The sequence below is a fragment of the Petromyzon marinus genome, assembly GCF_048934315.1.
Source record: "Petromyzon marinus isolate PM22_M1 ecotype Great Lakes invasive population chromosome 68 unlocalized genomic scaffold, UKy_Petmar_22M1.pri1.0 chr68_unloc.1, whole genome shotgun sequence".
Classification (NCBI taxonomy): domain Eukaryota; kingdom Metazoa; phylum Chordata; class Hyperoartia; order Petromyzontiformes; family Petromyzontidae; genus Petromyzon; species Petromyzon marinus.
In genome coordinates this window covers 6173582-6317760 of record NW_027422597.1, presented here as the reverse complement: position 1 = coordinate 6317760, position 144179 = coordinate 6173582, and the positions used below count along the sequence as shown (strand labels likewise).

At 47.6% G+C, this 144179-nt stretch overlaps 2 protein-coding genes and 1 long non-coding RNA gene across 7 annotated transcripts; 2 read left to right on the top strand and 1 right to left on the bottom strand.

Moving 5' to 3' along the window:
• The first annotated feature begins 49141 nt into the window (after window positions 1-49141).
• Window positions 49142-79021, top strand: LOC116957975 (tripartite motif-containing protein 16-like). Of its 3 annotated transcripts, none has more exons than XM_076058185.1 (8): window positions 49142-49209; window positions 50513-50594; window positions 71466-71909; window positions 72417-72512; window positions 73027-73260; window positions 74077-74099; window positions 74420-74520; window positions 78027-79021. In XM_076058185.1, exons 3-8 carry the CDS (start codon window positions 71601-71603, stop codon window positions 78572-78574), a joined length of 1311 nt encoding a protein of 436 aa, XP_075914300.1. In that variant the 5' UTR covers window positions 49142-49209; window positions 50513-50594; window positions 71466-71600; the 3' UTR covers window positions 78575-79021. The 3 variants fall into 3 exon arrangements, with proteins under 3 accessions (XP_075914300.1, XP_075914301.1, XP_075914302.1); XM_076058187.1 differs by having other exon boundaries at window positions 49156-49209; window positions 50482-50594; XM_076058186.1 differs by lacking the exon at window positions 50513-50594 and having other exon boundaries at window positions 49153-49209.
• A 5821-nt stretch (window positions 79022-84842) lies between these two features.
• THTPA (thiamine triphosphatase) lies at window positions 84843-99816 on the top strand. Of its 3 annotated transcripts, none has more exons than XM_032980414.2 (6): window positions 84859-86389; window positions 87980-88077; window positions 88393-88655; window positions 89030-89175; window positions 91832-92115; window positions 99340-99816. In XM_032980414.2, the coding sequence occupies exons 2-6, from the start codon at window positions 88029-88031 to the stop codon at window positions 99441-99443; spliced, it is 846 nt and encodes a 281-aa protein (XP_032836305.1). In that variant the 5' UTR covers window positions 84859-86389; window positions 87980-88028; the 3' UTR covers window positions 99444-99816. The 3 variants fall into 3 exon arrangements, with proteins under 3 accessions (XP_032836303.1, XP_032836305.1, XP_032836304.2); XM_032980413.2 differs by lacking the exon at window positions 84859-86389 and adding an exon at window positions 86406-87409; XM_032980412.2 differs by lacking the exon at window positions 87980-88077 and having other exon boundaries at window positions 84843-86389.
• Window positions 99817-119367: 19551 nt separating this feature from the next.
• Window positions 119368-136011, bottom strand: LOC116958010 (uncharacterized). Its single transcript, XR_004405276.2, has 6 exons — window positions 132853-136011; window positions 129226-129321; window positions 126755-126985; window positions 126125-126147; window positions 124780-124895; window positions 119368-120445 (listed from the first exon to the last, which is right to left on the bottom strand). It is a non-coding gene; the product is annotated as an uncharacterized LOC116958010 (long non-coding RNA).
• Between the last annotated feature and the right edge of the window lie 8168 nt (window positions 136012-144179).

Here is a 144179-nt window from a genome sequence, read left to right as displayed (position 1 = left end):
AATCCTACTCGTGTGCAGGGCATCCTTTATTTTCCCCAGGCTTGAGTACATTAATGTAGCGTGTCCCTTTTGCAAGGGGGACCTGCATAGGTTCAGTTCATGAAACAGGTACAAAGGTGCTGTACAAAAAATAGTCAATAACACGAACGGTCTCATTCATCAAGAGTTGCAAACAACAATGTGAAAATATGTTTCTTGAGAGCAAAAGGGCGAATTTGCAAGCCATGAATGGAGCACGTTCCAGTCCTGTCACGCTCATTTAGACACTGATGACCACGCGTTTTGTAGTGGGTACGAAGTTGCTTGAGGAAAGTGGATGCTTAGTTAGAATTTAGATGAACATGACCCCCACACAAGTAACCTATTGCACTAGTCGGCATTAGTATTTGTGTACACATACTAGTATTCGGTAATATATGTGTGCATCATCATCATAATGCTCCATGGGCAGATATTTTAGTAGGTGTCCACTGCCCATTTCGTATATTTTATAACACCGTCGTCAAGCCATTCTCTCGTAGCTCTTCCCCTGTTTCTATCATTTTTCAGAACACACTTAGAATTTTCCTGTTGTCCATCCTACATATGTGTCCAAATAGTGCCAGTTTCCTTCTCATCACTGTTTGCATCAGGTATTCTTGTATGTCCAACCTTTTTCTTCTACATTGGTCACTCTCTGAGTCGAGCTTTGATGAAGTATCCTTCTGTAGCAATACATTTGAAGTGTCTATATCTTATATCTGTCAATATTTTTAGAGTTTCCAAGTCTCGCAGGTGTAGAAAGTTGGACTGGACACGCATGTTCTGAAAATGTTCAGTTTGGTTTTGTAGCTGATTTTCTTGCTTCTCCAGGTGTTATAGAATTCTGCCATTACTTATTTTGCCTTTGCGATCCTCGATCTTGTCTTTTGTGCAGTCGTCCCATGTCAGCAAACTTCTCAAGTATACCGATTCCTTTACATTCACAATCTTAATTGTTTTCTATTATTACTTCTTTCTCAACATCGTCCCCTCCGAACACCTTCGTCTTTATCTTTTCCACATTAATCCTCAGTCCTGAATCCTTTTCTGACCTATTCAGTGTATGAACCCTATCCTGCAGTGCTACGCAGCTTTCTACCATCAAATCTATGACGTCTGCGAATCTCAGGTTATTTATTCTTTCTCCTTGCACATATATTCCTGTGCTGTTGTCCTGAGTGGCATCGATCACTCCTTCCAAGTATGTAATGAAGTCGTTTGGTGATAGTGGCTCTCCCTGTCTCATACCTATTGTTATTAGGAACAATTCCCCTATGTTAAGTCCAAACTTTATTACTGTCTTTGACCTTTCAACTATATTCTGCATAATCTGTAAGTATTTTCCTTACTCCATTTGATGTTAATTTTGCCCATGTTATATCTTACTTAGTCGAATCGAATGCTTTCTGGAAATCGATTACACAATTATAAACCAGCCTATTCTTTCTCTTTGCGTTCGCTGGCATGAGCCGTAACATCAAGATTTGCTTACTGTGTTCATATCTATCCTAAACTCTGCATATTCATCCACCAAATAGTCCTCAGTGTGTGCCTTTAATTAAGTAAATAGGAGCATCATTAGTATCTTCCCCATGTGGCACATTAGTGCAATGGTTCTGCAATTTCTACAATTGGTAAGGTCTCATTTCCTGGGTATCGCCACAAATATGGATTTTGTACATTGCTCCAGTATATTGCCTTCTCTCCATATTTGCTTGTACAGATCATGGATGTCTTTCATAAGTTCCTTACCTCCAGCTTTTATGGTTTCTCCTCTTATGCCTTCCACTCCTGGACTTTTGCTTTTCTTAATGTTGTATTGCCTTTTCTTCTTCTTTGTACAAGATGTTATAATTTTCGTCATTCCTTAGTGGTGGGGATATCCTTTCTAGTTCATCCAGAAGCTCTTTATTATCTTGTTCTGTATCCATATTCAGATCACTGCAATACTCATTCCATCTATTTTTTGTATCTTGTTTGTCCATCAGGATGTTACCGTCCTTGGCTTTTATCGCTGTTTGCCTTGGTTGCCATGTCCTATCTGTGCTCTTCATTAGATTGTAGACATCCCTGGTCTTGTATTCTCCAGCGTAGGATTCACTTTGGCTAAATTACTTTTCCAGCCATGCCTGATTATCCTTTATTGCCGATGTGAACAAGGATGCGGACATTGTTGACCCGGGTGACGTCTGAGCCGGTATCCTTCTTATGTGGTCGTCGTGTGCATTGGATTACTTTAATCTTTTTCTTCATGGCTGAAGTATCAGCACCCTTTTGCCTGACCCTCCTTTTAATCCAGGCTTGGGACAGGCTCAGATATCCAGTGGATTAGGGACCCACGAGGCAGAGTTTATTCGTATACATATGTTGTGTGGTGAACGACGACTCGGAGGCAGGTTTCCAGGTAAGGGCTTCCACCGGTTTATTAACAGAAGGAAGCAATAACTGCACCAGAGGTAGATGCCCCTACACTGGGTCCTTCACGGGGACCTCGGTTTCTATCTGCTGCTAGCCCAGCTATCTCTGGCTCTCTCTGCTGCTAGCTCAGCTATCTCTGGCTCTCTTTGCCGCTAGCCCAGCTATCTCTGGCTCTCTCTGCTGCTAGCTCAGCTATCTCTGGCTCTCTCTGCTGCTAGCTCAGCTATCTCTGGCTCTCTCTGCCGCTAGCCCAGCTATCTCTGGCTCTCTCACTCGAGTTGGGATGGGGGCTTAACGAACACCGCCCGACCGAGGAGAGCAGCGCCCCACCTAACCCTAGCTGGCTCGTGCAGACTTCTCCCAACCTTACTACTGGCTATCTGTTCAACCCCTCTCTATCCCGGGCTCCCACAACGACCCCTTTCGTCACGAGGCCCCCCTCAAGTACCCTCAGGTGACATGACGTCCTCGCACCTCACCGCGCGTATGACGTCATGTCTCCTTACTAATCCTCTATACATATACTAGTATGCATTAGTATTTGAGTGCACATACCAGTATGCATATTGCCATAAATTTTATGATCTTTGCGCATTTATTCCCTATTTCAATTATTGCATTATTACTATAATATAAATGATTATACAGGACACAATGTGCATTTGAACACGGTACTTGTAATGCTTGTGTTGCTATCGTACACACATTGTTGTGACTGCATGCAAGTGTCGTCACTGTCATTACCACAAATGGATGCTAACCAACTCTAGACACAAACTCAGCCCACAACGAACTCCAGATTTCCTCTGATCTCAGGACGGTGACATGGAGCGGTGTCTCCCAGGGTCGCCCCCATCACCCACAAAGGTTTGAAGTCTATCAACAAGCTCTGTGCTCCGAGAGCTTCTCGTCGGGTCAGCACTACTGGGAGGTGGACGTGGGGAGCAGTGCGTGGTTGTGTCGGATTGCAGTCGCATACGGGACAATCCCACAGAGAGGAAGTGGTCCTGAGTACCTCCTGGGAGGGAGTGATGTCTCCTGGAGTCTACAGAAATATAACAACAGCTTATCAGTGTGGCATGGCGGGGTAGAGACCTTACTGTCAGTGCCAGAGCCTCCACAGAGAGTCGGGGTTCATTTGGATTGGGACGTGGGACTCTTGTCGTTTTACAGCATCGACTCCATGGTGCTGTTACACTCATTTTACCAAACCTTCACTCAACCCCTGTATCCTGGGCTGTACCTGTGGGGTAAAGTTGGTGACTCAGTGACGATTGTGGATCTGAGTCGTGAATCCTGAGAAAGATGAATGTGAACACTGTAGAGATCTGATACAACACACGACAATCACACCATAATCACTGTTACACGCAGTGCTACATCTGTAACTAGTTGGTGGGCACAGTGGTTTGGAGTGCATTGCTTCGATTAGAACGTTGGTGCGTGTAATTCCTCACAACCTTTTAGGGGTGATAAAATAACTACCACTGTGGGTGTGAAGCCAACATCAATGTATTCACCCTGCTAGTGGATTGTGTTTATACTGTCGGGGTGCAATGTTGAGCAATCGTTAAATGGAATGTGTTTATATAGTAGCGGTGTAATGGATAGGGGTACAATGATTCTGTACTCTATAAAATCAATTTACTGTCTTTATTCCTGGTGGTGAATGCAACAGCATCTAGTGTGTTGTATATGTAGGTTATGAAAATTTTGATGAAAATAATACAAATTAAATTAAATTTGAAATTTACATAATTATCCGAAATGTTATTTGATGTAATTATGCGCATAAATTATGCTAATTTGAGATATAATCGTAGTAATTTATGCGAGTGTGTGCGATTATGCTAATGCCAGCCGTTATGACAATTAGGCCCCGCCTCGTTGACGAGGGTCGGCTATCAATCGGAATAATGCAATTAATCGTATGAAGTTATGCAGGTGCTGAGAGCATGTCAGATTAAACTCGGCTTCGCTGTTAACTTCGTATTATCGATCAGTATGATACAATTATTATCGCTTTAACATTTATTGAGTATGGATTAGTGTATTTATGCCAGGTCTCCAGATTCATACCTCAATGCAGAATACAGTTATGCATAAATTTCAGGAAAGAACACACAACAACTTATGCATTAATCTTTTTTTTTACTAAACCTTAACTCTAAAAGATGCAACTCTCGGCTTGGAATTCCAACAAAGTATCAACACAGTATCACGACTGCGTTGTTTCACTTTGATAACAGCACATTGATTCCTTCCCCCGCGTAACGCGAGCCCAGTTGGTGAGAGAGAGAGAGAGAAGCAAAAAAAACATGTATACGCTATACTAACAAAAATCTTAACTTTATAATATACAAATTCGTATACTTGAAAATTGCCCACACAGTACCGCATTCATTCATAGACCTTCAATTCAATTCTTATCACGGATCAGTTGATATTTAATGCATCACCTTGGAATGGCAACTCTTCTTGAAACCCAAAGATAACTTTTTGGAACAACCTTATTTATCCCGATATGTGTGTTGTGTGTCTTCTTTGCCAATTAATTAATTATTTGCGTCAAGCAGACGCCAGGTTTGTCGTGTGGTGGGGGGAGGATATACGACCGATGGTTGGTTGAACTCGCTCGGCGTTTCTCACGCCGCTGGGGGATGAGCTCGCCGGCACGGCCCTCTCTTGGTGCTGCTCGAACGCTCTCAGTGCTGCTGCAGATTGACGGGTTGACACGGTGCTGTAGTCGCGGTATTTCGTCGGTAGATGGCGCTCACTGTTGCAGCTTTGTTCACGGGTGGCTGGCCAGGCTCTCTACGCTGCTGGAGGACTGCGCTGCACGCTCTCTCTGTGTGGAGAGCTCGAACGTGCTCTTCGCTGGTTCTCTGACAGCAGGTTTTCTCCACTGCTGTAATAGCTGCGCCACTTGTGGGCTCTCTCTGTGGAGGCATTCGAACACGCTCTCTCTGGTTCGCTGATAGCAGGTTCTCTCCACTGCTGGATGACTCAAGTCGCACGCACTCTTCACTGGTTCGTTGACAGCAGGTTCTCTCCACTGCTGTAGTAGCTGCCGCACGCGCTTTTCTCTGTGGAGGCTTTCGAACGCGCTCTATCTGGTTCACTGACAGCAGGTTCTCTCCACTACTGGATGACTCAAGTCGGCACACGCTTGGCCGCTGGTTGCAGAAGCTCTTGCTTGGTGCGTCGGTCACGCTGCAGCTGGACTTGATGTAGAGCCGGCACTCGATGTAGAAATAAAGGTCTTTAAGCGATACTTTGCCTTTCAGCTCTGAATCTCACTCACGTTGATACATTGTTACTTGGCGAGGCTCGCCATTCTCAGTTGATCGCAGGGCTCGTTTGAGCCAGCCGCTCGTGCCCCCTGCTCTGCAGCTCCTGAGCTGACGACCTGTTCAACTCGCTGTGCCTTGTTTGAACTGAACTTTTGAAATGATGGTTGATCCGTTATATTCAAAAAAACATCTCCGCTCTGCACCATGGAGGGCGTGGCCTGTGTGTGTGTGTGTGCGTTCGTGTGTGTGTCATTCCATTAAACCATCCTGGTCCCCCCCCATTCCACCGTACCCTCCCCAAGGCATCCCTTCACCCGTGGGTCACAGATGGCCCCCTCCCTGCAACCACAAGCAATTCCTCGCTAGGGGTCAAATTCCTTTCTCGTGCTGCGGGAAGACAAAGGCGGCCGGGGTCTCTTTCTCTCTGGCTGACTCTTGAGAGAGAGAAAACATACTTTGTCACTGTCCTACCGTGGATATCTGGAAATTCCATAGACGTCGTTAACCTTTCCTGCGCCCTGGGAGTTATTCTTTATTTAATTTCAATTCAATGGCCCTTCCATGACCTCCACATGCTGTTTGCTGTGGGACTGGGTTTGTGTTTTTCATTCATTATTTCGGTAAAAATATATATCGGCAAATATTATTATTGATATTAAAGATGGAAAAAGGGGCCCGTATACAACATGTGGTTGGAATATAAAAACGATTATTACAGATGCATTGAGTCTGCGATTCTCTGTGTGAGTTTGTGTCTCTGTGTGAATGTATGGTCTGTGTGTGAGTATATGGGCCTCTGTGTGTATACAACGGCATTATAACACTTGTATCATTGATTCCACATTAAACAATTTCACGAATCTAACAATATTTGTACATTGAAGTTCATTTGCACCATACATAACCACCGCTCTTATCGAAGATACGATGGAAGGGCAACAAACCAAATACAAAAAGTAGTTTGAAGGAAGTGGGATTTCAATCTGGATGTAAAAGTGCATAGCGCCAGTGACTTCCTCATATCAGAAGGAAAGGTGTTCCAGATGGACACAGAAGGGCATCCAAAAACGCACGATGCAAATGTATATATAGGGCTTTTTCAAAAAAAATATATTAAGAATGATGCTGCCTATTTTTGTTGTAATAATTGATCGGGGTGTAGCGCGGGGGCGCAAAAAGGGGTTCCCTCCCCCCCCCCCCTTTGCCTCCTGCCTCTACCGGGCTTCTAAGGCCGCCACAAAGCACTTACAAACGGCAAGGGCCACGGATCTTCCCGGATGGCGAGAACAGGAGGGGTGATTGAACAGACAACTGTTTTGTTTTGGTTTCTCTTAGTACAACGGTAAAAGTTCGAAGCTTGGCTATAAGAATAAGTCGACATTATAGACTGCACTCAGTTTTAAGAACCAGGCTACAATCTACATTATTGGGTTATTATTTATCGTAAATTATTTTAATATTATTCACCTTTTAAAATTACTTTTCTTCTATCTATGCGACTTTACCAAAATAACCAAAGAATGAATTCCAGCAGTCATGAAAGTCAAACTTAGTTATATCTCCAACCTCAGGATATCAAAATATAACTCGAGAATAAGCAGCACGGATCCCTGGTGACACAGACGGAGAATAAGTTAATTAAACCCTTCGAATACCTGTGGTAACAACCATGGTAGATCACAAATCTTGGTCAAACATAAGCCAAATAATAATTATGAAGTATTAGACCGAGGGTCATCCAGAATAAATAAAATGTGAAACAGATAAATCACACATGACCAAGATAATATGTATTCCATAGAATCAGAGCCTCCCAACCGCCTTTGTCTTCCAGAAGCACGTGGTAGCAATAAATGACACATGCAGGGAGGGCGCCTCCCCTTGAGATATCAAACACCAAGAAGAAATTCCAAACCACGACTGAAGTACTGTAAACACAAACAGCAGGAGCCACGGATCTTAAAAATATACCTTGAGTCGCTTAAAGAGTCAAAACCGCAAAAAGGGATACGAGATTAAGATAAGGGGTGGAAAATAATATTTATTTTTCTGTCAATTTACAACCCGTAAGAGTGAACGGAAACATGGTAACAGGAGGTCATACTTCTTTGGTTCTTTCGGTAAAGTCACGTAGAATGAGAATAAAATAATAAATTGATAAAATAAAATAACACAATAATATTCTCACGACGTTTCGGCCACAACACAAGCAGCCTTCATCAGGTGAAGGGACGAGACTGTCTGGTAGGACAGCGCTGGAGTGAAAGAGCCACGTTCAGATTACGACCTTTAAGCTGTGTGAGAGGAAACAAAGCGCCTTGACAAAGGAATTAGCATATAATTTAGCATTGAAATGGCTGAGTGATTAGCTTGTGACTGGTCACAGAAATAGCTATGTTAAAAGTTAAAGCATACACATCCGCAGAGGCACCCCTTGACAAAGAAATTAGCATAGAATTTAGCATTGAAATAGCTAAGTTAAAGCATACACATCCACAGAGGCACCCCTTGACAAAGGAATTAGCATAGAATTTAGCATTGAAATAGCTGAGTGATTAGCTTGTAACTGGTCACAGAAATAGCTACGTTAAAGTCAGAGCATATACATTCACCGAGGCACTTAGTACAAATCAACAGAAGAATTTAGCATTGAAATAACTAGGCGAATTTAGCATTGAAATAACTGAGTGATTAGCTAGTGACTGGTCACAGAAATTACTATGTTGAAGTCAAGGCCTACACATCTGAGCTATTCACAGTACTATATAGTTAACCAATAAAAAACTAAAATATAAATTACCTTAATGTTATCAATAAACTCTATATTCTCCAATCAGCTAAGCTACCAACAATAACTCGTTATATATTACAATGCTATATGGCGAAAAAATAGGTAGATTCTTACCCTCAACTTTAGCACTACGGATAGCTACGGGCCCTGTTCAGACGGACGAGTTCATCCATGGTCGGAACAGAGGAGGGGGAGAGAGACAGCTGCGAGGCGCTATTATACTCCATGTTGTAAACCATACCATTAACCGTGGTGTGAGAGGTATTAAGAGTCAATGCTGGCGAAAGAGCTGCGGTCTGAAGGTCATCGTAAAATACAATTAATTAAGAACAGAAATGGTTTAAAACATCTTTCCAATGGTTACTAAGCCAGAATCCATCTTCTCGGTTGAAATTGTCTCTGTGCTTGTATATGTGAATGGCCTCATGAACGAATCTCTCATGGTAGCCGGTTGGTTTACAAAGAACCTCCGTCTTGGAGAAGTCAATGTCATGTGAGCCCACTGAATTATAACAGTGATCTGCCACGGCAGAGGAGTTCGTCCTACCGTGTTTCAAGTCTGCTTTATGTTCGCGGATGCGGTCCGAGATATGTCGTTTGGTTTCTCCAATGTAGCTACTACCACAGAGGCACTTTAGTTTGTAAACGCCCGGGTACTGTATGTCTGGAACAGCATCTTTTACAGATGGAACTAAATCACGGATTTTATGTACTGTGTTGAATCGGACCTGGATCTTGTGTTTATTCAGGATTTTGGAGATCTTTTTAGTGACCCCTGCAATGTAGGGTAAGGTGATGGTTTTGAGTGTCTCCACAAGAGGATCCTTCTTCATGACTGGAGTGATGGCTTTGCGAATTGTGTAGTCAGAGTAACCATTAGCCCTGAGAGCCTGGTGTACGTGCTTGAGTTCACTGGTAATGTGTTCCTGGTCGGAAATGCATTGGGCTCTATGGTATAGAGTCTTGATGAGGGAGTTCTTCTGGGATGGATGGTGGTGGGAATCCGGTTTCAAGTAAGCATCTGTATGGGTAGCTTTCCTGTAGACAGAGTGGCTCATTGAACCATCATGTCTCCTTTTAATTAAGACTGGATGGTAGTTTGCCATCTTTTTCGACCTCCATGGTAAATCTGATGGCTGGGTGTATGGAATTGATGTGGTCGCGGAATTGGTCTATAGCAGGCTGGCCATGTGGCCAGATGACAAAGGTGTCATCAACGTACCTCTTCCATAAGGTCGGGCGTAGAGTGGCAGTCTGGATGGCGTCAGTTTCAAATTTTTCCATGAATACGTTGGCTACAACCGGAGATAAGGGGGAGCCCATTGGGGTGCCCTCAGTTTGTTTGTAGAAAGTTCCATTCCAGGTGAAGTATGTGTTGGTTAAGCAATGTCTCACCAGGGGGGGTACATCAGTATGCAGTCCTTGATGAACCAGGTCTTCAATGATAGCGATGGTGTCAGATACCGGGACTTTGGTGAACAAGGACACCGCATCAAAACTGACAAGCAGGTCGTTTGGGGACAGGGAAATGCCTTTGATTGTCGATACCAGGTGAGTAGAATTTAGTACCGCAGAGGTGGTTTTTCCAGTGAAAGGTCGCAGTATATCAGCAAGAAAACGTGCCAGTTTGTAGGTGGGGGAGTTGATAGTAGAGACAATGGGACGAAGGGGTGTATCTTCTTTGTGTATCTTTGAAAGGCCATATAATCTTGGTGGTCTGGCAGCAGAGGGTTTCAACGAGAACTGTTTGATCTCATCAATTAATACTGTTGAATCAGAGATGATTTTGTTCGTTTTGGTGACCAGGCTGTTGGTGGGATCTCTTTTTATTTTTGTATAGCTGCCATCGTTGAGTAGTTCTTGAATTTTGTTGTTATATTCTGTTTTGTCCATGATGACAGTGGCATTGCCCTTGTCGGCTGAGAGGACGACAATATCATCCCTCTTTTTTTAATTGAGATAATTCAAAACGTTCGTCTTTGCTGATGTTGCTGGGTGGCAACTTAGCGTTTTTGAGGGTTGCAGCGATTTCAGATCTTGCTACGTCTGCAGAGATGTGACTCAAGCCCTTGAGTGCAACGTCGACATGGGCAATGATATCATTAACCGGTAAGTGTCTCGGTGTGACAGCAAAGTTTAGACCTTTAGCTAAAACGGATTTCAGACCATCAGAAATGGAACTGTTACTGCCATTAATTACGACTTTGTTGACGTCTATCTTTTCGGTGTGTGGATCCGATTTTTTGCTGGAGAGGTGATTGAATTTGGAAATCAAATTGTCCCTACATTTGGTCAACATAGTGGCAGCCGAAGAGGTAGTCATATTGTCTACATGTTCCCAATCCGATGTAGACATTGTTGCTGTCAATTTTAAGTGTGATTTGTAGAGTGTCTTGTCTGACTGATCGAGTTCGGTGCGTGTAAGTCTGATTTTTTCCGAGATAAGAGCGAAGCTAGTTCTAGCTAGAATTCGTTTTGCATTGAGAGAAGTTGCAACAGCAGAGGTTAGTGTAAATGCGGTTGGTATTACCTTAGAGTCGCGGCATCTCTTCAGAAAGGTGAGAGACTCGATTAGTTGAGCCTTCTTATCCCGGAGTCTGTTGAATGATCTTAAGGATGTGTGGAATCCCTCCCCGTAGAGGCGGTTAAATTTGGATTTAAAGCTTTCGTGACTGCAATGATTCATCTTCTTTGGTTCTTTCGGTAAAGTCACGTAGAATGAGAATAAAATAATAAATTGATAAAATAAAATAACACAATAATATTCTCACGACGTTTCGGCCACAACACAAGCGGCCTTCATCAGGTGAAGGGACGAGACTGTCTGGTAGGACAGCGCTGGAGTGAAAGAGCCACGTTCAGAGAGGAGGTCATACTTCAAGAGACGGCGCCCCTCTTTGTGAGAGACAAGAAAATGTAACACCTCCAACCGTGAGGGAAGAGGGGGGGGGGAATGCAACCGGACAAAAGGAACCCCCCCCTCCTTCCAAATTAATTATTGCAGAAAGTTGAAAAGCTAGAAAAACGCTTAGGGGCAATTGAAAGCATCGGTTTCCACAGATGGCGAGATGGCTTGAGGAAGGAGACAGGAACCAGACCTTGATGTGACTTAACAGATTACTTAAATAAATCATAACAGACACACACACAACGTACATCGGACAAACAGTTGCTCCCACAGGCTGAGAGCGAAATCAAAAGAATTCCAGTCCTTTGTGAGAAAGCGAGCCAAGGTGGGAGAATTTCAGATAAAAGTAAGAATATCGCACACACAATTCAGTCTTGCTGCGGCAAGCTCCGAGGGTGGGCCCCGCAATCGACCAAGGATGGCGAGGCTTGCAGATTAGCGGTGTGTCACCAAGTGTAAGTTCGGTGCTGACAGACAAAGTATCGCTACACGTTTTATTCTACATTGAGTGCCAGCTCCCACCAGCAGCTACAGTAAGAGAGAAAGGGAGAGAAAGAGTGACGAGCAACGACAAGCAACCTGTAGAAAGGGCGGAAAGCGCCAAGTATCGACCATGCGAGCATCGCAAAGGGCCAGGAGCGGCTAACGACTTCCCACGAGTGTGTGGACTCGGAAGCCGAGCACACTCCTGCAAAGGTCGCGTCTACAAGGATCAACCGTGCCTGGTGCAAGGGAAAGAGCGTGACCGGCGCAACCTAGGAAGGGTGTCGGCACTGGCGACCAGCGGACGAGCTGCGAGTGCAATTGGGCGACGTCAAGGACGAGCGTTGTTCCAGCTCGGCAATCATCCAGCAGTGGAGAAGAAAGCACGGAGAGAGTGCGTGACCAGCGCGGCTGAGGAAGGATGTCGGCACTGACAACCAGCGGACGAGCTGTGAGTGCAATCGGGCACCATCAGGGACGAGCGTCGTGCCGACTCAGCAGTCATCCAGCAGCAGAGAGGCCTGCAGCTGCCGCCAAGAGAGAGAGAGAGCGCCGTTTGTATGACGCCCACAAACACACACGACTCATCGCCCAGCAGGGAACCAAGGCATTTTCGGTATATGGAACGCCCTACCTCGGCGTCTGCTTAACGCAAAGAGTTGAGCAAGAAGACAACTCACCCACACACACATAACACACATATTGGGACTGATTAGATTACTCCAAAGTTCTCCTTGTGTTTCGAACAGGGCCATCCTAAGGTGGTGCGTTAAATCTTAGCTGATCATGAAAAGCATTGCTGCCCATTGAGTTACGTGGATACGGTCTTTTAGAAGTATTTTAGTCATTTTTGTTAATTGGATAACTGTACCAATGAATTCATTGATGAAACTAAACATTTATAAGCATTTATGTTACGAATCTACAAACTCACAGGGACACTATTTTGTTAAAATATTTATTTTGATCACAGAATCTTGCCCGCGAATTTATTGAAGTCTTAGCCAATTGATAAGCATTTGTTAGACAAGCAGGCACAGCTGCCGCACACCATTGTTCCAAGACATTTCGTTAATTGTGTAAACTTACCAATTAATTAACTGAGGTCTACTTTTGCCCTAGGCACATGTTTTGTTATTACTGTTCGTATGAATATTGTCACATTCATTTTTAAGGACTTTTTCCTAACGCCGTGTATGCTCGCTTTACTCTGAGGAATTAGCCGAATGTTCTGTTATTATTCTGCCGTAGCTGATCATTGTTACAACGCTGTGGGTGATCACGAAATAATTTTCTCCGATACCAAGGTTTTTTGCAAACCCACGGGTTTTTATCAGAGATTTGTTCACGAGGCAATTCAGATCTACAAACACAGACACAACTTCAACCGAGAAGATGGTTTCAAATTAAGCAACCATTGGAAAGATGTTCTAAATCGAACCAAACATTAAACTAATTTTCAATGGTACAGTATATTTTTCAAGTAGTGGCACCCCAAACTTTCGCCGCTCTTAAATTCCCTTTTCACACCATCAATATGTAAACTCCCCCTCCCCCCCCGCGCCAACCGGCATGTGCACCCGCATGTACACCACCTCTATGCTAAGTCGGCCAATCAAATGCTAATTTTTATGCTAATTCCTTTGTCAAGGCACCTTGTTTCCTCGCAGACAGCTTAAAGGTCGCGGTCTGAGCGTGGCTGTGTTTCACTCCAGCGCTGTCCTCGAGACAGCCTGATCCCTTCACCTGATGAAGGCCGCTTGTGTTGTGGCCGAAACGTCGTGATTTTTGTTGTTTTATTTTTTACCTACGTGACTTTACCGAATAGAACCAAAGAGTATGGATCCTTGCATTCACGAAAGCTTTAAATCTAGAACTGGCACCTTGTTCGACCCCCACTTACCGCCTCCCCATCTATGCCACAGGCAAAGCGCAAAGAAAAAAACGAACGCTATAATAAACTAATGCTGATCCATGCCCTCATTGAGGTTGCAGCTCGATGCACAAATAAGGAAGCTGTGGGATGGATTGACATTCGGTCTGGCCTGGCTGGCGTATCGCACAGGTTGCATGCGGTTTTGCGGTGGTTTGTAATGGGACACCGTTCATTGCATTTACACCACTCGTGCGCACTGCATCATTGAACGCGTGGTGAATGTAGGACTTGCAGAGGTGGCTGTGCAGAAAGCAAATTCACTGTGCAGTAGGCTCCCTTGAAACCATAGTAGCCACCAGGTTAATAAAAGACATAGGATGTTTTTTTTGTAAAGGGGAAGTTGGGGTTATTTAAGGCTCCAGTATATAGCCTCTGCTGTAAATGTACAAGATTCCTGAAAGGCCATCGCTCGTAAGCTCAGATGATGACTCGGGACATTCTAAATTTGAAGGCGACATCTCATGCCCATCATGCCTCTGAGCGACGACCATCCAATCGCTGCAATAGTTGGGCAGACAGCAGGGGAGCCTCTTGCGAATAGGGTTTGAGCATCTCTCCTGTCTACTTCAGCGGTCTTTTAATTTGCAGAGATGAGCATCTTGATGGATGTTTAACTGGTCTTGGTTTTTATTTTTTGGGGGGTCTGTTTTTTGGTCATATGGCTTGTCTCCTGTCTTCAATTGGTCTGTCTGTATGTGTAATTGTCTGCTGTTGGGATGGCTTAAAAGAGTGAGCAGTAATATCCCTATGCAGGTCATCGCTCTCTTAACAACTTGAATTGACGAGCCCAGCTCCCTAGCAGTGCATGTCTCCTGTTTGATCAGGGCTGCTGTTAGAGGGTCACTGCTTCACGACGATTGTCACATACAGCTCCTCACTGTTGTGAATTGCTTACTTAATTTTACACCTTAGCCCATAAAACATCACACGGTATGCTTACATTGTTTCATTACAAGTCTTGCCTGTGTGGGTCCGTACTGAATTATTAATCACGGTGGCTTGCTCAGCAATGGTCGAACGCCCATCTTAAAAGCTATGCCCGCGCTCGTGGCCTCTGCAGGTGTCGACAGCGTGAGAGGCGATTTGGCATGTGCTCAACGACTGTGAACGCACCACCACCAGCTCAACCCGGCCACTCGTTTGTATCGCCAACGTTGGGCAGGAGTTTAAGTTACATGTTGGTGTGTGTGTTCCGTGTGTTCCGTGTGTCCGTGGACTTGTAGAGGTCGTTCGCGTTGCCCCCATCATCTACATCGACTTTGCACGCCAAAAGCTGGACCCCAAGATCGGCGTGGCTGCACAGAACTGCGACAAGTTGGCCAAGGGGGCGCCTTCACTGGCGAGAACAGCTGACGAGACTCTCGAGCGTCCAAATTAAAGTGGAATTTCCTTCACCTTGTTGAGCTTAACACGTAGGCTTTCGCGACCAATATTATTCATAATAAAGGTTTTTGGGTTAGATCGCGTTTATTTATAAATGTGTCGTAACCCTCCACCACCCGACACGGCCAATCAGCAAAAAAAAGTGTCACGTTGACAAAAGACAAATAATTCACTACTTTAGCCCACCGGTGTGTTGAAGAGTGAATTGTTTGTCTTTTGTCAACGTGACACTTTTTTTTGCTGATTGGCCGTGTCGGGTGGTGGAGGGTTACGACACATTTATAAATAAACGCGATCTAACCCAAAAACCTTTATTATGAACTTTGTTGAGCTATCATTTGTGATGGCCAGGTTGCTTCTGAAAATAGCTATATAGCTCAGTGGGCTTTACTTTGTTAAATAAAAAAATAGTTTAGTTGCTTTTACTTTAGACAAATGCTGCCCCATGTTTAGTTCCGGCATGGAGACCCTTTGACTTTGGATTGATAAACAAAAGCACGATGGATTGTCTCGTTTTAATGGTGATGTATCGATGACTCAAAGCAGCTGTCGCTTACACAGTTGCACAACTAAATGCAAGCCAGGTGGCTAGATGTCGTGATGGTCATTGTAACACTGCCGTTGGAGGAGTGAACAGAAACAGATTGAAAATTGGAACTTAAGTTCTTGAAGATGTGGCCACTTGGTGCCACTAATCTACTGCCACGCGATGACCGCAGAAGTCGTGTTTGTCACTGGGGGTTTTGTTGAAAAACTTTTATCTGGAAAAGCTCCTTGGAATTAATGTTAGCGTTTTAGTTCTATTGATATATAATACAGTTTGCTTTTGTAAATTGTGTGTTAAGTACCCCTATGTGTGTGCATGAGTATACTTTGTATGTATACTTCTATGGAAGCGGTGATGCAGTGGTTTGTGCTCAGTGCTCTAAACCTGTTCACCCGAATTAAATTCCCATCCACAGCTGACATCAATGGAGAGTGATATCAGATTCAGTCATAAACCTCGCGTCATTCCACACAACCTTAAATTAGTTCCTCGTGCACCGAGTAAACATCGGCACCAGGGAGACAAAGGCGGTCAGGCATGGTGCTGCCCACAGCACCCCCTCTTGTGCCGTGCCAGCCTTCATAGGTGCTGCTCGCTAACGGCACTGTTAAAGGCTGCTTTGTGTGATTGCGCGCAGGCTTCATGACGGCATCGAATTGCAAGGAACTGGCGGGCATGGCTGACCTGGATAGGTTTCTGGTGGGGGGTGCCTCCCTAAAGCCCGAGCTCATCGACATCATCAACGCCAAGAAGTGAAGCGGGCCAGGAGGGAGGCTCGCATGCCCAAAATGTACACAGCCCAGATGAGGGACTAAATCTATTTGTACCCTGTACTGAACCATACTAACAACGATGATTTAAATGTTCTCCTTCATCTGTGGCTGTGCCATGCGGGCCTCCTGGGACTATAGTCGGGTGGGGCCTGTGTTCCGGGTCCTCGTAGATTCTGTGTGCGTTTGTGTTTGTGCGTACGTGTGTGTGTGTTTGTGAGTGCACAGTGCCGGCTTCGCTGCCATCTGAACCATCTCCACCGTATTCTCACTCCGGGTTATAAAACTCTGCTCCTCGGACTCCCGAGCGCAGTGAATTGTGACGTGAATAAAATTGAACAAGAGGGCCTTTGCACAAAACATAAAGTGGGGTTCTACATGTTAGGGTTGATTTGGACCACAGCGTGTGATCAATTTAGCCGCAGGTTCTGAATAACCTCCTGTGTGCGTCTGTGACTAACTTAATCCTATCGTCAGCTCGATTACGCCTTCCACACCTTGGGGGCCAAGGTCGGTGGTCTGCTCAAACCATATCTCTGTTGGCAAGTCTGATCCAGCGGTGGAAATTCCGTATTCCCATGGGATTAGCCACTTAAATTGTATTTACTTCGCAAATGGCTTTATGAAACACTGCAATTTAAACGATGTAGGAGGGATGGCGACTGGCGTGAAAATACTTGGACCAACGGAGCGTCACCTGTTATCCACCCACACGCATGCGCGCACTTTACCCACGAGCAAAACCCGGAGTGGAGCGCGTGGCACACGGTTCTATGGGGCTCGCTCAACCGGAGCAGAAACGCACTCCCCGTGCGCACCATCTCAAAATCTGCACGCTTCCATTCACTGTAAAAATAACTATATCCTGAAGAAGTTAATATATATGACTGTTATGTATCAGTGGTGAGCTTGCACGTGAGGTGTGTGGATCAGGCTGGAGTCTCTGGCCAGCACTGTGCCTGTATTGTGTAGTTATGCGTGTGCGAGTGCCTGTTCCCTGCAAGACAAACCCCGTGCTCTTAAAAGGTGACCCACGCGTGTGTCCCATGCCCTGTGGTGCCCCTGTGGAACATTTCACGCACTGTGCTTGTATCGGTAAAGTGCCACTACGATATGAAACGCCTTTAGAACACAAGGCATAATAGAAATTGACCTAAAAATGTGGGACACCAAGAAGAGGAAGCGTGTATCCGTGCCAACATTTCTGTCCACTGCCTTTATTGCAGCGAGTGGTCGTAAAGAAACCTTGCAACTAAGGGAGCATCAATATCATGGGCTCTTGCTATACAGCACCCCACTGTTTGCAAGATTATTGATTGCGAAACAGTTTTTGGAACATAACGGTTGGTTGGTCACAGCATTGTAGTTGGAAGTGATTGTTTTGCAGTCTGGTTCCGCGTTCAGGCTCCAAACGTCGATTTCCATGCTGCCCAGAGTGTCTGCACGTGACATGTACACTGCCCATTAATTTACTCAGCCCTGAGAGCTGCCCGTTATTGGGGCTCACGGTGTGGTCACCTTTGGGAAGTGCATCGTTGTTAATTGTGTGCGCGTGTGTGTCGCGTTGCGAGTTCATGCACTGATTTTAGTGGCCTGACCATACGTCTAAATGGAAAAATTGGGCTGCACGAAGTCGGGAAGAACTTGAAAGCAAAATCGTGTGGTGTCTGGAACCTATTTCAAAATTGTATGCATTTTGACCTGTCCGATTTTTAAAGAAGGGAAATCTGTTTACACAACACGATAGTTAAAAAATGAACAGATTTTATCATTCAGATGGCTCGCTTTTGATTTGTATTATTTCTTCTCAAAGCCAAACTAAAACTTTTAAAATACGTGGACACTCACATATGTTCCATTTACCAGTGTGCTTGTTCACTGCTATTGATGTCAGTCTAAGTCCTGTAGACTGTTCCGCTCACTCTATAAACCGGTCTTAATGAATGAGTTAAATGATGACGTCACCCTGCTGCTCTATTTAAGACCGGTAGCAAGTGAGGGCTTTACCATTCTGGCGAATTGCCCGATGATGCTGGATGTAATTACCAGCGAAACGTCGTACTCAAATTTTAAATGATGTTGATTCACACTTCAACACACCGGTGAGCTAAAGTAGTGAATTATTTGTCCTTTGTAAACGTGACATTTTTTACTGTTTGGCTGTGTCGGGTGGTGGAGGGTTACGACACATTTATAAATAACGCGATCTAACCCAAAAACCTTTATTATGAATAAAAAATAGTTGCTTTACATCTACATCATCCATGCAAAAGGAGTGGGGCATTCTTTTCATCGAACGGCCCTGTCTGTCTCCTTGACTAAAATCAGCTGAATGGCAAATTTATCTCACCCAAAAGAGGAATTTTAGAAACGGTGTAATGACAATGGTGTTACTCATTCAGTGTATATTTTCCCGTGAAGAGGTCTGGCTGCTGTTTGTAAATGTGAGCCATTGCCTCTCGGGTTGTGCTAACCGCCAGGTATTGCATTCTGGAACATTGTGCACGGTTCCTTTTGTGGGTTTGTAGTAACAAACAAAAAAACCCACTCGACTTGATAAAACGGTGAACCGGCCAGGTGTTTTTTTTTGTTTTGTATCCTCATGGAGGAAGCTGCTCATCTGAGCGGAGTAGCGATGCTAGCGACTCGGAGCGACCCACCTGGCCACCAGGACTTGACAACGGAATCGCAGGTGCACTCTGTCGCGTGTGGTTCGGTTCGGGGGAATGGCAGCTGCATCCCAGGGTGTGTTTGGGTTTCTGCAGCATGGTTACCAAGCGCTCGACAGCGAACTCTGCTCGTTGGGCGACCGCCCCCTACTGTGTCTGCTGGACTTCCACGCCAGCGAAGCACAGGCGGTCGATTGCATTTCACGGTACCATGGACCAGCGGCAGCCTTCGGCCATGATGCCCCCAGGGTATGATAGCCAAGATCAGGATGGAGAGGGTATCCGTGCAGTAAGCTGGACACTAGCGGCCTGGCAGGACATGCTGAGAGAGGCAACGGGAAATCGTTCATCTGTCCAGACGCTTAGCAATTTCAGCTGAACGCTCGGATGTTGAGCGGATTTGAATCTCGCGTCCTGGATCCTCAGAGGAGGTGCAGCATCGCTGATGTGGTCAAGGCAGCCATGTACAGTGAGGGAACTGGCTCAACATAATCCTCCCGTGTTGCAAATATAAGGCTGTCCTGTAAACTTAAATGAATACATATTCTTTTAAGTATTTTGGTAAAGTCACGTAGATAGAAAAAATATGTATTTTTCTATCAAAGAACCAAAGAAAATGAATTCCTGCAGTCACGACAGTTTTAAGTCAAAATTGACACTGCATAGCGCTTCTCACCTGCACTGCCACACGACACCAACCATCGCCTCGGTGTTCCCCCATCCCGGACCCCGGCTCCCAATATAATCCCAAATTAATGACTCAACATCTTTACGAGTCTCTGTGACGTGCACTCACACCTTCATTCCCTCCATTCTCCTGCCTCTTCCCCGAGCATATCACGCTTGTATTTCTAAGCCACTGCCCCAATGTAGCCTCGTCAGCATGCCGCGTGGCCTGTTAAAACAGACGTTGAATAATTACTTGGTATTGCGGGCCTCGTGTTAAAGGCAAGGACTCGTAGCAAGCTCAACGAGAGCCATTCGGCACTGCACAGCAAAGTTGTACATACTGCATTACGTGGCGTGTTGGTGGTTATAAATCACACACATCCACGAGTCTGTATGCATAGGGTATGTCGAATTACTTTCGAACTGCACGTATCCAACCGTGTTAATCGGAGGTGGGGGGAACACAACAACATACGATAATCATGTCCATCGCTCCAGATAGCCCCTAGGTTGATGGACCGAAATGTCAAAACAGAACGTTGATTTCTAATTGTGTCAAAACGAATCTGGTTAAAGTCCCGAGGAGTGTTTGTAGCTCGGGAAAACGTGGGGTCGTTGTGAAAACGGACCGGGTTCGTGAACTCGCCACTGGGGCGCCCCTAACTTTATTAGCGTAACTCGGGACACGTTCCGTGTAAAAACAGGGCACCAGGACACAGGAGATGCGGTGGAGACGAGAGCACGTGTTATTTGCCATCCAGTGCGACAACCCATGGGTGTTGTATTAAGATTTGTTTATTCAGACATTTTGTATAGTCGCTAAAACAAACGGGCGCGCGGACGAAAAAAACAACTCGATGTGGAGAGAGCGAGAAAAACACCCCAAAATAAAAAAAAAATTGTCAATGGCAAAGCTCAGTTTTACACGTGCAGGACGACATAATCATTGTTGAACCCCATTATATTGGACAGACGGAACGTAACATCAGCGTAAGACTAACAACAAAGAAACACAGCTGTCAGCAGTGGCAGAGCATGCTTGCCAACAAGGCCATTCAATTGATTTTGATGACATTGAAGTGTTATGCAGAACTGCATGGATCCATACTCTTTGGTTCTTTCGGTAAAGTCATGTAGGTATAAAATTAAATAAATCAGGACGTTTCGATCGCAATACAAGCGATCATCATCAGATGGGTAAACCACAGCAAGACATTTTTTTTCTGAGAATCAATTGAAATTGAAAATAATTCAAATAATTTCAACCGCTGTTATAGCTAGAGACTCGATGCAGCCTCGAAGCGTATTAAGTAATACATAACACATATTGCAATTCCGTCGAGAGATTACTGATCTATTACATAGTTGCAATACCCCCCCGCCCCCACCTCTGATCTCGAATCCTGATGGGGTTCAATGATGACATCATCCTGCACTATTTAAGACCGGGAGCAGGTGGATGGCTTCACTATTCTGGAAAAACGCCCGAAGATGCTGGATGTAATTTCCAGTAAAACGTCGTACTCAAATTGTATATATTGTGGATTCACTCTTCAACACACTGGTGGGCTAAAGTAGTGCACTTTCTTTTGTCAACGTGACACGTTTTTTTTTAACTGATTGGCCATGTCGGGTGGTGGAGGATTGCGATACATTTATAAATAATGCGATCCAACCCAAAAAACCTTTATTATGGATGGCAAAGCTGTCACCTATGAAGTTCGCCACGGTATGCGATGGGGTGGGTGGCCAGCACCAAACCCAGCCACCCTTGTCGTACTATTGTAAACGATGCCATGTGCTCTTTAAAGTGCATGATACAAGGAACACCACAAAATCGCCTTTCGGCACGCATGACTGCTTAGGAAGGAGCCATTAGCGAGCGCTGGCTCAGCGGTCCGACCTCTGAACGAAGTCGCCGTAGCAACTCGAGTGAACAAAACGTCGGGCTTGCGTTCACCGTCACGACTGTGGGGGGCGGTGGGAACAGAGAGTGGCGAGAATCGTGGTGGTGGATTTGAACCCGTGCACGGTACAAGGAACACCAAAATGTCCCCTTTAGGCGTGCATAGACCACTAAGGAAAGTGCCATTAGTGAGCACAGTTTGGCAGCATCATAGCCAATAATAATTGGTCTCAAATAATTGACGATGACAACAACTGATCCTTGTCGATAACCTGTCAATCGTACTCAATGTTGTTGAAAGGTACACAGACAAAATGTAGCGAGAAGATAATTCCCACGGCCCAAGCGGTGATGGCAGTTGCTATGCTTTCCTCTTTTCGGCCCCGTGCACGCGCACAACGACGAGGATCCCCCATATAGCCGACCCAGGCTGTTGGGGCAAGTGCTGTTAGCGAGTGGCACCTATGACGGCCATCATGCCTCCACATAATCGGGACGGTGTGTCCAGTACCACGCACGGCTGCCTCTGTCTCGGTGGTGACGATGTTTACACACCGAATCGGGTGCTCGTTTAAGGCTGAGTCGACTTTTGTGGAGGCTCAGGACCGGTTCAGATAATCGTCACTGGTGTTGGCCATGAGCGCGAACCGAACTCGGGTCGCCGGGCTTGTAGTGCAGTGTGCTAACCACAACTTCTCACTATTCAGTCCACACGCACACACTTGCACACACACACCAGCACAGTCAGTTTGCATTCTTAGGCAATTCTGGTCGCAACCAGCTGCACGGAATATGGCTTCTCTGTGTCTTTGGCTCATGTGTGTGGCTGTGTGTATGTGCTATTGGGCAGTAGGAGGCAGTCATACCTCAACAACAATTGAGGACAGGGAAGTGACAGTAGCAACTGCAGGACTAAAATGCAGCAAGTTAGCACAATGGGGAGCACGGGTGGTGCATCTGCCAGCCATCTCAGGCAGTTAACCTATGGAACCTGTCTTGTCTCATGACCTCCCGACAGCAAGCCTTCGACACTTCAAGAAGTCTTAAAGTGCACCTAGTATGGCACAAGCACCATGATGATGTCACCATTACTTCGTGAATGGAGGTTGTTATCTGCAGTGCATGCTGGTGGTGTGCAGTGGCTCACCCACTATACTGCGAACCCCCGCACACCGAGTTCAATTCCCACTCATGGACGATATCAGCGGCGATTATCCGAACCGATCCTGCGCCTTCTCTAGGTCGGCCCAGCTTTAAGCGAGTACCAGTGTGGTGTGTACATTTCATCACTGGCACGCAACGGTTGCCGGGCGCCATCCCCCCCCCCTCCCCCCCAAGTGCGCCATGTCGGCCTTAGTGGATGCTCGCCAAGAGCACTTGCCCACAACCACCGCCATCATTGTGTAGAATGTAAAAAAAAACAGGCTGCCGAGGCGAGCAAGGACGACCGACCCCCGTCGACGACTGCTGTGGCAGGGAGTGCTGAGATGTGGCTGCCTGGAGGATGGAGGTCGGCGGAGGAGAGCGACGAGGCGCGGGCGTCGACCGAGAAGAGGAGAGCTGAAGAGGACGCCTGGTGGCAGCGGGAAAGAACGGGAGAGGTACCAGCACGGAGGGTGGTGGTCCCCACCAGCCTGAGTGGGGAGGCAGAGGAGAAGGCGAAACCTGCAGGCTAGCAGGCGCATGGCGCCCAGAGCGTGCCTAATAAGGGATAGCCTGGACCAGTGGGCGCAGGAAGATCCCAGGTACCCGCAGGGTGGAGGCACGGTGGAACCGGTGTGAATTTCACACCGGCCCACGCAAAGAGACAATTATGTCTGGATGGTATTCAAAGAAGATGTGCCGAACGATGTCACCATCGACCGTGCGAGTTTTGTGAGGACTTTGGTGGTCAAGATATTACAGGTAGACCCTATGGACCTGTTCTGTCTAATAACCTTGCCAGGCAGCCGGACCTTTGACATCAGTTTCAGTATGAGCAACCTGCTACAAGGCTTCATGATGAGATTTGAAGAAAAGGCTGGTGAGAGGCCACTGTCTTTATTTAAGTTACAACTTTTATCTGAACTTGACACTAAGATAATAACGGTGTTTTTGTACAAGGAGGCACTGCCGGATCACTATGTGGAAGTCTGGCTGGGACACCATTGCCTACTGCTGTCGTGGTGCAAACGCCTCCAGGACTCGCTGGGTATTTAGAAGGGCGCCAGACAGTGGTGGGTAATATTAAGAATGGTAGAAGGGGCCCTGCGGCACATCCCAAACACCTTGAATATCGGGTGCAGTAGAGGCTATTGGGTCTATGCGGGGCAGCCCAAGCTCTGCAAGATATGTGGGAGCAGCGGACACCTGGCCGCAGCATGCGAAGCACGGGTGTGTTATCGCTGCAAGGCGCAAGACCACGTTGTGGAGGACTGCAGTGCCCCGGCACAGTGCAACATTTGTGGCAGTGGGGATCATTTGTATAGAAATTGCCCAAAGTCCTACGCGAACATGGTCCGGCACACACAAGAGCGGGAGACGGTGGGCGGCGAGGGAGAAGTGACTCAGATAGAGCCGCAACAGGCGCCGACCAGCCGGGCGACAGATTGGCAGGGGCGGAGGGATGGCCAGGCAGGGAACGCCATTGCAAGATGAGAGGGAGGAGGGGGAAATGTCAGAGGAAGAGACAACACCCACGAGCCAGCGGCCGGAAGGCCACGGAGACAATGAGGGGGTGGAGAAGGCCCCTGGACCTACCATGGCCGACCGGGCGTAGGAGGTTGAAGCGAGAAAGGATGGGAAGGAGCAGCGGGAGATGGAGGATGGGAGTGGGACTTTGGAGAGAGTGACGAAAAGAAAGCAGAGGGCGCTGAGGCTCTCGAGGAGATCTACTTTCGCGTGTGGTCCAGAACTGGCTGGCACTTCGCCGGACACGATGACATCGGAGGAGGATGGGGCGGCAGCAAAGGTGGGACAAGGAAGAGGAACCTCTCCGAAATCAGGGGACAAGGGAAAATTGCTCAACTTAGGCGTGAAAAACTGCTACTAAGTACTGGAGGTGTCGGAGTCAGATTAGACACCACAGAGCATGGAACTGTGGTGCCACAGCAGCGAAGCCGCTCCATCGGAGCCGTGCCTGCAACGCCACCACGAGAAAGCGTCTGGGCCGACAATGCTCTCCCTCCACAACCCCCCACATGAACACACACACACACCGCATGTAGGACCCCGAGGGAAATCACCTGGCTTCCAGGTTTTCACCCAGGGGCCCTCCTCGTGGGGACATCCCCCAAGGTTTCCTGGGGCCAGGAAATTGGCCAAGGCTTCCCCGAGGTTAATTGTCAATGCGGCGCCATGAATTAACGATCACAGGTCACGGCCAGGCCATTCAGCCACTGCAATGAGACAGCACACACGGCAGAATCAGCCGGGTAGGCACCTGATTGGCTGCGCAGGTTAGGATGTTAAAGGTCCGGATAAACACCAGGGTAAGCATCTGATTGGCCGGAAAAGTATGCTTGCACACCGCGGCCAATGGCAACGGCCCTGCGGCAGGCCCCTTTGATGGGTAGAGAGGGAAGCAGACGTCGGTGAAAGCACCGATGCGGGCGCACCAATGGCGGTGAAGGATCACGGGTTAGCCAAGCAATTATTTTATGTAGGAAAGGATAAAATGGGTTAAGTGATTCGCAGACGCGCCGGAAATAAACTCTAAGCATAGGATACCGACGTTGTGTGTGGTCTCTGTGGTATTGAGGAGTGTTGGGAGTGGTGTGGGCGACGGATTTTGCGAGAATCTCACCCTCGATTCAGTTATCGTTACGCTGCGCCTTGCTAACCACGCGTATTAGCGCAGCGGGTTAAGCGCAAAAATCCTCATCAACGCTATCACCTGTACCCGCGTGTCTGTACTCGCCCATGCGCGTTTGCACCGGGGATTAACGCGCAAATATTACCCAGTAAAATTGAGCACGAGAGGAGTGCGAGTTGGGCGGCGTAGTGGCTCATTAACCGCGCCAGCACCGCGTTCCGCTGCGCTTTTGTTGTGTGCGTGTGGTGAGCGTCGGCAGACTCGCACAGATACACATGGGGTTATTCATACGGCCTTGGTTTAACGTGTGCGTGTGGCGAGCGTTGGCGGACTCGCACAGGTGCATGTGAGATTGTTCATACAGCCTTTGTTTAGCGTGTGCGTGTGGTGAGCGTCGGCGGACTCGCACAGGTACACGTGAGATTTAGTCATACGACCTTTGTTTAGCGTGTGCGTGTGGAGAGCGTCGGCAGACTCGCACAGGGACACGTGGGGGTATTCATATGGCTCGCCCCACAGCCCTTTAAATCATCTACGAGACACCCCCTCCATCGGCTACACGTGTACGAGTGACGTCAATGCCATTTGACCCGACCCCCCCATCCTGCACGTGCGATTGGTGTGCGTGTTGTGAGAGCGACCGCGCCGAGTTTGAACTGTGGCGAGCACACTATTGTGAACAGGAACGTGCGAGGGGTCTCCTACTAACGTTTGAAGGAGTGTGTGCACAGCGTGTGTGAATTAACCCCAGGTGGCTAAGCGGCAGCCGCGAGTCATGCCCCACACAGAGGACGGGGAGGCGGCGAGGCCGTGGACTCGAGGGGCCACGGCACTGGTGAGAGGCTGGTGAGAGGCTTGCTGTTCAGCACACCTGTGCTGGTGAGAGAGGCTTGCTGTTCAGTACACCCGTGCTGGTGAGAGGGGCCTGCTGTTCAGCACACCTGTGCTGGTGAGAGGGGCCTGCTGTTCAGCACACCGGTGCTAGCGAGAGAGGCCTGCTGTTCATCACACCAGTTCCCTAACAAGAGACGAACTTTTAAATATCAGAGAAATAACTCCTGTGGATTTAATTCCTACTTTTCTGCTTCCAGCGGCAGAATTAGTGGACATTCTAGTGAATGCCGCGCTCTGCATTGCTCAAGCAGCGAAATGCCGCCCAAGGGGTAAACGGTCGGGGGCTCTCCTGCAGCTACGTAGACGCGGGATCCGAACAGTGCTTCCGAGCTTTTTCCTCTCCAACGTACGTTCACTGTGCAACAAAATAGACCAATTTCAGCTACGGATGGTGAAAAACAGAGACTTTCTTTCATCTTCTGTTTTGTGCTCACAGAGACATGGCTGTGTGATTTGATTCCGGACACTGCACTACAACTAGCAGGATTTCATCTTGTAAGATCGGATCGTGACATAGCACTCTCCGGCAAGACAAAACATGGTGGTATTTGTTTTTACATTAACAGTGGTTGGTGTGTAGATGTCACAGTGATTCTGCAACATTGTTCTCTGCTCCTTGAATAAATTTTTACAACCTGTAAACCTTTCTACTCGCCTCGCGAGTTCGCGTCACTCATTTTGGTCGGAGTTTATTTGTCGCCGTGTCCTCAGGTTAAAGAGGCCCAACGCATGCTCACTGACCAGATTCTGAGTGTGGAGCGAGCAAATCCAGATTCGTTGGTTATCGTACTTGGCGACTTTAACAAAGGTAATCTCAGCCACGAACTCCCCAAATACATACAATTCATTAAATGTCCAACCAGAGAAGGGAACACTCTGGATCACTGCTACACTACAGTCAGTAGAGCCTACCATGCCGTCCCCCGAGCAGCACTGGGACACTGACCATGCCATGGTCCACCTGATTCCTGCATACAGGCAGAAACTAAAACTCTGTAAACCTGCTGTGAGGACATCTAAACAGTGGACCAGTGAGGCTGTGGATGATTTCCGGGCGTGCTTGGACTGTACTGACTGGGATATGTTCACGACTGCTACCAATAGTCTGGATGAACTCACAGAGGCTGTGACGTCCTACATCAGCTTCTGTGAGGACTGCTGTATCCCAACACGTACCGGGGTGAACTTCAACAACAACAAGCCCTGGTTCTCAGCAAAGCTCAGAAGGTTGAGGTTGGAGAGGGAGGAAGCGTTTAGGAGTGGGGATAGAGACAGATTCAAGGAGTCGAAGAACAGGTTTAGCAAGGCGGTGAGAGAGGCTAAACGACTGTACTCAGAGAGAATAAAACACCAGTTCTCTGCTAATGACTCTGCTTCTGTCTGGAGAGGGCTCAGGCAGATCACCAACTACAAACCCAGAGCCCCCACCCCACTAACGACTCCCGCCTAGCCAACGACCTGAACGAGTTCTACTGCAGATTTGAAAGACAATTGGACTGTGCTGAACTACCCATTCCCACTCAAGAGGCCCCATCTCCTACCCATACTACAGAGACGACTCTCTCCTTTCAGGAGGGAGAAGTTAATAGACTTTTCAAGAGGCAGAATCCACGAAAAGCAGCTGGGCCAGACTCTGTCTCTCCAGCCACCCTCAGGCACTGCGCTGACCAGCTGTCCCCGGTGTTCACGAACATCTTTAACACCTCCCTCGAGACATGCCATGTACCAGTCTGTCTCAAGTCCTCCACCATAATCCCTGTGCCCAAAAAGCTAAGGCCAACAGGACTAAATGATTATAGACCGGTCGCCCTTACAGCTGTGGTAATGAAGGCTTTTGAGCGCCTGGTCCTGGCACACCTCAAAGCCATCACAGACCCTCTCCTGGACCCCCTTCAGTTTGCCTACAGAGCCAACAGGTCTGTGAACAACGCAGTTAACATGGCCCTCCACTTCACCCTACAGCATCTGGACTCCCCAGCATCCTATGCCAAGATCCTGTTTGTGGACTTCAGCTCTGCCTTCAACACCATCATCCTTGCCCTGCTGCAGGACAAGCTCTTCCAGCTGAACGTGCCCGACTCCACCTGCAGGTGGATCACAGACTTCCTGACAGGAAGCAGTGCGTTAAGCTGGGAACACAAGTCTCTGACTCCAGGTCCATCAGCACTGGAACTCCTCAGGGCTGCGTCCTTTCTCCACTGCTCTTCTCCCTGTATACTAACAGCTGCACCTTCCATCATCTGTCCGTCAAACTCTTGAAGTTTGCGGACCACACCACCCTCATTGGGCTGATCTCTGGTGGGGATGAGTCTGACTATAGGTGGGAAGCTGACAACTTGGTGACCTGGTGTAGCCAGAACAACTTAGAGCTAAATGCTCTAAAGACAGTTGAGATGGTTGTGGACATCAGGAAGATACAGCCCCAATCACCACAATCACCCTGTGCGACTCCCCAGTCAAAATTGTAGAGTCCTTCCACTTCCTGGCCACTATTCTATCCCGGGACCTCAAGTGGGAACTGAACATCAGCTCCCTCACCAAGAGAGCACAACAGAGGATGTACTTCCTACGGCAGCTGAATACATTCAACCTGCTAAAGACAATAATGGTGCAATTCTATACATCAATCATTGAATCCATCCTCACCTCCTCCATAACCGTCTGGTACGCTGCTGCCACTGCCAAGGACAAGAGCAGACTGCAGTGTATCATTCACACTGCTGAGAAGGTGATTGCCTGCAATCTACCAACCCTCGAGGACCTGCACACCACGAGGACCATGAGGCGAGCGAGGAAGATTGTTGGCGATTCCTCCCCCGCTGGACACTCTCTGTTTCAGCTACTCCCCTCCGACAGAAGGCTGCGGTCCATTATGATCAAAAACCTCATGCCACAAAAACAGTTTCTTCCCACCCGCTGCTGGCCTCTTAAACAAGGCCAAGGGCTTACACTGACTTTAACATTTTATCTACAAAATGACACCTTGCCAATATTAACTGTGTTACCCTATTTGTATTTTTTTTATTTTTAGATTGTATCTTATAGCTATTTTATATTCGATATTTATTCAATTTTATTTACTTTAGCCCCTTGGTGTTAGTTAGACTTTGAACCCTTATTATAGTAAGACTTGTTTACCACTTATTTAAGATTTTAGATTCCTATATGTTGAATGTATGCACAATCCTGTCAAAGTAAATTCCGTGTCTGTGTGAACTTTCATGGCGAATAAAACCCTTTCCGATTCTGAACACATTGCACTTATTCTTTTCCAAAGGGCCCCAGGGGAATGCCTCGTACTTCTTGCATTACAGATTGACATGGCTCCTGCAGAGGCTGGGGATGGCCTCACTGCCACGAGGCGTACCCCTTGCCTGGCCGCAGGGGTGGTTGAATGCAGAAATTGACAGCTATATCACAGAATACGGGCTGGCCCGGAAACTGGACACATGGTGCCCGAAATAAGTGTAATGAGAGTGCGCCACTTACAATAGTCACCTACAGGATGACCGGGGGATTATTGCAGATATGTGCTATGTTGTCTCACATCCAATCAGTAATGGGGATCCGATCTGGGTGAAAAGTAAATGGGCGGAGCTAGCGGGAAGCCTCGAGAGCCCTCCAGAAGGTTCTGAGAGGGGCGTGACTAGAGGCGGGGCTTAGCCCGGCCGAGAGGGATATAAGCAGGAGCAGAGGACTCGAGGTCGTCAGTGTGAAGAGCCTGGGTCTGAACGTCATCACCACCCACGCTACTACCATCAGCCACGTGGCGGGCTCTACCATAAGAGCCTCCCCTCTCTCCGACACGCCATCAGCCAGCGGCGAGGCGGAGAGAGAGCGAGTGCCATGGCGGCGTGAGGCAAGCGTGCGCCGCGTCCCGAGAGCAAGAGAGAAGCAGGCCGCGAAGGAACGAGGGAGACACGTGCTGTATTGCAACTTAAGAATAAATACAACTTAAGTTTAACCCGTATCGGAGACGCTAATTACAGAAGTACAGGCCGAGATTGACGAGAAGGAGAACTGCACGATGGTACCAGGAGTGCGGCGCAACATGCACCGCCAAATCTGGGAAAATGTTTTATCAGAAGCCCTGACGAGGGGGTAACTGCACCTCCTCCACCGCTCCGTTGTCCCAGGGTATCCCCCAGGGATCGGTGCTTGGACTTTGCTCTTCATACTATACCTGCTTCCCCTTGGCAACGTCATTCGCCACCATGGTCTTAACTTTCACTGCTATGCCGATGATGTCCAGCTCTACATCTCCACCAAATCCATTACCTCCGCCACCCATTCTACTCTCTCTAACTGCCTCGCTGACATTAAATCGTGGATGCACACCAATTTCCTTAAACTTAACTACGACAAAACAGATATGATCATCATCGGTCCCAAATCTATCACTAAATCCATTCGCAGTTTCTCTGTCACTGTTGACACCTTCACCCTGTCTCCATCCCTTCAAAGTCACAACCTTGGAGTCATTTTTGACAATAACCTCTCCTGTGAACACCACATAAAACAAATCACCAGAACTGTCTTTTTTCACCTCAAAAACATCTCCAGACTTCGCCCATCACTCTCTTTCTTCGCTGCAGAAACCCTCATACACGCCTTCATCACCTCCAGAATCGATTACTGCAACAGCATCCTATACGGCACCTCAACCAAAACATTAAATGAACTCCAGTACATCCAGAACTCTGCTGCTCGTCTGCTCACTCACACCCGTACCGGTGACCACATTACCCCTGTCCTCCAGAACCTCCATTGGCTCCCGGTCCCACAACGAATTCAATTCAAAATCCTCCTCCTCACACATAAAGCCCTTCGTAACCAGGCCCCTTCCTACCTCACTGACCTGCTCCACTGCCACAACCCATTCCGTAGCCTTCGCTCATCTGACGCCAACCTCCTGACTCCACCTCTCAGGACCAAGCATCGAACCTGGGGCGACAGAGCCTTCTCTATAGCTGCCCCCTCACTTTGCAACTCTCTCCCAAAACAAATCCGTGACTGCACAGACCTTCCAGCGTTCAAATCATTGACTAAAACTCACCTTTTTCAAATTGCTTTTAATGTTTAGCTAAGTTTGATGTGTTTTTAGTGTTTTTACCATTTGATGTTGTTTTTTCTGCTTTTATGATTTTATGTAAAGTGTCTTTGAGTATTCAGAAAAGCGCTCACAAATAAAATGTATTATTATTATTATTAACATGATCTGTCCTGGCTGGCCGCCTGAAACAGATTAGAATGTAGAAAATGTATGTTCTCCTGTCACACGGCCACAACCCCCAAATGCCTAAGGGAATGCGGCTTGGATGAGAGCTCGGTGCACGTCCTTATCAGGTGCCCTTTCGCACAGGAGATGTGGGGTTTGAGTGGGCCACTGCTGTCTCGCTTTTGTTCGGTAAAAGCAACGGTGCTGATTGTGATTTGGGGGCTTTTCAGGCAGAAGGTGGGAGGGAACTGGGCCCAGACATGGGCCATTATTGGAGCCATTAAAGAGGCCCTCTGGAGAGCATGCGGGCGAGAGATAAAAGGCACCCATGTCACTGCTAGAGGTATGCTACCTAGCCAGAAGGCCAATTGAGAAAGTGGTGGAGGTGGAACGAGTAAGAATGGGAAACCAAATAGCGAACGAGAAATGGTGGTGGCCTTTACCCCCCGTGTGGGGAACCGAATGAGAGAGGCTGAGCCCGAGAACGCCCTCTGACTCGGAGAAGGGACGTATGAGTGTTTATTACGGCGGATGCGGTCGTATCCTGTTGCCGTCCCAAAGTGGTGTGGAGACAACTTACTGTTTCTTTCGTCCTCTTCCCGTTTTTCTCTAACTGGTGCAATGGATGCGCGGGACTGTGAAGTTGTGTTTGTTTCTCCGGTGACGCGTTAAGAGCCCCTGTGCGGGCTGTAGTTTAAGCTCTCGTTTTTTGCCGCTCGGCAACGGACTGTCAATGCTGAGAAATTAATACTTTTCATAAAACGACAATGCTGACTTCTGCTTGTTGCTGGATGATAAGGGAATATATTACCTAGAGTGCCTTTATTCTCTCCTACTTTTGCTCCAGCTGATCCAGATGCAGTAGAAGCTTCTGCAGCAGCTGCAGCTGCAAAAGCGCAGCACGACGTGGAGCATCATGGAGTCGGCTTGCGTGATGATCCACGAGGCTCTCAAGTCGGTCATGAGCTCCCTGACGAATCACCGGCTGGAGGAGGCGCAGGATCGCTCTCAGGCGGAGCACCTCAACTCGCGTGTCATGCTGTGGTCGGTGGGCAAGATGCTCGTGCTGCTCTCCATGGTGGTCAGGCAGGTGATCCTCCTCAAGAGCTTTGCGGACAAGCACCCGGGCTCCTCATGCGTCGGCCTCTAGCCCCGATGCGGGGCAGTGCGCTGCTTGCTAGCCCACCCGCACCATTTTCTAGCCCAAATGGCTCATTTAAAAATTAAACGTAATGGACATTTTGTTTAAATAGGTCTGCCTCGGAGAGCCAAAACATGCATTTTACAAAAAATCGTTGGCAGTGCTGTTTCTCCCTGCTTTTGTTTGGTTGTCGGTCTGTGGTGCCACAACTGCGGAGCAACTTCAAGTGCTGCGATTCCCTCCCGGCCCCCACACGAAACAGACACCCGCACGCAGTGCACCCACGTAGTGCCCTGGCGGGGGATTGCCAGGCACAACGGGTTTTAATACAAAGGGCACCTAGATTGAAAGTTCCATGGTTTCCCAGTGCCAGGAGATTGGCCGACCCTCGCAGGGCTAGTTACATTGCGATGCCCCTAAGATTGGTTTAAAATTGTAGGGGTGCAGAAAAAAAAGGTTCCCTGGGCCAACCACAATGAGGTACAACTCGGGGGGGGGGGGGGAGGAAATCACTAGATCAGTGGGGGCCTGGCAAGAGGCGGCTGACGAAGTGGAGGAGGGAGTGAGGGGCGCAAACGTTGCGCTCCACCTGCCCGGCAAGGGCGGTGGGGCGGACGTCGGCCTCCACACCTGCTTTGGAAACTAAGCCATTAGCTTTGCTCAAAGGTCTGCAGAAAATGTAAGATGGGTGATAGTGGTGTCAAAAACTAGAAGGACTGAGTGTGTGGCGTAGAGAAGCGCCGATAGTAATATTCATCCCAGTGGCCCCCCAGATCATTCTCTGGGGGCACATTTACGTAAACACCAACCGAATGGGATAGATCGTGGCTGCTGCGGAATGTAAAAACGTGTATTGTAGTCACAGCACAGCTGTTGCATTTACTACTAATTTGTGTAAAAGATGGCTATAAATGTCACTCAGTTTGCACTATTTGCTGTTCATCTTACATCTTGGAACGTTGACCCACTGTTTACACTTTGGCTGCGAGAAGTCGAGTTATTATTATTATTTAGAGGTGAACTTAAAAACACATTTATGTTTGACTGGTGGGAACGTGAGAGAGGAGGCGAGACACCGTGGAGGAGGGAGGCGGACGCCACTGACCTGAGAAAGGAGGACGAGGCAACAGTGACACCAGCAGACCAGGAGGAGTGTGGAGCCCAGGCGGAGGTAGCGGCAGAAGCAGGACCGGTGGGGGCCTGGCGGCCACAGGAACAGGTGGGGCAGTGGCGCCAGGGCGACTTTTACGCCAAGCCACGCCAGAAGGCACAACTGCGTCAGGATGGAGGTAAAAGGCGATGTGCCGGAGTACGTGACTATCAACCGGGCGAGCGTCATGAGGTCGATAGTTGTTGGGTTATTACAGGTGGAGCCAACCGATTTTTACTGCTTGATAGCCCTACCGGGAGGCAGGCATTTGACATCATCTTCAAAACGAGCCTCCTGCTACAGAATTTATGACCCGTTTTGAGAAGGCGGGGGAGAAACTGCTAGCACTGCTGAGGCTGCAGATGTTGTCGGAATTAGATACGAAAGTGGTGACCGTCTTCTTATACAACGAAGCCTTACCGGATCATGACATGGGGGTCTGGCTAAAACAACATTGTGTCAACTGTTGTTTGGCTGCAGAAATATCCAGGACTCACTGGGGATATGGGTCAGGGCAATACAGTGGAGAGTGAGGCTGAAGACAAAGGGGGCGCCCTGAAACATATCCCAAGTGCCCTGAACATAGGCGGCAGCCGTGGATATGTGTTGTATGCGGGGCAACCCAACCTCTGCAGGTGTGGGGGTCGAGGGCACCTGGTGGCTGCGTGTGCGGCGAAGATATGTTTCAGGTGCAATAAGAACTGCCCAGAATTGTACGCCAGTATGGTCAGGACTCATAGGTGTAGGGAGACCGGAGATGAATGGAGCGGGGGGGAGTGACCGGGGCCGAGGCGGGTCAGGAGATGGCTAATGGGACGACGGAGGAAAAACGCGGGGAGGTGGCCGAAAAGCGGACTCCGAAACAGGACGAGAGAAAGGGGAGGGGGACACCTTCGGAGGTGGAGGAAGCACCAACGAGCTTGCAGGAGGGGGACCTCGAAAGCGGAGAAGTGGGGGACGCCTCCGAGACGGCTGTGGCTGTCTGGGCGGAGGCTTTCGTGTAGAAGGGAGAATTACGACTGGGGAGAGACAGGGGAGAGGACGACAAAAAGAAAGGACGCCAAGGGACCCAAAGAGAGTGGCCCCTCCACGCGAAATTGAGTGCTCTAACTCCTCACCAGATACAGCGACGTCGAGGTAAGGGATAGTAGTAGCGACAACGGGGAGTCACGGCAAGGAGAGACCCTCGAAATCCAGAGGTAAGATAAAATTGTTGGAACTGACAGACAAGAACTCCTAAAGAGTGTGTGCAGAGGGGTCAGAGATGGACTAAGGCACATCTGGGGATGGAGCTTACCGTGGCGTCAGTGAATGTAAGGGGGATCAAGAGCAACACCAGAAGGGGAGCAATAATGCAGCTACTGCAAGCCACCAAGAGGGATGTAACTTTTCTTCAGGAATGCCATCTACCATATACCCTGGGCCAGGACGAGTTGCAAGGAAACTGGGAGGGGTTATTAATACTGGTTGGGGAGCAACAACAACCAAAGCACGGGGGTGGTTACCCTCCTGAGAAGGAGGGATACACAGGTACGAGGGTCCGAAGGAGGTAATCTCAGGCCGGCTCCACTACGTGAACGTGTCGTACGGAAACGCAGAACTAAGGCTGATAAACGTGTACGCCCCCACATGATATGCTGAAAGGATGGAGCTGTGGGACAATCTAGCGGCCTTGTTGGTGACAAGAAAGTAGGTCATCATGGGTGGGGATTAACTGCCCGCTGTGTTTGGCAAATGTACGACCAGTAACCGTGGGCCGGAGGCTTGACCCCTCTTCCCGAAAGCTGAATGAACTGATCACGGACTTTGGAATGATCGATACATATAGACTGAGGCACCCGTTGTGGCCAGGGTATACATGGTCAGGGGGGGGTCCACGGAGCCGGGGGGGGGGGGCGTCGGAGCCTGGGGGGGGGGCCGACAGAGCCGGGGGGGGGGCGACGGAGCGAGCAGAAGGAGCCGACACTGACCTTCTCTTACATCATACACTGATTCACTCACACATCATGCACTGACTCGCTCATCATGCACTTACTCACACATCATACACTCGCACAACCACTGACCCATTCACTCATCATACACAGGTTCACTCATCGTGTGCTGGCTCACTCGCACATCATACACTGACTCTCTCATCATGCGCTGACTAACACATAATACACTCACTCAACCTAATACTGACTCAATCATCATACGCTGACTAACACATCATACGCCGACTCGCACATCATACACTCACTCACGCTGCTGCTGACTCACTCACACATCATACACTGGGAGTGTCGTGCTGCCAGCTATGGCTGGAGGTTTTGTCGTACGTGTTATGTATATCGTTTATTGTTAAATTTAAAATCACAGTTCCTATGATTACTGTTGCTACATTGTTTTTGAAGCTTTATTTTGGTCTGGTTGTGGTGTAATAGTTTTCTGCAATGTAGATTCATATTTTGTTTGTTGCTGTTGCACCCGACTTAAGATCCGCATGGCTCACAGGGCTATACCCAATAAATTACACTTGAAAACTTGAAACTTGAGACAAAGCTGGCAGGGCGCAATCGCGAATAGACTTTTTTTATTTGTATCCGCCAAAGTAAAGGTGGAAAGGGTGGGACTGGAACCCATCTTCCCTTTCGGACCACAACTTGTTGGTGGCGAAGCTCTGCATCCCAGGCAGTTTTAAAATAGGGGGGGGGGATTTAGAAAATTAGCATAAGCCTATTGGAGGACGCGAAAGTAGGGGAGGGCTTTGGAGAGAAGTACGAATAATGGAAGAGTGTGCTGGATTGCTTTGGCATGAGAATAGAATGGTGGGAAATGGTGAACAGTAGGATTATGAACTTCTTCCAGGCCCACAGCTGGAAGGAGTGTGGGGAGAGAATTGCAGCAATGGAACGAAAGATTTGAGAAGGAATATAAACTGTTTGAACTGGGTTTCCCGGTAGGAAATGAGATGAGGCGGTTCAAAGATAAAATTGCCTTAATACTGGGAAGGAATAACAAGCAACTATTGTACAGGGCGCGGGTCAGGGCGACAGAGGGTGAAAAATCCATGCAATTTTTATTTCAGAAATGTAGGCCGGGGGATGGCACGATTAGAGAGTTAGTGTGCCCAATGAGAGCAGGGTGAATGCCATGGAAGAGATAGTGGAAGAGGCACAGGCCTACTATAGGGAGTTGTATAGGAGAAAGGAATCGGATGAGGTGACATGGGAGGCGATACTGAGAGTTAGAGTAGAAGATTAAAAACCTAGAGGGAATGGACGAGCAAACTCACGATGGGGGAATTAGAAGAAGCAACGCAGACACAAGACACCTGGACAGGATGGAATCCCAGCTAAATTTTACATCAAATTCTGGGATGTACAGTGAGGGAAAAAAGTATTTGATCCCCTGCTGATTTTGTACTTTTGCCCACTGACAAGGAAATTATCAGTCTCTAATTTTAATGGTAGGTTAATTTTAAAAAGAAAATCCAGAAAAACGCATGTCAAAAATGTTATAAATTGATTTGCATTTTAATGAGGGAAATAAGTATTTGACCCCCTCTCAATCAGAAAGATTTCTGGCTCCCAGGTGTCTTTTATACAGGTAACAAGCTGAGATCAGGAGCACACTCTTAAAGGGAGTGCTCCTAATCTCAGCTTGTTGCCTGTATAAAAGACACCTGTCCACAGAAGCAATCAATCAATCAGATTCCAGGCTCTCCACCATGGCCAAGACCAAAGAGCTCTTTAAGGATGTCAGGGACAAGATTGTAGACCTACACAAGGCTGGAATGGGCTACAAGATCATTGCCAAGCAGCTTGGTGAGAAGGTGACAACAGTTGGTGCGATTATTCGCAAATGGAAAAAACACAAACGAACTGTCAATGTTCCTCAGCCTGGGGCTCCATGCAAGATCTCACCTCGTGGAGTTGCAATGATCATGACAACGGTGAGGAATCAGCCCAGAACTACACGGGAGGATCTTATCAATGATCAAGGCAGCTGGAACCAGGTTACCAAGAAAACAATTGGTAACACTACGCCGTGAAGGACTGAAATCCTGCAGCGCCCGCAAGGTCCCCCTGCTCAAGAAAGCACATATACATGCCCGTCTGAAGTTTGCCAATGAACATCTGAATGATTCAGAGGACAACTGGGTGAAAGTGTTGTTGTCAGATGAGACCAAAATGGAGCTCTTTGGCATCAACTCAACTCGCCGTGTTTGGAGGAGGAGGAATGCTGTCTATGACCCCAAGAACACCATCCCCCCCATCAAACATGGAGGCGGAAACATTATGCTTTGTGGGTGTTTTTCTGCTAAGGGGACAGGACAACTTCACTGCATCAAAGGTGGACGGGGCCATGTACCGTCAATTCTTGGGTGAGAAACTCCTTCCCTCAGCCAGGGCATTGAAAATGGGTCGTGGATGGTATTCCAGCATGACAATGACCTAAAACACACGGCCAAGGCAACAAAGGAGTGGCTCAAGAAGAAGCACATTAAGGTCCTGGAGTGGCCTAGCCAGTCTCCAGACCTTAATCCCAAAGAAAATCTGTGGAGGGAGCTGAAGGTTCGAGTTGCCAAACGTCAGCCTCGAAACCTTAATGACTTAGAGAAGATCTGCAACGAGGAGTGGGACAAAATCTCTCCTGAGATGTGTGCAAATCTGGTGGCCAACTACATGAAACGTCTGACCTCTGTGATTGCCAACAAGGTTTTTGCCACCAAGTGCTAAGTCATGTTTTGCAGAGGGGTCAAATACTTCACAATAACGGTTTTTGGGTTAGATCGCGTCATTTATAAATGTGTCGTATCCCTCCACCACCCGACACGGACAGAAAGTAAAAAAATGCGTCACGTTTACAAAGGACAAATAGTTCACTACTTTAGCTCACTGGTGTGTTGAAGATTACTAACGTAGCATATAAATCAACTAATTACTAATCTACAACTAATTACTAATCTCCAACTCATTACTAATCATAACCATTGACTGATTACCAATCGATTATATAATTACAATACCCCCCCCCCCCGCCTCAAATCACTGCAACTGAATGAGTTAAATGATGACGTCACCCTGCTGCTCTATTTAAGACCGGGAGCAAGTGAGGGCTTTACCATTCTGGCGAATTGCCCGATGATGCTGGATGTAATTACCAGCGAAACGTCACACTCAAATTTTAAATGATGTTGATTCACTCTTCAACACACCGGTGGGCTAAAGTAGTGAACTATTTGTCCTTTGTAAACGTGACATTTTTTACTGTTTGGCCGTGTCGGGTGGTGGAGGGTTACGACATTGGCCGTGTCGGGTGGTGGAGGGTTACGACATTTATAAATAACGCGATCTAACCCAAAAACCAATATTACGAATAATATTGGTTGCGAAAGCCTACGTGTTAAACGGGTCAAATAATTATTTTCCTCATTAAAATGCAAATCAATTTATACCATTTTTGACATGCGTTTTCTGGATTTTTTTGTTTTTATTCTGTCTCTCACTGTTCAAATAAACCTACCATTAAAATTATAGACTGATCATTTCTTTGTCAGTGGCCAAACGTACAAAATCAGCAGGGGATCAAATACTTTTTTCCCCTCACTGTACTAGAATCTGAGGGAAGGTGTAATTACACTGATGTATAAGGGGATCGTAGCGATTTTGGAAACTGGCGCCAGATTACGCTACTGAATGCGGATTATAAGATTCTGGCGAAGACCGTCACGGCACGCCTGGAAAAGGTAGTGGGGGAGGTGGTCACGCCCCACCAAAAGTGTGCGGTCCCAGGCAGGAGGAAATTGGACAAATTTGATCCTATTAAGAGAAGCGATAGAAACAGAAGGAGAGAGGGGGGGGGGGGGCGCTAGGGCTCCTTAGCCTAGATCTAGAAAAGGCTTTTGATCACCTCTCACATGAGTTCGTGTTTGCAGTACTGGAGCGACTGGGAGTGAAGGGGCTTTTGGCCGCCTAGGTGAAATGAGTAGCAGGGACTCAGAGCCAGATTGATGGTCAATGGGGAACTCTCGGAGGCGCTGCCTGTGGAGTCAGGGGTGAGACAGGTGTGCCCAATGTCCCCGGTCCTTTTTGTAATGTGCATGGAGCCTCTGGCCCAGGCAATACGACACAGCCAGGGGATTAGGGGAGCGAGCATTGCAGGAAGTCAGGAACAGGGAAAGGTGGCGATGTACATGGATGACGTCGTCGTCATCTGCAGGGACGTCACGTCGGTGTGGGGGGCCATGGAGCAAGCGAACCGCTTCTGTTTGGCCTCGGGGTCGAAAGTCAATCTGGCGAAGAGCGAACTGATGATTTTCAGTGACCCCAGGCTGTTTGAGGGTCGGCCGCCAGGGCTAGGTGCACAGGATAAGGGGATCAGGGTCTTGGGGGTCGAGTTCTGCCGGGGAGGATTGGCAGAACGTAACTGGAGTGAGAGGGTGAAGGAGGCAAGGGGCAGACTGGGCAATTGGGCGGGATGACACCTTTCAATAACAGGGAGGATCCTGGTGCTGAAAGTCGTGATCATGCCAATGCTAAACCACCTAGCGTATGTGTATCCGCCAGGCAAGAGGACGGGTAAACGTTTGAAAGCAATGTTCTTCAAATTTATATGGGGGGGCAAGATAGACCAGGTGAGGCAGGAGGAGATGTGTAAGGGTGTCAAGAACGGGGGGAGGGGGACCCCAAACATTGTGCAACACACTGCGATTGTTTTACTCAGAGAGGCCCCAGGGGAATGCTGCAGGCTACCTCAGGTATAGGTTGACATGGCTCCTGAGGAGGATGGGGATAACAGAACTGACGAGGGGCACGCCACTGACGAGGGGCACGCCACAGGTTTGGCTGAATACGGTGGTGAACAACTACATTGTGGAGTATGGGCTGGGACGGAGGAGGGGGGGCGTGGAGCCCGAAGGAAGTTCTGGCCGACGTGGACGAGGAGGAGTGCTGGGAGGAGTGGCCCAGACGAGAGAACAAAGGGACCTGTCCTGGCTGGCGGTCTGGGATAGGCTGGAATGTGACACTATATTCTCTAGTCGCATGGCCTATTCCCCTAAGTGCCCGTGGGGCTGCAGCATGGACGAGACCGCGACACAGTACTGGTGAAGTGCCCTTTTGCATGACGGGTGTGGGGACTGAGCGAGCCGCTGTTGTCCAGGTTCGGTGAAACCGACGGTGCAAGACATTGTGGGGTGCCTTCAGAGACAAGGGGGGGGGGGGAGACCAGGAACCAGGCGTGGGCCATAGTGGGGGCGACGAAGGAGGCCCTGTGAAAGGCGCGTAAAAAGGAAATCAATGGTATCCCCATGTCACCCCTGGAGGTGTGCCACCTGGCAAGAGGACTGCTTCAGAGAGTGGTGGACGTGGACCTAGGGAGAATGGGTGCCAGGGCCGCGTGCGCGAAATGGAAGTGGCCTCTACCCAGGGTGGGACCCAAGCCGCGGAGGCGGAACGATGGAGGGTCGTCGCGAGCCTTGCGTCTCCCTTAATCTGTGAACAGGATCCATGTAACTCCATATGGTGAGAATGATACCCCGCACCTCCCCAGTGTGTGGTCGATTTGCCCTGCCTGGGGCGGTGTAGAATTGCTTTTCCTGTTTTTTTGTTGATGTCGCGTATTAATAACCACCCCCCCCCCCCCCCTCGGTGCGAGGCTGCAGCCGCCTGTGGCCAGCTCGCCCTCCCGGCAGGCGCGCGACACTGCCTGCACGCCGCCCGCCGCCGAGACGGCGCGAGCGAACGCCGTCTCGCGGCTCTCTGCGGCATCACCGACGATGAAGGATTACGGAACAAAGGCATTAACGGACAAGAGCTGCCCGGCAACCGATTTGTTTTTCAGACCGTCAAGTCGCTACACGTGAAAATCCAGCTTAGTGACAGGCGACGGTCTGGATTTGAACCCAGAATGTCAGGGACACAGAGGCATACCTGTAAAACCCTTATCAGTGCCTACTTTAAAGACCAATGCAGACATTATTGGTCACCCCGTGCCAATATTAAATATCAACGTTCTTCCTACAAATTCCCATCACGGGAGAGAAACACAAATAGACAACATTTTTGTTGTCCGTATTGGAACGGCTGTACGCCGTATGTACCTGAAAACTCAAATTCCCTGTACAAGAATATTGGGTAAACCGTATGGTTAACATGTGAGGAAAACATCGTGGTGTGTTTAAGTTTTTACTCTCCCTTTAATGAGGTGATGTAAATATAGATTATGATTGTGACAGAACCATTACATACTTGAAGCCAGTACGATCATCGGTTGTGCACATTTATTGTAATCATCGCTTCTCGTAGCAAGGGTTGTTGCTTTAAACATTGCCTATTACATGTTTTATTCATTTTAGCTAAATGTTATGGATAGATTAGTTGAATTTCTGTTATTTGTTATTGTGACTCACCTCCAAAGCTGCAAAAAGTAATCCATGTTTAAACATAATTATAGTTCAGTAGAACTCCCTTTGTCTATGTTGAAGTGCGGGGTGAACTTCGTACATCCTATCTGTAATCTAAACGATGGTCGCCAAGAAGTCCTCCACTGGTTAGGCAACCCCAAACTTTCATAGTGTGCCTGGACCCCCGCTAATGACACACACAAACCGCTGCCGCTGTTTTAGCCCGTTTCCACTCACACATCCGAGCAATGCTGGGGCTATTCCCGGGGTCATATCGAAACCCGGAAATCCACAATTACCAAGGGAGACATCAAGGTGATACACTCCGCTACTCCTGACGCGGTCATCTGGACGAGACTGCCTGAATGTTAAATTGTAATTGTACTCGTTTGCTCTGCATCTACATCAGCCGTACGAAATCATGAGATGCAGGTTGTCTTTTTCAACTGCAGAAACCAAGCCCGTGCTGCCGACGCATTAAAAACGAGGCGGCGATGCTGCATTTTAACTCGTAATGATTGACGTTCGCGTGCCCAGCGAATAGATCCTTTACCCACCGTCCACAGGGCTCTACTAGGCGTCGAGTCAAATTCAGTTGCCTCGCGAGGTCGACGTATCACATTTTGGCTTCGGGCTCGACGGGCGGAATAGCCAGCGGGGGAAAAAACTTTACGTCTACTGGACATTTGTGAGGAAGAGATTCATAGCTCATGAGATTCCTCCGGCATGAATAAATATTTTGATTATGAATATACCGATTCTGGATAGGTTCGGACGTGGCAGTGGGAGGGAAGGGGAAAAGATAAAAAGAAAAAGCAAGCCATCATTTGCGGTCGCTGCGGATCACCCAGCGATGCGCACGCACCCGCCCGCCTCCACGGTACCGATGTCTTCAGGCGGCTCTCGCACAGTCTCCTTCGCCGGCACTGGAGTTTCAGCGGTGAGTCTGGAACTGGCACCGGCACTCGCGCATGGCGAGGCAGGCGCAGTCGGCGATGTGCGACACGTGGTCCTGGTACAAGTGGCACAGCTTTTGCTGGCCCGGGCACAGCCCCACCAGCTGGGTGCTGGGAATGGGAAAGGGTTAATAGCAATGCACAGCTGTATTTGTTTTTTTTTACCTTGGGGGTACCCCTTGTGACAGCTGTCCCTATGCGGGCACAAGGTGATGCAGAGCAAACGAGTCTGCAAGTGGGCAACAGCCCACCAGGAGGGGACCATGTCGGTTTTGGTTGTTCCAATTAAAGTAATTCGCTTTTTTTTTTCCAAATACGTGGACCATGACGCCGGCACAGATGAGCACCTCTTTTTTAATAACATCACGGGGATCTTTAAAGAATTCTAGATTTAAAGCTTTCGTGACTGCAAGGATCCATACTCTTTGGTTCTATTGGGTAAAGTCACGTAGGTAAAAAATAAAATAACAAAAATCACGACGTTTCGGCAACAACACAAGCGGCCTTCATCAATGAATAGCGGCCTTCATCAAAAAATAAAATAACAAAAATCACGACGTTTCGGCCTACGTGACTTTACCCAATAGAACCAAAAAGTATCTTTAAAGAACACTACGATGCCACCCTGATGATTACAGCGGTATTGATCAGGGCAGCCCCTGGGCTCAGACCGCACACCTCTGCAACAGCGGCAGACGGGTTCACGCTCCACAAGCCTCTTTTCTGGGCACCCTATCGATATGCAGATGCTCCCATCATCCGCAGATGTATTTTCCCAACTGGATGCTGTTTGTACACAGGAGTCAGCTGGAAGCAGCCTCTTTCTCTCACAAGTGCTAAGCTCATCTGATAAAAAAGGCATAAAGGTGCAGCCCTGCAATCACTTGTTTAAAGTCACTGCTGGTGGAAGGGTTTTCACTAGAGAGCGCATAAGAGACCTCCCCCCTCTAGAGGTCATTAGATGAATCGTTAGACCACTGAAGCATCCCATACACATCTACAGCACACACTATAAATCAAAAGGTATATTGTCCGAGTGTTTCGTGCAAGCTAAACTCAAAAATAATCTATTTTTATTTTACCAGGTAAGGGCCATTGAGCTATGTAGCTCTTTTTTCAGAAGCGACCTGGCCACAAATAACAGCTCAAAGTGGCTTATCACATGGAAATTTATAGCAGCCAAATACTCTACACGTGTGATGTTGATTTGAAATGTGGAGGGAAAAATCGGAGGACCCGGAGAAAAATCCAAATGACCACAGCGAGAGAGACACCGCAAACTCCAAATATACAGCAGCAGGCGTCAAGGCCGGGATCAAACCCATGACATCCTGTATACCAGGCGAGCTAGTAAACATCTTGCTGACGTGGCGTCCTGGTGAAGTACCCCCCATATATCCTGTCTACTATCAGGTGCGCTGGCTGTCATCGCTCACCACAACAACTCGCTGGCGTCCAAGTGGGTCTGCCAACCGAGAGACGAGAGGGCAGCGGAGAGGAGCAGCACAGGGAGTAGGGCCATCGCGTTGGGCCCTGGGACCTCTTTCCCCTCCCCCAGGCTGGTTGAAGAGTCAAGGCACAGAGGAGACTCCTCCGTTCGTCCTCACACTTCAATAGAAACCCGCCGAAGTCCCGACCTGAAAAATCACAAAGCATTAAACAACAGCAACAACAAAACGGCTTGCATTGAAAGGCATTAATGCCTCCGCTCCTCCTCCTCGCTCCCTCTATTGTCTTTCCTTTGACCTCAAGTTCTTCTTCCCTTATCTATCCAGGTGCTGACATAAAGTACAACGTGCTCCACGCTCGCTGCACCCACGCAATTTCCCCCCCCCCCCCCCCTCCTAAACCCAGAAGCACGGAGACGGGGCGACGCGAATGTCCGCAGAGTTTCCGGTTTCTGCATCGCGTTTAGTGCTCTGTACAGGGCTTCTTATTGAAAGATAAATCAGAAGTGGAAAAAATAAAAAAAACTCATTTACGAAGGTGGCTGGGTGGTTAAGTGGGGGGGGGGTTGAGTTCGGAAATGAGCAATCTGCGATGACAGCGGCACTCGGTTCGAGCGAGGCGACAGTCGCCGATGACCGCACAAGGAGAAAAGCAATCGTCGTGTTAAATCGGGGGTATGAATTCATTTGGCTTACTCTAGATGTAAAATATTAAATGTTCAGTTTGATTTAAAATGTAACACGTAATCTTTTTCAATCTAATCAACAAGTGCAAGGTACGGTTTGTGCCTGTTGAAGGCTATATCATTGTAATTAAACACCGAATGTGGCATTTTATTCTTTCTGGCACTATTTTCCAACACAACGCATTGAGTGCACTGCTGGCTGCAAGGGTTTCCAGATTCAAATGTCTTCATCTCATGACACAATACCGAAAGCGCAATCACAACACGTTTTTGGAAAAGACAAGCGTAATCTTTAAAAAAGTGCAGAACTGATGAAAAATCCCTAAAAATCACGTAGGTCAATACGGGTTGTATGTTGAACTTATTTCGCACCGTGCTAACCGGAGTTGCGACCGTGCTAATCGTGGTACTATGTTAGCTCACGGGAGGGTCTAGAGGTCTCCGGTTTGATCACCAGATGCAGAAATGCAATCATGGGTGTAAGTTTTTTTTTTATAAATCCCCTCCCGCGCCTGTCCACTCGGAAGTATAAATCGGTACACCGGTCAGTTGGCAGGTCGCCCGTGCTAGGATCAACCGCGTCGGTACTCCCTCCAAGACATTTCGACAATATGGAAGAGTAGGCCAAATACTCTCTAAGGGTTCCATAGAGATTACTGTAGAGGCCCATCCATGAGCAATGTCGTGAGCAAACAATTGTCGGGCTGGCACCTTTTCCTCCAGTCTAAAAGAGGACATGATTACAAAACTTAATCATGAGACCTCCTTTGCCAGTACCAAATGAGAATAGGTTTTCCCCTTTTTTCAGGCAACAAATCAAGTGTTAAGATAACAAAACTCGCCGTTTCAACCTCGTGTATGCTGGTCACGAAGATGTTAAGTTCACCACAAGCAAATACTGGAATTCATGGGTTGAGTGCATGGACATGGATAGCAGCTGGAATTGCCCTTGCTTTTAAATACCCTTCGCACATTAATCGGAGGCAGCCATGATCAATCCACTCCTGGATGAAGGCCTCCCAAAGTCGTCTATTTATTACAGCTCTGCGATGTAACAATCCACGACGAGCCGATTTCATTCATCCATCTCGCACGTGGACGTCCTCGGACGTACGCTGCATTAGACCCTCGTTCATCCGCTATGATCGACTGTAATGATCTAGATTTGAAGTTTTCGCGACTGCAGGGATTCATACTTTTTGGTTCTTTCAGTAAAGTCACATAGGTATAAAATTTATTTTATTTTGGTTTCGAACTTTTAAATCTGTGCAGACTATTTATTATCCGTTGTATCGTCAGGGTTCCGTACTATTAACAGTCGGAGCAAATTCAATGCGAGCGTAAGCATGGCATTGACCCAAAACGCACCGCAAACCTGTGACAAGAACCACGATTTAAGAGCTTATCTGGCTCAAAATAAACGAACGACGGAACGTGCTTGTCAACATACGTAAACCATTACAGTCGTACTCTGGTTCTTTCGGTAAAGTCACGTAGGTAACTTACGCTCACATTTTATTTGCTCTGACTGTTAATAGTACGGAACCCTGACGATACAACGGAAATAAATAGTTTGCAAAGATTAAAAAGTTAGAAGCCAGGTTGTCCGGATTAAATAGCTCCTCCTTTCAGTCACAAAGGACGTTACCGCAGGAGCTTCACGAATAACAGTGTAAGTAAAAAGGTACCGGGAACTTGTTTTGTTTACTTTTGTTGTTGTATTTATTCACCGTGAGAAGGCAATGCTAATATTAATAATAATGTCAATAATGCAACGGATTATTTTACATTGTTTGGTATGCATTTACATATCTGTAGACGAAGACAACAAATCATCCAAAACAATGGCAACGTATTGATTTTTGGAAGTGAAAACGAAATATAAATTACAAAATTCCCACGTAAACACATAGCCAACAAAATAAAATAATCGATCGCATTATTGGCAATATTTTCATTTACCTTGGCATTGCCTTTTGACAGTGAATAAAAACCACAAAACAAATTCCCGCATACCATACACACACGAATACAATTGGGTGCATTTGCATCGTCTCACAATCAATCAATTTACATAAATAACGCGGCAGTAAAAGTGGGAAGTCAGAGCAAATATTGCACTCACAAAGACGTCACGGCAATCTTCATCAGCTCACATTTACCGTCGAATTTAATTACTTCCGCAAGAAGCCAGTTGGCCAGGCAGCTACCGCATCCAACGTACCTCGAACACGACAGAACCTACGACTTGCCAGTATTTCAACGTGCGACAACACTTAAATCGGCCACAAACAAAAAAAACACGAAATAAACTACTTTAAAATAGTTTTTCATAAACAACGGTTTTATTAACAACTTTGTTTAACTGACTGTCGAGAAATACGTCAATGGCGCCTGAGATACGCGGCGCCTGCTTTGCGTGAGCCTATTCCACAGTTTAGGGACCGTGGCGTTGACCTGGACAAAAATATATAATTAATAAGCCGTCCATACCAAAATTGTAATTGCTTGAAAGGAGGCAATTAATGAATGAATTGATGCCGATTTTCATACAGGCATGCATTGTCACCGGATCCAAGTACGTGTGCAAAATTTATAATTGATTGGACAACTGGAAGTAGACTAAATTTTTATTGCAAGATTTGACCACGACACAGGAGTCAAGTTAAGTAAAACCGTTGAAAAAATAAAACTGAAACGAATCACGTGCGCATATTGTGGACGCTCACTTGCAGGCCTCGGCAAACTGGCAGGGATAGTGGCGCCGGTTTGCATTTGGGAGAATAACCCAAATACTCGGCTGCAAACCAACCTGCTGCCATGAAACTCTTTCAAAGGGGGAACGCAGAAATACGCGTCTAATGTATCGCAATGCTGGTGTCTGTACCTCTGAACAGATACACACACACCGACTGGCCACGATTAGCCGACTGGCCGCGAGTGTGAAAAACTTCTAAAGAATATGCTTTGGGCTATGTGCTAACCTTACTTTGGCAGGGCGTAAACACGCCCAAATATTTAAAACTACCAGCTCAACTTGCGAGCCGCAATGTGCATACCGCACTCCCATTATTCAATGTTCCTGCACCGCTGCTCCCTGAACCCTGCACCCTCTGCATTTGACCTGTTGCAACGCGATCCATTGAGACTTCCTGTTGTAGTCAATGTAATGATGGCAATGACAATGGTCATCATTTAAAAAAAAATCCTCGAAGAAGCTGCAATTCAAGCTAAACATGTGTCAAAGGTGATGAGCAAAAGGTCTTACAGCCTTACTTTAAAAAGGTATTGAAGTACTGCTCACGTAAAAAAATATTCGCATCAGTTTCGTTTCGTAAAGAGCATGGTGATGCAAGTGTAGTGGAGTAAAAGATACGCATGGGCAAATTGGCCATATACAGTACATACAGACATACAAACAGTGTGGGTCACATAAGGTCGAGCAGGTGGTGAAGTCACGGGTGGCGTAAACAAACCCGAAGTAATTAAGGGAGTCAAGGCACGAGGGCTGTGATTGGTCGAGAGGCTGTTAGCGTTAAGTGGGGCGTCACGAAGTCTGGGCCGTTGGACAGGTGCGGATATGGCGGGAAAATACCAGCGAGGCACGTGGCAATTAATTAAGGCTGATTGGAAAGGGGATAAAACGCGAGGTGATTTGGACGGGGAGTTGAGTTGTTGTAGGGGAGTTGTTGGCGAGAGGTGAGGAGAGCAGCGAGAGGTGAGGAGAGCAGCGAGAGGTGAGGAGACGGGAGCTGGAAAATGTTAGGGAAGAATAGATTGAGAGCCGAACCCAGAGGACAGTAAATAGCGATAGGGAGAGTTAACGTTAGCAGAGTGGTAGTTACGGGAGAGATAGGTACAGGGAGAGTTAGAGATAGACGAGTCGCTGCGTGTGAGGAGATGGACGAGTCGCTGCGTGTGAGGAGATGGACGAGTCGCTGCGTGTGAGGAGATGGACGAGTCGCTGCGTGTGAGGAGATGGACGAGTCGCTGCGTGTGAGGAGATGGACGAGTCGCTGCGTGTGAGGAGATGGACGAGTCGCTGCGTGTGAGGAGATGGACGAGTCGCTGCGTGTGAGGAGATGGACGAGTCGCTGCGTGTGAGGAGATGGACGAGTCGCTGCGTGTGAGGAGATGGACGAGTCGCTGCGTGTGAGGAGATGGACGAGTCGCTGCGTGTGAGGAGATGGACGAGTCGCTGCGTGTGAGGAGATGGACGAGTCGCTGCGTGTGAGGAGATGGACGAGTCGCTGCGTGTGAGGAGATGGACGAGTCGCTGCGTGTGAGGAGATGGACGAGTCGCTGCGTGTGAGGAGATGGACGAGTCGCTGCGTGTGAGGAGATGGACGAGTCGCTGCGTGTGAGGAGATGGACGAGTCGCTGCGTGTGAGGAGATGGACGAGTCGCTGCGTGTGAGGAGATGGACGAGTCGCTGCGTGTGAGGAGATGGACGAGTCGCTGCGTGTGAGGAGATGGACGAGTCGCTGCGTGTGAGGAGATGGACGAGTCGCTGCGTGTGAGGAGATGGACGAGTCGCTGCGTGTGAGGAGATGGACGAGTCGCTGCGTGTGAGGAGATGGACGAGTCGCTGCGTGTGAGGAGATGGACGAGTCGCTGCGTGTGAGGAGATGGACGAGTCGCTGCGTGTGAGGAGATGGACGAGTCGCTGCGTGTGAGGAGATGGACGAGTCGCTGCGTGTGAGGAGATGGACGAGTCGCTGCGTGTGAGGAGATGGACGAGTCGCTGCGTGTGAGGAGATGGACGAGTCGCTGCGTGTGAGGAGATGGACGAGTCGCTGCGTGTGAGGAGATGGACGAGTCGCTGCGTGTGAGGAGATGGATAGATAGACGAAGAGACTGTGTGGGAAGACGAGGCGTATGAGCGGACGGTGCTGAGGGGAATTCGAGTGTTCGAGTTGTCGGAGCGCGGAGAGGAGAAATTATAGTGTGTGTGAAATTATAAAGTATGTGTGTGTGCGGAACGATGGAAATAAAAGTGACGGTGGAAGAAATGCGTTTGTCGTCCGAGTGAATTCACAGCACTACACAAGTACTGTGAATCGATTGCCTTCAGAACTTATTCCAGTGACTCGGGTATCTTTCAAAGGAGCAAGGGAAAGCGGTAAGGAATGCATTTTAAAGCTATCGTCAATCGTTTAATAGCCCCACACTCGCTACCCGGGTTCCAGAAACATGCCGTTACAATTTAAATGTACATTTAAAAGCTAAAGTTTATTTTGACTTGTGCTGCTGCAACTGTTAAGTCTAGAGTGAGTAGAATTATTGCCTGCTTTTTTCCCCTTGGCTCTGTCTAAAAACAAATATTTAAATTGGAGTAAAATTGAGTCGAGTTGTGCGATGTAAATATCTGTAAACAATGTACAATTGTTATTAGTATATCACTGCAGATGACTATCTTAATGAATATTTAAATTACATTGTTTTTAATACAACATAATGCGGTTCATATGAATATAAACACGTACAGCAGCACTCTGTAAAGAATAGTACAAAGTGACAAATGTGATACCAAAATATATTTCTTGCACCATAACTCATACCCCGGTTTTCCTTTTAAACTAAAGACACTTTTATTTACATGTTTTCTCTCGCAATGTTATTGCTATTTTGCGAGCAGCGTCCTGTCACGCGCTGTACTTTGCAGAGCAGTGCATCACTGTGTTAGGGCATAGCCCACGGAAGCAGATATCACGGAACTACTTCTGACATCCCTTCAACAGACCTTGTTGTTTTTCACAGGTTCATTGCATGGCGTTCAAACATATTTTTAATGCTTAGAAAAGAACGTTATTTAAATTAAGTGTAAAACCAAGTTTCATGGGATGTTATTGTGCAGTCGCTGAAAACTAGGGGCGCCACGGTGGCAAAATGTTAACTTCCTCGCCCGTTATACAGGAGGTCGTGGGTTCAATATAGGCCCCGATACCTGCTGTATATTTGGAGTTTGCATGTTCTCCCAGTCGTCGCGTTGATTTTTCTTGGAGTACTCCGTTTTTCCCTCCACATTTAGAAACGACGTGCGTTTAGCGTATTTTTGGTGCTCTAAATGTCCACGTGATAAGCCACTTCGTTGTGCCAGGTCGCGCATGAAAAATAATTGAATAGCCAAGTGGACCTTACCTGGTAAAATCTAAATTTTAATAGGCCGAGTACACTTGAACATGGTTTATTCACGGGCAAACGGCACCGGGTTCGAACCCAGGACATCAGAACTGCTGGCTCGATTTGCCTTATTCTATAGCCATGCAACCACTCCCCCCTGCACATTCTTAAATGCATCAACATCGAGAGGATTGCATCCGTAATGGTGCACAAATACATCTCACCATGTGCTAATTTAACATTTATTTTAAGATCGAATGCAGACTCATTTTACCTTGTGTTTGTTTGCTCATTAATTTATATTCATGAAAACTCTTAATGTTGTACAAACGGTTTCAAATTGTTGCATTTTTCAACAGTTTTACTTAACTTGATTCCTCTGTCTGGGTCAAATCTTGTAATCAAAATTTCACCCATTTTCTGTTGTCCAATCAATTCCATATTTTCCACACGTACTCAGATCCGATGATAATGCATGCCTGTAGCAAAATCGGCATCAATTAATAAATTAAATCGCTACTTTAAAGCAATTCACATTTTGTATGGACGCCTAATTATTTATATATATGGTTAAAAACGCCGTGGTCCCTAAACTGGAATTGGCTCGCGCAAAACGCAGGCGCAGCATTCCTCAGGCGCCATTGACGTACTCCTCGACCGCGAGTTAAACGAAGTTGTTTATAAAACCGTTTTTAAAACAATTTAAACGAGTTTATTAATACTGATTATTTTCTCAAAGCCCTTACAGGGTCAATCTTCAACCTCAAGTAAATCTTTCTGCCCCTCTCTCTGCTCTGAAGAACCATTGCCTGAAGCAGTCAACTCATTAAACCACTTTTTGTAACGTAAAAAAAGGCATTTGGCGACTAATGGGAGAAGGGCTTCCAACCCATTCTCAAATGTCCCAATAGTGCATCAAAATAAATGCATTGCGGTTTTTTTCAATCAAAATGAATTGCAGATGTTGCATTTAATTATGTACACCCAATATATCAATTGCTTCCCAATTACATTTAGACCACGTCAAGTTGGGTCTGAGTAAATTGACCAAACGGTCAACTCTAAATACTCTTTGGTTCTATTCGGTAAAGTCGCGTGACTTTACCGAATAGAACCAAAGAGTATGAATCCTTGCAGTCACGAAAGCTTCAAATCTAGAGTCGCCTCTAAAGTTCAACTCTCTTCATTGACAATGGTTCTGGTACTTGTACTCCATTTGCGTGTACAGCCTTTGGCCAATCCACTGGTGGATTGGGGCCTACGCACGCCTGGCCATAGGGGTTATTTGACAAAAATTCACCGCGCTTATTGGCATGGGTCGGCGAAGGTGGGAGGTGGGGGGGGAACCATAGACACGGGCGACAGTACAATACAACAATTGATGTTGCTTCACTCTCCCCTGCTGCCCTATGGCAACCCATTATGTGCGTGGTGGTCGCTCATCCCAAGCACTCTCGGGGCTTGAACCCTGCTCAGCTGTCGGACTCAGAAGAGACGGGGGGCGTGGTTTGTGTGCATTGAGCGTTAAGTGCTCGTCTGCCCATTGCAACGTGGTATCGTGGTGGTTCTTCACCTGGGGGTTCACGCTGCACCCATGGGGGGGGGGGGGGGGGTGCGAGATGCCTTTTCTGGGGGAACGAGACATGTACACACGCGTGTTTTGTTTGTGTAATGTAGCTCTTAGGACACCGTCTTGTCTTTCTGTATGTTTATTATTAAGTCCACCGACAACTCCACGAGTGACCATGTACACGTGGGTAGTTAGACGACTGGTCTGAGACAACGCAGCTTCTCGTCTCAAGACAACAACTCTCAGACGGTGGAGACGACGCCGATCCAAGTCGACGACGATGCCGCCAGCTCCCCACGCCGAGCAGCCCATGGCTCCGGCTCGCGCCGCTTCTGAAGCTCGCCCGGTGCGAGCCACGCCGCCCCCAATCACGAAGTTTTCTCACCGCCCTCATCACGTGACCCCGCCGCTACTCACCGCCCTCATCACCACGTGACTCCACCGCCACTCGCCGCCCTCATCACCACGTGACCCCGCCACTCGGTCACGTGCCCCCGCCATTGGGTCACGTGACTCGGTCACGTTACCCCGTCACCGCCCTCATCACACGTGCCCCGCCATTGGGTCACGTGACCCTCCCCCCTCACGTGACCCCGTCAACGTTCGCCTCATCAATCATTAGCACGTCCACCAGTCGCCATGGTCCCGGGGAACCACACTGTCCCGCTCCGCACTCTCTTTACCTGTAAACAAATAAAGCCCTCGTGATTGACGCTTCGGTCACGGACCCTCGCTCCAGCCACAGCTAGCAGCTGAAGGGAAATGCCTATCCACTGCTAGCGTGTTGCCATGCGTTCGCGCGATTTTCCGAACCGGCCTCAAGACTAGTACCTGGTGCGGTGTGTAGTGAACATCGCCACTGGGGAGACAAAGGCGGCTGGGCGTGGTGCTGGCCACACCCGTTCCCCCCCCCTCTCTCGTGTGCCGGCAGCCCTCATTAGGTGCCGCTACGAGTGTGTCGAGGACGTACGAGCAATGCCTGTCGGTGTATCTGAGTGCTGGCGTCCTCGTGCAGTGGTTCGCGCATCGTCACTTCTCCTGGGACTCCAGGTGGGCAGGCAGCTAGCTAGGTCGACTCGGCCTCAAATGAGCACACCGGTTGTTGGCGGGGGGGGGGTAAGACAAAGGCGGCCGGGAGTGCGTGTTGTTGGCCACACAATCCCGCCGTGCTCCGTGCCGACTCGTAATAGGTGCTCGCTAACACCACGGTCCGGCTCAGGGCTACACTGGTGGATGATATTTTTTGCGTGCGCTTATTGCCCTCGCAAAATCGTATACTCGGCGCTTAAAATAACACCTGAAGACAACAGCATCAACAAACAATAAACAACGACGGCGAGTACTCTTTAGTTCTATTCGGTAAAGTCACGTAGGTAAAACAAATTAAAATAAATTTAAATAAAATGAAAGAAACAAAACACGACGTTTCGGAGGCAAAGCAAGCTTCCGTCTTCAGGTGGGACCAGTCACAGCAAAATCGCTGCACCAAGGGGTGAGGTTCTGGGAACCTCGAGCTTAAATACAGGTTGAGGGGGGGGGTGTGGGAGGGGCCATGAGGGGACTTTAGTGGAGTGCGTTCTGCCGTGTTTCAAATCTGATTTGTGCTCGCGAATTCGGCCAGAGATAAACACAGAACGAATTCTTCTGCTGTGGCTGATCATTGTTACAACGCTATGGGTGACCATGAGATTGTCTTTTCCGATACCAAGGTTCTTTGTAAACCTACAGGTTATCACCAAAGATTTGTCCAGGAAGCCATTCAGATATACAAACACAGGCATAACTTCAACCGAGAGGATGGTTTCAAATTAAGCAACCACTGGAAAGACGTTTTAATCATACCAAACGTTAACTAATTTCTAACAGCAACTTCAAGCAGTGGTATACCATTCTTTCCGAACCTTTCTATTTCCTTTTTTCTACTGCCCCCGTACAGCACATCCTTGACGATCTTCATTTTTTTCCCGTTTATACTACACACACTGACCCATCTATACAACAAAAGACGGATTAACTCAGCTCCGCACTCCACTAAAGTCCCCTACATGCCCCCCCCCCCTCAACCTGCATTTAAGCTCGAAGTTCCCAGAACCTCACCACTTGGTGCAGCGATTTTGCTGTGACTGGTCCCACCTGAAGACGGAAGCTTGCTTTGCCTCCGAAACGTCGTGTTTTATTTGTTTCTTTTCATTTTATTTCAATTTATTTTCATTTGTTTTTACCTACGTGACTTTACCGAATAGAACCAAAGAGTATGGATCCTTGCAGTCCCGAAAGCTTTAAATCTAGAATTCGACTCGAAACTCCAAGTGGGTCACGGCAAAAGTTCGTTCCTCAAAAAGCACAATCCACGTGTCGTGCTCAGCTGGCGAGAACGCCGACGGGTAAAGGGAGCAAGTTTGCTGCCGCCGCTGCTGCTGATGAATGACGATGATGTTGCCGACGATGGCTTTTATACGTGCGACGGGACGAGGAGTGAGTCAGAGGGGAGCACACGGGAGACGTTCAGGCAGAACTGCAAACCTCAACTCGTCCTTCCACCGCCTCCTCGCCTGCCAACTCGCGCACAGCAACCGGTGACTTCTCCTCCTCCTCTGCCGCTGAGTCTGCTGCGCTCCTAATGTGTTGGCGCTACGAGCTGGCAATCCCGACCATCTGCATATTTCATTAAATCGAAGCACGCGGTTTAATAATGAGTGGGGGGTGGGTCGTGAGAGATTGAGTGAGCGAGTTGTGCACCGCTAGGGACGCGTGCACGGGGGAGCGAGCGTGGGTCCAGCCCCACCCCAATACTCCACCACTACCACGATTGTATTTACCATCACAGCGAGTAGGCATCGCCTAGCGACTCACCACCACTACCACGATTGTATCACCATACTGTGAGTAGCGAACAACCAGCCAGCCAACCACGCGGGCTGAACCATTGATCGATTTCAAATCTAAATCGCAATTTGATACAACGCGATTAGAGAATCGCAAAGGCTGCGATTTTTTGCTATTCGAAAAGGCCTGTTACTTATTGGAATTGTTTGTATATTATAACTTTATTTATTTAACTTAACAATTGTTCTATCTTCTTTGGTTCTTTCGGTAAAGTCACGTAGAATGATAATAAAATAATAAATTGATAAAATAAAATAACACAATAATATTCTCACGACGTTTCGGCCACAACACAAGCGGCCTTCATCAGGTGAAGGGGGCGAGACTGTCTGGTAGGACAGCGCTGGAGTGAAAGAGCCACGTTCAGATACGGCCTTTAAGCTGTGTGAGAGGAACAAAGCGCCTTGACAAAGGAATTAGCATATAATTTAGCATTGAAATGGCTGAATGATTAGCTTGTGACTGGTCACAGAAATAGCTATGTTAAAAGTTAAAGCATACACACCCGCAGAGGCACCCATTGTTAAAGGGATTAGCATAGAATTTAGCATTGAAATAGCTAAGTTAAGGCATACACATCTTGACAATGGAATTAGCATAGAATTTAGCATTGAGATAGGTGAGTGATTAGCTTGTACCTGCTGCAGAAATAGAGCTTGTACCTGCTGCAGAAATAGCTACGTTAAAGTCAGAGCATACACATTCACCGAGGCCCTTAGTACAAATCAAACAGGAGAATTTAGCATTGAAATAACTAGGCGAATCCAGCATTGAAACAACTGAGTGATTAGCTAGTGACTGGTCACAGAAATGACTACACATCTGAGCTATTCACAGTACTATATAGTGAACCAATAAAAACTAAAATATAAATTACCTTCATGTTATCAATAAACTCTATATTCTCCAATCAGCTATGTTTGATTGTTCTATTTCAATAAAATAAAACATTTTAATAAATACATGTTGGAAGCAATTCATATATTTTAAGTTCTCATCCTTGCAGTAGAATATATAGAGCAGTTAATATTTTAATGCTATCATGTGGTAATGCTCCATCACATGTTTTAAATCTCGCAATGTCAGAAAAATCGCAATTAGATATTTCCCCCAATTCGTTCTGCCCTACCACTGATGTAGAGAGATCTGCAGATGAAAGGGGAGGGGTTCAGGGTGGGGGTGGCCACACTTTAAGGTGTTTTCTTGTTCTTGTTTTTTGTTTGTTGTGGTTGCACCCGATTCAAGGGCCGAATAGCTCACATGGCTATACCAAAATAAAATAAACTGAAATAAAACTCAAACACAAGTCACGTGATGCGTGGGAGGCTTCAGCTGGTTTAGAGACAGCAGAGATACCGGCAGAACCGGCTGAGGGCGACCCCCGTAGAACGCCGATTCGTTACCAGGGAACATTTTAACATCAACAAAAATAAATGAAATTAACAAATCTACAAAGCCTCTACGAGTGAGAATACAAAGCAGAGCTGGACGAGTAAATGTACCCGCCCCCATCATTCGCTCGACCAATGAGAGCGTCGTGCACTCTGAACCAATCAGTTGCCACCCCCACACGATTCGATTATCACGATTCATGGTAACTATTTAAAACATCGATTATTTAGGTGTTGTCTTTTGACTTAAAACTTTCGTGACTGCAGGAATTCACATTCTTTGGTTCTTTCGGTAAATCTTCTTGGTTCTTTTGGTAAAGTCACGTAAAATGGAAATAAAATAATAAAAACTAAACATAATATAATCTCACGACATTTCGGCCACAACACAAGTAGCCTTCTTCAGGTGAAGAGACAAGACTGTCCAGAAGACAGCGCTCGAGTGAGCATCGCCAAGCTCGGACGGTGCCTTTTAAGCTGTGTGGGAGGAAATAACATGAATTAGCATGTTAATATGGGGCACATGACTCGGAACGGAAGAGGGGGGGTTGAAAAAGAAAAGAGGAGTGTCAAGGTGCGCTGTTCTGTCCTGTGTTGCTTTATAACTATGCTATGAACTGGACTACTATACAATATATTATACTTTGGTATAACATATCCATAAACAAATTCCACCTTCGAATTATACAATGCGTTACTATACACTACCCTCTACTTTAGACTGTAAAATATTAGACTTGTAATATTACACTATGTATTATTCTACCAACCCTACTGTATACCACACTGCTTTATATTCACTATACAATTGTGAAACTATATATCGCCTTATGAATTATGTTGAACATTACAATGTTATACTGTTTATTCTTATACAACATGCTATAAACCATACCATTGACCGTCGTGTGAAAGGTATTAAGAGGCAGTGCCAGCGAATGGACTGCAGTCTGAAAGTCACCGTAAAATACAATCAATTAGGAACCGAAATGGTTTAAAACGTCTTTCCAATGGTTACTAAGCCAGAATCCATCTTCTCGGTTGAAATTGTCTCTGTGTTTGTATATGTGGATGGCCTCATGAACGAATCTCTCATGGTAGCCAGATGGCTTGCAAAGAACCTCCGTCTTGGAAAAATCGATGTCATGTGAGCCTACTGAATTATAACAGTGATCTGCCACGGCTGAGGTATTCGTCCTACCGTGTTTCAAGTCTGCTTTATGTTCACGGATGCGGTCCGAGACATGTCGTTTGGTTTCTCCAATGTAGCTGCTACCACAGAGGCAACTTAGTTTGTAGACGCCCGGGTACTGTATGTCTGGAACCACATCTTTTACAGACGTAGATAGAAACAAATTATAATAAAAATAAAGTTAATGAAAATACCACAATTTGTCGTTTAGACGTTATCTCCCCAATGTGATCACGGTGCGTGTAGTCATGAGCCCAGGGCTGAGTCTCAGGCTCAGCTAAAAGAATCCTCGCCACAGAAATGTCGACTGAGGGCCTTGCTGGGACCCGGGGCTGGGAGCGCAGCAGCGGTCAGCGCCTCCAGCCGCGTCTCTCGCCGCTGTCGCCTTGTGGGAGCAGCACAGTAGAATGCGCTCGTGGGTACAGTACATAATACTTATTAATACTTAAACTAAATGTTTTTTTTCGTTAAAATTTTACCATCTGTATGATTTGTGTTTGCGATGCCATTTAATATTCTAATATACCATTAGTTTGTAAATGTAAAGCTGAATCTTGACAGCTATGTACAGTCACCAATTATTGCACAAAAAACACCCATAGCGTTGAATTTCAGCACTTAACTTGACTACTGTGACATCAAGCGACGTGATGACATCAAGCGGCGTGGTGTCACAAAGCGGCGTGGTGACGTCACCAAACGACGTGATATCGCTGCCGTTTAATGGTGAATGCCGATTGCCATTCGTGTTGCAAGCAGTGGGTGGGGCTGTGAATAATGCATGGTCAGCACGGGAATCTCCAGTCTCGGTCAAGGTGAGAGATGGTGGCAACGCCAACAATGAGTGATGGAGGCAAGAAGTGGTGGTACGTAGTGGGTGATATATTCACACTGCAAGGAAAGGCTCAAGATTCCAGCATGGGTCACGGGAGTCTATCTCAGATGCCACAGTGACATTCAAGCAACTTGTCACGTTGGGGTAATTACCATTAAATGGAATTACAGGACATGATGAGGTATCCGTTGCTCTGTCTTACCAAAAACACGAAATTGTGCCCTAAGCTGTGGAAGAATGAGTTTCCACATTATGATGAGGTACTTCGTTGAGCTATCATATGTGATATGTGATAGCTAGGTGGCTTCCGAAAAAGAGCTTTATCGTATAGTTCAGGGGACGTTAACTGTAACAATTTAAATAGGAAATAATTTGCGGTGTCATTTTTGGAATTTGTAAAAGGTCTACGCTTGTGAATGATGTCTGAGGAGCAGTAATGGTGACAGGACCCGCAGTCGTGTAACCTTTGAAACGAAATGGCAAGCACTGCCACAAGGCCGCCTCGCTGTCCAAAAACGTGGGTCAATCAATCTTTATTCTACGTGCCAATATCACCCTCACTAAAGCAGGCACTGGTGCACGCTACAGGAGGACGGAGATGGTACTGAGGGCATAGAACAAGAATGGGAAAAAAAACAATCACGACCTCAGCAGCTAACACCGAATGGGCAGAATAAAGTGAAACAATACACAATATATAGTGAAAAATTTACATATCGTAAATAAATTAATAAAAAGTATAGAAACCGTTTAAATAAATACAATTTGGTGCGAGTGCTGGCCGAGTTGTATTTGTTGGAACGACATTTGCTTCCATCGCGTAACTCTGTGCTGCTTAATGGATAAATTAGATTTTTCACAAGCCGAGCCGACTTCTTTTTAGCCCCTATGCCAGTTAACCGCTAAAGGTGTCCAGGACACCGATTGACGCATGGAAAAAAAAGAATGAGCATCATGGAGAATGAAAAAAAAATGCCTTAAATGCAACCCATCAACCTGATTGCAAAACACCCCTATACAGCGCAGCTGCTCCAGTGGAGAAGGAGAGGCAAGTTTGATGATGAACCCGAGTACCCAGACACATCTAACGCGATGGAGCAGGGGGAGATGAGTCCACTTGCTGTACTGCCATCTGCTGGCAAGCCAGGGTAAGGTGACCTCAGTGCCCAGGGGGAAGGGAGTGATCCACCTGGATTACAGGGAATCACTCCCTCCTCAATGGAATCGAGTGCTGGATTTCAGGCACGTATCACCACAGCCCGTGCTATGCAGGTACAGTCCAGTAGGTTGATGGAGGGCAAAAAGAGGGTTGGTTAAAAAATTTGTGGAGAAGTTTATGAATTTCGATTTAAAGCTTTCGTGACTGCAAGGATTCATCTTCTTTGGTTCTTTCGGTAAAGTCACGTAGAATGAGAATGAGAATAAATGGTAGGACAGCGCTGTCCTACCAGACAGTCTCGTCCCTTCACCTGATGAAGGCCGCTTGTGTTGTGGCCGAAACGTCGTGAGAATATTATTGTGTTATTTTATTTTATCAATTTATTATTTTATTCTAATTCTACGTGACTTTACCGAAAGAACAAAAGAAGAAGTTTATGAATGACAACAAAACAACCGAAGGCTTTAGATGGTGGAGTAAAAAGGGGTAAAGATGTTGAGAAAGATTGGTAAAGTTGTGGATTTTTGCTATGGATGGAGCTATTCATCTACGAGCCACCGATTTCAATGCACGCAGTTACTCAGAATAAATAATGTATAGTGTCCACAGGCTGTGCGGATTTTGGGGGTTGTTTGGCCATACTTCACCACGCCAGCCAGTACGGGTTGGTGGTAGACGTGGGATCTATAGACAGAGGTAGATATTGCAGTACAATATTGGATTGTTCTGCTCTACTCTGTTCTACCCACATCAATGTCCAGCCTAGCAACCGGAAAATAACTGACTGATGGAATCAAGAGACATATAGGGCCGCACAGAAGGTTTAACGAACCCGCTTCATGTACAACATCTGGCTACTTTGCAGCCTCAGCTATTTTGAGTTTCACAAATATTCGTGATCCACCAGCCCCCCCAACTCCCTGAGTGATACTGATCAAGGTGGTGGTGAAGCCTCTTCAGTCTGTGCGCGTGTTCAACTGACGATGCGCTGCGCTTTACGAATTGTAATCTTCATCGTTTTTTCAAAACAACTCAACACGTTCATCAATAACACCACCATAGAAAGAAATGCATCTATATACACAATACGCGACGTGTATATAAATTGGCATTCTTCTTAAACCCATTACGAATGTGCTCTCAAGAACAGCCATTGCCTGAAACATCACCAGTTATGCGTTTTTTATTATTTGGCTATTGTTGACGAATGTGTTGAGAGTTTGTTATCTTTTGTGCACAAATGCAAACGCAGTGTCATAAAAGAATAATGATAAATCTACAAGTTAAATAAGAGGTTTGTTTTCCGTTGAGGACTGACTGGCAGTTTAAACGTTAAAATACCTGCGACCTTCGGAGACCAACTATAAGTGGTATGACTCAGAAAACACTGTCACAACGCTCAACAGCATTCTAAAGGTGAGCACCTGATCTCTTGAACAGCCATAATGCCAATAGTTTAAGCATGAGTTGTCATTCCATTCTGCACTTTAAACAAAAGCAAACAAATCACGTGACATGTTTCAGGCTATTTGTAGACAAAATGAGGGTATAGTCTATTGTCTCAAAAGTAATCGAGACTGCCTGGAAGCGTATTATTAAATAATACACATTACATTTTGATTTAAAGCTTTCGTGACTGCAGTGATTCATGTTCTTGGCTTTTTCGGTGGAGTCGCGTTGGGGGGAAGCAATAGAATAATAGAATATATATGTTTGTTGTTTTGTTGTTTCCCTTCGGCGTGGCTTTGCCGAGGGAGCTAAGAATATGAATGCACATTATAATTCCTTATAGGGGAAACACTAATTAACGGATTACTAACATAGCATATAATCACTAACACACATTACAACTAATTACTAATCTACAACTCATTACTAATCATAACCATTGACTGATTACTAATCGATTATATAATTACAATACCCCCCCTCCGCCTCTAATCACTGCACCTGATATGAGTTAAATGATGACATCACCCTGCTGCTCTATATAAAACCGGGAGCAAGCGAGGGCTTTACCATTCTGGCGAATTGCCGGATGATGCTGGATGTATTTAACAGCGAAACGTCGTACTCAAACTGTAAATGTTGTGGATTCACTCTTCAACACACCGGTGGGCTAAAGTAGTGAATTATTTGTCTTTTGTCAACGTGACACTTTTTTTGCTGATTAGCCGTGTCGGGTGGTGGAGGGTTATGACACATTTATAAATAATGCGATCTAACCCAAAAACCATTATTATGAATAACACATATATAGTAAGTTCAACATACATAGTATCCATGCTTCTTTTCTGATATTTCTTGAAGTCTGCCTGACATTTTTCAGATGTCCCTAAATTTCCAGATGTTTTTTTGTTATCGTCTACTAGATGAATGAGGTGCACTCAGTCCCATCGAATACAAATACTCCACGTGTGGTTGTCTGGGTTGGGCTGCATGTTGACCGTCACGTCTCTCAAGCATTATCCAGGTGCTAAAGTGGTCATTTACAGGCGTTCAATACGAAATACAAAAGTTACTTATACTGTGACTCCTTAAGATGTCAGCAGCGCGTTCTTCAACGCGCAGCCTAACCGAAGACAATGCACTTGGATTACGAGCGAATGTGAAAACTTGAATGTGTGTGCTTAGCAGGGTTGGGGCAATAACAATTCCTGTACAGATGACATTTGTTCACTTGCTGTACTGCCATCATACCCTGGCAAGCCAGGACGTCGCCATCTCGATGCCCACAGGTAATGCAGTTTTGAGTTTGTGATCCACCAACCCTTGACTTCAGCCTGCTCGTTCCAATCCGATAACTCCGTGCTCCCAGCATCTGCAGCTGACTAATTTCAATGTTCGTCAATAGGTCTCTAAGTCTACGGGTTCCTCTGAATAGGTCTTGGAGACTTGTTCTGCTCTATGGTATGTGCACGTGTGGGTCTCTAGGTTGGTGGCTACTCTCGTAGAATCTATTCCCACAACATCTACAACTCTCTAGGTAACTTCACCTGTCCCCTGCCAAAAATCTTGTTGGAAACCCCCTCATCAACTCTGCCTCGGTAACCCCCTTGATGTATTTCTGATTGTCACCAGGTGGGTACGTGAATAGGTTTTCAAAGTTTAATCTGCCGAGAACTGGAGAGACCAGAATGAGTCTCATCTGCAAGCTTAAACTGGTGCAGGAATCTGTTAGTAGCAGGCGATGAATGCAGCTGCTGTGTGCAATCACAATTGAGATAACATCTCGCCATGGTGGTGGGATGTTAACTCCCTTGCCTGGTATGCACGAGGTCGTGGGTTCGCTCCAGAACCTGACGCCTGTATATGTGGTGTTTGAATGCGCATGTACTTTCATCTGGTTTTCTCCAGTTTTACGGTTCATATTTAGAATGAACACAAGCTCAGAGAATTTGGCTGTTTGAAATTTCCGCGTAATTCGCCACTTTGTTGAGCTATTATATGTGGCCAGGTCGCTTCCGTAAAAGAGCTATACAGTGTAACTCAGTAGAACTTACCTGGTAATATGAAAAATAATACATAATGTGGTATCATTTTTATATTGGGAAAAATGACGCTTGCACAAAATGGCGCCTAACCTTGTGAATGATGTCCGAGGATGGTGAACGTCGACTGTGCAGTAGACAGAGCAGTGACGGTGACAGCACCCGCAGTTGTGGAACCTCGGAACGAAGTGGCAAGCATTGCCCCAAGGCCAATCGATATTTATTCCAGATGTGTTTTGTTTGTTATCGTCTACTAGATGATGAGGTGCACTAAGCCCCATCAAATGCAAATACTCCACGTGTGGTTGTCTGGGTTGGGCTGCGTGTTGACCGTCACGTCTCTCAAGCATTCTCCAGGTGCTAAAGTGGCCATTTACAGGCGTTCAATGCGAAATACAAAAGTTACTTCTACTGTTGACTCCTTAAGATGTCAGCAGTGCGTTCTTTAACGCGCAGCCTAACCCGAAGACAATGCACTTGGAATACAAGCGGATGTGGACACATGAACGTTAAAATGAACGAAAATTGCTTTCTCGTGATATACAATAAGAGCATAAAAATACAATCTGGGTTGGTGAAGTGGGGTCGAGGCCCATTTAAATGATCAACTCGTCAATGATGTTAGACGTGGCCAGATATTTAACTCACATCACCAGATCAGCCTTGACATCTCTTCACCATGGACACTGTTAGCCACTCTTCTCCATTAGCCTCCCGGAATCTCACTTCAATATCAGCGGTCCAGCCCGATGGTAGATGACGTCCGACTGCTCATGCTGCCGGAGTTTCTCGGTCAAAGCGGGGAGTCTTTGTGGAAACCGAGCTCCCATGGAGAATCTCTCACGATTCTGACCTCGGCCTCGTGCTGTTCATGACCTACGTGTCTCCTATTGACCGCCTCATTAAGAGCCTTAGCGTCAAACTCTATCGCTACGCAGACAGCACCAGACTACTCGCTTCAGTTGATTACATGGAAGATTAAAAGTAACAATTTAGATGAGCAGTCGCTACGAACCCTTAATACAGTTGTTGAGGAGTAGAGTGGTGACGCAATGTCACACTCGCCTCGGGAGGAGTGACGTCACATTCCCCTCGGGGTATTTGAGGGGGGACCCGTGACGTGTTCGGGGTCTTCGCCAGGAGCCGGGTTCGTGAGCGGTAGGGAAGTGGGGACCCAGGGTAGGGGATAAATAGCACTAGGCTAGGGGGGGGGGGGGATACTTTACCCGGCTGGCCGAGTTGGATGAACCGTCGGTCAGCGCTGTGGGAAGAGCCCGTTAGCCTGAGGGCGTAGGGATTCCCAGTACCTTTCCCTGGGGAGATTTAGCTTAACTAAGTCCGGTGTTAGCCCTCCCCCAAAAGCTAGGCGACAGCCCTTAATAAACTGTTGGCGTCAGCGCCGACAACGTCTGCCTTCGCGTCGTCATTTACACCACAACACAGTTATTGTTTTTAACATGGGGTGCATGCATCCCCTGGGGATGTGAGATGCCCTTTCTGGGGGTGCGAGACATACCAGGTGTTTTAGAAGGTAAATAATTTAAACAGAAATTAAGAACAGACACGTTCGTAACGTAACTACTTTGTTTCATCAAACCCTATGTATTTATTAAAAAAAATAAAGATTGATAACCAAATAGGTGCAAAGCTGCAGTAAAGGTCAAGAACCACTGCCTTCATATATCTGTCCCTCCAAACAAAAACAACTGTTTATTACAGAACTCATCAAGCCCATTACCTTCTGGGAGAGTCACGTGTCGGTAGCATTGATAATTATACAAGCAGATTCTGCATTGGCTTTGACATACGGTGTGTTTACATCATTAGGCCTCCTTTGCCAGTACCAAAATATAAAATCGTGTTTTTCCCTTTTTTTATGGCAACAAAACTGAAACCTTTTACGAGGAATCATGCGTCTATTAACCACAATACTTGTGGTAAAAATGCAAACAAAAAAACATCACCCACCTCCTGGGGGTAAGAGACATGGCCAGGTTTTATTAAGGTAAATCAAAAACAAATGAAGTACAGGTACGTAAGCACAACTGCTTTGTTTCATCAAACCCTATGTATTTATTAATTAACATTGTAATTGTGTTAACGATTGAGAACCAACGGGGTGCAAGGCTGCAGTGAATGTTAAGAACCACTGAGGTAGAGAGATAGAGATCGATAGATGAGAGGGGAGGGGTTCGGGATCAGGGTGGCCACACAGAATTCGCGCGATGCATGGGAGGCTTCAGCTGGTTTAGAGACAGAGATACCGGCAGAACCGGCTGAGCACGACCCCTGTAGAAAGTCGATTTCGTTGTTGCGCTCGTTGTACCGGAGAACATTTTAACAACAACAAGAAGTAATATTTGTACCATACGAGTAATGGCAGAACTCCACGACTCCAGGAAGTGGCCCCGAAGCTTGCCATAACGTAAGGGACTGTGGCGATTTACAGCGTGGACAATTAGACCCAAGCCGAAACATAACATGTAAAAAAAGATTCTACATCATTAGACCTCCTTTGCCAGTATAAAAATATAATAATAGCGTTTTTCCCCTTTTTTTCTGGCAACAAAACTGAAACCTTGTCCTTGAAACGGATTGGTCCACACCTGAGACAGCTTTCTTTAGAGCCTCGTCTCAATTGGTGCTAAACCAGATGATGCTGTACACCTTTTGGCGTCATCTGGTCTAGCACCAATTGACATTGGGAAGTGGCTTAAAATTGAGTTACAAGATTTGAGGATACAACGGACAGAGTGAGTTAATAAAAAAGCGTGTAAAATATTTTTTAAAATGTTTTTATTTTATTTTTTATGATAGAATATAGTATTGTCATCAGTATGACATAAGTATACCATTTTTGCAGTCGATACCACATTTGGAAATGGGTAAAAATTGAGTTACAAGATTTGAGGATACGACAACAGTGAGTTAAATAATAATAAAAATAAATGAAATGAACAAATCTACAAAGTCTCTAACAGTGAGAATACACAGCAGAGCTGGACGAATAAATGTACCCGTCCCCATCATTCGCTCGACCAATGAGATTTTTATCAAAGATTTGTTCACGAGGGAATTCAGATTTACAAACACAGACACAATTTCAACCGAGAGGATGGTTTCAAATTAAGCAACCATTGGAAAGATGTTCTGAATCAAACCAAATATTACAATAATTTTCAATGGTACAGTATATTTTTTCAAGTAGTGGTATCCCAAACTTTCGCAGCTGCTTAAATTCCCTTTTCACACCATCAATATGTAAACTCCCCCCTCGCCGACCTGCACATGCTCACCCCCTCTACACCGTTCATCATGCTAAGTCCGCCAATTAAATGCTAATTTTTATGCTAATTCCTTTGTCAAGGCGCTCTGTTTCCTCTCACACAGCTTAAAGGTCGCGGTCTGAGCTTGGCTGTGTTCACTCCAGCGCTGTCCTCTAGACAGTCTGGTCCTTTCACCTGATGAAGGCCACTTGTGTTGTGGCCGAAACGTCGTGATTTTTGTTTTATTTTTTACCTACGTGACTTTACCGAATAGAACCAAAGAGTATCGTCGTATGCTCTGAATCAATAAGATACTACCCCCACCCCACACGATTCGATTATCACGATTCGAGGTAACGATTTATTTGATAAAAAAAATCGATTATTTAGACGTTCTCTCCCCCAATGTGATCACGGTGCGTGTAGCACCATGATCACATTGGATACTTTACTTACCTCGGCTGCACCTTGATATCCTGTTCATGAAAGGCACAAACAGGAGTGCAGACAAGACGCACCTTTGGCAGACTCCAACACCCACTGCAAGAATACGGACACAGCGCTCACTCTGGGAATAGAGGGACAGGATCGTGCACAAAAGCGGCACCAGCACATCATACTCCCACAGTACCTTCCACAGTACCTTCCACAAGATATTGTGGGGAACACAGTCATTTGCTGTCTCCAAGTCTACAAAGCAGAGGTAGGCTGGAGAAGCATACTCCCACGATCCTTCAAATATCTGTGAGAGGGAAAAGAGCTGGCCCATTGTTCCAAGACCATGATGGAATCCGCATTGTTTCTCCTGAATCTGCGGCTCGACCATACATTTAGCTTTCACAAAATTCCCACATCACAGATTTACCCATTGTTTCCTCTCATCTATTTCATTAATCTCATCTCCACCATTACATAAGTATGTTGTTAATTAATAATGTCTGAGCCAATGTTGCAGCCGACTTCAAATGCGGTTGTTATTCTAAAGAGCTTACGACTGTGCGAGAGCAGCTTCGACTCGTATAAGACTGTGATTATTGGTTCAGACTTACAACTTCCTTTAGAAAACGCACGACTATAGGGTTAATACTTGGCTTGTGCCCACGACTTGAAAGACAAAATAGGATTGCTCGTTGCCGAGGTTCTTGGCCTTGCAACCAAATCCATGCACTGCCTGAATAGCTACACAGCAAACAGGCGTCATCATTTTACGAAGCTATGTCGCCCTATACCTTGATATTTGGCCAACTCAATTAGTGTCTATAAAACAAAAACTAAAACTATGTTTACTTAACAGGTACGGCTTACTGAACTATATGGTGGGCGAGTTCTCTTTGGAAGACATTTGCTACCTATTGTGTAACTCCGTGCTCCTTAACGGATGTAATTTGATTTGGCACAAGCTGAGCCGGATTGTTTTTGACCCCGATGCAAGTTAACCACGCATTGCACGACCACCGTTTCCAAAGCAGTGAGGGTGGCCTGTGGTAAAAATATTCAAATATTTCACCTGGGCAATGTCCCTCGAAGTAGAACCTCTCATTAGCAGGAGAGGGTGTCCAGGGTGCAAAGCACGGCAATAAAAACAAGAATGAGCATCATGGAAAATTAAAAAAATGTCTTGAAAATGCAACCCATCAACCTTATTGCAAAAACACCCCCATACAGAAATGCAGTTCTCGCCGGTTCTGCCACTCGTACAAGCCATGCACAACGCATCCCACCCGCTCTTGCCTGAGCACACGACTCATCCGGTTCAGTCAGTAAGCCACCAGAGCTTTGCACTTTTAAATAATCAAAATTGACAAATTAATGTATTTAGAACTGCGTCTTGTTGTGTTTAGTTGGTTGTCTTTCCCCCCACACCTCCGATTAGCACGCTTGGTTACGTACCATATGAAAGAGGTTCTACACATACATATATACACGTCTCATTTACATTCATTGTGGCAGCTCTTGAAATGTTGATTTTTTTTACCGAATTCGCAAAAAATTGCTCTTGTTATTTTGATTGCCTGGGTCACTCGTGGTGGGCAGAGAGTTTGGGAGGGCCAAGCCACCAACCACAAAACTTGGCCACATCTGCCGGCCAGGTCGTAGCTCAGTGGGCTCTCGTCAGGGAAGTAAACTTCTGATTCTTCTGATTCTGAAGTGTGTGTGTGAGAGTAGGTCAGTGGGTGGGTGAGTGTGTGTGAGTGGGTGTGTAATTGTGGGGAGCGGTGGTGTAGCGATTAGCGCACTGCGCTTCAAACCCGGCGACACGAGTTAGATTCCTGCTCACGGCCAACACCCAGTGACGATGATCTGAACCGGTCCTGGACCTCCCCTAGGTCGACTCAGCCTCAAATGAGTACCTGGTGCAGTGTGTAAACATCACCACTAGGGAGACAAAGGTGGTCGGGCGTGGTGTTGGCCACCCACCCTCTCGTGTACCGTTCCGGCCTTCAGAGGTGCTCGCTAACAGCACTTGCCCCTACAGTCTGCTTAGGCTATATGGGGGATCTTTGTTTTTATCTTTGTAATTGTGGTGGTTAGCGCACTGTGCTACGAACCTGGAGACCCGAGTTTGATTCCCGCTCACGGCCAACACCAGTGACTATTATCTGAACTGGTGCTGGGCCTCCCCTTGGTTAACCCCGTGCCAGCCTTCATAGGTGCTCGCTTACAGCAATTGCCCCAACAGTCTGTTAAGGTTCAACAGGAAATGGAATGCTTTGACGTCTGCCGGCCGAAACCCCCTTGAAAAATTACTTTTGAGCTCAATGGGCTCTACTTAGGGAAGTTAACTTCGGGTCCTTCTGAAAAACCTTGAAGAGCAGCCATCAGGCTTTGTTTAGCTGCCAACATGCCTGTGCATCGTCCACACTGTGCCTCAACACGCTGGAGGTGGTGTGATGAGTAAAGCACGGACCACTTGGGGAGGGGAGGGGGATGTATAAAGACGGATGGAGGACGCATGTACAAAAGCTGTACATGCGAATATGAAACAACGCAGGTGAAATAGGTGGTGGGTGTGGCTGTGAATGGTCGGAATGGGAATCTCCAATCTCGGACAAGGTGAAAGTGAGAGACGGTGCCATCGCCAGCAGTGGGTGATGGAGGCAGGTAGAGTTGGTGATAGATTCACACTGCTAGCAAAAGGTTCCAGGATGGGTCACAGGAGTCTACAGACAAATCCCATCTCAGATGCCACGATGAGATTCAAGCAACTCATCACGTTGGGGTAATTACACTCAGATGGAGTTACAGAACATCATGAGATATCTACAATGATACCAACTATTTTTTTTTATTTTACCAGGTAAGGCTCACTGAGCTATGTGGCTCTTTTTCAGAAGCGTCCTGCCTATCACAAAAAAAGTGCTTAATCAAGTGGCTTAGGTGGAAATTGATTGCAGCCAAATACTCTAAATGCGTGATGTTAATTCTAAATGTGGAGGGTAAACCGGAGGACCCAGATACAAATTCCTGCGACCAAGGGGAGAGAGAGAAAGATGCACACTTTTAATATAAAGCAGCCGTAAGGCGAGTGAGATAACATCTCACAGCCATGGTGGCACCCAATCTATTGCTCTGTCATACCATAGACACCAACTTTTGTGCTGAGCTCTGGAAGGATGAGTTTATCTCTCAAAACTCATCTCATGCATGAGCCACCACAGCTGAGCCTCACCGATTTATATTACAACACTCATTTCTTTAAATGTATATATTTGTTAAAATATTAGATTCCTTTGATACATTTTGTTCATGTCAAGCTGTGTATTGTAACCATGTTAACCTTGAAGCTGCTGTTTGCGCACCAAAGGCATGGGTTCACATTCCGGGCAGTGTCTCTTGATGTCAGTGATGACAATGAAAATATTTTAAGTATTTTACTTCCTTATTCACCGTCACTATAAGAGAGAGGTCCTGGTTAAGCGTCTCTCTGAGCCACACAGCGAGCGATCTCAGCGAAACCCATGAGTCATGGCTAGCACGACTCCCAGTGAGAGTGTGGATAGTGAGCTGCGCTGCTCCATCTGCCTGGGCACGTTCGTCTGCCCCTCCACGCTAAGATGCGGACACTCGTTCTGCCTCCAGTGCCTGGAGGCCGCCTGGGAGACGGCGAGCAGCTTCAGCTGCCCACAGTGCCGAGCGACCTTCCCTGCACGACCCAAGCTGAGGAAGAACGTGGCCCTCGCCAACCTGGCGGAGCAGTTCAGAGTTGGAGATGGGATGGCCACGGCCATTGTTTGTGACATCTGCGGTGACGGCCAGACTTCTGCAGTGAAGACTTGCCTGATATGCGAGATGTCCTACTGTTTTTCACACTTCAGGACTCACGTGGAGAATCCCAGGTTGAGAGACCATGCTGTAGTGGATCCCATTGCGAGCTTGGATGAGCGAAAATGCCCTCAGCACAGTGAGGAGCTGAATTTCTACTGCACAGTAGACAGCAGCCTGGTCTGTTCATCTTGCACCATCTCAGTTAAACACAAAGGGCACATGGTCACCACGTTGAAGGACGAGCACGAGAGACGAAAGGTGAGGCCCTCAGAGTGAGACACCGCAAGACAATGTGACAAATTCTGGCACTGGGCTGCACAGCATGTCATGAAAAACACGTAATTGCGTGTCCATGCTATCTCGTATGACTCTGTGTCTCTGCCTGTGTAGCCAATCTTCCTTATTGGTGTTTTAAGAAACAGCCTCAGGATGTATTGAATGCTCAGCTCTCGCGAAACATAACTCCTGTGTAACGGAATTAAGTGGATATATATATTTTAGACTAATATCACATCCACTTGATAGACAATTATTCTAGATTTCTCTTCTGAACTAGACAGCTGTGGGCACATGGGCCTTTGGTTCCGAGTCGGTATGGACACCCAAGCCAGCACGGCTCCCACCGGCTGCTGCTACAACGAGGCATCAGCTTGAGGAGATGAGGGCCTTCGCTGTGGAGGGGTCGGTGTGGAGGGAAGGGCGGTGTGAGGGGTGGCTCAGGGGGGCTGAAGTCTCCCCCTGGTGACGTCTCGTCTCTCACTACAGACGCGCGTAGGGGAGGAGACGCGAGCGGTGGAGGAGAAGAGGAAGGAGGTGGAGGAGTCTGTGAAGCGGATAGAGGCCACTCGCAAGGAAGTGCAGGTACTGTGTCCGGGTTTGGCTCTGTGATGCTTCTTGTGAGGATGACTTTCCCTGATTCGACTCGCCTTCAGTTGGCTACACAATTAGTGTGACAACTTTATAGTAGATTGCATGTTTGATTCCTGAATATTTCAACTTCTTACATGCCTCTGCTGGTCTTGAATTCGGAATACATATTGAACATGTTTTTTCACCTGGATAGTTTCTTAGATATTTACGCAACCTGTAAATACACGTTGAGCTAAATAGTTACAGATTCATGTAATGCATTATATTATATTTAGATGGCTAATTTTTGGATATATATGTGGCTGTGTGTGAATCATAATGAGAAATTGTAATAAATCCATCATATTTTAAATGTGCCATAGCCATGCGCTTGTTGCAGATTGTTTTTAAATTATGTGCAATGATGTGACCCCTATGGATTGCACTAGTCCTCCTGTACAAGAGGTTGCATGAAAATCTTTGTAAATTAATTCATGAAAAAAACTCTAATCATACATCCTTACAGGATATCATTACCAAGACCAAGGTTCGCATCTCAGACCATTTCTCCCGCATGAGAGCGGTAGTCGACGAGGACGAGAGGGAGGCTCTACGTCGCGTTGAGGTGAAGGGGCGTGAGCTGCTGTCCCGGATCGAGGAGGATATCGCTCGTCACGAGTGGGAGATCGGCGAGCTCCAGGCAGCGGCCGCTCACCTGCGCATTTTGCAGCACGAGAGGGACTCGCTCACCTTCCTGCAGGTGGGGAGCACCTCTGTGGGGACGGGTGGTGATGAGGTTGTTTGTTGCTTCGTTTGTCCCATGGTGTTACTTGGCAAGACTCGCACGCGTGATGCACGCTCCTAGTCTGAATTAAACACAACACAAGGCATCGTAAACATCTCCTGCACGCATTAAATAACAAGCTTGAAAATTATCTATGGAATATGTATTCCATAGATTGACTGTTTCATAGAAGTAGTACTGTGAAAAGGCTAACAGACCTGGTGGGGGAGGAGGGTGCTCATGAATAATTGATAAGTATGCATGAATATATGGGAGACGCTCTCAATTCAAACTTAAGCCTTTGATCCATGTCAATTCCTAGCATGAAAACATGCAGCACAGAACTTTGTACAATAGAGGGAGATGCATGTGTTGCGATATGTTTTATATTGTATTTTTATCACAAAATATTACAATAATATTTGTTTTTTTCAAATGTTTTATTACTTTTATTTGTCATCGATAATTCGTCTAACTTCAAAGATGTTCAAGCATTGCAATGGATGCATGGAGAGCGTACCAATGATTGGGCATGGTTGTGTTCATGGATGGCGGTTGCTCGTAACCTCGTGTCACAGTGGCAATGGTTTAAGGGGCTAAGCCCTCTTGTTGAGACTCCTTGAAGACAAAATTGCACGTGGCTTTTTTTGTTTAAACGCGACTGCCATCATGACTCGATGCAGCCAAAGCGGGGCTTGCCTACCAATCATCACGTTCTCCACCCTGCGACACGATACGGTCGTGTGACTGCAAATGAAGTGGCTCACAGCTCCCGTCTCTTGTCTCCTGCAGGTTCACATGAAGGAGACGCTCAGGTGAGAACGCCTGGCCCCACATGGCTTTCGACGTGATGTATGTGATGTATGTACGTGATTTATGTACATATATTGAACTTCTTTTGCACCGAACGTAGCCAACCACAATAACTGGAGGTACAGGGCATAGTGCTGTGCAAAACACTGCTCTGTGTGTACTGACTGTATGATGATGATGCTGTGTATACTGATTGTTTGTGGTTGTGATTATAATGTGTGTAATGATCATGCTGTATGAGATACTGGCTGTGTACTGACTGTGTGTGAGGCAATGACTGTCACTCTTCTGGCGCCCTGTGATTATCCTGGTTTCACATCAGAGGCAAGCAGAGGGGAGCTTCAACCTCAGCTCCCAGCCACGACAGCACCACCGTGATCAGAGCCCTGGAGGGAACTGTGGTCAAGCTGCTGGCGTTCATGCGTAAGTGCCATAGACCTTGCAGGCCACGGGATGGTAGTCTCATGACAAGAGATGAATGGCGTATGATTGACTGTGTTTGTGTCAGACTGTGTGTGTGTTTGCCTGTGTGTCTGATTGTGTGGGTGTGTCTGGCTGTAGGGAGTGGTAGTGTAGTGGTTAGCGCTCTGTGCTACACTCATGGCCAAGACCAGTGACGCTTATCTAAACCGTACCTGGGCCTCCCCTGAAGTCGACTCGGCCTGAAATGAGTACCTGGTGCAATGTGTAAAGATCACCACGAGGGAGACAAGGGCGGCCGGGCGTGGTGCTGGCCACCCACCCCCTCGTGTACCATGCTGGCCTTCATAAGTGCTCGCTAACAACACTTCCCTCAATCTGTTACAGGGTATGCGGGAGATCTTTGTCATGTGTCTGTGTGTTTGTCTGATTGTTTGTCTGACTGTATGTGTTTTTGTCCGACTGTGTGTTTCTGTGTTGGTTTGTCTTTGTGTGCGTTTATCTTTGTGTTTTCCTGACTGTGTGTGTGTCTCATTGTGCCGTTTTCTTTGTTACGTGTGTGTTTGATTGTGTGAGTATGTCGGTTTGCGCATTTTGAGTGGTAGTGTAGCAGTTAGTTATCTGGATTGAAAACTAATTTCTTTAGAACTACTTGTTGTTGTGTTTGTTTGTTGTCCTTCCCCCGCAGCTCCGATTCATGCAGTTAGTTACGTACAGTCTGAAAGAAGTGCAGCATGCAGACAGAAGGACACAGCAGCAGTCAAAACACTTCTCGGACAAAACAATCACTCTCTCAATCACCAACTCATTTACCCACTCACTTGCCCACCAATTAACCCACCAACTCACCCAATCACACTTTACACACCACTTACACCATCATCCACTCACTCATTCACCCACTTACCCACTCACTCACCTCTTACGCTCTCAATCACCCACTTACCCACTCAATCACCATCTCACCCACACTTACACCACCACTAACCCACCCTCACTCACCTACTAACCCACACACTCACTGACTCACCCACGCATCCACTTACCCACTCACTCATCAACTCCCTCACTCATTAAGAGTATGCATGACTAGTCAGTGTGTAGGTGCAGCTTTCCTGAACCAAAAAATAAGCTACGCCTTAACTTGGGGGAGCAAAAAAGCCTGACGCGTGTTTGAGGTGTCTTAAATCAAACTGTTTCTTTATTTCTTAGTTGCACAAAAACGAGCGTTTTCTAAAGTTATATCATCGCCTGTTCACGTACTGTATCACCCCGTCACACGGTCAAAAGACTGTATCCACTCGCTCCCCATCGGCTCTTCTCGTAGCCCCCCGTTTATACTGTAAAAACCGGAAGTGACGTCATGGGTTCAACCAACGGAGCGTCTAGCCACAGGGGGGTTTCTACACAGTTGGGATATTCCAAATCAAATAGAACCAGTCCGTCAACAAATGTATGACGGATGTATATAAAATCTATATACATAAATAATACTCACTTTCTGTCTTATGGCTCTTACACATTGCACTTATATACCCAGATGGTAATGTACACATTCCAGTATAAGTGGTGTTGTGTACACACTAATTGAGTGGTGGGACGGTGGTTAACGTACTGCACATCATGGGGTCGATTCCTGTCTAAGCAGCGTTGAGCCGGGCTAGTGCTGAGATGGGTGACCACCGTGCATAGCAGGTGCTATAGGCTGCGGGGCTCTCTGACCTCTCCATTGAACGTATTTTTATTTTACCAGGTGCAGGGACTCACTGAGCTATAGCTTGACTACGTGGGCGATATCATCATCACGTGGACATTTATAGTAGCAGCCAAATAGTCTAAACACGCCTTCCTAAATGTGGAGGGAAAAACCGGAGGACCCGGAGAGCTTCGGGCATCAACATTTATTTTCTTAGATTAACACTTTCAACTGTTGTGACAGAGTGGGAAGCAGAAGGCAGTGCAGCATAACCATTGTTGTACTTTACCTCTACGCTACGTCCACGATCCCGACCATCAAATGTCTGTACATGGATGTGAGTGTGCGAGGCTGTGGTGGCTGTTGTACAGGCGTCTTGTTTGTATATAGACGCTGTGAGAGTGACGTTAACATCGTGGTGCTGGCATCATCACCACTGTTCATTACCACTGCACACACACCCATGGTCATATTAGTGTAGTACTATTATTCTATAGTGCACATACTAGTATTAGCATACGAGTATGTGTACTATAGTATTCGTTTGCTAGTATGTGTCCTATAGAATAATAGTATTTGTATACGAGCAAGGGTACTAATGAGTATTAGTATGTGTACACAAATGCACGAGAATATTTGTATGTGTACACAAATAATAACAAATGGCAGTATGTGAACACAAATAATAAAGATAACCAGCAAGTGTACATACATTTTAATGAATACTTGTATGTGTACACAAATATTAGTCCTGTGTGCATTTGTTATACATGTGATGATCATTGTGTTACGTTTCAATGTGTAGTGGAGTCAACTGAGTTGCAGACGTACTCTTTGGAGGCAACACATTTATTTAACACCAACACACAGGATAACTGCCCCTTAACAGAATAACAACCTATGGTGGTGACCACCAGGCTAACTACACTGATTACAATGTAACTAGTGTAGTTAACCTGGTGGTGACCACCAGGCTAACTACACTGATTACAATGTAACTAGTGTAGTTAACCTGGTGGTGACCACCAGACTAACTGCACTGATTACAACATAACTAGTATAGTTAGCCAGGTGGTGACCACCAGGCTAACTACACTAATTACAACGTAACTAGTATAGTTAACCTGGTGGTGACCACCAGGCTAACGTAACTGCTACTACGGACCGGGCCACAGCTTGGGTCCATTCCACGTGTTGGAGACTCTGTAGAACGTAGACGAAGGTTTCTTCAGGATGAACAACAACGCCGGTCCCTCTGGGAACCTGGCTTATATTCTCTGTGATGTGGCTGGCTCCACCTTTGGCCACGACCACCTTCCAGAATCCTCGAGCAGGATCTGGCCCCCGACCACGTGACTACCCCTAGCCCCCACTTGGGGGCCCTTTGAAGACTTAACCGGTACGTGTCCTCTCGGGTCAACCAGAGTGCCATGGCCTTTCATAACCTCTTTCCAACGGCCGGCACTCCCACACCCTGCCCTGTAGGGCTGGCACTGCGCGCTAAGCGTGATGCCATCCAGCGCTATCAATCAGCGCTGACCGAGCCCCTCTAGGGCCAGTACTACACCCACACCCTACTGGTATCCGCAATGTCAATACACCGCACGCCATGCCTCTCTAGGGCCGGCATTACACAGTGACATCTTGCGATGTCACTACAAATGTATCACGTACTGCAGTATGACTACAACACAACAGAACACAACACGCAGCGTGCGTGTGTTTGTATACACGCTACGTGAACTGCTTGTGCCGCTACTGCGCACGCATCGCCGTGACCGCTGTGCGGGCGTCATCGCTGTCCTCACCACAGATGGATGCTCACCAACTCTGGACACAAACTCAGCCTACAACCGCTTCCAGATTTCCTCGGATCTCAGGACGGTGACGGTGGGCGATGTCTCCCAGGGTCGCCCCCATCACCCACACCGCTTTGATTGCTGGTCACAAGCCCTGTGCTCTGAGAGCTTCTCATCGGGTCAGCACTACTGGGAGGTGGACGTGGGGAGCGCGGGGCTGTGTTGGATTGGAGTTGCGTACGGGAAGATCCCACGGAGAGGGCGTGGTGCTGATTGTGGCCTGGGGGGGAGTGACGTCTCCTGGTGTCTACAGAAAGCTGGTAAAAGCTTCTCAGTGCGGCATGGCGGGGTAGAGACCTCACTATCGGTGCCGGAGCCTCCGCGGAGAGTCGGGGTTCATCTGGACTGGGACGCGGGGCTGCTATCGTTTTACAGCGCTGACTCGATGGCACTGCTGTACTCGTTTCACCAAGCCTTCACAAATTCCCTATATCCTGGGCTGCTGGTGGGGTGTAAAGTTGGTGACTCAGTGAGGATTGTGGATCTGTGTGGTGCGTCCTGAGACAGGTGAACGTGAACAGCGCAGAGGGCAGACGCCACGACGCACGGCGCTCGCCACCCTCGTCACCGTCACGCGCAGCGCCACGCCCGTGACTGGCTGGTGGCTGTCGGTGGCTAGGGGCTGCGTGGCTCTCCATCACAACGGGGGGCGCTGAGCGGAAACAATCCTCAGAGCCTTCATGGGGGGGGGGGGGGGGGTGATAAAATAAGTACTGCTCTGTGTGTGTGTGAGGCTAACGTGGATGTATTCACCCTGCCAGAGCAGCGTGACTGTAGTGTAGGGGTGTAGTAATTAGCAATGGTGAACTGGGATGTGTTTATGCACTGGTGGTGTCATGGGTTGTGGGAGAGATACAACAATAATATTGATTTTAAGAAGTATAAATGTACACGTACGACAGTTGCATTCTGACGCTTGCATCGTCGATTCTAAAATAAATATACAGAACGCAACAACAATGTAGTTGTGTACAGCGTCATTCGTGCCCACTGTATCCCACAACGCTGTTCATTAATTAAACACGAGGCCCAAATCCTCTACACAGCCACTGCCAAGCAAATTAAATCTACAAATTAATAAACAGATAAAGAGACGGCGCCAAACACAAAAGGTGCCAACAGTGTCCGAGCTGTTCCAGTTGTCTGCTGCTGCGTCATGGACGTGATGACGTCACCACGCGAGATCTCACAACGCGGTGACATCACCACGCACGAATCTCCAACGTGGTCACGTCACCCCTCTCCCCCCACGCCCGCCCCTCACCACTGCACCATCTGTGAACACAAAGAGCTTCACAGCTCATCGGATTCCTCCTGCACTACAACAGATTCTGACATTCTGGATTCCCGCCACTGGGGGAGTCCCGCGTTGGTGACAACAAAAACAAACAGAGGCACTGAGGGGCAACCTGCAGCCTCGCTGTGACCCAGCACTGTGGGGGGGGGGGGGGGGGGTTGGTGGATCACCACTCATGCTGCTGGGCGAGTCGACGAAGTGCCACGTGGCCCTGGTGCTCACCAGGAGAAGGCGGTAGAGCAGCAACAACAACCACCACAACAACAATCACCACCACAACAACCACAAGACCCATAACAACCACCACAACCACCACAACCACAATCACCACAATCACCACAACCACCACAACAACCACCACAACAATCACAACCACAAACACCACAACAACCACCACTACAACAACCACCACAACAACCATCACCACAATCACCACCACATGAACCATCACAACAACAACCACAACCACCACAACAAACACCACCACACGTGAACTTCACCCAGTGAAGTTGACGATAACGTGTTCACTGCGCGCCGCCAAGAGCATCCACGCACATCTGCTCCACCGGGAGTCGAGCATCGCCGCCTGCGCGTCGACGAGGTGCCTTCCTGCATGCCTGATGACCCTCCAACCGACCAAGCCATCGGATCCTCGGGCGCCCACGGCTTCACGTCATACCCAGGCGAGTCGCGGCACCTCACTTGCTTGGCCACCGCACTCACCTCGCACACCTCACTGTGCCGCGCCGCGTGTTCACCGGGTAGCGGGCACCGGCGAACGGGACTGTTGTATTTCTAGCAGGGAGCTCCAACCTGGTCAGTGGTCTGAGCTGGCCCATAGGGTTGTCGCCGTGGCCACGGGATCCTCTGTTGTTATGGGTTCGATCGAGGCCGTTGAACTTGTGCGTCGGCTCCCATTATTTCTGACCTAATATACAACATTCTGCCCGTTCGGTGTCTCTCCCTGCACCCGGTTTCTGTCCCATGCTTCGCTGCTAATCGGGACTCACTCGGAATAATTGGACAAATTCTTCCACAAATTTCGATTTTGGTCTCTTCGTCCCTCGCCGTACCTTGTCTACTAGGGACAGATTTTCTTGCCAGAATGCCTATCCGCATCCTCATTGACCAGGGATGTATTGAGCTTCCCTCCGGTCGATGTATGGCATTCCTGCCTTCCCTCACGCCGTTGCGCACGGCCTGCACCTTGGTGCAAGCACTGGCCGCCCGCACGGTGCGGATTCCCCTGGGCGCGGAGATACTAGTGCTCCTTTGTTTACGGAAACTTCTTGACCTGGAGGCGTCGGCAAATGGTGTTTTGTTGGGGCTGTCTAATACCGCGATTAGGGGCCTCGAACTCGTAGCCGCACAGACTCTCGTAGCGAGTGACAAGGACCCGTTCATCCAGGTCCTGAATGCCGGGTTGTGTCCGACCGTTGTTCCCCAGAGGACTGTGCTCGCTCATGCGACGCGGGCGCCCCTGGGAAACCCGGTCGTCAGCCATGTCAGTACCGGTCCTCGTCACAACCGCGCTTGGACCTGGATGATGGATGGTTGGACTCGCTATGCGCGGGGGCTGGAAAATTGTCTGGATCACAGCGGGCAAGGTTGCGCACACTCTTGCGAGAATTTGATGACGTTTTCCGTAAAAGTAAATTTTATGTTGGATGCACTAAATTGTTGCGTCACCATATTGATACTGGTGACACTGCTCTGAGCCGCCAGAACCCGTTTTGGCTTAGCCCGGCCGAAAAGGAGCATGCTAGCCATGGATACAATCTCTCCTTCGACCAGCCCCTGGGGAGCTCCCATTGTGCTCGTGAAAAAGCACCACAGCACCTTAAGATTCTGTGTTGACTTTCGCCGTTTAAACAAAATATATGTGGCCGATGCTTACCCACTCCCACGTATGGATGAGTCATTAGACGCATTGGCAGGGGCTCGTTATTTCTCCACAGTGGACCTGTTGTCGGGGTTCTGGCAACTTCCTCTCGACGATGTTTCAAAACCAAAAACGGCCTTTCGAATGCCTCAAGGACTTTTTTAGTTTAATAGGTTGCCTATGGGGCTCTACTCAGCCCCAGCGATATTCCAGCGGCTCATGGAGCTTGTCCTCGCTGGGCTCCAGTGGGACTCGTGCTTGATTTACTTAGACGATGTCGTCATCTTCAGCTGCACGTTCGACGAACACATTGAACGGTGGCGGGCTATCTTCTTGAAAATGAGCGCCGCAAACTTGAAATTCAAGCCTCAAAAGTGTCACCTTTTACGTGAGTCTGTGTGGTATCTGGGGCATATCATCAGCTGTTCGGGCATTTCCACTGACCCTGACAAAACCAAGAGCGTTAGCTCGTGGCCGACTCCAACCTCCTATCGTCGTTTCCATTGCTAAGCCCCTCCATGCCCTGATGGCAAAAGGTGTAAAATTTCACTGTGGGGAGGTTGAACTGTCTGCGTTCGATGCGCTGCGCGATGCCCTGGTGAAAGCACCACCCTTGAGTTACCCTGACTTTTCGAAACCGTTCGTACTTGATACGGACGCCAGCAATACCGGTATCGGTGGGGTGCTCTCCCAGGTAATCAGTGGTGTCGAATGGGTGATTACGTATGGCAGCAGCGTGTTGTCTCCAGCGGAACAACGCTACTGCGTGACTCGCCGCAAGTTATTGGCCATCGTCTTTTTCATTCAACAATATTGGCCATATTTGTAGGGCAGGCACTTCACCGTTAGATCGGACCACTCACCGTTGCAATATGCCTTGCGTGTCGACTAGCCATCAGATCAACTTTCGAGGTGGCTCGAGGTTCTCCAGGACTATGATTCCACCATCACCTACTGCAAGGGCACCCGACATACCAACGCCGATGCACTGTCGCGTCTCCCATTTGCCAACAGGTGCGCTTGCTTTCTTGGTTCTGGCGGTTTGCCAGGGGTTGGCCCAGTTCCGCCCCTCACAGCTGTGGCAGATGTGCTCCCCTCTAACCAGAGTCCCTCGGAGGATCCCGTCGACCCAGCAGGTCGGGATCACTTGTTAGACCTGACCATTGCCGATTGGGGTCGCCACCAGATAGAGGACGTGTCCTACTTGCCTTACGGCATCGCGCCGAAAATTCGGCTAATGTTAGGGGTCGATTTGCGTCTCTCGTCCTGCGCGAGGGTCTCCTTATGCAGTGGGGCAGTGACTCATGCCCTCTGCCTTGCGTGGTAGAGCTGTTTGGGCGGCGCACGAGCACCTGTTGCATCTGGGGGTACACAAGACCCTCGGGTTGCTCCAACTTAACTTCTTCTGGACGGGCATGCTGCGGGACATGTCCAACCTCCTGAAGGGCTGCACCCAGTGAGCTCGGCGGAAGCCAACGGCAAAGCCATGTTGCCCACAATTACAATCCATCAAGGTGTCTCGCGTCAACAAGTTGGTGGCTCTGGACATTTGGGGGCCCTTGCCTACCACTCCTAAGGGTGACAAGTACCTGCTGGTTGGGGTGGTGTATTTCACTGAGGCCTTTGTTCCAGGGCTACGTCATGGACAAAGGTGCTCCTGAACGGCTGTTGACCGATCAAGGGAAAACATTTTTGAGCACCCTGTTATGCGATGTGTGCAAACTTTTGGGTACAAAAAAAGTCTGTACTTCGTCATAGCACCCGCAGTCTGATGGTATGGTGGAGCGTCTTCACAGGACGCTCACATCAATGTTGTGCCACCAGGTTAGTGATTCCCAGCTCGACTGGAATCTCCAGATCCCCGGGGTCCTAGCCGCATATAGAATGGCTCCTCACGCTGTGACCGGATTTTTACCCTTCTTTCTGATGTACGGTAGGGATGCAGACCCCCCTGTGCATGTTCAGCTGCACGTTGATTTGCCCAAGATCGTGGACCACTTGCGTTTTAACATCTGAATATTGGCTGTGGCACGTGAGGCCTCCATTGTGAATTCGGGTTCTCGCCAGAGTGCTAATGAGCGACTGCGCAACTCCAACTCATCCACACATGCGTGGGCCACGGGGGACAAGGCCTGGCTACATTGCCCCCAGGTGCCTTTGTCTACATCGCCTGAAATGCTCAAACCCTGGAAGGGCCCCGTCGACATCGTACAAGTTGTCCACTGTACAGGTCGCGGCCTCCTCCACACGTGGAGGCCATGGAGGAGGCCGCAATGGCGTGGAGGAGGCTGACTCACTCACACATCATACACTGGGAGTGTCATGCTGCCAGATATGGCTGCAAGTTTGGTAGTACATGTTATGTATATCGTTTATTGTTAAATTTGAATCAAAGTTCCTGTGATTACTGTTGTTACATTGTACTTTATAGCTTTATTTTGGTGATTTTGAAAACATATGGTTAAGCCATGTTTCTTGCGGAAGTGCGGAGTTGGCCTGATAACTTTAATCTAAATTGTCTTATGGTTGTTATTGTTTGACTTGCATCACACTGAGATTTTTGCACACTGCGTTGTAATATGGTGGGTTTTTTTCTGGAAGATTTGCTGGTTTATCCAGGATGTTTCTTTTGCACATCGTCGCTTTAAGATGTTCTCTGTTCATATTTAGTTTGTTGCGGTTGCTCACAGGGCTATACCTAATAAATGAAACATTAAATGCGTCACTGTCAGATGGTGCAGACAATGTTGGTTCGTCCACCCCTCACGCCTGAAGCCCTTCGTCGTGCCGCGCACTCCTGCATCACCTACACACCGCGGGGGCCGAGCTTGTGACAGGTGATGCGTCCGTGAAGCCGAGCTCTCAGCGACGTCGTGTTGTTGCTCCTCCAGACAATGCGGGAGTGACGGGCCAGGGCCAGTTCACGCCGGCTGCTCCTGCCAACGGGCGGCCAAATGGCCTGCCGGACGTGCCCCCTGAAGGGCCCGTCGCATCTGCGCCACCTACGAAGCCCTGTTCCCTACGACGCGCACGAAGACTCTTAGTTTTTCATAACTCCGTTCGCACTCTCCACACACACACGCACCACACAACCCACCTGCTCTCGCGCCACCGGGTCACCTTAACCAGTGACCATTGCCGTTCTCTGTCGTTGGTCGGTCACGTTTTTTTTCCACGAGTGGCGGGTGCTTGGCCGCGGGTTGTGCGGTTGGCCGTGCGCTTTGTATATATGTCTATAGTGTAAATTTGTACAGGGGGTTGGGGTATATATGTCGTTATTGTTGTGTTGTTAGTTACTAGGCACACGTGTTCTATTTTATTCACAATTGAACTATTTTGAGGTTATCGACAGCCGGGATGGCTGTGTGGTACGCAGGGGTGGGGGGGGGGTGATGGAGAGGTATTATTGTGCACTCCCCATGCTGTCAGCTGGTAGCATCCCTCACATGTCAATAGGGGGCGGAAGAGTGGCTAAGCCCAATGTTAAAGGACTATGGCCCGAGGGGCCAACGGCAAATCCTGGGATAACGGATCCAGGAACTAAAAGACCCCAGACCCCAGGAGGGGGCTGGGGGATGATGTCACCCTCCGATGGAAGGTTCTGGAAGGAAGGCGTGGCCAGGGCGGAGCAAGCCACGGACTTGTATAAAAGCAGAACCTCTGAACAGGGCCGGGTAGTCGTCGTCCGGCTGAAGACAAGAAGCCTCCTGAAGACTGAAGAGCCCCAAGGGCAGAGCCGTACCCCTGCAAGGGTCGGCTCCAGCTTATATACCAGTGAAGACTCACGCTTCACTCACAGAGGACTTGTAGATTAACCAGTGAGAGGCGTATTAGATTGGAGAGTAAAACTCCATAGTGTATTGGGTGTGAGGGGCCGTTACCCCTCTGTGTTAAGTGTTAAATAAAACTGTGTTGCCTCAGAGAAGTTCCCTTATGGTGATTCAACCCACTACAGATATATAGAGATACGTAGAGATGCATAGACACTCATACAGATAAATGGAGACACATAGAGATACATAGAGACACAGAGATACATAGAGATAGATATATTTAGAGATACGTAGAGACCCACAGAGACCCATACACACCCACAGAGACTCATACTCAGAGACGTCTGTGCCAGGCTAGGTGCACCAGGAGGTCACGGGGCAGATCCAGCAGGTGCCACGGGTCGACTGACTGAGATGACTGGCTAATGCACCACCTGTGCCCCCTACTGTGCCAACTTGCTGTGCTTTAGCCACCCGGCGCTCCGCTCGTTGTTGTGAGCGTCGTTCCTCCGCCCTCCGTTGTTGTTGGAGGGCGACTACCTCCAACTGCCCAGCAGCGTCCTTCACGAGCCTCCTCCACAGAGGCCGATCTTGACACCGCTGGTACCGGTCATCGGCAAGTCCACTCAGCTCCACGTCCTCCTGTACCACGTCACTCCATCTCTTCTCTAGCCTGTCTCACTCACCCACCCACTCACCAACCTACTAAATCACCCACCTACTCACCTACCCACTCACTCACCCACCCACTCACACACTCACCCACTCACCCACCCACTCATCCACCCAATCACTCACTCACCCAATCACTCACCCACCCACTCACTCACGCACCCACTCACTCAATCACTCACTAACTCACCCACCCACCCATCCACTCACCCACAAACCCACTCACCCATCCACTCACTCGCCCACCCACTCAATTCCTATCGATTCCTATCAATTAACTATAGATGAATGAATCGATTGCGGCTGAATCAAATGATTTTGCATCGAACGCCTGGTTCTATGAATCGCTTGCTGTTGATTCTCACGACTGCATCACGACCCCGATTTATGAACTGATTCCCATCGATTTCTTTTTTACAATCACCGACCTCGATTTTCGATCCAGAAATCCATTAGCTATCGAATCTTTACGATTCGCCCTTGGAACCACCATCAAGGAAACGACCTACTATCGAATCCGTACGATTAACGGTAGGTCTACGATCCGGAAATCGATCCACTATCGAATCCTTACAATTCACTCTAGATCCACGATTCGGGAATCGATGCGCTATCAAATCTGGACGATTCAGTTGGATTCACGATCCTTGAATCGATTTCGATTCGAGTCCCTGCTCTTCGAGGCCTGTGGTGGTGAGTCGTGAGTGGTGGTGGTGATTGTGATGATCATGATGATGATGGTGGTGATGGTGATGATGATTTATAGATTTGTACAGTGGGTGCAGCATCATCGTCACCGCCTCCGGCGTGACGATGGGCTTCTCATCTCTTCGGATTCCTTCACTCAACACTCCACTGCCTCACTCTGTGCCCCCTCGTCACTGTACCAACAACAACAACCGCCATTCGCCACTAAGTGTCGGTGACATCACGGCGCTAGTGCCAGTCTATGTGCACCTTGAGGCCACGTGAAGTGTCGAACGCTCGCTGGCAGGAGGTCACGGGGCAGACCCAGCAGATGCCACGGGTCGACTGACTGAGATGAGTGGATGATGCACCACCTGTGCCGCCTACTGTGCCAACTCGCTGCGCTTTAGTCACCCCATGCTCCGCTCTTTGTTGTGAGCGTCGCTCCTCCGCCCTCCCAGTAGCAGCGTCATTCACGAGCCTCCTCCACTGAGGCCGATCTTGACACCGCTGGTACCAGTCATCGGCAAGTCCACTCAGCTCCACGTCCTCCTGTACCACATCACTCCATTTTTTCTCTTGCCCGTGCCGCGCCCGTTTCGCCCCTTTTATCCGACCAAACAAAAGCTGTTTCGGCATGCGGTGGCTGGGCATGCGGGCTACATGACCCAGCCAACGCAGCCTTGCCTGCCGGAGGAGCTCACCGATGGGACTTTCTCCAGATCTTTCAAGGATTTGTGAGCTCCTCACACAATCCAGCCTGCAGGTTAAACCCAGGATGAATCGTAGGCAAACCAGCCTAAATGTTTCTAACTGGCGAAGATGTTCCATTAGGGGGTCCACGTTTCGCAAGCGTAGAGAAGGGAGGGAATGACTTGCCAAGAAGACCTGAAGCTTCGTGCGGAGCGACAGACAAGGGAGCTTCCACACAGCTTTACGCAACCGATGAAAAGATAATGCCGCTCGGATGATTCGGAGTGCGACCTCTGCTGTCAAACCGGAGCCAGTCATGAGCACACTGCCCAGGTATGGGAAACTCTCCACTCTCTCCACAACTACTCCATCACCAATTGTGAGTTGTGGGGGTGGAGTGTCTGATGGTACAAAATACCCAGGCAGGTGCTTCGTTTTGGTGGGGCTGATGGTAATGCCCCACCTCTTAGTGGCAATCTCCAGGTTCAGCAGCAGCGCCTCCAACTCCTCCTCTGAGTGAGCAGCAATTACCGGATCATCGGAATTTTTCCGACGTGGTTCAGCGGTAATTAGATGAAGGTGGAGGGGTTACTAGCCCCTCGCACCCATCCAGAGCCCCCATTTGGCCACTGCGGTGGCTACAGACGCAATGAGGGGAATGGCCGATCTAAGGTGGCCCTCCCCCCATGGCACTGCCCACCACAGTGTTGCCGTCCGGCACCGCGTGGAGGTACCATGCACTGTACCACGCACTGTTTAACGCACTGTACCACACTACCCCACCCCGGCACTGTGCCCCCCACACCCCTCACTACCACGCACTGTATCCCACACCCCTTCACTGTACCCCCACCTTCTCCTTCCCACCTCCCCTCCCCCCCCACCCTTTCCTTCCCCCTTCAGCTGCACGTTCGACGAACACATTGAACGGTGGCGGGCTATCTTCTTGAAAATGAGCGCCGCAAACTTGAAATTCAAGCCTCAAAAGTGTCACCTTTTACGTGAGTCTGTGCGGTATCTGGGGCATATCATCAGCTGTTCGGGCATTTCCACTGACCCTGACAAAACCAAGAGTGTTAGCTCGTGGCCGACTCCAACCTCCTATCGTCGTTTCCATTGCTAAGTCCCTCCATGCCCTGATGGCAAAAGGTGTAAAATTTCACTGTGGGGAGGTTGAACTGTCTGCGTTCGATGCGCTGCGCGATGCCTTGGTGAAAGCACCACCCTTGAGTTACCCTGACTTTTCGAAACCGTTCGTACTTGATACGGACGCCACTAATACCGGTATCGGTGGGGTGCTCTCCCCCCCCCCACAGAGCATCCCCCCGCGATGTCGCGTGTGGTGGAGGTGGAGCAGAAGTTCTTGCTGGGCGAGCGCACGGAGGAGCTGCTGTTGGCCGCCGGCGGGCGCCTGCTGGCGGAGTGGCGATTCCGCGACGTCTACCACGACGTGGTGGGTCACGACGTGGTGGACCACGACGTGGACGGGAGCCTCGCGCTGGCCCTGGCCGACCTCTGGCTCCGCCGCAGGGACTCCGTCTGGCAGCTCAAGTACCCCGTGGGCGGGGCGGTGATCACGGTGAGGGTGCCCGCTGTTGAAGAGGTACCCACAGTTAGGGAGGTATCCACGGTGGTGGAGGTATCCACGGTGGTTGAGGTACCTGCGGTCAGAGTTGCCACGCCGGGGGCGGTGGCGTCGCACGGCCGGACTGGCGGGCCGCCTCCCTCCCCCAGGAGGAGATGGAGGCCAAAGTCTCCACCACGGCCTCCCCCACTACCTCCACCGTGACATCCTCCACCTCCACCGTGACATCCCCCACCTCTACCTCCACCGTCACATCCCCCACCTCCTCCACCTCCACCGTGACATCCTCCACCTCCTCCACCACCTCCACCATGACATACATCTCCACCGTGACATACACCTCCACCGTGACATCCTCCTCCGCCCAGACCTCCTCCCCTGCGGAGGACCGGCTGGTGCAGCGCTACGTGGAGACGGAGTGCGAGGCGGAGATCGTGGAGCGGGTGGCGGCCGTGCTGGGTGTGGGCGCGGCGGTAGGCAGCGTTGACGAGCTGGTGGAGAGGGCGCATCTCAGGTGACCTCGGCACCGCCCCATAGACTCAACACTGCTATCCATAGGCTCAACACTACCCATAGCCTCCACACTGCTATCCATAGACTCAACACTACCCAAATTCAGAACATCTTGTGAATGTGATTAAAGATATTAAACTTACTCCTGATGATATTCTGGTAAGTTTTGATGTGATTTCTCTATTCACTAAGGTTCCAGTGGACGAATCGCTTAAATTACTTGATACACTAGTAAAGAATACTGGTTTACCAAAAGATATTCCGAAACTTGCTGGCCATTGTTTAAATAACACTTACTTCTTATGGAGAGGGGATTTCTTTAAACAAAAGGAAGGAGCAGCAATGGGTTCTCCTTTATCCCCTGCTATAGCAAATTTGTACATGGAAAACTTTGAAATAAGAGCACTTGCCTCGTGCACATTAAAACCATCCTTTTGGTTTAGATATGTGGATGACACTTTGGTTGTCTGGCCACATGGTAAAGATACACTTAATGATTTTCTAAATCATCTCAATGCACAAAACCCAGCCATCCAGTTCACCATGGAAATGGAGGTGAATAACACACTCCCATTCCTAGATATTTTGCTTGGACATGGCCTAAACGGTAAAATAACACAGCGTTTACAGAAAGCAAACGCACACTGATGCCTATCTGAATGCAGAATCACATCATCATCCAGCTCAGAAATCCTCTCTTATCAAGACGCTCGTACATCGGGCTAAAACAGTGTCAGATGGTGAGAGTCTAGTGAGAGAGATTAAACACGTTAAAGACGCACTATGACAGAATGGCTACAATAATGCTCAAATTAACAGAGCACTGAATGCCAAATCACGATCGCAAAGCAATACTGCTGAAAGCGACCAGATTGTTAAAACAATAAAAATTCCATATATCTCAGGAGTAACTGACAAATTAGCCCACGTTTTGCAAAAGCAAAACATTACAGTAAGATTTGGTACAGTACACAAAATTCAAAAACTAGTATTTTGCACTAAAGACGCATTACCTAAATTATCAACAGAAGGTGTATATCGGATTAATTGTTTATGTGGCAGATGCTATATTGGACAGACGGGACATAACATCAGCGTAAGACTAAAAGAACATCAGAGAAATATTAAATTATCTCAAACACAACTGTCGGCAGTGGCAGAACATGCTTGTCAACAAGGACACTCAATTGATTTTGACAATGTTGCAGTGGTGTGTAAAACTAATTATTACTGGCAAAGACTAATTAGAGAATCCATTGAAATTGAGAGGAACAAGAATAACTTTAATCGCTCTGACAGCTACAGGCTTAGTGCGGCCTGGAAGCGTATTATTAAATAATACACATTACATTTTGATTTAAAGCTTTCGTGACTGCAGTGATTCATGTTCTTGGCTCATTCGGTGCAGTCACGTTGGGGGGGAAGCAATAAAATAATAGAATATCTATGTTTGTTGTTTCCCTTCGGCGTGGCTTTGCCGAGGAAGCTAAGAATATGAATGCATATTACAATTCCTTATAGGGGAAACACATACTAATTAACGGATTACTAACATAGCATATAATCACTAACACACATTACAACTAATTACTAATCTACAACTCATTACTAATCATAACCAATGACTGATTACTAATCGATTATATAATTACAATACCCCCCCCTTCTGCCTCTAATCACTGCACCTGATATGAGTTAAATGATGACGTCACCCTGCTGCTCTATATAAAATCGGGAGCAAGCGAGGGCTTTACCATTCTGGCGAATTGCCCGATGATGCTGGATGTATTTACCAGCGAAACGTCGTACTCAAACTGTAAATGTTGTGGATTCACTCTTCAACACACCGGTGGGCTAAAGTAGTGAATTATTTGTCTTTTGTCAACGTGACACTTTTTTTGCTGATTAGCCGTGTCGGGTGGTGGAGGGTTACGACACATTTATAAATAACTGGCAAAGGAGGCCTCATGATGTAGATGCTTACCCCGAGCTCATTACTCTGATAGTGCGTTGTTTTTGAACTGTGCGCCTTTTGGCGTCATCTGGTCGAACACCACATGAGATTAGGCTCTAAGAAAAGCTGTCTCTGGTGTGGACCATTCAGTTTCAAGGACAATGCATACATTATCAGAGTATTGTTTTTTGTTTGCATACGACTGCAAGTATTGTGGTTAATGTAAACATGGTTCCTTGCAAAAGGTGTCAGTTTTGTTGCCAGAAAAAAGGGGAAACCCTGTTAGTATATTACCCATAGACTCAACACTACCCATAGACTCAACACTACCCATAGACTCAACACTGCTACCCAGAGACTCGACACTACCCATAGACTCAGCACCACCCATAGACTTAACACTTCTCATAGACACAACACCGCCCATAGACTCAACACTGCCCATAGACTCAACACTGCTACCCATAGACTCAACACTACCCATAGACTCAACACTGATACCCATAGACTCAACACTGCCAATAGACTCAACACTACCCATGGACTCAACACTGCTACCCATAGACTCAACACTGCTACCCATAGACTCAACACTACCCATAGACTCAACACTGCTACCCATAGACTCGACACTACCCATAGACACACCACCACCACGTAGACTTAACAACACCGTCGCCCGCACCCCTTGTCACCGTCCCAGGCCGTTTGCCGAGTTCGGCACTGAGCGGCGGCGCTACCTCCTCCCCGCCCGTGGCGTTGAGGAGGCGGAGGCGGTGGAGGGGGTGGAAGGGGTGGAGGGGGCGGAGGTGGTGGAAGGGGTGGAGGAGGTGGAGGGGGAGGGAGTGGAGCGTCTGGGCTCCGTGTGCGTAGACCTGGACGTGAGCGACTTTGGCTACGCCGTGGGGGAGCTGGAGGTGGTGTGCCGGGAGGAGCGGTCGGTCCCACGGGCCGTGCTGGCTGTACAGGCCGTGGCCAGCCAACTCGGTGGGTGTGTGTAGGGTGTCGTGTGTGTAGGGTGTGTAGTGTGTGTATGGGTTGTAGGGTGGGTGTTTGGTGTAGGGTGTGTGTGTGTAGGGTGTGTGTGTGTAGGGTGTGTGTAATGTGGGTGTAGGATGTAGGGTGTGTGTCGGGGTTGCAGGGTGTGTGTGTAGGCTGTGTGTGTTTTGGGTGTGTGTGTTGGGTGTGTGTGTATGGTTATAGTGTGTGTCGGGTGTATGTGTGTAGGGTGTGTGTAGGGCAAGGGTGTCCAAACTACGGCCCGCGGGCCAACTGTGGCCCGCGGTCAAGGTTTTATTGGCCCGCAGCAAATTCTGAAAATATAATTGAATATGGCCCGCACAAGAAGCTTGAGCTCAACTCTGTTGCACTTCTTAGTTTCAACACTAGATGGAGCCAGCCACGGAAAACCGTGCTTCTCCACTAAACAAAATTAAGCAAAGAAAAACTTTTACCGCGAGTCACCAGAAATGGCAGCACCGAAGAAACGCAAAATAGCAAGTGAGAGTAGAAGATTTCAAACACGGTGGGAAAATGAATATTTTTTCAAAGAAATCAACGGAATGTGTGTCTGTTTGATTTGCAATGAAGATGTTGCTGTGATGAAAGAGTATAATGTCCGTCGGCACTATGAGACCAAACATCAGAGCTACACATCGTACACCGGTGCCGAACGAACACAGAAAGTCAAGCAAATGGCGGCTAGCCTGCAAGCTCAACAACAATTTTTTTTCGTGCTAACAAAATACAGGAAAACGCCACAACAGCAAGCTATGAAGTCACTAAACTTATTGCCCAGCATGGCAAACCGTTCTCAGACGGTGATTTCATAAAGCAGTGCCTCATCAAAGTCACAGAAATAATGTGCCCGGAAAAAGTGCAGGATTTCAACAGCGTGAGCTTATCCAGAAATACATGGTGCGGAGAATCGAGGACTTGTCAGCTAACTTGAAACTTCAGCTGAGAGACAAAGCTTGTGCTTTTGATTTTTACTCGATAGCATGCGACGAGAGCACAGATGCCACAGACACCGCGCAGCTGTTAATTTTTTTTCGGGGAGTAGATAATTTTTGCTGTACGGAGGAACTGCTTGATATGATGAGCCTAAAAGGCAAAACGATGGGTAGAGATATTTTTGAAGCTGTGTCAGAGGCAGTTGAAAAGATGGGGCTTAAATGGGACAAGCTCTGTGGAGTAACAACGGATGGAGCTCCGGTCATGACGGGCGAGCGCAAAGGAATGGCATCGATGGTGTGCGCCAAGGTAAAAGAGAGCGGAGGTGAGGCTGTTAGGATGCACTGTATAATCCACCAAGAAGCACTGTGTGCCAAGACTGTCCAGCTGGGCAATGTCATGAACACTGTTGTAAAAACTGTCAACATAATTCGAGCTAGAGGACTGTACCACAGAGAAATTCAACCTTTCCTATCTGATGTGGATGCTGAATACGGGGATGTACTCTACCACTCTGATGTGCGCTGGCTCAGCCGCGGCTCTGTGCTGCAGTGGTTTTATTCGCTGAGATCAGAAATCGACCAGTTTTTGAAAGAGAAGGGCCGACCTCTTCATGAAATGAGTGACCCTCTGTGGCTGGCAGACCTGGCATTTTTAGTTGATCTTACTCATCATCTGAATACACTGAACAAGAACCTACAAGGCAAAGAACAGCTGGTGCCACACCTGTATGCGCAAATGTAAGCCTTCTGTGTAAAGCTCCGCCTGTTTGAGACACAACTATGAAGCTTTAATGCTACACACTTCCCTGCGCTGTCTGAAATCAAGTCTGCTTTTCCAAAGGCCGACCTTTCTGCTAAAAAGGAGAAATGTGTCTGTGATTGTATCTCTCATGACAGAATTCAACCAGCGTTTCCAAGATTTTTTTGTCATTGAAAAACAAATCAAGCTGTTCTTGACCCCCTTCCTGGTGGATGCAGAAGAAGTGGAAGAGAGTCTGCAGTTAGAACTGATTGAAATGCAATGTGATGATTCTCTGAAGAGTCAACATCAGCTTCTCTCCCTCCCTGACTTCTATCAGAGTTTGGATAATACCAAGTTTCCTCTGATGAGACGCCACGCAAAAAGAATGATGAGCCTGTTCGGCTCAACATAGATATGTGAACAAACATTTTCTCTGTTAAATCAGAACAAAAGCAGACTGAGAACCAGAATGACTGATAGCCATCTCTGTGAAGTCCTTTGTGTCTCAACCACCAAACTTTCTCCTGACATGTCAGCCATTCTTCAATCCAAAGGACAGGATCACTGCTCCCACTGAGTGCAATGTTCTTCACATTATAGGTGAGTTAGAAATACAAACAGTATTCATGTGTCAATATGTCACCTCTAGTGTGTGGCCCGGCCTTTTGTTTATTTTTCTGTATTTGGCCCTCACTAAAAAAACTTTGGACACCCCTGGTGTAGGGTGTGTGTGTCGAGTGTGTGAGTGTAGGGTGTAGGGTCTGGGTGTAGGGTGTGGGTGTAGGGTGTGTGTGTAGGGTGTGTGTAGGGTGTGTGTAGGGTGTGTGTAGGGTGTGTGTAGAGTGTGTTTAGGGTGTGTGTCTGTGTGTGTAGATAGTGGGTTCGGCAAAACAACCCCCTACCTCCTCGCTGTGCCGGACGGGCAACTCTGTCGTGGACAGTGCTGTGGGGGGAGATCCAATTTTGATTGGCTCCTCCCCTCATGGCTTATGTGTCCACCACAGGGGCTAAACGGGGGCTCTGGACGGGTGCGAGGGGCTGGTAACCCCTCCACCTTCAATTAATTACCACGAAACCACGAGTTAAACTGAAATATGTAACTAATAAGCTTGTGCCGGAGGCCCCGGGGGGCCAGGCGTCTATGACGTCTCCTGGCCAAACCCCAATTGGCGGAGCCAGGAGATTGAATATCCACCCTCGGGGCTCCTCCAGAAACAACGAAAAGCCACTACGGGTGGCCACGTGGAATGTTCGAACGCTCACTGCGGAGGAGAGGCTGCCACTCCTCTGTCGGGAGCTGGACCGGTACCGCCTGGATCTATGCGGCATTCAGGAGGTCCGGTGGACCGGCTCTGGCTCCTGCCACCATGAGGGGTGGACAGTCCTCTACTCGGGGCAGCAGACTGCCAAACAACAGGGTGTGGCTCTTCTTTTGAACAAAATAATGAAGGGGGCGTCGGAGCGTGGCGGTGAGGTGTGGGAAGCTGTAAGCCCTAGGCTACTTTGGGCTCGCCTTACCATCAACCGGAGGCGAGGAATGGTGGTCGTGGTTACTTATGCCCCCACCGAAGATGAACATCCGTGGAGGGATGCAGGCAAAGCCGATGAGTCAGATTCCTTCTATGACCTCCTGTCACAGGTGCTGGCTAAAGTGGCCCCTCGGGATAGAGTCATCATGTTGGGTGACTTTAATGCCCGAGTTGGTCATGATACTGGCACCTGGTCTGGAGTGATTGGAGGGCATGGGCCAGATCAGCTCAATAACAACGGTAGGAGGCTGCTAGATTTTTGTGCAGCCCATGGGCTTGTAATTACCAACACGCTGTTCCGGCATCGGCGCATCCACACAACATCATGGATGCATGCCGGGTCCAAGCAAGAACATCTGCTGGACTACATAGTGATGGACCAGCGGATGCAAGCCTATGTCCTTGACACCAGGACCTACCGTGGAGCTGATCTGCCCTCTGACCATCGACTAGTCATCTGTAAGATGCGCCTGCCATTCTTCCACTCCGGTGGTGGGTGTACACCCAGGACCCCATTCCGACCTAAAGTGGCCTGGTCTCAGTTATCTGATGAAAGTTGCAAGCGGGAATTTCATCATCGCTTGCGGCTGGGATTGGCATCGTCCCCGACTCCTCCTGATGTCGAGGGTAAATGGGCGAGGTTTAGAACTGTGACTCATGCAGCTGCAATGGCTGCTTTGGGTACGCAGTCCAGACCTCCCCAGAGACCCTGGCTGACAGAGGAGGTGTTCAGGATGGTTGAGAAAAAGCGACAGGCCCACTGTCATCGGCTATAGAATCCCACGTCAGAGAATGAGGAGGCTTACCGCAGCCTTCACTCGGAGGTTCGGAGAGCCGTGAGGCGCTGCAAGGATGGGTGGTGGTCGCGGGTTGCTGAGGAGATGGAGTCTGCCTCAGTGGCCCGCGATCACAAATCTCTATTTAACTCCAAAAAAGTAACCTGCAGCACCACACCTATTACCATCATTAGGGGAAAAAACGGTGATCCAATCTCCGACCCCCAGGAACAGGTTTGCAGATTTGCTGAGCATTTCTATGAGGTCCTGGGGGAGGGAAAATCCCTCAGCCAGGAAAACATCGTGGCACAAAGTGAGGATGACCCTGCTGAGGCTGTGGTGCCTCAAATATTGGAATAAGTCACCCCCTGTGAGTGGCTGGCTGAGGTGCCATCTGTTGAGGAAGTACTGAAGGCGATCTGGAGTCTGAGACCAGGAAAGGCAGCGGGCAGAGATGATCTCCCAAGCGAAATGCTGAGGGAGGGTGGCGTTTGTGCACAGACTGCCCTATATGACATCATAACAACGGTCTGGGCCGGTGGACGGGTTCCGCAGGATTGGAAGGATGCCCTGGTGGTCCCCCTCTTTAAGAAGGGGGACCGCACAGACTGTAACAACTACAGGGGCATCTCACTCCTCAGTGTGCCGGGAAAGGTCCTGGCAAGGATTATTCAGCATCGCCTTGCCAGGCACGCTGAGGAGAGGCTTGCGGAGCCCCAATGCGGTTTCAGGAAAGGGCGGTCCTGCACAGATTCCATATTTTCTGTCCGTCTGCTACAGCAGAGGTGTAGGGAATTCCAACAAGACCTACATCTCTGCTTTATTGACCTGGTCAAGGCCTATGATACCATCAGTAGGCCTGGGCTCTGGGTCGTTCTTCGTGCTTTTGGAGTACCTGACCCTCTGCTCACGATCATTAAGGACCTTCATGATGGTGAGCGGGCCCGGGTAAAACTACGTGGCTGGGAGTGAGAGCCATTCCCTGTACACCTTGGGGTGCGACAGGGATGTCCTCTGGCTCCCACATTATTTAACATCTATTTTGACCACGTAGTTCGTGAAGCCTTCAATAGCTGTACCGGGGGAATCTCCATATGGTACAGATATAATGGGAGGCTGATCGATGCCCGGGTGCGGTCAAGGGATGGCTCCCTATTGGTCAACCACGTTATGTATGCTGATGATTTGGTAATAGCTGCTCAGTCAGAGGAGGAGTTGGAGACGCTGCTGCTGAGACTGGAGCGTGCCACTAAGAGGTGGGGCCTTACCATCAGCCCCACCAAAACTAAGCACCTGCCTGGGTATTTTGTACCGTCGGACACTCCACCCCCACAACTCCCAATCGGTGATGGGGCAGTTGTGGAGAGAGTGGAGAGTTTCCCAGACCTGGGAAGTGTGCTTATGACTGGCTCCAGTTTAACAGCAGAGGTCTCACTCCGAATCAGTCGAGCGGCAATATCTTTTCATCGGTTGCGTAACGCTGTGTGGAAGCTACCTGGTCTGTCGCTCCGCACTAAGCTTCAGGTCTTCTCGGCCACGGTCATTCCCTCCCTTCTCTACGCTTGCGAAACGTGGACCCCCCTAATGGAACATCTTCGCCGGTTAGAAACATTTAGGCTGGCCTGCCTACGATCCATCCTGGGTTTAACCAGACTGGATTGTGTGAGGAGCTCACAAATACTTGAAAGATCTGGGCAAGTTCCCATCGGTGAGCTCCTCCGGCGGGCAAGGCTGCGATGGCTGGGTCATGTAGCCCGCATGCCCAGCCAACGCATGCCGAAACAGCTTTTGTTCGGCCGGATTGAGGGGGCTAAGCGGGCGCGGCACGGGCTAGAGAAGAGATGGAGTGATGTGGTACATGAGGACGTGGAGCTGAGTGGACTTGCCGATGACTGGTACCAGCGGTGTCAAGATCAACCTCTGTGGAGGAGGCTCGTGAAGGATGCTACTGGGCAGTTGGAGGTAGTCGCCCTCCAACAACAACGGAGGGCGGAGGAGCGACGCTCACAACAACGAGCAGAGCGCCGGGTGGCTAAAGCACAGCAGGTTGCACAGTAGGGGGCACAGGTGGTGCATCAGCCAGTCATCTCAGTCAGTCGACCCGTGGCACCTGGGTCTGCCCCGTGACCTCCTGCCAGCGGGCATTCGACACTTCACGTGGCCTCAGGGTGCACATAGCCTGGCACAAGCGTCGTGGTGACGTCACCGCCACTTAGTGGCGAATGGCGGTTGTTGTTGTTGTAGATAGTGGGGAGCGATAGTGTAGCGGTTAGCGCTCTGCGCTATGAATCTGGCGACCCGGGTTCGATTCCCGCTCACGGCCAACACCAGTGACGATTATCTGAACCGGTCCCGGGCCTCTCCTAGGTCGACTCAGCCTCAAATGAGTACCTGGTGCGCTGTGTAAACATTGCCACTAGGGAGACAAAGGCGGTCGGGCGTGGTGCTGGCCACCCACCCCCTCGTGTACCGTTCCGGCCTTCATAGGTGCTCGCTAACAGCACTTGCCCCTACAGTCTGTTAAGGCTATATGGGGGATATTTGTAGATGCGCAAGTGGGGAGCGGCAGTGTAGTGGTTAGCGCACTGTGCTATGAACCCGGCGACCCGAGTTCGATTCCCGCTTACGGCCAACACCACCAGAGGCGATTGTCTGAACCGGTCCTGGACCTCCCCTAGGTATAGTCAGCCTCAAATGAGTACCTGGTGCGGTGTGGAAACATCGCTAGCACTGGGGAGACAAAAGCGACAGGACGTGGTTCTGGCCACCCACCCGCCGGTGTGCCGTGCCTGCCTTCATTGGCGCTGCTACTCGCTAAGAGCACTTGACCCTACAGTCTACATGGGGGTGCTTTGTCTTGGGGGGTGCTTTGTCTTTGTTTTGTGTGTATGGTGGGGGTGCCATCTGTGATTCTCATATTTCACTCACCCACTTACTCACTCACCTACTCACTGACCTATTCATTCACTCACCCCCTCACCCACTCACCCACTCACTCCTCACCACTCCCACTCACCACCTCAACTACTCATTCACTCACCAACCCACTTACCCAAAGTACTCTTCCACTTTTCCACTTACCCATTCACTCATCCATCCACCAACACACTCATTCACTTTCTTATTCACCCACTCACTCACTCACCCACCCACTCACAAATTTACTTGCTCACTCACCACTCTCACCACCCCACTCGCCACCCACACAGAGTTGGTGAGCGGCACCAACCTGCTGAGCAAGCTGGCTGTCTTCCTGCGTGACCACCGCCCTGACCTCTACCGACGGCTCGTCGATGCCCACGTCCTCGGCTGACTTCGCCGGTGACGTCGACCAGTGACCTTGGTTGACCTTTGCCGATGACCTCGGCTGGTGACCTGAGCTGGTGACTTTGGGTGACCTTTTGCTGGGGAACTCGGCTGGTGACCTCGGCTGGTGACCTCAGCTGGTGACCTCAGCTGGTGACCTCACCTGGTGACCTTGGAAGATGACCTTGGCTGACAAAGATCCCACGTGTAGCCTCCAGCAGGCTGTAGGGGCAAGTGCTGTTAGTAGCACCTACACACAGACAAAGATCCCCCGTGTAGCTTCTAGCAGGCTGTAGGGGCAAGTGCTGTGTTGTATATATTGTGTGACGTGTAAATTTTAAAGGAAATGTGATAAAATAATAAAATATTTTTTTGTTCAATTATGTTAATGTCTGCAATTAAGTGTGGTTAAGAATGAGTGTATAAAATTGTTACGATGTAATGCTTGCGTACGTGATTATTTGTGCGTGATCAGTTACTATGTGTTATACTCTGGTTCTTTCGGTAAAGTCACATAGATAGAAATAAAATAAAATAAATCACGACGTTTCGAATGCAACACGAGCGCTCGTCTTCAGGTGAAGATCGCGACAGCTGCGATGTCAGCTGCCTTGTGAGCTTCAAATCAAGATTATTACAAGTTAGTGATTATGTGTGCGTGTGATTGTGTGATTTCGCTGTCTAGGGGTATGTATCAATGATTCTCGCTTTAACATTCATAATTCTCACTTTAACATTCACGATTCTCGCTTTAACATTCACGATTCTCGCTTCAAGATTCATGATTCTCGCTTCAACATTCATGATTCTCGCCTTAACATTCATGATTCTCACTTTAACATTCACGATTCTCGCTTTAACATTCATGATTCCCCCTTTAATATTCATGCTTCTCGCTTTAACAATCATGATTTTCGCTTCAACATTCATGATTCTCACTTTAACATTCACGATTCTCGCTTTAACATTCACGATTCTCGCTTTAACATTCATGATTCTCGCTTGAACATTCATGATTATCGCCTCAAGATTCATGATTTTCGCTTTAACATTCATGATTATCGCTTTAACATTCACAATTCTCACTTTAACATTCATGATTCTCGCTTTAACATTCACGATTCTCGCTTTTAACATTCATGATTCTCCCTTTAACATTCACGATTCTCGCTTTTAATATTCATGATTCTCGCTTCAACATTAATGATTCTCACTTTAACATTAACGATTATCGCTTTAACATTCACGATTCTCGCTTTAACATTCATGATTATCGCTTTCAGGTTTATGATTCTCGCTTAAACATTAATGATTCTCGCTTTAACATTCATTATCGCTTTAACATTCACGATTCTCACTTTAACATTCACGCTTCTCGCTTTAACATGAATTTCGCTTTAAGAATCGTGATTCTCGCTTAACATTCACGATTCTCACTTTAACATTCACGATTCTCGCTTCAACATTCACGATTCTCGCTTTAACATTCATGATTCTTGCTTTAACATTCACGATTCTCGCTTTAACATTCATGATTCTCACTTCAACATTCCTGATTCTGGCTTCAACATTCATTATTCTCACTTTAACATTCACGATTCTTGCTTCAACATTCACGATTCTCGCTTTAACATTCACGATTCTTGCTTTAACATTCATGATTCTCGCTTTAACATTTATGCTTCTCACTGTTAGGAACCGGGCCGCACAGCAGAAGGTGAGCGGTGAGTCCCCGCGTGGCCCGCCCATTATTTTACTTACCACTTCCGTCCGCGCCTCTTTCCCGCACTGCGTACTTGTCTCAGTCACATTTTTGGTAAGCCCACAAGCTAACCCCTCGCCAAAATGAGTAAAAAACCAACGTCGCTGGAGAGCTTCTTTGAAATGGGGGAAAGACCCAATGATAACCCCCCCCCCCCCCCTGGCCTGTCCGTGAAAAAATTGTCTTCCACAAAACCGGTCCCTGGTGCCAATATAGTTGGGGACCGCTGCTTTAGGGGTTGCAGCCCAGGGGCCTCCGCCAGTTGCAGGGCCTCCAGAGATGAAGTGAAAAGTTATTTTATTTGTGAGTGCTGAATTTTATTTGTTGTTAGCCTTGTAAAAAATGCAATTTTATTTTTCCTTAACTTTGTTTTCCTTACTCGTTGGGTCTTTCGGTAAAGTCACGTAGATAGAAAAATAATAAAAGATCACGACGTTTAGATCGCAACACAATCGTCCTCAGGTGAAAAAAGATAGAGGCAGTAGCTGAATTGACATGCTAATCTCACAAAACAATGGCCAGGCCCAACAGCTTTGGGGTGCCCTCGATCTTCCTTCTCTAACCCCGCCCACTTACCCTGGGGCTGCACCCATCTCAGGCCTATATAACACCCTGCTTCAGCAGCTCTCTTGCTATATGTTTTCACCTGATGACGATTACTTGTGTTGCAATTGAAGCGTGATTTTTATTTATTCTTTTTCTATCTATGTGACTTTACCGAAAGACCAAAGAGTATGATTTTCTGCAGTCACGAAAGCTTTAAGTCAACATTCGTTTTTCTTTTGAAAATATTACTGGGGGCCTCACGGTACCTGTAGCCCAGGGGGCCTACAAAATCTTAATTCAGGCCTGCTGGCCACGCCTCCCTTCTGGAACCTACCAGCGGGTTCCCGGGCTCTCTTCACGTGCCCCCTTCCATAATCTCTCTCCCGAGATCCCTCTTGGAGTTTATCACGTGGCCTGTGGTCAGTCAGGGCTGCTTCAAGCCGCAGATCCCCTTCCCTGCCAGCAGATAGCACTATGCTGCTTCGTGACCATTTCTATGTTACTGCATCACCCCCCACCCCCCTGTGAAAAATAAACAGCCGACCCGACTGACATCAGCCACATCCATAACGGGGAGATCCACAAAGCGCAAAGCGCGCCAACGCAACAACCGCAACATCGCGAACAACAAACCACGACAACAACAAAAACCCCACAGGTGTGTGTGTGTGTTTGTGTGTCTGTGTGTGTCTTTGTCTCATCCTGCACAAAAGACAAAGATCCCCCATATAGCCTTAACAGACTGTAGGGGCAAGTGCAGTTAGCGAGTACCTATGAATGCCAGAATGGTACACGAGGGGGTGGGTTGGCCAGCACCACGCCTGACCGCCTTTGTCTCCCCAGTGGCGATTCAGATAATCGTAACTGGTGTTGGCCGTGAGCAGGAGTCGAACTCGGGTCGCCGGGATTCATAGCCCAGCGTAGCACTACCCGCTGCACTACCGCTCCCTGCACACACACAAAGACATACACAAAGTCACACACGCAGATGTGTGTGTGTGACTGTCTTATCCTTTTGATTTAAAGCTTTCGTGACTGCAGGGATTCATATTCTTGGTTCTTTCGGTAAAATCACGTAGAAGGGAAACAATAAAATGATAAAAATGAAATTTTTTTATTTTTATATTTTTATTCTTTTATTGTTTCCCTTCTACGTGACTTTACCGAAAGAACCAAGAGTATGTGTCTTATCGTTCACACACACACAAAGACACACACAAAGACACACACACACGCAGTGTGTATAAATACTTTTTCCTGTTCAAGTCCGGGAATATGCGTCAAAGTTGAAGTGAAACCAGCCAGGCAGCGTATAAATATCGCTCGCTCCTAAAATTACCACCACCACCACAGCCGATTGGAATCGCGAGGAAAAGGGGAAAGCACCCATAGACTCAACACTCCACATAGACTCAACACTGCACCATAGACTCAACACTCCACATAGACTCAACACTGCCCATAGACTCAACACTACCCATAGACTCATCACTACCCATAGACTCAACACTACTCATAGACTCAACACTGCCCATAGACTCAACACTACCCATAGACTCATCACTACCCATAGACTCAACACTACTCATAGACTCAACACTACCCATAGACTCAACACTGCCCGTAGACTCAACACTGCACGTAGACTCAACACTGCACGTAGACTCAACACTGCACGTAGACTCAGCACTGCACCATAGACTCAACACTGCCCATAGATTCAGATAAAATAACAACAAAAAACATGACTGTTCGATCACACACAGGCGATCGTCATCAGGAGGAAAAAAAAGAGGGGAAAGCTGCTGAGGCAGGCTGTTTTGAAGGTTTGAATTGGGTGTAGACCAAGGGTCATACACGAAGTGGGCGGGGCTTGTTATGTTAATGTGAGAGATTAGCTTGTCAATGGGAGATCGCAGAGCAGCAACGTCGAGGTGGCTGTGTTCGTGTGGGAAATTTAACCTGTTGGTAGTAGGATGGGAACATCACAGCCAGTTATGACTTAAACTGGTTGATAACGTCCTTCCAATGATTGCTCAGTTTATACCCATTCTCTCGGTTGAAGTTGTGTCCATCTGTATATGTGGATAGCTTCATGAACGAATCTTTGTTGATAGCCAGTGGGTTTGCAAAGTCCCTTGGTCTTAGATAATTCAATTTCGCATGAGCCCGCCACATTCAAACCATGATCAGCCACGGCCGAGGTATTGGTCCTACCGTGTTTCAGATCTGCCTTATGTTCACGAACACGGTTCGAGACATGTCGCTTAGTTTCCCCAATGTAACGACTGCCACAGACACAGCTTAGTTTGTAGACACCGGGGTATTGCAATCCAGGAATCACATCCTTCACAGATGGGATCAGATCACAAATTTTTGTATTGTGTTAAATCTAACCTGGTTTTTGTGTTTGCTCATGATTTTGTAGATCTTTTGGTGACCCCTGCTATGTATCGTAAGGTGATGGTTTTGATTGGGTCCTCAGATGTTTTTTTTCCCCCAACAGTTTGGGTGATACTCATTGTTTTTTCGGTAAAGTCACGTATGTAGAAATACAATAAAATTATATTAAAACAAAAAACAATCACGACGTTTCGATCACAACGCAAGCGATCTTCATCAGGTGTCAAGAACAAATCACGGAGGTAAATACAACAAAAAGATGAGAGACGAGAATTCAACAAACCTCAAAAAACATTATGTGAAGCACATCCAGTCAGGCCAACAACACAGTTAGACACTTTCAACCTTTGGATTGAGTAATTTTATGCAGTCACGAAAGCTTTAATACTTTTTTAGTTGGGGTGATAGCGTTACGGATTGTATGGTCTTAATATCCATTCGACTTGAGAGCTTGGTTTACGTGTTTCAGTTCACTGGCTAGGTGCTGATGGTCAGAGATACGTCGAGCTCTATGGTGTAGAGTTTTTGATGAGGGAATTATTTTGGGATGGATGGTGGTGGGTGTCAGGTTTTAGATATGCATCCGTATGGGTGGCTTTCCTGTAGACAGTGTCCCATTGAGCCATCTGGTCTCCTTTCGATTAAAACATCCAAGAATGGTAGCTTGTCATTCTTTTTCACCTCCATGGTGAATTTGTTGGCTGGGTGTATGGAATTGATGTGATTGAGGAATTGGTTCAGAGCTGGTCGGCCATGTGGCCAGATGACGAACGTGTCATCCACGTACCTTTTCCACAAGGATGGATGTAGAGTGGATGCCTGGATGGCGTCTGTCTCTAATTTTTCGATTAAAACATTGGCTACAACTGGAGATAAGGGAGAACCCATTTGGGTACCTTCAACTTGTTTGTAGAAAGTTCCATTCCAGGTGAAGTAGGTGTTGGTGAGGCAGTGTCTCACTAGGGCCGGTACATCAGCATTCAGTCCTTGTTGGACCAAGTCTTCAATGATTGCAATGGTGTGAGGCACAGGAACTTTGGTAAACAGAGACCTCATCGAAACTAACGAGCAAATCACCTGCAGATAGTGAGATGTTTTTAATTAACAATACCAAGTGAGCTGAGTTAAGTACAGCTGAGGTGATCTTACCAGTGAATGGTTATAAGGTCTCAGACAGAAATAGGGCCAGTTTGTAGGTGGGTGAGTCAATAGTGGAGACGATAGGACGAACAGCTGTACCCTCTTTATGGATTTTTGGTAAGCCATACAATCTGGGTGGTCTAGCAGCAGAGGGTTTTAAGGAAAACCGCTTGGTTGGTTGGTTGGTTCGATTCAAAATGTCGAATCAGTGATGATATTGTTGGTTTTCGTAACGAGGCTGTTGGTGGGATCTCTTTTAATTTTTGTATAGCTATCATCATAAAGTAAGTCCTGAATTTTGTTATTGTATGTGGTTTTGTCTATGATGACCGTGGCATTGCCCTTGTTGGTTGAGAGGATGACGATGTCACCTCTCTTTTTTAATTGAGACAGCTCAAACCGCTCATCCTTACTGATGTTGCTGATAGGTGTCTTAGCATTTTTGAGGATTGCAGAGATTTACGATCTCGCCATGTCTGCAGTTATGTGTTGCAAACCTTTAAGGGCTATGTCGACCTGGGCAATGATATCATCAACTGGGATGTGTTTAGTGATGGCTGCGAAATTCAACCTTTAACTAGAACAGATTTTAAGTTGTCGGAAATTGGGCTGTTGCTCTGATTGATAACAATCTTGTCAACGTCTAACTTTTTAACGTGTCAATCTGGCTTCTTCTTGGAAAGGAGGTTAAACTTGGAAATTAGGTTTTCTTTGCATTTAGCTGACATTGAGGTGACTGCAGAAGCTGTCGTGTTATTTACATGTTTCAAATCAGATGTAGACATTTTTTTCGTCGATGTTAAGTTTGATTTCAGGAGAGCCTTGTCTAAATGATCAAGTTCAAATTGGAGCAATCTTATTCTCTCTGAGATTAGAGATAGCCTGGCCCTGAACAAGATCCGTTTAAATTTCGATTTAAAGTTTTCGTGACTGCAGGGAATCATCTTGTTTGGTTCTTTCGGTAAAGTCACGTAGAATGAGAATAAAATAATAAAATTATTCTCATTCTACGTGACTTTACCGAAAGAACCAAACAAGATGATTCCCTGCAGTCACGAAAACTTTAAATCGAAATTTAAACGGATCTTGGTAAAGTCACGTAGAATGAGAATAAAATAATAAAATTATTCTCATTCTACGTGACTTTACCGAAAGAACCAAAGAAGAGGATCCGTTTAGCATTAGGAGAATTGACAGCACCAGATGTCAATGTAAAGGCAATCGGTGTAACCTGAGTGTCGCGGCATCTCTTCAGGAATGTGAGCGACTCTATCAGATGAGCCTTCTTGTCACGAAGTTTGTTAAAAGATCTAATAGTTGTGTTGAAACCCTCTACGTAGAGGCAGTTGAATCTTGACTTAAAGCTTTTGTGGGGGCTACCGTCCCCCGCCATCACCGAAATGTCGGGGCCGTTGTCTCCCGACTCCCCGGCTTCATTCGTCCCACTACCCCCCGGCTGTTCTGTGGGGTCTGGGCTACCGGCCTCCACTTCTTCGCCCCCCTGTACCCCCGACTTGGTTGCTGACCGCGTCGGCATGTTTCAATCGGTGAGACCGCCTGCTCTACGCTTACGACGCGCTACGCTGTTCAGTTGGCGGCGTGCCGCGGTGAGCGCGCTCGCAAAGTAAAACCCCGTCCCGCACGTAAACAAACAGGTACGGCGCGCCGATGCGTGATTCCCTCACACACACGCTCTACGCGCTCAGGCAATAACAAACACGACGCTGCTACCTGCCGAGCCCTGTGCACCAATCACACGCGAGGGAGTGGGGAGTCGGGGGTGGGAGGCCAGGGGCGTCTGCCGTGCACGTGCTGCTGATTGGAGGGGGTCACTTCGCTCCGATTTAAAGGGCCGTTTAAACAGCCACGCGAATACGCGCATGCCAGGCGCTTAGCTCGCTACCTCGCGATAGCCAATCGCGCAGGCACGCGACCTTAACACAGTCACACAGGCACGCGAGCGCTAAGCACTACTGTAAACAATCGCACAGGTACGCGAGCGCTAAACACCACTGAAAACAGTCGCATAGGCACGTGCACGCTGAACACTCCGCCTCGTGGTAAACAACCACGCGTGCACGCGAACACCATGCACGCTCCACCCTCCTCTTCACACTCACAATGACCATACGACACAGTTTATCCCCCTACTAGCTATTTTATTTACCGCGAGTAACCCGTTAAACTATGCGTGATTGTGTGGTTCAGTGGATGCCAGCCTATTCCCCCTGGGCTCCTAGGCTCAATTTATCCTGCCTATCGCTCCGCTCTCTACCCTCGATTAAATAGCTCAAACTCACCTCTCTCTCACTTACGCTTACGTCCACTCTGCTGCGCTAGAAGCTCTAGAAGGGCGATGCTGTGGGTCGTCTCCGTAGAGGGTTGAGCCTGGCTGCGTTGAAGCTCGTCACACGGACGTCTCGAACGGCTGACTCTAACACCTTGCTGCTCTCGATCTCTTGAAGAAGAACTCCCTTACTATTCTTAGTTTTTTCGGTAAAGTCACGTTGAAGGGAAACAACAAAATAATAAAATATATAACACAATAAAAAAATTCTCACGACATTTCGACCATGACTCAAACGGTCGTCTTCAGGTGTGTTGGTTTGCATACATTTATTTTTAAACAGCGCATTTATTTATTTATAAAAACGTTAGCGCCACGCGCAACGATTTGGCAGTTTATTTAGGACTAGTCCATCTATATTCTAAAAAGAGGAGGGGGGAGACGAATTTTTTTATAATGTATGCTGTCTGAAAGCCACTGTAAGCGTGAACAATCAATTAAGACTTGAAATGGTTTATCAAATCTTTCCAATTATTGCTAAGATAGAATCCATCTTCTCGGTTGAAGATGGATTCTATCTTAGCAATCATTGGAAAGATGTGATAAACCATTTCAGGTCTTAATTGATTGTTCACGCTTACAGTGGCTTTCAGACAGCATACATTATAAAAAATTTCGTCTCCCCCCTCCTCTTTTCAGAATATAGATGGACTAGTCCTAAATAAAGTGTCAAATCGTTGCGCGTGGCGCTAACGTGTTTTTTAAATAAATAAATAAATGTGCCGTTTAAAAATACATTTATGCAAACCAACACACCTGAAGACGACCATTTGAGTTATGGTCGAAACGTCGTGATAATTTTTTTATTGTGTTATATATATTTTATTATTTTGTTGTTTCCCTTCAACGTGACTTTACCGAAAAAACTAAGAATATGAATTACTGCAGTCACGAAAGCTTTAAAACAAAACTCCCTTACTGTTTCAATCACCTGCCTTTTATCCTACCTATCACAAAAGGCATTTCCGCGGACCTTGCTTGCCCGTGCACTTTTGTCCATTCAGAGGCCTGGTTATTCTTGTCCCTTTGTTATCAAGATCCCTAATCCTGCCTATAACAAAGGCGTTCCGCTGTTCCCACACCCCGTGCCACCCTGTCCATTCAGATGTCGGAATGCTCCTGTCCCGTTGTTATTTGGATCCGTAATCTCACCTATAACAAAAAGCATTCAGATGCTTCCGCACCCATGCCGGCCTGTTCATTCAGAGGCCTGGCTATTCTTGTCCCTTTGTTATCTAGATCACTAATCCTAACAAGGGCATTCCAATCCGTACCCCCTTGGCCTCCTGGCTCGTGCTTGTGTGTGTGCGGTTTCGCTCGCAGTGGTTCAACGGCCTCTGCCATGACCACGTAACTTTAACATCAGGTCACGGCGCTGAGGTGCATGTCAGCCTCGGGGGTAGATCGCCCAATTGCCCGGCCGCAGGAAACCATGAAGCTTGATCCCATTAGGGGCTTCTGGATAAAAACCTGTTGGCCAGGTGACCTTCCCTCCCGGCTCTACGTGGGGTGTGCGTGCATTCATGTGGGGGGGGGGGGGGAAGGGGCGGCGAGGGGCGCGCCGCATCGGCCCCGTCACTCCCCATTGGCGGTGTCACAGCGGTGGGCACGGCCCCAATGGAGCGGCTCTGCTGCGGCGGCACCACACTTTCGTGACTGCAGGAATTCAAATTATTTGAGTCTTTCGGTAAAGTCACGTAGATAGGTTGTTATTTCTTTGAACCTATCTATGTGACTTTACACTATACACTACTATACACTACTATACAATACACTGCTACACACTACACTATACACTACACCACGATACACTACATTGCTATACACTACTATACACTATACTCTTTGGTTCTTTCGGTAAAGTGACGTAGGTATACAATAAAATAAATCACGACGTTTTGGGCGCAACACGAGCGTCCATCATCAGGTGGGAAAGCATGGTGTGCTGCTGAGGCAGACTGTTTTAAAATGTTTTAAATTGGTGTAGCTCAAAGATAATAAAGAAGTCGCCGGGGCTAGTGATGTTAATGTGAGAAATTAGCATGTAACTGTAATATAGGAGAGCGGCCTCCTCGACGAGGGCACGGAAGTGGCTATGTTAATGTGAGGGATTTGCATGATGTTAATGTGAGAAATTAGAGGGCACGGAAGTGGCTATGTACACTACTCTACTATCCACTACACTATGCACTACACTTCTATACACTACACTATACATTACAATACACTACACTACTATACACTACACTATACACTACTATACACTACACTATACACTACACTATACTACTATACACTACACACTACACCATAAACTACACTATATACTACACTATACACTACACTATGCACTACACTACTGTACACTACACTAAACACTACTATACACTTCACTATACACTACTATACAGTACACTAGTATACACTACACTACTATACACTACACTGTACACTACACTATACACTACACTATACACTACTATACACTACACCGTACACTTCTATACACTACACTACTATACACTACACTACTATACACTACACTACTATACACTACACTGCTTTACTGCACTACACTATTATACTACACTATTATTCACTATACACTATACTACTATACTACATTATACACTATGTGGGGGCCAATGCCCCCCCCCCCACTCCCCACTATGTGGGGGCCGATCTCCCCCTCACCCACCACGGGCGGGAGGGGCGCCCCTTCTAATTGGTGGGGGCTGATGCCCTCCCGCCCCATCGATCAGGTGACCGCCCCCCCCTCCCCCCGCAAATTATTAATTACACCCCGCTGTGTGGGGTTTAATTAATAATTTCCACTAAGCCGTTGTGTCAACAAGGCGAACGCTCCCGCGTGGTCCGGATATTAATAAATTAATCGGTGCTCGCGCGGCCACCCCCACCCACGCGTTTTCTCCACGCGACATTCGCGCGTGTCTCACCGTTAACACCGCGGTGCGCGCATAGACACGCGCCGGCGCGAACAACCGTTGATATTTGAATATGCGCGCGCGTCACACCCACACTGATTTATAGTCACCCACACATTATTGTACTCCGATCGCTGTCCCACCACTCTTCACACGCACACATGTGTAGTAGTCGTGTATGGAGAAGGAGTCGTAGTAGGAAGCAACACGTTTTATTTATATCTTTAACAACTCACTAGGACTTAACACGAAGGGGTAATGGCCCCTTCCACCCACAACCTGTGGAGGTACAGCCTCCGGGCTATCTATCATAGCCACTGACCTACTCCTATAGCCCTCCGGCTGGCTGGAGCTAAGGAGGCTGACCCACCACTGGCACCGGTGGGTCACTGACCACTGGACGCCGGGCTGAGGGAACCTCAGCGTCCTAGCCTCTCGACCTCTGGCACCGCACTGAGCCCCGGCCCTTAGAAGGATGTCGGGGCTTGGGGTCCAGGGTCTCTTCTCCAGGTGGCTCCTCGTCTTCGGCTTGAGGCGAACTGAGCTCTGCTCTCAGGAGCCCGCCTTTTATACAATTCCCCACCGAGGGGCGGGGTTCTGAGGGATCACAGATCCCCCACAGCCCCCTCCCCTCAGGAGGGGTTCTGGCCACAGGAAGCCCAACCGATCTGTGTTTGTTTATCCCGCTTTCTGCCTAGGGGCAGGGTTCTGGGGGATCACACACACACACACACACTCCACAGCCTCTACCCCTCAGGCGGGGTATTGGTCAGGGTTATCAATGACCCCGCTCTGGTAGGTACTGTGTAGCGTGTGTGTGTTTACAGAGTGACCACCACACATGCACCACGTATCACAACATCAGTCTGTGCAAATATTTATTTTCCGGAGCGAATTGGGACCCATGTTTATGGCCCCCTCCAGCCAGCACCCTTCGGACAGCGCCTAACCTCCTATCAATTAGCTGTCCCGGAGTGCGTCTATCCCCCAAGCTCGAGCTGACTGCGAGCTGGGCTGAATTGGCCCCCCTCCCCGTACCTACTCACCTCTTCAGCTGCCCGATGGGGCTGGGGAAGATGCTCGCCTTGGGGACTTTTTCTGGCCGATCGTTTCCAGCTCCACCCTGCATGCGACGCACGGACGCTGAGGACGGCTGGTCTCTTCCACCGCGCCAGAAGAACTCTGATTAAATCTGCCCCTCCAGCTCCCTTAGGGGCTTTTGCCTCCCACCCCACTGTTTACCCTGCCGCTGGGCGCTGGCTGAAGGTCCCCCCCCCCTCCGTGTTGAGAAATCTTCCTCGCGGCCGGCCTGTAAAGCTCTATGCCCCCTTTTTTGGAGGGCCACCATGTAATCCGGTCTGGGGGGCTCAGCCAATTTCCTGGTCCGGGGAAACCGTGGAACGTCCCTGCTTGTGGGGTCCTCGGGTGAAGACCCATCGTACCAGGTGATTCCTCCTCGAAACCCTACGGGGGTGCATGTGAGTGTTTAGTGGGGCGTGCGTGCGTTCGTGGGGGGTGGGGGGGGGTGGTGGGTGCGAGGAGAGGGTAGCACCGGCCGAGTTGCTCCGCTGCGCTGGCACCACATAGCCCCCCGAGGTGTCTGTCCCCGTCCCGGGTTGACTGGAGCACCTCGCTTGGACCGCCAACAGGAGGTAGTGCCGCAGAGTCCGCGAGACTCGCCCGGCCCTTGTTGCCGGTCTCGGGGGTGGCGGCTCCGTTCTTTGGAGCTCCCGCGGCGGTCTCCTTCTCCACTCCAGAGGCTCCTTCAGTCCCTCGGCATTTGCGGGCTGGGGAACAAACTCAGGGGCAGAGGGGTTTAGGGGCCGCCGTCCCCGCCGGCTCCTGGCCGGGCCGGGGCCTCCCGGGGGTTGGGGTCCCTCGGGGCCCATGTACGGGGTGAAACCCCTGAGTATGGGGGGCGCGGGCATCCACACCGCTGGTCATCGCACCAGCACCAGGGTGCGTCACATGGCACCGTCTAGCTACCACCACTACCACACCGCTGTTATCGCACCAGCACCACGGTGCGTCACGTGGCACCGTCTAGCTACTACCACTACCACTCCGCTGTCATCACACCAACACCACGGTGCGTCACGTGGCAACGTCTAGCTACTACAACTACCACACCGCTGGACATCACACCAGCACCACGGTGTGTCACGTGGCACCGTCTAGCTACTACCACACCGCTGTCATCGCACTCCAACACATTTATTTCTAAATATATACACACGTATATTTATATATACAATTTACGTATTTATGTGTTTAAGTAAAAATATATTTGATAAATATCTAATGTAATAATGTAATATATATTTAGATGTAAACACGTATATACATAAAAAAATTTTTAATATAATTTGTTATATATTCATATCATTATATATGTTTTATATGAATCTTAATTACATGTAAATATATTTCGAAAGAGATATTTACGTGTAAATTAATATGTATACGTAAATATACGTATCTATATAAAATGATATATATTTGTATGACTATATGACGAAATATCAACATATTCATTTGAAACTATACATATATATTTCGCAATATATATTTTTTATAAATTAAAATTTAAATGTAAATAAAAGCATCTAAAAAACATAATATACAGTGAATATGTGAATATGAGCCCATTGGGGTGCCCTCAGTTTGTTTGTAGAAAGTTCCATTCCAAGTGAAGTATGTATTGGTTAAACAGTGTCTCACCAGGGGGGGTACCTCAGTGTTTAGTCCTTGATGAACCAAGTCTTCAATGATTGCGATGGTGTCAGGTACAGGAACCTTGGTGAATAAGGAAACTACATCAATACTGACAAGCAGGTCGTCTGGGCACAGGGAAATACCCTTGATTGTCGATACCAGGTGAGTAGAATTTTGTACCGCAGAGGTGTTTTTTCCAGTGAAAGGACGCAGGATTTCAGACAAAAAACGAGCCAGTTTGTAGGTGGGGGAGTTGATAGTAGAGACGATGGGACGAAGGGGTGTATCTACTTTATGTATTTTTGGCAAGCCGTATAATCTTGGTGGCCTGGCAGCAGAAGGTTTCAACGAAAACTGTTTAGATTGATCAATTAATGCGGTTGAATCTGAAATTATTTTGTTGGTTTGTGTGACGAGGCTGTTGGTGGGATCTCTTTTTAATTTAGTATAACTACCATCGTCGAGTAATTCTTAAATTTTGTTGTTGTATTCTATTTTATCCATGATGACAGTAGCATTGCCGTTGTCAGCTGAGAGGACTACAATATCATCCCTCTTTTTCAATTTATATAATTCAAAACGCTCATCTTTGCTGAGGTTGCTAGCTGGCATCTTAGCGTTTTTGAGGGTTGCAGCAATTTCAGATCTTGCTACGTCTGCAGCGATGTGACCCAGGCCCCTGAGAGCAACGTTTACTTGGGCAATTATATCATTAACTGGTATGTGTTTAGGTGTGACTGCAAAGTTTATACCTTTAGCTAAAACGGATTTCAGACCATCGGAAATAAAACTGTTACTGCGATTAATTACGACTTTGTTAACGTCTAACTTTTTGGTGTGTGGGTCCGGTCTTTTGTTGAAGAGGAGGTTAAATTTGGAAATCAGGTTGTCCTTACATTTGGTCGACATAGTAGCAGCTAAAGAGGCAGTCATATTGTCTACATGTTCCCAATCCGATGTGGACATTGTTGCCGTCAATGATAAGTGTGATTTGTAGAGTGTCTTGTCTAACTGATCTAGTTCGGTGCGTATAAGTCTGATTTTTTCTGAGATAAGAGCTAAGCTAGTTTTGAAAAGAATTCGTTTCGCATTAGAAGAGGTTACAGCAGCAGAGGTCAGTGTAAATGCGATTGGTATTACCCCAGAGTTGTGGCATCTCTTCAGAAAGGTGAGAGACTCGATCAGCTGAGCCTTCTTATCCCGGAGTTTGTTAAAGGATCTTAAAGTTACGTGAAATCCTCTGCTGCTGTAAATTCTTCTAATGCGAAACGAATTATTTTCAAAACTAGCTTAGCTCTTATCCAAAATCAGACTTATACGCACCGAACTAGATCAGTTGGACAAGACACTCTACAAATCACACTTATCATTGACGGCAACAATGTCCACATCGGATTGGGAACATGTAGACAATATGACTGCCTCTTCAGCTGCTACTATGTCGACCAAATGTAAGGACAACCTGATTTCCAAATTTAACCTCCTCTTCAACAAAAGACCAGACCCACACACCAAAAATACATAAAGTAGATACACCCCTTCGTCCCATTGTCTCTATTATCAACTCCCCCATCTACAAACTGGCTCGTTTTTTGTCTGAAATCCTGCGTCCTTTCACTGGAAAAAACACCTCTGCGGTACAAAATTCTACTCACCTGGTATCGACAATCAAGGGTATTTCCCTGTCCCCAGACGACCTGCTTGTCAGTTTTTATGTAGTTTCCTTATTCACCAAGGTTCCTGTACCTGACACCATCGCAATCATTGAAGACTTGGTTCATCAAGGACTAAACACTGAGGTACCCCCCCTGGTGAGACACTGTTTAACCAATACATACTTCACTTGGAATGGAACTTTCTACAAACAAACTGAGGGCACCCCAATGGGCTCCCCCTATCTCCGGTTATAGCTAACATTTTCATGGAGAAATTTGAGACTGACCCCATCCAGACTGCCACTCTGCGCCCAACCTTATGGAAGAGGTACGTGGATGACACTTTTGTCATCTGGCCACATGGCCGGCCTGCTCTAGACCAATTCTTCGACCACATCAATTCCATACACCCAGCCATCAGATTTACCATGGAAGTCGAAAAAGATGGCAAGCTACCTTTTTTGGATGTCCTAATTAAAAAGAGACCTGATGGTTCAATGAGCCACTCTGTCTACAGGAAAGCTACCCATACGGATGCTTATCTGAAACCGGATTCCCACCACCATCCATCACAGAAGAATTCTCTCATCAAGACTCTGTATCCTAGAGCCCAATGCATATCCGACCAGGAACACATAGGCAGTGAACTCAAGCACGTACACCAAGCTCTTAAGGCTAATGGTTACTCCGACTATACAATCCGCAAAGCTATCACTCAAACCATGACGAAGGACCCTCTTGAGGAGCCTTTCAAAACCATCACTTTACCCTACATTGCGGGGATCACAAAAAGATCTCCAAAATCTTGAATAAACACAAGATCCAGGTCTGTTTCAACACATTACATAAAATCCGTGATCTGGTTCCGTCTGTAAAAGATGTGATTCCGGACATACAATACCCTGGTGTCTAAAAACTAAGTTGCCTCTGTGGTAGTAGTTACATTGGAAAAACCAAACGCCATGTCTCGGACCGCATTCGTGAACACAAAGCAGACCTTAAACACGGTAGGACCAACACCTCGGCAGTGGCAGATCATTGTTATAATTCAGTAGGCTCACATGACATTGACTTTTTCAAGACAGAGGTTCTTTGTAAGCCATCTGGCTTCCATGAGAGATTCGTTCATGAGGCTATCCACATATACAAGCACAGAGACAATTTCAACCAAGAAGATGGATTCTGGCTTAGCAATCATTGGAAAGATTTGATGAACCATTTCAGGTCTTAATTGATTGTTCACGCTTACAGTGACTTTCAGACAGCATACATTAATTTTTAGTCTCCCCCCTCCTCTTTTCAGAACATAGATGGACTAGTCCTTCTAAATAAACTGTGAAATCGCTGCGCGTGGCGCTATCGGTTTTTTTTTAATAAATAAATAAACACACCGTTTAAAAATAAGTACATTTACGCAAACCGACACACCTGATGACGACCGTTTGTGTTATGGTCGTAACGTCGTGAGAATTGTTATTGTTTTATATATATATATATTATTTTATTGTTTCCCTTCAACGTGACTTTACCGAAAGAACTAAGATCATGAATTACTGCAGTCACGAAAGCTTTAAATCAAAATGTATGTATGAGTGTATAAATATATTGAGAATTGTTGCCCTTATCCAGAATTTGTGTGAGTCGTGTTGACACAAAGCCTGGGGACAACTTTTATTGTTAGTTCCTAGTCCCTGTCACTGTGTGAAGTTCACACGTGGTGGTGGTGGTAGTTGTGGTGGTAGTTATGGTGGTTGTTGTGGTGATGTTGTTGTGGTGGTGCTGGTGGTGGTTGTGGTGGTTCTTCTATGGTTCTTTCGGTAAATAATATTATTTTATTCTCATTCTACGTGACTTTACCGAAAGAACCAAAGAAGATGAATCCTTGCAATCACGAAAGCTTTAGATAGAGGTTGTGGTGGTTGTTGTGGTTGTTGCGGTGGTGGTTTTGGTTGTGGATTTTGTGGTTGTTGTGGTGGTGGTTTTGGTGGTTGTTGTGGTGGTTGTTGTGGTTGTAGTTGTAGTGTTGGTTGTGGTGGTTGTTGTGTTGGTGGTGGATGTGGTGGTGGTTGTTGTGGAGGTGGTTGTGGTGCTTGTGGTGGTTGTTGTGGTGGTTGTGGTGGTTGTTGAGGTGGTGGTTGTTGTGGTTGTGGCGGTTGTTGTTGTGGTGGTTGTGGTGATTGTGGTGGTTGTGGTGGTGGTTGTGGTGGTGGTTGTGGTGGTGGTTGCTGTGGTGGTGGTTGTGGAGGTGGTTGCGGTGGTTGTTGTGGTGGTTGTGGTGCTGGTGGTGGTTGTGGTGGTTGTTGTGGTTGTTGCGGTGGTGGTTTTGGTTGTGGATTTTGTGGTTGTTGTTGTGGTGGTTATGGTGATTGTTGTGGTGGTTGTGGTGGTTGTTGTAGTCGCGGAGGTTGTTGTGGTGGTTGCTGTGGTGGTGATTGTGGAGGTTGTTGTGGTTGTAGTTGTGGTTTTGGTTGTGGTGGATGTGGAGGTGGTTGCGGTGGTTGTGGTGGTGGTGTTTGTTGTGGTGGTTGTTGTAGTGATTGTGGTGGTTGTTGTGGTGGTGGTTGTGGTTGTTGTGGCGGTTGTACTTGTTGTGGTGGTGGTTGTTGTGGCGGTTGTGGTGGTGATTGTGGTGGTTGTGATGGTGGTTGCCGTGTTGGTTGCTGTGGTGGTGGTTATGGAGGTGGTTGCGGTGGTTGTTGTGGTGGTTGTTGTTGTGATTATTGTGGTGGTTGTAGTTGTTGTGGTGGTTGTTGTGGTGGTGGTTATTGTTGTGATTCTTGTGGTGGTTGTAGTTGTTGTGGTGGTTGTTGTGGAGGTTGTTGTTGTGATTCTTGTGGTGGTTGTAGTTGTTGTGGTAGTTGTTGTGGTGGTTGTTGTTGTGATTGTGGTGGTTGTTGTGGTGGTATTTGTGGTGGTGATTGTTGTGGTGGTGGTTGTTGTGGTGGTAGTTGTGGTGGTGATTGTTGTGGTGGTTGTTGTGGTGGTGGTTATGGTGGTTGTTGTGGCGGTTGTGATTGTTGTGGTGGTTGTAGTTGCGATTGTTGTGGTGGTTGTTTTGATGGTTGTCGTGGTGGTTGTGGTGGTGGTTATGGTGTTGGTTGTGGTGGTGGTTGTTGTGGTAGTTGTGGTTGTTATTATTGTGGTGGTTGTGGTGGCGGTTGTAGAGCTGGTTGTGGTGGTGGTTGTGGTGGTGATTGTTGTGGTGGTTGTGGTTGTTGTGGTTATTGTGGTGGTTGTTGTGGTGGTTGATAGGGTGATGGTTGTTGTGGTGGTGGTGGTGGTTGTTTTGGTGGTGGTTGTGGTGGTGATTGTTGTGGTGGTTGTTGTGGCGGTAGTGGTTGTTGTGGTGGTTGTTGTTGCGATTGTTGTGGTGGGTGTTGTGGCGGTTGTGGTTGTTGTTGCGATTGTTGTGGTTGTTGTGGTTATGGTGGTTGTCGTGGTGGTTGTTGTGGTTGTTGTCGTGGTGGTTGTGGTGGTGGTTGGTGTGGTAGTTGTGGTTGTTGTTATTGTGTTGGTGGTTGTGGTGGCGAATGTGGAGCTGGTTGTGGTGGTGGTTCTGGTGTTGGTGATTGTTGTGGTGGTTGTTGTGGCGGTAGTGGTTGTTGTAGTGGTTGTTGTTGTGATTGTTGTGGTGGTTGTTGTGGCGGTTGTGGTTGTTGTTGCGATTGTTGTGGTGGTTGTTGTGGTTGTTGTGGTGGTTGTCGTAGTTGTCGTGGTTGTTGTGGTAATTGTGGTTGTTGTGGTGCTGGTTGTGGTTGTGGTGGTGATTGTTATGGTTGTTGTGGTTATTGTGGTGGTTGTTGTGGTGGTTGATAGGGTGGTTGTTGTGGTGGTGGTTGTTGTGGTGGTGGCAGTTGTGGTGGTGGTTGTGGTACTGGTTGTTATGGTTTTTGTGGTAATTGTTGTTGTAGTTATTGTGGTGGTTGTTGGTGGTGGTTGTTGTGGTGGTTGTGGTGGTAGTTGTGGTGGTGGTTGTCGTGGTGGTTGTGGTGGTGGTTGTGGTGGTGGTTGTTGTGGTGGTTGTGGTGGTTTTCGTGGTGGTTGTGGTTATTGTGGTGGTTGTTGTGGTGGTTGTTGTGTTGGTTGTGGTGGTGGTTCTGGTGGTTGTCGTGGTGGTTGTGGTTATTGTGGTGGTTGTTGTGGTGTTTGTTGTGGTGGTGGTTGTGGTGGTTGTTGTGGTGGTTATGGTGGTGGTTGTGGTGGTGGTTGTCGTGGTGGTTGTGGTGGTGGTTGTGGTGGTGGTTGTTGTGGTGGTTGTGGTGGTTGTCGTGGTGGTTGTGGTTATTGTGGTGGTTGTTGTGGTGGTGGTTTGGGGTGGTTGTCGTGGTGCTTGTGGTGGTGGTTTTTGGGGTGTGCGTGGTGACGTCACCACGTCCATGACGCAGCAACAGCAGACAAATTGAACAGCTGGGACATTGTTGGCGCCTTTTGTCGTCTCTTTATTTGTTTATTAATTTGTAGATTTAATTTGCTTGGCAGTGGCTGTGTAGATAATTTGGTCCTCGTGTTTAATTAATGAACAGCGTTGCGGGATGCAGTGAGCACGAATGACGCTGTACACAACTACATTGTTTTTGTTGTGTTCTGTATTTTTATTGTAGAATCGACGATACAAGCATTGCAACGCCACTGTCGTACGCGTACATTTATACTTTTTTAAATTGATATTGTTTTATCTCTCCCACAATCCATTACACCACTCCTCTGGCAGGGTGAATACATCCACGCTGGCTTCACACACACACAGAGCGGTAATTATTGTATCACCCCTCCCCCCATTAAGGTTGTGAGGATTGTTTACGCTCAGCCCCCCCACGTTGTGATGGAGAGCCACGCAGCCCTAGCCACCGACAGCCACCAGCTAGTCACGGGCGTGGCGCTGCGCGTGACGGTGACGAGGGTGGCGAGCGCCGTGCGTCGTGGCGTCTGCTCTCTGGGCTGTTCACGTTCACTGCTCTAAGGACGCACCACTCAGATCCACAATCCTCACTGAGTCACTCCACATCCACAGCCCAGGATGTAGGGGCTGAGTGAATGTTTGGTGAAACGAGTGCAACGGCGCCATGGAGTCGGCGCTGTAAAACGACAGCAGCCCCGCGTCCCAGTCCAGGTGGACCCCGACTCTCCGCGGAGGCTACGGCACCGACAGTGACGTCACTACCCCGCCATGCACCACTGAGAAGCTGTCGCCTTGTTTCCGTAGACACCAGGAGACGTCACTCACTCCCAGGAGGCACTCAGCACCACGCCCTCTCCGTGGGATCGTCCCGTACGCGACTCGAACCCGACACCGCCTCGCACTCCCCACGTCCACCTCCCAGTAGTGCTGACCTGACGAGAAGCTCTCAGAGCACAGCGCTTGCCGCCAGCACTCAAAGCGGTGAGGGTGATGGGGGCGACCCTGGGGGACACCGCTCCACGTCGCCGTCCTGAGATCCGAGGAAATCTGGAGGTCGTCGTGGGCTGAGTTTGTGTCCAGAGTCGGTGAGCGTCCATCTGTGGTGAGTATTAGTGTACACATAATAATATTAGTTAGTATTAGTGTACACATACTAATATTAGTTAGTATTAGTGTACACATACTAATATTAGTTAGTATAAGTGTACACATACTAATATTAGTTAATATTAGTGTACACACACTAATATTAGTTAATCTTAGTGTACACACACTAATATTAGTTAGTATTTGTGTACACATACATTACTAGTACACGTACACATTTACTAACTCTAAACACATTTTTCTAAATGTGGACGGAAAACCTCGTGGACCAGAAGAAAAATCCACTCAACCACGGAGAGAAAATGCAGACTTCACATCGACAGGAGGCGTGAGGGTGAGGATTGAGCCGACGACCTTCTGTGTACCAGGCGAGGTAGTTAACATCTACATCGCCACCGTGGTGTATACAACAGTTCTTGTATTGGAGCGTGCACTTCACCATCTTGGTGTGTGAGTACACTGAGTCTTGTCACTCCTACAGCTCCTTACAGCTCTGCTGCTGTCCGGGTCTATGAGCATCTTTTGTAAATTAATAAACAAAGCTTTATAATAATTTCATTTTACCAGGTAAGGCCCACTGAGCTATTTAGTTGTTCATTTTTTCTCAGTGTCCTGGCCACAAATGACAGCTCAACGAAATGGCTTATCATGCTCTAAACCAGGGGTCGGGAACCTATGGCTCGCGAGCCAGATGTGGCTCTTTTGATGATTGCATATGGCTCGCAGATAAAACAAAATATTCTCACTTGTTTTAATCCATCCATCGATTTTTCACTGCGCATGTCCTGTTCAGGGCTGCAGGAGCAATTGTCCATTATTTTAATTGGATGATACTGGCCTACGTTTGCCGTTGCTGGGTAAAACAGGTAAACGCCCCCTTTTGAATCAGTCTGAGACTGCGTCTGCTCGGTCATTAGCTCAAAGCTAACCCTTCGACGAAGAAGATGGCGAAAAGAAAAAAAGACGACGAGTATCGTACATTTCAGGACGAATGGACCGAAGAATTCGCCTTTGTGGAGAGAGCGGGTTCTGCGGTGTGTCTAATTTGCAATGACAAAATTACATCGTTGAAACGGTCGAATGTAAAGCGGCACTTCGACACGCGCCACGCTACCTTTGCATCAAAATACCCTGCGGGAGACAGCAGAAAGAAAGCGTGCCAAGAGCTTCTGAGCAGGGTGCAAGCTAGCCAGCAGCAACTCCGCGTATGGACCCGGCAAGGTGACTATAATTCGGCTAGCTTTGCTGGTTCTTTAGCAATAGTGAGGAACGGAAAACCATTCACAGATGGCGAGTATGCTAAAACGTTCATGCTGGATGTAGCCAATGAACTTTTTGATGATCTTCCGAACAAAGACAAGATAATCAAACGGATACAAGACATGCCTCTGTCGGCAAGAACTGTTCATGATCGTACCATCGTGATGGCAAACAAAGTGGAGGAAACGCAAGTGAAGGACATAAATGCAGCGCCGTTCTTTTCTCTGGCTTTGGATGAGTCAACAGACGTGAGCCATTTGTCGCAGTTCAGCGTGATTGCAAGATATGCTGTTGGTGACACACTGCGCGAAGAAAGTCTTGCTGTTCTGCCATTAAAAGGGTCCACAAGAGGTGAGGATTTATTCAAGTCTTTCATGGAGTTTGCTCAAGAAAAAAGTCTACCTATGGATAAACTTCTCTCAGTGTGTACTGATGGTGCTCCGTGTATGGTGGGGAAAAACAAAGGATTTGTGGCGCTTCTCCGTGAACATGAAAATAGACCCATCCTAAGTTTCCATTGTATTATACACCAGGAGGCACTTTGTGCTCAGATGTGTGACAGGCAGTTTGGCGAAGTGATGTCGCTGGTCATTCGTGTGATCAACTTTATTGTTGCCCGAGCCTTAAATGATCGCCAGTTTAAAACACTGCTGGATGAAGTTGTAAATAACTATCCTGGTCTGCTTTTGCACAGCAATGTGCGTTGGTTGTCAAGAGGGAAGGTGCTTAGCCGTTTTGCGGCTTGCCTGAACGAAATCCGGACTTTCCTTGAAATGAAAGGCGTCGGGCATCCTGAGCTAGCCGACACCGAGTGGCTCCTCAAGTTTTACTATCTCGTAGATCTGACTGAACATCTGAACCAGCTCAACGTGAAAATGCAAGGCATTGGAAATAGTGTTATCCCTTCAACAAGCTGTATTTGCTTTTGAAAACAAGCTGGAGCTTTTCATCACGGATCTTGAAACAGGTCGTTTACTACATTTTGAAAAACTGAGCCAATTTAAAGATGCATGCACAGCAAGTGAGCCCATTCAAAACCTTGATCTCCACCAGCTAGCTGGCTGCACATCCAGTCTCCTACAGTCCTTCAAAGCACGCTTTGGAGAATTTCGTGAGCACACTCGTCTTTTTAAGTTCATCACCCATCCAAACGAGTGTTCACTGAACACAGCCGACCTGAATTACATCCCTGGTGTCTCCGTCAGAGATTTTGAAGCAGAAGTGGCTGACCTGAAGGCCTCAGACATGTGGGTGAATAAGTTCAAGTCACTGAATGAAGATTTGGAAAGAATCACACGACAGAAAGCGGAGTTGGCGAGCAAGCACATGTGGACAGAAATGAAAAAACTCCAACCCGAAGACCAGCTGATTCTCAAAACTTGGAACGCGCTTCCTGTCACATACCACACACTGCAGCGTGTGAGTATTGCTGTATTGACCATGTTTGGATCTACGTATGCATGTGAGCAGTCATTCTCACATCTTAAAAAACATCAAGTCCAACCTAGGATCACGTTTAACGGATGAAAGCCTCAACGCTTGCATGAAGCTTAACCTCACCAAGTACCAACCCGACTACAAAGACATCAGCAAATCCATGCAGCACCAGAAGTCGCATTAATGGTGAGTGTTATAACAACATTATTTAAAAGAATAAATTCAGAGGCTTATTATACTGACATTTAGTTGAATTCACTTTTAAAATATATTATATGGCTCTCACTGAAATAAATTTCCAAATTTTTTGCTTTCATGGCTCTCTTAGTCAAAAAGGTTCCCGACCCCTGCTCTAAACGTTAGATGTTGATTCTAAATGTAGAGGGGAAAACCGGATGACCCAGAGAAAAACTTACGCCACCACCACGAGGAGAGAGAGAGAGAGATGCAGCCGGGATTGGTAGGGTTGGAATCGAACCCACGACCTCCTGTATGTCAAGTGAAGTCGTGAACATCTCGCCACCGTGGCGCCCATTCTCTAAGCTCTGGAGCATCATTTTAAGAATGATGGTCCAGCATCTAGCAATAAAGAGCCCATTTAGAGTTGCAATTGATCATTAATGCATGTCTTGAAGTCGGCAAGGTGATAATAATAACTGGCTGTGAAGGCTGCCTGGGTGATGAATATTCTATTGCATTCAGTCTCCACCCTGCCCTTCTTTGTATTTCAGTGGTTTTATCCCAGTCCTTTTCTGACTCCCCACACTCTGCTCTGTGAGAGTTATGCCCCTACAATAATCGCTCTACCTTCATGGGACCTCCCTTGCCACTATCAATATAATAATTGTTTTTTTGTTTGCATGTTCACCACAAGTATATGTGGTTAATGCAGACATGATTCCTTGCAAAAGGTTTCATTTTTGTGTTTTAACATCTTAACACAAACTGTTTTATTGCCAGAAAGGGTCAAATATATTTTTATAACAGTACCTTGTTTAGAACACCTGCAGGGCGCAACGTGTTCGGCTCACATCAGCCCTGAGTCCAACTCGGCAGCCAGCACCGTCACCCTCCTCTGCTCCCCACTACACCCCACGTGACAGAATGGGTGCCCGTCTGAGGGTGCCCTACGGCCAGCGGCGTCGACATTCAACTCAGAGTCTCTGCACGGCGATTGATCTCCCTAGACCAGCGGTCTGCAACCTGCGGCTCTCCTTAAGGGACCGCTTCGTGATGTTATTTATCAAGGTCACCACCGTCTCGTGTTCACCTCGTGCATTGTGGTGGCTTTTGAAATATCGAGTTGTCTTTTTTATATACTGGATTCAAACGAAATTCTCTTATTGTTATTTTGGCTACCGACCCCTGGCTTAGACGGCCACCGTGCTGCTCTCAAGGAACACCCTGTCCGCTGCGTGATGCACCTCTTGATACACCAAGGCTCTCCTTGTTATCACCTCGGTGACCGCGTTTATCGCTGAATCCACCTCACGTCTCCCCCTCCCAAGTTGGCAAGTGCCGTGCACTATCGCCTGGCTTAAATACACGACACAGGCCTGCCTCGTGGTGCTGATCTTGTGTTTGTAGCGAATGGGGCTGCAGCCATAAGTGAAGCAGAGAGACTTACACACAACAGCCAGGAGATTCGTTCGGATGCCTCCCACTGAGATGACTTTTGCGAGGTTAAGACCGTGGGAGACAGGGGCTGGGTCATCCTGAGTCTCCTGAGAGACGGAGCTCCTTCTGCACCCATAGCACAGGGCACATACAGAGTCTAATGAGGGTCCATGTCTCTCTACACTCACAGCACAAGACTCACAGTCTAATGAGGGTCCATGTCTCTCTACAAATGGACAAAACAGGCAGCCCTCGACATAAGAACGTCCATACTTACAAACCAGCTTCCATGAAATAAAAAAAATAACTTTGACTTAAACTGCAAACTCGCAGTTGCAAATTGAACATTATAACTATTTTGTTCAGAGGAGCAATCCTCCGCGAGATGTAATGAGTCGGCCTCGTGCTGGGAGTGTTTACGTATGTACGGACATTGTTTGTGTGTGAAAGTGTGGGGGGTACAGCTGGTGCATCTCCCAGTCATCTAAGTCAAAGCCAACCCATGGCACCTGGGTCTGTCTCGAGACCTGCTGTCAGCGAGCCTTCGACATTTCACGTGGCCTCAAAGTGCACCTGGCCTTGAACAGGCGCCATGGTGACGTCACCGTCACTTAGTGGTGAATGTTGAGTATTGGTATTGGTGTGGGGAGCGGTAGTGTAGCGGTGAGTGCGCTACGCTACGAAAGCGACGACCTGAGTTTGAGTCTTGCTCACGGCCAACACCAGTACCTGGTGTGATGCGTGAACATCGCCACCGGGGAGACAAAAGCAGCGGGCCGTGACGCTGGCCACCCGCCCCCTCGTGTGCCACAGTGGCGGCCATCTTGGGCACTGCTCGCTGAGAGAACTTGCCCCAAGCAGCCTGTGAAGGCTACACGGGGGATTGTTGTCGTTGGGGTGTCTTTGTGTGTGCATGCGTGCCCTGTTTGTTGTGGTGACTCATTGCCCCCCTATCGACTACAGGCGAGCATCAATGTAAGTGAAATAAAGTTTGCTTTTTATTTATGTTATTTTATGTTTAATTTACTATGCAGTAAAATGTTTACAGTGTTAGATTACAAATGTACAACATTTATTCTTAATTATTAGTTTAACAATGCTTCCCTCTGTTGAACCGTAACACATTTTACAACCGTGTTGGGATTTAATTACGGTGCATTATTGTTTTCCGACTTACGAACGAGTCTCATGAATAAATTATGTGCGTAACCCGAGGACTGCCTGTATGGGATACAATTGACCATATGGGTTACAACTGCATAAATGGGTTTATTAGGAATCACATCACGACCGTTCGCTGATTTGTCCACCAGGTGGCAGACTGAGCTCGAGGTTGAGTCTGGGTTGGTACTGACCTGAGACTCTAATGCAGGGGATCCTGAAAAACACAAACCCGCATTTCACATTAACATTGAAATCTTAAACAGATGCCCCACCTCCACACAGTCACCTGCCGCTTATGGTGGAGTGCGACATCAGGGAATTAGTAAATATCTGCAAACGGAGAATGATGAAAAACAGGGTTCATTTATCTGGACAAGAACGGACGTCTAAAAAAGACAAAACCACTCTATACAGGTCTAGTTCAGCACCTACATGAGTGGTTTAATAACAACTCATGTGTTGAACTCTGAATAAACTGAAGTTTTTAAAAATGTTACCAGGTAAATCCCACTGAGCTATGTCACTCGTTTTCAAAAGCAACCTGGCTATCACAAATGACAGCTCAACTTTTTGGCGTATCACGTTGGATTTTATAGTAGCTGCCTAATACTCTGAATGCTGATTATGAATATGGAAGAAAAAAAACAGAGGACCCGGAGAAAAATCTATGGGACCATGGGGGGAGAGAGAGAGAAAAACGCAAACTCTAAATTTACAGCAGGCATCGTCAGGGTCGGGGTCAAACCCACGACCTCCTCCATACCAGGCGAGGTAGTTAACATCTCCTAGCCACCGCGGCGAGTGAATGGAGGTGGTGCCACCTGCAGGAAGGAGAGCGGGTCCTGTACAGCGAGGGCGGCGAGCAGCTGGTTGAACTCCTGCTCCAGGCCACGTGCTCTGCTCTCGTAGCGAGCGATGTCCGCCTGGATGCGGGACAGCACGGAGCGGCCCTCCTCGTCCACGCACTCCAGCGCCTCCCTCTCCTCCTTCAGCTGCTCCCTCCGGCGCTCAAACTCTCGGCTGATCCGCGCCTTGGTGCCACGCAGAGACTCCTACACAGTGATATGATTACGCATTATTGAAACGCAACACGACAGTGCGATGTGACGTCATAAAGGACTTCGATACGGCCACGTCTCATAACTCCATACAAAGAGGCGGGTGACTTAATTTTTGAGAACGTCGAGTAATTAAATGCATGAAAGGAGGAGATTTAGTGAGGATATTCATGGGTACTCAAGCCAAATGCTAAGTACCCATATAGTTCCGTGTCTCTCTGTACCTGCACGTGTCTGTGTCTCTCTGTACCTGCACGTGTCTGTGTGTCTCTTTGTACCTGCACGTGTCTGTGTGTCTCTCTGTACCTGCCCGTGTCTGTGTGTCTCTCTGTACCTGCACGTGTCTGTGTGTATCTCTCTGTACCTGCACGTGTCTATGTGTCTCTCTCTACCTGCCCGTGTCTGTGTGTCTCTCTGTACCTGCGCGTGTCTGTGTGTCTCTCTGTACCTGTGTAGTGTTGCTCCGGAGACACTTCGTAGGGGGGCACGTCTTTATTATCCACACGTACCCTAACTACTATACATCAATTCTTCATACAGTTGATCTTGAGGACCTCTTCCACTTGGTACATTATACGCCTCCTGTGTAGCGTGCCTAACCCGACTATGCTCCAGGTCCTCCGGTTATAATATACTATGTGAGACTACCTGACCTGACCCAGCCAAGGTACAGGTCCAACACTGACCTCACAGAGCTTCGGCCCTTAAAAGGACGGCGAATCTAGGGGTTCAGAGTCCTACTCTAGCAGCGCCTTCTTTTTTCAACTGGTTATCTTCAACTGCTCCGGTTTCCAACTGCTTCCGTTTCCAACTGCTTCGGTTTTTAAACTGCCTGGACCTCTCCAGAGGTTCGCCTTATATCCGTTTCTCAGCCGAGGTGCGGACCACAGTGAGGGACGTGGGTGACCCCACTGAGGTCCGCATGTCTGCCGTTGCAGGTCAGTGCAGCTGCAGCCCCCCAACCTTTGGGAGTGTTTGCGAGGGTCGTAGAATCCTCGCAGCCCCCCAACTGCTTCAGGGCTGCCTGTCATTGCCTGCAAGTGCAGCCCATCCATGGCGCTACACCTGCACGTGTCTGTGTGTCTCTCGGCACCTGCACGTGTCTGTGTGTCTCTCTGTATATGCACATGTCTGTGTGTCTCTCTCTACCTGCACGTGTCTGTGTGTTTCTCTCTACCTGCATGTGTCTGTGTGTCTCTCTGTACCTGCACGTGTCTGTGTGTCTGTACCTGCACGTGTCTGTGTCTCTCTGTACCTGCACGTGTCTGTGTGTCTCTTTGTACCTGCACGTGTCTGTGTGTCTCTCTGTACCTGCCCGTGTCTGTGTGTCTCTCTGTACCTGCACGTGTCTGTGTGTATCTCTCTGTACCTGCACGTGTCTATGTGTCTCTCTCTACCTGCCCGTGTCTGTGTGTCTCTCTGTACCTGCGCGTGTCTGTGTGTCTCTCTGTACCTGTGTAGTGTTGCTCCGGAGACACTTCGTAGGGGGGCACGTCTTTATTATCCACACGTACCCTAACTACTATACATCAATTCTTCATACAGTTGATCTTGAGGACCTCTTCCACTTGGTACATTATACGCCTCCTGTGTAGCGTGCCTAACCCGACTATGCTCCAGGTCCTCCGGTTATAATATACTATGTGAGACTACCTGACCTGACCCAGCCAAGGTACAGGTCCAACACTGACCTCACAGAGCTTCGGCCCTTAAAAGGACGGCGAATCTAGGGGTTCAGAGTCCTACTCTAGCAGCGCCTTCTTTTTTCAACTGGTTATCTTCAACTGCTCCGGTTTCCAACTGCTTCCGTTTCCAACTGCTTCGGTTTTTAAACTGCCTGGACCTCTCCAGAGGTTCGCCTTATATCCGTTTCTCAGCCGAGGTGCGGACCACAGTGAGGGACGTGGGTGACCCCACTGAGGTCCGCATGTCTGCCGTTGCAGGTCAGTGCAGCTGCAGACCCCCAACCTTTGGGAGTGTTTGCGAGGGTCGTAGAATCCTCGCAGCCCCCCAACTGCTTCAGGGCTGCCTGTCATTGCCTGCAAGTGCAGCCCATCCATGGCGCTACACCTGCACGTGTCTGTGTGTCTCTCGGCACCTGCACGTGTCTGTGTGTCTCTCTGTATATGCACATGTCTGTGTGTCTCTCTCTACCTGCACGTGTCTGTGTGTCTCTGTACCTGCACGTGTCTGTGTGTCTCTGTACCTGCACGTGTCTATGTGTCTCTCTGTACCTGCACGCGCTTGTAGGCACGCTTGAGCTTCTGTTTCCGTGATTCTGCTGCAGTCCTCTTCTTCTGTCTCCCCGTCTTCTCGAGTCTGAACGCCTCCTATACACGGGGTAGACAAATACATGATGTTTGGTACTCCCATCATTATCATCATCTGGCCCATGTCTTTAACCCAGATCCTTGCAGGCAGGTTTTCTGGATAGCCCAGCGATAATCATTGCCATTTGAAATGTCGAACCTCCCAGGCTGTGAGGTGGCCATTACGAGGTAGCACAACATCCGTGTCTGAGGTAGGTGGCTGGATCACAGCGAGGTGTATTGAGGAGTCCCCACTCCCACGCTCGTGTTTTCTCAAGTTTTTCCCAACAATGGAATCTCGCGGAACCGACAACCATAACCCCCCGAGATATCTACAGCACACACTTTGCGTGACAGTGCGGTAAACACCAAAACTTAAATCCGAAATATTACAGAAAACCAAGCTGAGTGCCAGAGCGGTATTAGGGTACAGACAGCTCTGGTGCTGATAGGGCTGCTGCTCGAGTGTGTTGGGACAAGTTGGACAGGACTTAGGGGAGGGGAGAGCCATGTGACCAGGTTCGCAGCACGCTAACCACTACACCACCGCTCCCCAAAGCAGGAACAACTGCACACTCATATCACAGTTTAAACATTCCTAGAAATGCAGTGTATGTGATAATAGTAATTTAAGGAATATTGCTACAAGTAAATATATGCAGGTCAAGTTTAACAAGTAGGCTTTGGCGACCAATATTCTTATTTTTGGGTTAGGTCGTGTAAATAGAAATGTGTTGTTAAACCCGCAACCACCCGACTCAGTCAATTAGTAAGGTTAATCACGTAAACACAACGTGCCATATTCTTAGTTCTTTCGGTAAAGTCACGTTGAAGGGAAACAACAAAATAATAAAATATATATAAAACAATAAAAATTCTCACGACGTTTCGACCATAACACAAACAGTCGTCTTCAGGTGTGTTGGTTTGCATACATTTATTTTTAAACGGTGTATTTATTTATAAAAAAACGTTAGCGCCACGCGCAGCGATTTGGCAGTTTATTTAGGACTAGTCCATCTATATTCTGAAAAGAGGAGGGGGGAGACGATTTTTTTAATGTATGCTGTCTGAAAGCCACTGTAAGCGTGAACAATCAATTAAGACCTGAAATGGTTTATCACATCTTTCCAATGATTGCTAAGATAGAATCCATCTTCTCGTGCCAATTAGTGACTAGTTCAGCACCACCGGTGTGTAAGAAAATAAATCCTCAACATTTACAATTAGTGACTAGTTCAGCACCACCGGTGTGTTGGAAAGTAAACCCACAATATTTACAATTCGAGGACCATGACGTTTTGCCTCACTACTAATTACAACCAGCATCATCAGGCGACAGCCAGAATTGAATACGCAGAGTAACATTGTCAGTAGTAGGAAACACAATAATGTCAATTTTAACACTGTCATATTAACACTATAACGATAGAGGAATAATACCAGCAGCAATAACGGCAACAGCAAACACATCCATAGTCATGATGATGATGACTATTGACTTGAATATCCTTTATTGTGATGTTTGACTTAAGCTGTCCCCCATTTGATTGCCTCTGGCAGGGCCAGACACTGGCAGGATTAAGCGCTGTGAACGTGGAACTCTGCCCACGCCAAGTTCGCCCAGTCTGCTCGCCGTGTGCCCTTAGTCCCGCACTCTGTTGCCCCATTTCACCTGCCCATAAAAACGTGGCAGGCTAAACGCTCTGGTGGTTGGCCAACCTTCACCGTGGCAGCGCTCAACCACAATCCACTGTTCTGTCACTAAATGCAAATACACGGCGTCTATGTTAGAGGCAGGGTGGCATTTTAGACATCCAACATTTTGCAACAAAATAAAATCTAAATCTGCCCTATGGACTGGCGGCCTGCCTCTACCACTGGAATGTCTCACGTTTGAGGTATTTCGCGTCAGTCCACTGTTGTATATATAGGTGTTATGAAAATTGATGAAAATAATGAAAATTAAATGAAATTTGAGATTTGCATAATTTATCCGAAATTATGTTAATCAGTGTAATTATGTGCATAAATTATGCTGATTCGAGAGATAATCGTATTGATTTATGCGAGTGGGCGTGGTTATGATAATGCCGGTCGTTATGGATTATCAGGTCGAGCCTCGGTGACGAGGATTGTGTTATGAATTGGAATAACGCAATTAATCGTATGCAGTGACGCAGGCGTTGTGAGCGTGAATGAGAGAGAGACGATTCGACTCTGCTCTTCAATTCCGTATTATCGATAAGGATGCGATTACTCTCGATTGAACATTACGGATTATGTGTGTTATGGATCATGTGGTGATAGTGTGCTTATGATAGGTCCCCAGGATTCAGATCTCATACGCAGAACAATATTATGCAGAATTTCAGGAAGAATCACACACAAACCTTCTGCTTTAATCAATTTTATTTCTAGCTAACTTTAATTTTTGGATAATATGAAAAACTCAATCTCGGGATTTTGGAATTTCAACACAGCGTTAACATGATACCATCACGATTGCGTTGTTTCACCTCGATAGCGGCACCTGTGGTTAATTCCCGACGCGTAACGCAATCGATCGGTTGTTGAGAGAGAGATTAAAAACATGCGAACTATTCTATCAAACCTTAACTTTATAATATGCAAACTCGTATGCTTGAATTGTTACACAACACGGCACTTGGTCTTTGATTCGTATCCAATCCTTAATACATTCTGATATGCGAAGTTATTATGCTTGAAATCGTCAGCACAGTACCACGTTGATGTTCGTTCATTGATTCATAACGATTATGAATTTAAAGCGTTCGACTGTAATACTTCTAATTGCCTTATCAACACCACTCGATGGCCACAATGCTTCGTTACTTGAATTGTCACACAAACAGCATTCGGTCACTGATCATGCGCGGCCCTTAATGCAATTATTGTCACGTTGTTAACAATAGGATGACTGATTATTATGCAACGCTGCTCGTTGACAGGGCACTCCAACCAGTATTATTCTTGGAGGCACAAATATGCGTTTGAATTCGTTATTTCATTCGTGGATACCGGCAAGATTATGCAGAAAGACAAATATTAACGAACGACTCAAGTATTCCTAATCAACTTCTCAACGCGACTCAATGGGTGGCGATGTTTCCTTTTGAGATCCTTATCTCGGGCCAATCTTTTAATTGATTGTGGCCAGACCCCTGACAGGGAACCGGTTGAACCCGCTCTTCAACCCCGCGAGCGGCGCTCCGTGGTGAGGTGCCAAGAATTAATCCTTGTTAATGGGTCAGTTGGTAATTTATGCGGTTAGAAGTACAGCCCCAGCACAATATTACAGAGGAAAATTATGAACACTCTTAAAAACGATGGATTATTCACTCGGTCGTTGCGATGTTTCCACAATCACGGATGGTTCAATGGCTTGAGGTTTTTTAGGCTTTGTTAATGACCCGTGTGTGTGTGTGTTGAATGGTGTGAGTGGTGAAAGAGTAGGCCAATGTTCGGAATCGATTCTTTGCGTCAAGCAGACGTCTTGTTTGTCGTGTAGTGGGGGGCAGTGTATCATACGTATCAGTTGATTCTTCTTTCAGTAGTTGGTTCGGACTCGACGGACGTTGGTGAACGAGTAGATGCGTTGTTGTAGCTGAGATGACCGTCTGGTAGACGGCGTTAGAAGCACGCCCGCAGCGGCGCGCTGGTGCTCCGTCGTCGGCGGTTGTAGATTGCAGGCTCACGATTCGCTCGTGGTGGCGCTGGTGCTGGTGGCACGCTGGTGGCGCGCTGTTGGTACGCGCTGGTGCTGATGCTGGTGCTGATGGCACGCTGGTGGCGCGCGCTCCCTCTCCTTGAAGATGCACGAACGCGCCCGTGCTGGTTCGCTGACAGCAGTTTCTCTCCACTGCTGGCTGAGCTGCTGCACGCTCTTGCTTGGCGTTGCTGGCCGCGCTCTTTCTCCTTGAAGATGCGCGAACGCGCCCGTGCTGGTTCGCTGACAGCAGTTTCCTCCACTGCTGGATGAGCTACGCCGGCGCGCGCTCTTTCCGCTGCTGTAGTAGCTGACGCTGCGCTCGCGAGCGACAGGTCAAGTTTTTCTTCTGCTGAGTTGAGTTGAGATGAGTCTTCTTCTGTTGAGCTGAGTTGAGATGAGTCTTCTTCTGTTGAGCTGCCCCCGAGGGCTGATGAGTTTTCTTCTGTTGAGATGAGTTGAGTTCAATGCTGTCGCACGCCACCAGGATTAGTACACAACACGAGTTTCCGTGCTCGACTGTTGGGGTCATTTGCCTTCTCCGCAGCCATGTGCAGATTTGCTGACTCCGTACCACGATCCGATTCCGTGCCTCGATTCGATTCCATGTTTTTGCGTGTGCTGGATTTCCACACATTCCCCAATCCATCATGGATTTTTGTCTCCGTAACGCGTTTCCCTGGCACTTTTACTGTACTCTCACGCAATTTTGCGACACAATTGATCGCGTTTCCATTTACCAAACAAGCATGTTTCTCCTCCCGATCCTGTTGGTTATCATTTCCTGTTAGATCACGCTTCATGGTTAATTTTCCTTGTTCAATAGGTGGGTTCACCACGGGAGCGACTCTCGCGTTCCCTACCACATCAAAGCGTGTGCATGGCGCTTTTAGTTTTCCACAATCATCGTTCCCCTCCTGGTTCTGTTTGTAACCTCCAGCCTGCTTGATTTTTTCCAAGGGCTGTGATTTTTTTTTCAGATCAGCGGACACCTCTTTCCCTGTCATTTTCCTCTCAACCAGTGTGAGCGATTTATCACGTGCCCATGTCACCCTCTTTGTTACAGCCAAGCCATGTGTGCCCCTTGTGTATCGTGGAATGGGGAATCGGCGTGATTCTGCTCTTGGCCTATACACGCCGTGATTCTCGCGATTATGTGTCTTTGTGTGTCGTGGCCGCCCATTCTCTATGTGCCACTGTCGACCGTAATTGTTATCTCGCCATCTGTGTGGGTAATTTTGGCCGGCTGTGTGCCGCTGCATTGGGTGAAGATATGGTCCTGCTCTTTGCTTCCAACCGTGGCGATTGTCGCAAATACGCGTCTCTGCACGCTGCGAACGCTCCCGGCCTGTGTGCCGTGGAATTGAGCACTGGTCTGACTTTGCTCGTGGTCTCCACACGTTGCGATTCTCGCAAATACGCGTCCCTGCATGCTGCGATCGCTCCTGGTCTGCGTGCCATTGTCTCGTGTAATTGTTATTTGACCACCCGTGTATGTAATTATGTTGGTAATCCGTGGGTGCTTTTTGTTTTCTGCACTGTGGGCCTGCGTGCATCAAATGCCTCACATGTTTTTTATTTTCCTCTGATAGGCTGGTTGCCTTGTCCCGTTCACTGTGTGCTGTGAAATCATTGTTTTTAGCCCGGTACAGCCAAGCCATGTGTGCCCGATCCACTATGTGGTCTAAGGAGGCTGTCTCTGGATTCAAGACCATTCCCACAATTTCTGTAATCTCTGGACTCAAAGATCCAAAAAACATAATTTTGAACCTTTTGTCACCTTCGTGATACTGATCCACATCGCCCGCATAGTACGCTCTTTTAAATCGCATGAGGTAATCCCGGGGTTCCTCGTCTGCACACTGGGTCATAGATTTTGCAGCGTTAAATCCCTCAGACATTGTTCAATATTCTCCAAACTTCCGAATCACTGCCAGGCTCAGCTTTTTAAAATCGTTCCGAACCTCGTATGGTAGCGATTTTACCCATGATATGGACTGTCCATGCAAGCTGCGTTTCAGCAAACTCGCTTTTTCATCCGTTTTCCTCAGACCCCTGATCATTGCTTCTGCTTCTACCGTTGCGATGTGAGTGTGAATGTCCCTGTTCTTATTGTGTGGATCAAAATAGGGAATTCTGACGAGAGCTTTGTCCATCAATTTCAGAGTGTTACTACTGAACGAGTATTCGGAAAGTTGATCATCGTCATCCGAGTCAGATTCGGATGAGTCATTAACATCACGGTGGCGTTGCTTAACATGATTTTTGTAGTGTATTTTGCGCCTGTAACGTGGGTCAACTTTGCTCGGTGACTCATGTTTGTCCCATGGCTCATACTTATGTGGTTTTTGTGGGGTGTTTGATTTATATTTGTCTGGTGCGTCGTGCCTGTCGCGATGTTTGTGTCGGCCGTCTGTGCGTGGTGCGCGTTTTCCTGGAGAGTTGCCTCGGAGCTTCGGCTCCGCCCTTTCTCGCGTTATCAGTACAGAATCCCCTGGTGATTTAGTTTTAATATTCTGTCTCACTCTGACTTCGGGGTTATCAGTCCCACCTGTTTCTTTTCCGAAATTTTCCTCCTCCCATAATCTCTGTTTGTCTGTCTGTGCGAGAGGGTCTGAGTTCAGCGTAGCTATTCCTGATGTTTTTACATCGTGTTCGCTTTTCTCCCATTTTATCCAGTTCTTAAGCAGTGTCCCAATGTCATCAATACAGCTCCCCTTCCATGTGTCTCCCTGATTTGTTTGCTCTGTAGCAGATCGGCCTGACCTTTTTGGTACAAGTTCCCAATATCCCGCAATCCACTCAAAAATTACTCTTAATACGAGCATCTCTGGAATTTCACTTCAGAGTGCATATCAAAACAGTTGTATCCAGAATGCATCAGTTCGACTCGTGTGACTCTGGTATTCCCTTCAGAGCACGTATAAAAACACTTGTATCACAGGGTGTGGTCAGTTTGACTCGAGCAAATAATCTTACTTCAACTGAATTGGAATAACGCAATTAATCGTATGCAGTGACGCAGGCGTTGTGAGCGTGAATGAGAGAGAGACGATTCGACTCTGCTCTTCAATTCCGTATTATCGATAAGGATGCGATTACTCTCGATTGAACATTACGGATTATGTGTGTTATGGATCATGTGGTGATAGTGTGCTTATGATAGGTCCCCAGGATTCAGATCTCATACGCAGAACAATATTATGCAGAATTTCAGGAAGAATCACACACAAACCTTCTGCTTTAATCAATTTTATTTCTAGCTAACTTTGATTTTTGGATAATATGAAAAACTCAATCTCGGGATTTTGGAATTTCAACACAGCGTTAACATGATACCATCACGATTGCGTTGTTTCACCTCGATAGCGGCACCTGTGGTTAATTCCCGACGCGTAACGCAATCGATCGGTTGTTGAGAGAGAGATTAAAAACATGCGAACTATTCTATCAAACCTTAACTTTATAATATGCAAACTCGTATGCTTGAATTGTTACACAACACGGCACTTGGTCTTTGATTCGTATCCAATCCTTAATACATTCTGATATGCGAAGTTATTATGCTTGAAATCGTCAGCACAGTACCACGTTGATGTTCGTTCATTGATTCATAACGATTATGAATTTAAAGCGTTCGACTGTAATACTTCTAATTGCCTTATCAACACCACTCGATGGCCACAATGCTTCGTTACTTGAATTGTCACACAAACAGCATTCGGTCACTGATCATGCGCGGCCCTTAATGCAATTATTGTCACGTTGTTAACAATAGGATGACTGATTATTATGCAACGCTGCTCGTTGACAGGGCACTCCAACCAGTATTATTCTTGGAGGCACAAATATGCGTTTGAATTCGTTATTTCATTCGTGGATACCGGCAAGATTATGCAGAAAGACAAATATTAACGAACGACTCAAGTATTCCTAATCAACTTCTCAACGCGACTCAATGGGTGGCGATGTTTCCTTTTGAGATCCTTATCTCGGGCCAATCTTTTAATTGATTGTGGCCAGACCCCTGACAGGGAACCGGTTGAACCCGCTCTTCAACCCCGCGAGCGGCGCTCCGTGGTGAGGTGCCAAGAATTAATCCTTGTTAATGGGTCAGTTGGTAATTTATGCGGTTAGAAGTACAGCCCCAGCACAATATTACAGAGGAAAATTATGAACACTCTTAAAAACGATGGATTATTCACTCGGTCGTTGCGATGTTTCCACAATCACGGATGGTTCAATGGCTTGAGGTTTTTTAGGCTTTGTTAATGACCCGTGTGTGTGTGTGTGTGTTGAATGGTGTGAGTGGTGAAAGAGTAGGCCAATGTTCGGAATCGATTCTTTGCGTCAAGCAGACGTCTTGTTTGTCGTGTAGTGGGGGGCAGTGTATCATACGTATCAGTTGATTCTTCTTTCAGTAGTTGGTTCGGACTCGACGGACGTTGGTGAACGAGTAGATGCGTTGTTGTAGCTGAGATGACCGTCTGGTAGACGGCGTTAGAAGCACGCCCGCAGCGGCGCGCTGGTGCTCCGTCGTCGGCGGTTGTAGATTGCAGGCTCGCGATTCGCTCGTGGTGGCGCTGGTGCTGGTGGCACGCTGGTGGCGCGCTGTTGGTACGCGCTGGTGCTGATGCTGGTGCTGATGGCACGCTGGTGGCGCGCGCTCCCTCTCCTTGAAGATGCACGAACGCGCCCGTGCTGGTTCGCTGACAGCAGTTTCTCTCCACTGCTGGCTGAGCTGCTGCACGCTCTTGCTTGGCGTTGCTGGCCGCGCTCTTTCTCCTTGAAGATGCGCGAACGCGCCCGTGCTGGTTCGCTGACAGCAGTTTCCTCCACTGCTGGATGAGCTACGCCGGCGCGCGCTCTTTCCGCTGCTGTAGTAGCTGACGCTGCGCTCGCGAGCGACAGGTCAAGTTTTTCTTCTGCTGAGTTGAGTTGAGATGAGTCTTCTTCTGTTGAGCTGAGTTGAGATGAGTCTTCTTCTGTTGAGCTGCCCCCGAGGGCTGATGAGTTTTCTTCTGTTGAGATGAGTTGAGTTGAGTTCAATGCTGAAACGGCTCCTTTTTATGCCAAAAATCTCTCCCCTTCTCGGCTCCCCCTCACGAGGTGGAGCTATCTTTGATCTGATCGTATGTCGGTGGGGGGGGTTCGTGTGTCGGTGGTGGGGGGGGTTCGTGTGTCAGTGTGTATGTTTGTGTGTGTGTCATTTATGACATGGCCCTGTTCGGGTCTTTCCTCAAGCCATAAACATCAAGACAACAGACACCTCGATTCATCTTGGTGGCGTCTGGTTGTCTAATCCCTCCACCCAGAGAGAGGGGCAGGTTCCCCCCCCGCCCCCCCTTTTCCGTTCGCGTTCCGACGCACAAAGAAATGGTTAAGATTTTTTTTAAGTTTAACATTTCACATCACAGTTGGTATCTTATCATACACAGTTATGATCCTGCTTGTGATTCATAGTATTTGATTTATTTCCAAGTGAAGATGCTCTTCCGAGCGTATGCATTTTATCACGTGCTGCAGGGAAAGACAAAGGTGGCCGGGATCTTCCCATCTCTCTATACTTTGCAAATATCATTTCGACTCCATGTTCGCCACGACTCGTGTTTGTAACTACGTCCTCCCGACACCTCTCGGTTTACCGAGGTTCGAATTGTTATGATGGAATTATTAAAAATAAAAATAATTTTCATCCTGAGTTTAAGAGGTCCGTTTCCAGATTGTTGGAATCCATATCCCTTGGTTCTGTAAGGTTCTATAATGGAATATCGTTTAAGGTTAACACATTATTATTAATGTTATTTTGCAATTTCTTTAAAACTTGTTTGTCTGGTTGCCGTGTGTGGGGTGGGGTGCGTCTCCTCATCAAACCCGGCTGGCTTTTCCAGATGGCCCCTTGTGATAAGGTGTAATTCCTGCTTCTCCGCGCTGTGAGAGAGACAAAGATGGTCGGGGTTGCTTGGGATATTGTTTAAACTCTTTCGTAAGTTTGCCCGTTCGCCTCATTCCTTCTCGATAACCTTTGATGTGACTCGGTATTTTGTCTCCAAGCTTTGCTTTAACAGTAAAAGTATTAAAGGTGAAAATCATTTGATAGCGAATTAATTATTGGATAATAATTCACTGATGTATCTGGTGGCCTGGTCTTGATTGGAGTGAGCGCGAGGACCGTTAACTTTAGCTCATTCTTGTTATTGCATTTTAAATTTGAACCGTTGTTTAAAAAAAAATAGTTTAACCCGTGGGTGTCCTCATTTCTGGCTTGCGGGAGGGCTTCCCTCTGCTTGACCTCCCTTAGGGCACATCAAACTCTTGTTCATCTGGAGATCTCCGCAGATAGCTGCTAACATCCTCGCCTCGAGAGTTTATTTATTTCTTTATTTATTAATAGCCTGTTTATGACCGACACCTGTTTTTTTGTGTTTCTGGCTTACGGGTTTTATTCATTATTAAAAAATATATATATTGTTTGTCACGAAAGAAAGGAAAAAGAAATCTAGGTGTATGCATCCGTAAATATTCTTATGGATATTAATTGTGGAAAAAGGGCCATATACAACACCACATTTGTCTCCACCCATCATTGCTCCTCACAAGTACGAATCTTATCACGTGAAATGTATTTTACATATTTGCCAGCCATGTCACGAAGTGCTTTGTCTTGTAACTGAACCATGGAACACCCTGCTTTGCTAAACATTCAAATCAACATTGCTATCTTCCGTGTCTCTGCTGTCTACCGTGTGCCAATTTTTCGATCCGCGTTGCTCAAAGTGATTCGATTGACCGTCACAATGCTGACACAATAGGAGTTACCTAATAATATGCAAATCTAAATTATATAATACAGACCCTCTATCTGAACAACACACACAGAGAATGCTTGCAGTCACACTGAGGGATATTGGGTTACAGCAGCGATTTATATCTCACCTGTTTTGTCCGTCGTGCATTTTCCAGTGGAATGACCTCATGCCCTCTATGTTGACCAGCGAATGTGCAGACAGTGCAGACCGGGCTCTTATCGTGTTCACAGTCAAGAATGAGCTCCTGTCTGTGCTGCCGGCAGCGTCGCTCCTCCAGGTTCGCGATGGGAGCCACCAGGACGTGTTCTCTCAACCTGGGATTCTCCACGTGAGGCTTGTAGTGGGAAAAACAGAAGGACATCTCGCATCTCAGGCATGTCTTCACTGCAGGAGTGTGGCCATCACCGCAGTTGTCACACACGACGGCCGTGGCCATCCCGTCTCCAACTCTGAGCTGCTCCGCCAGGTTGGCGAGGGCCACGTTCCTCCTCAGCTGGGGTCGTACAGGGAAGGTCGCTCGGCACTGCGGGCAGCTGAAGCTGCTCGCCGTCTCCCAGGCGGCCTCCAGGCACCGCAGGCAGAACGCGTAAGACGACTGGAGTGGTGTTTAACACGTAGGCTTTCGCGACCAATATTATTCATAATAAAGGTTTTTGGGTTAGTTCGCGTTATTTATGAATGTGTCGTAACCCTCCACCACCCGACACGGGCATCCTGGCGAATTGCCCGATGATGCTGGATGTGATTACCAGCGAAACGTCGTATTCAAACTATAAATGTTGTGGATTCACTCTTCAACACACCGGTGGGCCAAAGTAGTGAACTAATTGTCTTTTGTCAACGTGACACTTTTTTTGCTGATTGGCCGTGTCGGGTGGTGGAGGGTTACGACACATAAATAACGTGATCTAACCCAAAAACCTTTATTATGAATTATTATGGAGTGGTGTTGTGTCACGTGATGGAGGTGTGAAAGTTTCCCCTTTAAACAGCTTTAAACATCACACAGAGCTACCCCACCGTGTCCAATGCACAAACTGTAAGTAACAACTATTTTTATTTTACCAGGTGAGGCCCCACTGAGCTATGGAGCTCTTGTTTTCAGAAACGACCTGGACACCACAAATGAAAGCTCAAAGAAGTCACCGTGTGGAAATGTATAGCAACAGCCAAATATGCATAGAGACCCATAGATATAAATAGAGACCAATATAGATACCAGATCCATCGTGACACATAGAGACATATATAGGGGCACTTAGAGATACAGAGACCCGTACAATATCCACACGACCACGTGAAGAGAGGGAGAGAGAGGCACGTGTGACCCGTGCCCACTGTGCCTCGATATTTCATGTCCGTGACCGTTATCGAGGACACAGAGGGGTGGTGGTCATCAATAAAAGATTAAATAAAAGTTGTGGGTAGCGCTCCTGCGTAGTTCTCCTTGGCTCCACTGCGTGACTCTCGCCATTATGTTTGCACGTGTTTTTATCGACCAAAATTCCTTATTATTATTATCTAAACAATAATTAACGTCATATTAATCATACCTACCCTTTATAATACTATGCTTTTCCTAACTTGACTATCATTAATAATGCTGCACTTATTCTAGCTATCAGTTATATTACCGTACTTATCCTGTTTATGATATTCATTATTTAACCTATCGGACTGCAATTTACAATGCTATGCTTATCCTAGCTATCATTTCCAACACTAAGTTTATCTATAGTATAGGTAGTCCCCAGGTTTCAAAGGGTTAGGTTCCAGAGAATGTAACTCGAATTTTCTCTATGTCGGAATCTGAACAATTTAGCCCCAAAATCAAGATACAAGCGCATAGCCGGAAATCGGTCATTTGTTCTTAACCTGGGGTGCATCACTCACCCCCTGTGGGTGCATCACTCACCCCCTGTGGGTGTATCACGCACCCCTGTGGGTACATCACTCACCCCCTGTGGGTACATCACTCACCCCCTGTGGGTGCATCACGCACCCCCTGTGGGTACAAGATGCACATTCTGCGGGTTTCGAGACATGGGCAGATTTCTTTAGAAAGGAAATAATTGAAAACACAAATTAAGCACGGGCACGTTAATACAACTACTTTGTTTCATCAACCAATGTATGTATTAACACTGTACACCACACACTATACACCACACAATATGCACTACACTTTAGACTCCACTATACACCACACACTATACACTACACTATTACTCCACTATACACTACACAATACAATCCGCTTCACTATAAACTACATTATACACTACACTGCGATACAGTACACTATATAAGCGACGGGCACGTAAGTACAACGTCTTTGTTTCATCAAACGCTTTGTGTGTATTAACAATGTCACAGTGTTAACGACTGGCAACCAAAGGGTTGCAGGCTGCAGTGACTGCTCACGGCTGAGATTTGTTTCCACGCAGAGAGTAGGAATGTGAAGCCGAACCGGTCGGAGGGGTTCTCATTTGGCGGCGCGTGACACAAGTTTGAGTGATAAACCTTCACATTCTGAAGTTACTGGACTGTGGTGTGATACTCAAAATGCGTGTTGCTTTTGATTACGGCGCAAATTATTAGATGTTGTGAAAGTCCTATCCTGCTTAGGCATGTGTACACATTCAACACCTTCAGTTGAACACAACAGCATTATTTACTATGATCGAGTGGAAATATTTCTTGCAAAGGGAACAAAACGATATTGTATTATGTATAACTTAAACGACATTGTTGCATGAGTTGAATACCTTCCTGTCGATGTATTTACAATCGTAACATTAGACACTATTCCTAATCCCGTTTATTGGATGTAAATTTGCAACCGGCGGGGTAGAGCGGACAGCCCCTTCACCTGATAAAGGCCGCTTGTGTTGTGGCCGAAACGTCGTGAGAATTTTATTGTGTTATTTTATTTTATCAATTTATTATTTAATTCTCATTCTACGTGACTTTACCGAAAGAACCAAAGAAGCTGGGACATTGTTGGCGCCTTTTGTGTTTGGCGCCGTCTCTTTATTTGTTTATTAATTTGGAGATTTAATTTGCTTGGCAGTGGCTGTGTAGAGGATTTGGCCCTCGTGTTTAATTAATGAACAGTGAGCACGAATGACGCTGTACACAACTACATTGTTGTTGTTTGTGTTCTGTATTTTTATTGTAGAACCGATGATACAAGCGTTGCAATGTCACTGTCATGCGCGTATATTGAAACATTTTAAAATAAAGAATGTTATTGTTGTTGATGTATCTCTCCCACAACCCATGACACCACCAGTGCATAAACACATCCCAGTTCATCATTGCTACTCACTGCACCCCTACACTACAGTCACACTCCTCTGGCAGGGTGAATACATCCACGCTGGCTTCACACACACACAGAGCGGTACTGATTTTATCACCCCTCCCCCCTATGAAGGTTGTGAGGATTGTCTACATTCAACCCCCCCGTTGTGATGGAGAGCCACGCAGCCCCTAGCCACCGACAGCCACCAGCCTGTCACGGGCGTGGCGCTGCGCGTGACGGTGACGAGGGTGGCGAGTGCCGTGCGTCGTGGCGTCTGTGTGGTGCCGCAGCAGCGAAGCTCCTGCCGACGCCGTGGCCGCGACGCCGTCACCTCCGAGCGACGGGGCCGACGCTGCTCTTCCCTCACCCCCCCCCACATGAACACACACACACCCCCACATAGAGCCCCGAGGGGAGGTCACCTGGCCGACAGGTTTTCACCCAGAAGCCCTCTCATGGCACCAAACTTCACGGTTTCCTGCGACCAGGGAATTGGGCGACCTCCCCCGAGGCTAACGTGCACCGTGGCACCGTGACTTGGGTTGTAATCACGTGGTCACGACGGGGCTGCTGAGCCACCGCGGATAGAAAACACACACAACAAACACTGGTCAGCAGGCAGGTAGGGGGGATGGTGTCACGAACGGCGGGAAAAACAGGGCCGGTCCTCTGTTTGGTAGGACAGATGCGCTTGTTTAGAGGATGAAAAGCGGATGTCTGATAGAGCACCGGTCCGGGGAGAGTGGCGGGAAATCCGAGCCACCTGATTGGACGGGAGGCCAGCGGTTCAGCGCCGATTTATCTTTGATGTAGAGGACAATAAAAAGGGTAGAGAAGGTAGGGAGAGTTGGTTCGTATTGTACTCAAGCCAGGCTTGGGGCCGTCGACTTCCCAGCCACTCGAATATCCATGTGACGAGTCGAAGTGCAGCGAGGATCCGACCCAGCAGCTCCGTACGAGTCGAACTGTGAGTACCCGAGAGTGAGATATTGAGGCCATTGTGAGATTGTCTTAGGTGAGTGATTTGAAAGAG

Coding starts and splice junctions, on each gene's coding strand:
- LOC116957975 (XM_076058185.1), top strand. CDS start 71,601: ATGGCCACGGCCATTGTTTGTGACATCTGCGGTGACGGCCAGACTTCT. Junction 72,513..73,026: donor CCACTCGCAAGGAAGTGCAG/GTACTGTGTCCG, acceptor ACATCCTTACAG/GATATCATTACCAAGACCAA. Junction 74,521..78,026: donor CAAGCTGCTGGCGTTCATGC/GTAAGTGCCATA, acceptor TCCTCACCACAG/ATGGATGCTCACCAACTCTG.
- THTPA (XM_032980412.2), top strand. CDS start 85,981: ATGAATGAATCGATTGCGGCTGAATCAAATGATTTTGCATCGAACGCC. Junction 89,176..91,831: donor GTGGAGAGGGCGCATCTCAG/GTGACCTCGGCA, acceptor TCACCGTCCCAG/GCCGTTTGCCGAGTTCGGCA. Junction 92,116..99,339: donor GGCCGTGGCCAGCCAACTCG/GTGGGTGTGTGT, acceptor CCACCCACACAG/AGTTGGTGAGCGGCACCAAC.